The sequence below is a fragment of the Prionailurus viverrinus genome, chromosome C1 (assembly GCF_022837055.1).
Source record: "Prionailurus viverrinus isolate Anna chromosome C1, UM_Priviv_1.0, whole genome shotgun sequence".
NCBI classification, from domain to species: domain Eukaryota; kingdom Metazoa; phylum Chordata; class Mammalia; order Carnivora; family Felidae; genus Prionailurus; species Prionailurus viverrinus.
This window is the reverse complement of record NC_062568.1, coordinates 13,406,130-13,523,328: the sequence shown is the minus strand read 5'-3', so window position 1 is coordinate 13,523,328 and position 117,199 is coordinate 13,406,130. Positions and strand designations below refer to the sequence as shown.

Here is a 117,199-nt window from a genome sequence, read left to right as displayed (position 1 = left end):
TGCTACACAATTCCTCTGTTAATTCTACTTTACAAATTCAAAACCATAGAGAATACGTAGAGGCAGCTAGAGAAGTAAACACGGACGGTGTGTTTGTTTTGATATGCCACTCAGGAAAGCTGAATGAATTAGGATTTACTCTGCTAAAACAAGAAAGGGCAAGGATGTTGAAAACAAATGCCGCCATCACAACAAATTATATGATTTGGTCGCAGTATAGTCTACCGATTCAATAGAGATAGAAATAAAAGAATGAGAAATAGAAAGATTTAAACATTTTTTTCATTCCAAGAATACTGACCCAGTTAAGTACCACTTTGTTGATTCTTACGTGCCTGGTACATGGGAGCTCTTCCATATGATTATACTAAGTATGCTACTTGCATTATCTAATTCAAACTCACAACCTCAGTTGAGCTCTTATTCCCGTTTACAAACGAAGATTTTGAAGCTCAGAGAAGATAAACAACTAGCTTCTGGCTGGGGAGCAGAGAGAAAATTCAAATCCTCTACCCTCTACGGGGGTCTGACCCCAGAGCCCCAGCTCTCACCTATGCATCAGTTCATTGGCCCTCTTTCCTGGGTTTTGAGCTGTGGTGGCTTTTCACAGATGTCCTCACGTTTTCTCTGGATCGATTTTGTGAACATAAGTTCGGAATTAGATGGGGACCTATGATAGTGCTTAATCCAAGCACTTCGTTTACAGAAAAGGCAACTGAGGCCCACAGAAGGGAAGTTAGGATGATGCACCAGGAGGAGAGTGTGGCATGTCACTTGGAAACACAGTGGATTGTTTCTTTTTTCCTCCCCACCCCCCTACCATCCTGCCCCCCATGTTCTCCACTTTGGGTCTCTTCCTTCCTCAGTATTTGAATTCTATGTCTCCCAGTCACAGGTCTCTCCAACATTGTTTCTTTTCCTTGAGCTCTCAAAGAGCTTTAAGGTACCTTTTCCAGGGTTCAAAACTATTCCGGCACTATTCCCCACCCGCCTCCCTCTCTACTGCTCAGATTTCTGGAGCAGACCAGGTCAGTGCCTCTCCCAATCCAGACAAACGGGGGAGGGGAGGGCTCTTCTTAGGGAGCTCAAAAGAAGATAATCCCATAGGTTCCCAGGGTCATCTATTGCAGTGTGTTCTAATAATCTTCTAGAGAAGTTTTGCCTTAATTTCAGTCTTTCTTCCTCCCTCTCTAATGCAAATTCGACTCCTTTCCTCTTCTTCTGGTCTTAGAAATTAGGGTAATTATCCTGCTTATTATCCCATGTGCACAGTCCTGAAGAGTTCTTTAAATTCGCTTTCAATCTTCTTTTCTCCGAGTAAAAGACAATTTAAGATCATTTTAAGGGCTCTAACTTGTAACCATTTATTAACGTTGCCATTCTTTCTCTCATTTCTCTTCTTAAACTGTGATCCCGTTGAGTGCAAATCTCTGGTAAAGATCTGATCCGTGTCAAATCAGCATTAGAGCAGTGCTAAGACCGCTTGGCATCAGGGGTGGTCCGACAGCAGTGTGACCTCGTTGGTTTAGATAGCGTTCCACCAAGTCTAGCCCCTCCTGGGCCTGGCTAACTTTGGAGCAGTGATCAGGGTGTGTTCTGGGAGAAGAACATAACACTTATGAAGTCTTTCCTCTATAACAGGTACTTTAAGCACTTAGTACAATCTTCACAATAACCCTCTGTACACAGTAATTACTATTCTCATTTTACAAATCTACAACTCCAAGGCTGTTCGAGTACAGTAACTTGCCTGTGGTCCCCCAGTCAAGATTTGAACTCTGGAGCTTTTTCATTCCAAACTTACACTTTTTTTTCCCCCCTCAGGACACCTGATGGTTCAAGATCTGAATCTCAAATTTAGATCTGCGTGAGTCCAGTCTCATTCAGTGCAGGAAGGGGGAGAAGAGGGCAGAACTGGAAGCATCATAATTTCCAGGGCAGTGACCCTGGAGCATTTTGAATCCAAATTGGGGCCTGAAACCTTGGGTCATTTCTTGCCTGCCTATATTCTTAGCTGTTCAGTAGCTGTAGGGTAGATTTTGAGCTGGGCTAATCCATTAGACCTATCAAACAAAGCCTAGTTCTTTTTCTAGTCACTTCCAGGCTCCTGCGGCAGTAAACCTGGAGAACTGAGGTGTGCCACTCTGGGGGCACCAATGGCCTGGAGTTTGAGCAGCAGTGATAGAGTCTGATCGGTGGTGGGGGTGGGGGGGACCTGACATCTGAGTCCTGGGCCTCTTGTTAAAATCACTTTTCTTCTCCCACCTCTAGACCCCTTCTACCCTCAATCATCTCTATTTTGAAGAGAACAAAGTAAGATCTATTTCTTTAGATAATATGATTCAGCTTTTGCACACTAGAGTAAACGCTGGAAAAATATGTGGAAAGGAAATGGGGGGAAGAAAATATACCATAGAATCTGATCATTAAATATCTATTAGACTACTATGTTAGTATATTTACTCAATCTTGATTTGAACACTACATAGTTCAAATAAAGAGTACTTATAGTCATATATTCATATGTGTGTGCATGTGTATACAGATATGTGTATATCTACAGACAAATACATGCATACATACTGTGCTGGTCCATACTTCTGTAATCAACTAATCTTTTTTCTCTTTATCCTGCCACTTGGCCAGATCAGTCCTGCTCTAAATCCATGGGTGCTGAACCACAACCAGACAGGTTGCTGGAATGCAGTTAGCCAAATATCTTCCAATGACTCGGAGCACAGCAGCCTTAGCTCATAGAAAGAGCTCTAGGCCTGGAGTTGTCAGATCTACGCCTGAACATGGTCTTTGATACCTTCTACCTTTGTGGCCTTGGGCAAGTCACTTGACTTCTCTAAATTTTAGTTTTCTCATCTATAAGGCGAAAATATTATCACTTACCTCGTAGGGTTGTTGCAAGGGTTAAAAATATAAGCTGTGAAGTGCAAAGCTTATGTGTAATTTGTTTTTTATCCTCCACTGGGCTCACTAGCAGCAGTGGTTCTATGATTCCTATCACCCGTCTCGGGGGAATAATATACAACAGGTTGCTCATACATGTGTGCCCCAAGACAGTAGTGGGATTAGGAGGATCCTTTCTATTAGTGAGCATCTATCTTGTGAACAGTAGTGTGATAGGTGCATAAGGATAGAGAATACAAACAGAAAGTAAAAAAACACAGTTGTTGTCCTCAAGAAATTCACTATTTAACCTTAAAAATAAATCATGAAAATAAAAGACAGTTGCAAAGCTGTGAATGCCATTTATGAGTGAGTACAGAATAATGCATATATAGTAAGCTAGATAGGTTAGTAGGTAAGATGAACTTGGCCTAGAAGGATATGGAATTAAGAAGAGATTAGCCTGGGATCTTTCTTCCCATTGAATTCTCCCCACTAGTTGTCCAAGTTACTTAACTGTTGAAATATTTTCCATCATCTTTAGATTTTTTTTAAGTTTATTGGTTTACTTTCACAAGGAAAGGGGGAGGGGCAGAGAGAGAGGAAGAGAGAGAGAAAATCCCAAGTAGTCTCCGGACAGTTAGCGCAGAGCCCAACATGGGGCTCAAACTCATGAACCTGGAGATCTTGACCTGAGCCCAAATCAAGAGTTGGACAATTAACTGACTAAGCCACCAAGATGCCCCCATCTTTAGGTCATTTTGACATCCGTTTCATATGTGCTTCAATTCCATCTGATGATGGAGTTAGACCTCTTGGAAGAAATCAGTTTTGAAGGAGGGAAAGGAATGCCTGAAAAGAATGAAGGGGATTCTCAGTGACGGGCAGTGGCCCAAGCAAAGATGATGGCGCCAGTGATAATGAAAACCCAACCTGGATGATCTAGTAAAGGGGGAAACCCCAGTGTTATCTGATGTAACCTTCACAAAAGCCTTATGAAATTGACACCATTATTTTCACTTTATGGATGAGGAACTGAGGTTCAGAGCTTGTAAATGAGCGAGTTGGAGTTGGAATCCAGGCCATTTTGACTCCATAATGACCCCGTTTCTTTGTAAGTGATTCCTAGGGCAAGCGTGCTGGGTTGTTGACCTCTGTTCAGGTCACTCATTTTCTCTCCAAATCTAGGGGACTCTTTTGTTACTTTCATCTTGGATTTTTAAGACCTCATACTCTTTAATTTACCATTTCCCCAGCTGGTTGCGATCACTCTCACTTCTGTTGATTTTTGAGAGAGAGAGAGAGAGAGAGAGAGAGAGAGAGAGAGAGAGAGAATGAATCCCAAGCAGGCTCCACACTCAGCACAGAGCCTGACACAGGGCTCAATCCCATGAGATCATGACCTGAGCTGAAATCAAGAGTTGGATGCTCAACTGACTGAGCCACCTAGGTGACTCTCTACTGTTGATTTTTTAATTCTTTATTTTTTTAAAGTAGGCTCTATGCTCAATGTGGGGGTTGAACTCACAATCCCAAGATCAAGAGTCTCACATTCCACCAACTGAGCCAGCCAGATTTCCCTCTGTTGATTTTTTTAAGAGGTTAGCAACTCCACCAAATTTGGCCCATATTCAGAAATGGAAGCAGGCTGTCTTTCAAGCCTCAGATTAGTCCAGAACACATTTGGAGATCCAATTAGAGCCACTCAAATGCTTTGAAAGCTGGCTATTGATTAGAAATGGGAATGTCAAGTTACCTTTGCCCTAACAATAAGCTCATTACGAGGCACTTCAGAGAGATTCAGGCATTAAAGATCTTGTTTTGATGACTTTGAAAAGGTAGGAAAAAGTAGCCAGATTGTTACATAGAAGAGTTTTTGCCCTCAAATCAGAAACTAAAGATTGTGGGAAACTCTTATAGACAAAAAGACATATATACAAATATATTTTTTGTGTATGGTTAGTAACATGTTTACTAATACTAATGCGCTTTATTTCCACCCCAGCATCTCTATTAGGAAAGAAATTAGTTGCTTAAAGAGAGTCTTGGAAAATACTAGTTCAATGAATGGTCAGTAAAGGGGAGGGTACTAATCTTTAATACTCAAGCCATGCTCCTCGGCTTTCTGTAACAGGGTCTGGATTGGTCCACCCACACCCTCTCACCAGTCTCTCTTGGTACATATAGCATCCTAAGGATGCTGGAGATGTATAGCCAAAGAAAGCAAGAAGGTATCCTGTCCCTTACTTTTAATAACTTGTATTCTTAGTTTCTGCAAAATGACATCATTCCATTATGGTCCTAGCTAACAAAATGGCATTTAACCACCACTCTTGCCTTACTACTGGTTGCTGTAAACAAAAAATATTACAGTAACTTGTGTCTACAAATTTCTAAAATCGCTTCAAGATACTGCCAGTGTGGAGGGTGTGTGTGTGTGTGTGTGTGTGTGTGTGTGTGTGATCTTCTTTCTTCATATATCCACTCACAAATATTTTTGAGCACCTATTAAGTGCCAAACACTGCACAAGATGCGTGGGATGTGACAGAACCCGAAAAACAAAAAAAAAAGATTCCTGCCCTGATGGAGCTTTAGTCTAGTGGGGAGGCATTAGGGAGACCAATTACAGATAATGTAAAAATCAGGAAAATGCATAATGTGTTAGAAGGGGACCCAAAGCCCTATGAGCACAAACTGTAAAAAAGGGAAGGAAAGGATTGGGAGGGCAGCCACCTTGCGGGGAGGGTGTGAGGCTGGGAGGCAGGTTCTGGTAAGTGGGGCGGTGAGTGGAGATCTCATTGAGGTGTGACTTGAGCCAAGACCTGAAAGAGGTGAGGTCTTCAACCAAGAGGATATTTAGGGGAAGAACATTCTGGGCAGAGAAAAAGGCATAGAGCAAAGGCCTAACGTACTTGCATATTAAAGAAATAGCAAAGAGACGAGTATGATGGAAGACGAAGCTGGGGAAAATGGAATAGGTTGGCTTTCTGCTTGCTGACCACGAGTATGATTTTCAAACTTTTTATATAGCTCATAATGAAGATAATTTGCCCTTTAAAGAGATTTGTGTTTGACATGTAGATATGGACACAACATAGTCAAGTAAAAATAAAATCAGGGAACAAAACAGTATTTATACATAGGATTCTTTTAAACTTTTTAAAACAGACATAGGCATGGCTCTCACTTTCTACTTTATACAGTTGGGAAAAAAAATCTATCTTTTAACTATCATCTTGGGATTGCAGACTTCTTGAAAACAGAAGATATGTCTTCGTGGCCCTGTTGGTGGGGGTGCTGATGTGTAAGTTCTCAGTATGTACAGGATTTGAATTAATTCACATTTAATTGTATTTGTTTCTTGTTGGATATGGTTTTTCTGTTTCATTCCTGAAACATTTCCTACAAACCTGTGCCTTTCTTGGAATTCCTTTGTGATGATCTGAAGCTTCCCTGTTGGCCTTCCCCATTTATAGTTCAAGTCTATGTACAGCACAAGGTTTAACCCACCAACCTGGCTCCTTACATCCCCCTTCCTGGTCAGAATTTTCTGGAGCTTCCATTAGGGATCTTTCTTGCCATTGAATTCTCCCCACACTGGTTGTCCAAGTTACTCAACTGTTGAAATGTTTCCCATCATCTTCAGATCATTTTGACATACATTTCATAACCTGCTTCAACTCCATTTGATGATGGCCATTAAGGTGTTTTTAAGATTCTTATCCAGAAGCTTACGTATGTCTTAGATTCTCATTCCCAAGAACTATTTTCCAGATGTCTTTCTGGTGGTAAGGTCAGCTTCCACCAAGTGGTTTCTGCTTCAAAATGGTTTTGGTGAGGGGCGCCTAGGTGGCTCAGTCGGTTGAGCATCCAACTTCGGCTCAGGTCATGATCTTGCGGTCTGTGAGTTTGAGCCCCGCGTCGAGCTCTGTGCTGACAACTCAGAGCCTGGAACCTGCTTCAGATTCTGTGTCTCCCTCTCTCTGCCCCTCCCCCACTCATGCTCTGTCTCTCTCTCTCTCTCTGTCAAAAATAAATAAACTTTTAAAAATAATAAAAATAGGGGCGCCTGGGTGGCGCAGTCGGTTGGGCGTCCGACTTCAGCCAGGTCGCGATCTCGCGGTCCGTGGGTTCGAGCCCCGCGTCGGGCTCTGGGCTGATGGCTCAGAGCCTGGAGCCTGTTTCCGATTCTGTGTCTCCCTCTCTCTCTGCCCCTCCCCCGTTCATGCTCTGTCTCTCTCTGTCCCAAAAATAAATAAACGTTGAAAAAAATAATAATAAAAATAAAAAAAACCAAAATGGTTTTGGTGACTGACCCACAGGAGCCATGGCCATCCCTGAATTATCACATGGCACCATCGGTGAGAAACAGCAAATGCTCTCTGGTATTGCTTCACCCTCACCCTACGTGAGTAGATTAAATATAGTTTCATTTGGCACGGTTCTGTTTTCATTCTTCAAATCCTAAAAATGCACATACACTTTGACCGTTCAATAGTCCAAGGTGCTGGAGCTGGGGCCTCCCTGTACTTCACCTCCCTGGTGACACCTCTGTAACCAGGGTGGCTGTGACTCGTGCCCAGTGCACCCTGGGTGCATGACGGCCAAGTACGAACTCACAGTTGGCCATTTCTCCAGCCAGGTGCTCTAGTGTCTGCAAGAGGAACGTCCTCTGCCTTTTGCTGAATGTATCACTCTGCTAGTTTTCCCTTTAGCACCATCCAGACACTCCGTCTTCTTTTTGATCCCAAATGCCATTGTACGGGCTACCTGTTCCCTCTGTTCTACTCTTCTAATCGTGTAAATTATCCTGCCACACTGAACTGGTACTTATTAAAGACAGCAACGTGAAGGGCAACGTTTCTGAGTGGCAGAAAACCACTCAAGTTGGGGTTATCAGTGTCACCTCCATACATCATCGGACTATTACTATTTACATTGCTGTTATATCAAGTTACTAGTGAAACAGACATACTTGTTACCAATTCCTCTTCCCCCACCCGGGGCCTCCCTGGTCCTTCCATACACGACAAGGACCCACTGGTTTTGCTCTGTGTTCTGGTAGTGCCAGGCAGCAGTCATAAATGAAACTGGCAGTCTTTCCTCCTCATGTGGCAGCCGTCTTTTTGTCTTGAATATGGGATCTCTTTACCCCCTCCCAGGACCCCCAACACTACTGCTCTTGACCCCTGACCCTAGACCCAGACCCTGCAGGGCTTCCCCCCGACCCTAGCTCCAACTCTGCTCACCACCCTGCTCACCCTTCAAGGCCTGGGTGGGAGGGGAAGAACAGGATGGAGGGCTAGTCAGGAGGATTACCCTTCTCCTACTCCATTCTCTCTTCTCCTGTCACCGATTTCTGACCGGCTGTCGATCCTATCAGGGGTCCATAAAGCGAGGAGGACTCTGGCCTGGGAGAGGGGGGTAGGGGTTAGGCAAACAGGCCAGGGAGGCAGTTGGTTGAAGTTTAACCACAATATTCTTGGTCTCTATTGTTTTGAGTGAGGCCCAATATTTCCACAGCAGGATTATAGGATCTGATTAACCATGTTAGACAACAATGCCGAGCTGGGATGGGCTTCCCCTTCCAGCTGCCAATATGAAAAAGTAAATATAACACCCAGATTTCAGAAGGGACTCACAGAAGCCCCCAAGCCCTACTCCCCAATTCTAACCCTGCTTCTGTTTTGGGCCCCCAAGTAAGGGGAGGAAGAGTGTGGTGCTGTATGCTCCTTTAACTCCTGGCCCTTGGCCCAGCAGGACAAGTAATCCTGGCACAATCTTCCCAGGTGAGTCAATGGCTGTGTGCTCCCCACACCCTGGAGTCCTTCCAGTGCCTCTTCCGGGTTCCCCTAAGCTGGCCCAGACTCTCAGGAACCCATGAGAGTTAGGTGCTGAGAGGCTAACAGCCATTCAAAGGGTCCAGGAGTGTAGAAAGCACAGCAGAAGCTGCTGGGTTTCAGGATAGAGAAACTGAGGGCAGGTAGGAGTTAACAGCTTGGAAGAATGATCGAGCCTTTGCTGGAATGCTTTGGTGCCACCTGATGACTTCCCCTTGTGCCAGGGCAAAGTAACGTGACCCCAGAATTGAGGAGAACCATAAGGGACCACCATAAAACAAAGTCTCAGATGGAAAAGTATTCCTCCAAGGGTCTGGGATGAAAGACGGAGGATAGATGGGCTTCTAGGTCAAGTAGTGAAGGATTCCCAGGTCTCCTCACACACACACACACACACACACACACACACACACACACACAAGCTACGTCATACTCTCCCTGTCTGGAGGTTTCCCCACAGGATGGGATCTTCTGAGGCCCTGTCCGACAGAACAGGGGGGAAAAATAGAGCAATAAGGAACACACAGCAAGAATAACTTGTAGCAGTTTCCAGAAGGTCATGGCAGTTAGGGAAAGCTCTCCCCTCAAAGTGGGGCTCCCTTCCCTTCTGGCATTCCTCTCTGTAACTGAGTGCCCAGCATAACCCATTGCAATTCGGTGAGCCCACGCATTTGCTGAAGTTGATAACAAGGACTAGGAACCCAGGGTCGTGGGCTCTGAATCTGGAGGCCTCCCATAGTAAGGTCACCTCTCCTTTTGAACAGTTTCTGCATCAGGGAAACTAGAATAGAGAAAATACTTCAGGACAGAGCTTAGAAAAGCATACATCCTGGGGCTCCTGGCTGGTTCAGTCCATAGAGAATGCAACCCTTCATCTTGGAGTTGTGAGTTCGAGCTCCACGTTGGGTGTAGAAATTTACTTGAAAAAAGAAAAGAGGGAAGGGAAAGGAAGGCAAGGCAAGGCAAGGAAACATCCTGATCCTATCAAAACCCAGTTAACATCAAGTTGCACCCTTTGGTAATATAATACCACCACGGTGATATTTTCTGAGTTAGGGTTAAAAACTGACCCTGTTCTCAAAGAGTATAATCTAACGAAAGGATGAGAAAACAAAAAGCACATAGGAAATGTGTATATAACACAGATGGTATTAATAGCACAAATAGTGAGGGAGTAGGCAGAACTGATAACATGACTTTATCACATCATGAGGAAGGGTTATCAAGAGGATCTTAGGTTTCCCCTATACTCTTTGGGGCAAATCTTCCGTTTTGTAAGAAGAAAATGAAGGACAGAATGATTAGAGAGAAGGAGATGCCCCTGGTGACAATATCAAGAACGAGACTAAGTTGTTGCCTTTTCTGTTCCCCTCCCTCCTGCCATCTCAGTTGGGTACAGCTGGAAACCCATTCTCTGGAAACCCCAGAGAATGACACACGAGACTCCTGCTCATCTCCCAGCAGATGAGGTAAGACCAGGGCGAGGGGAGGTAAGGGCCTGGGAAAATGGGAGTTTTCAATGAATAGGAAGGCAAGAAAAGGAGGCAAGAAATAGGAAGGCAAGAAATGTACCACCCGATAAGATTAAGAAGCAGTAGCACTGAGTATTCAGGAGAGTTGACCCTCATTCCTTCCCCCAAGTGTTCCCTGTAGGTGCACTGCATCAGACCTGTGGAAGGACCCTGGTCTGACGGGGACAGATTCTTTCCTGGGCCGGAGTGTAGGAACACAAGACTCTCTCTTTGCTACCTTACACCCTAGGAATTCCAGGGCAAGCTCCTCGGGGTTCAGTAGGAACATGGAGACCAGAAGCTCCTTCCCTCCTTCCTTATCAATCACTTTGCTAGTTTTTGGAAGCACTCCTTGATCTGGGAGACTGGCTGACCCATAGCAGAACAGAGAATGATCCCCATGGGATTTTTCTAGGAGGCGGCTGGGACTTTGCCTTAGAGGCTGCTGGGAAAGCCCTCAGTAAGGGCTAACTAAAGGAGATGCTGCCCAGCTGGAGTGCTGAGGGATGATTTCCCTTCTAGCAAAGAGCTTGCCTGTCCCAGCTGACTGTGGGGGGAGGGGAGCCAGCCAGCCCGGCCAAGTAGGCCTTGCAGCCTAGGTGGCGCTATTTCCCTATTTTTAGGTCAAGTTGCTGCAGGAACTTCCTCGAGGTCCCTAGTCCCGCTCCTGGTTTGCTGGCTTGCTCATGTAAACCACCTTATATTATTTTTTTTTCTAAAAATACTCCAAAGCAATTGAAAGAGTCCCTTCTCCCACCAGCCAGCCCTGGCCCCAGCCCCGGCCCCGGGGAGCGGGCGGGTAGGCGGGGAGGTGGGCCACTGCTTTATTAAACACAGGGAAAACTAATATTTACGGAATAAAATTTATGGAGCAGCCACGAGAATTCGACCCTTTTATGTGCATGTGGGGTGGGGGTTGGGCCGGGCTGGGGGCCTCGGGGAGGGGCCCAAGCCAGGGGGCAGGGCTGGAATACAGCCTGGCTAGGCCAATTTGTCCAGGCAGGGATTTCCCTGGTATTGCCCAGGGATTCTCAAACACCACCCCTCGTTCTGGGGGGCAAGAGCTTCGGGGCAAGAATACCTGAAGCAGACCCTCTGGGAGCAATGTTTCTCTAAGGATGTGTTCAGGCAATATCCCCATGGAGGCTGCCACCTTTGGGGTAGAGGGGGGCAGTGGCAGGGAGATCATTAGGCATACTCTTACTTAACCTTTTAAAAAAGTCATGCATTCTTTTGAGAACATGGAAAAGTTATGCTCTTAGAATTTTGCTTACAATTTTAGGGGGTTCACAAACCCCTGATTCCCCTCTGATTAAAAGTACAAGCTCTTGAGACCATGGTCTTAGGGCAGAGGGATTATCCAGGGTGAAGAACCCTTATTTTCTCCCAGCTTGCTGGGGCAAGTCTTCCCGTTTTCCATGTGGTCTCATACCTTACAGATGCTGAAATATGGCTATCTAAATTATGCCCAAAAAATCCCTAAAGAACAAAGTGAGCCATCTGATAGATTGTTTTTACATAGTCCCCAATTTGCATCAGTGATAGTCACGACAGTGGGGCACTGTGATCTGGAGGTGAAGAGTTATCAACGGTGACTGGGAATGAGCCCCGGTGGAGCTCTCAGACTGGGCTAGTCAGTAAAAGCATGGGGGTCCTGAAGTCCTGGAGTCCTGAAAGGCTCCAGCTGTGAAGAGGTGATGGGAACTACAAGATCCTATTGAAAGGAAGCAGGGTCATAGGAGAAGGGCAGTTACAGTGGAAGATAGAAAAGGCCTAACACCCTTCCTGGAAAACGCTTTCTGTAATGTACATACGGATGCAGTGAAGAACTCAGAAGTCTGGGTTCAAATGCTGGCTGTTACTTATCAGCTGAATGACCTTTGATAAGTCACTTAATCACCTCAAGACTGTATTTCTTAATGGATTAACAGTATCTTCATCATACGATGCTATGAGGATTCAATGCCAGGTAGTTATTAGAGTACTTAGTATATATTAACTGCTCAGTAACTTTTAGCTGCCTATTATTATTGCTGTTCTTATTATAATTATTATTACTTTATCATTGCTTGGATTGTCCTCTTCCCCATGACTTGACATAAGGACAGAAACACCCATCCCAGACAGAGAAGACGTGGGGATGAGGAGGCATTTGACCATCATAAGTAAATAAGCCCGAAAAGGCCCTCGTGGGTTCTGCCCCCATTCCTTCCTCTACCTAACAGCTCCCAGTAAACATCGGAGTTCTACTTTCCTTCCTGTCTCTACTAAATAATGTTTCAGGTGGTCTTACCCATAGAGGAAAACCTAGCAGAAAAGGCCATGGGACTTTGCGAATCCTGGTCTGCTAAATCTTTCCAGATCTGTCCAAAGAGTGGACTTTTTAACTAAGATTCTTCCTATCTCATACAAATTTTGCCTTTTTTCCTGCTAAGCACTATTCATTCCCTAGGCCAATTCAGTTGTCCCAGAGAACTCTGTGGCCATTCCTGTTCCCTGCTGTCCTATCTTCTCGAGTTCTTCTAGTTACCATGTTATTTGAAGTGGCATGAAGGACGGGAGAATAAAATTCCTTTCTCTCCCACTCCAGTGGGAAACTACCTCGGCGCTTGTGCTCGAAGCTCTTTATAATTTCAATCCCATATTGTGGTTTAGTCTGTTGTCTATGCCTTGGAAACAGACAAAAAAAAAAAAAACAAAGACAAAAAACAAAACAACACCCCATATGAAGTTGGGCAAAGGAGAACAGCAGCAATCTGTTCTGTCTTGTGCCCACCACGGAAAGAGTTCTCAAGATCAAAGTTCCCAAATGGAGGCTTAGCGTAGGCCACATGAGAGAAGCATGAGAAGAATCTGAAGGAGCAGATTGAGGGCCTAAACTTCATCTAGAGACAACAATGGGTGGGGCCCAGTAAAGTGAAATAGGTTGGTTGTGTTACATAGAATAAGCAATCTCGAAAGCAGGGGGGTGTGAGTGCTTTTTATTCCATGCTTAAGAGAGAAGTGGGTCTCTGAGGAGCACCTGGGACTGGCTAGAGACTCTTAAGAAAGGTAGATAGGCTTCCTGAGCATGTTGTGCCTTTTTGCTGGCTTGCCCTATGTATCTAAAGTCCATGGTAGGACCCTGGGTCTGGAGAACCTCTAACAAAAGAGAGGAAGGTATGGGATTCTCAGAAGCTGGCTTCCACTTGGATAGGGAAGGCCAATGGCCAACAGGCTAGAGCCAAGATTCCCTTGGTCAACAGTACCCATGCCTTTCAACATGGACTTCAGTTATCTTGCCCCTACAGTGGGGCCTCAGACGATATAACTCTGTGTCAGAGATACTCCTGCCATGGGAGTGACTTTTAGGCTGACATTAGGGCACTATTCTCCAGGTCCATCCTCAGCAGTTGAGACAGTGACAGGTTAACTGAAGAGCCCCCTTAGCTTCTTCCTCTTGACCTTTGACAACTGAGGTCTCTTCACAGGGCCTGAAGGACGCTAGAAAGAAAAGGAATCCAAGTTAATAGAGGTTTCGAACAGTTCCACTTAGGTTAGGTTGCTCCCCTGACTCTGGGTGGGATGAGTGGCTGGCACAGGTGGTCTGAAGTCTGTGCTAGGCCGTGAATGTGACACAAGACCCTATGCAATGTGTACATCCCTTCTCCCGCAGGGAGCAACCTCATAGACTATCACTGGAAGTGGGGTAAGGGAGAGAAGGAGTCAAGGTCCCTCAGTCAGTACAGGAATTGCAGAGAGGAAATACCAAAGTAAGATGCACAAGACCATGATTCTCCATATAGAAATCCATAATCTAGAGGCCTGGTCACAAATACCCTCCAGTATTTGTTACGGCAGCATCAACTAGGTGATAGCCTCGGGGCCTCTGGCTCAGGGGCTACAGGTGCATGACTCACTGTGGGGTCTTTCTCAGTCACTGGGAGGGATGGTGCTGAGGAGACCGGCTCTTCTGGCTGGCTCAGAAGTTGGTTTTCAGTTCCTTGTGGGGAGGTACTGCTTGAGGGCTGAGGATCTCCTGAAATCAGAAAGATCAAGAGAAGACAGTGATAAATGTCTTCTTCTTACCAGGAAGGCATTAGCATTTACCAAGCATTCTGATAAAGGCCAGGGTTTAGTACTAAGATATAAACAGACAGAAGTAGCCACAAATCCAACTTCCAGCTGACTTTTGGAAAGCTCTGTGTCTACTCTGAAGATTCCCCAGGCCCACTTTAACTAGGTAGGACAAGAGCTTCTTTGACTCAAAACAGCCAACTGCTCTTCAATAGACATTTCCTACCATGTCTCAGGTAGAGAGATTAGTCTTTCTCCTGGTCCTCTCACTAATTCTCCAAATACCTAGACCAGTTCCAATAGAAGTTTCTGCAGTGATGGAAATGTCTGCATCTTCACTGTCCGCCTTGGTAGCTGCTGGCCACATGTGGCCACACGTAGCTATTGAGCATTTGAAATGTGGCTACACCAAAGGAGGAGATGTATTTTTCATTTTAGTTCATTTATTCATTTTTAATTTAAATTTAAATCATGACTACCATATTGGACAGCACAGACCTATACCTTAACTCTAACCCCAGGGAGACCAAGAACCTCCACAGCTACGGAGCTACTCACCAGTGCCTTGATGCTCCTGTCTCACTTGGATCTCTTGTCTGGTGACTGCCACATACAGATTCTGTAAATGCATGACAAAGGGTCTTCCGTCACCTACATGGCATGCCTCTGGTAGTTTCTAGAGGGGAGAGAAGATGTTGTCATTGGTTGTACTCTATTGCCAGAGAAAAGGAGTTTGATATCTCCACTGGCAGAAACAGCATCAAACCCAAAAGAATTTATGTAGGGAAGTTAGATCCAGTATAGGACATCCATATCCATATATTGTTGGGAACAATATAAGACCTCTTGTGAGCTCCTCTCCTCTGAAAGGCAACTCCAAATGTATATCTTTAATTCCCCCAATACTTAAAGTCTATTATGTTTTCCCATGAATACCCCTGGGGTACCCATGGGTCTCTGGGGTCTTTCTCCCAAAGGGATGACCTCTTAAAGGACGGTTTTAGGAAATCATCTTCCCTACATTGTCCCTGAGCTGTACAGATGACTGTTTTACTTAAATTCACTCCTACAATTCCACACTAGAGAGAGAAAAAAAGATGAAATCCAGGGAAGGGGAGAAAGAGCAGAATGGGAATGACAGACTGAGAGATAAGACTATAAATTATGGAGCTGTGAAGTTCAGTTAGAGGAGATGGGAGAACTAAATTTTGCAAAGCTTTGGAGGCTTCCCTGCCATTTTACATTCCTTACTGCAATCCCATGGTGCTTTACTGTAATCCCTGAACCGACAAATGGGGTTCCCCCAGGAGGGGAGAAAAATTGATTCTTTAAAAAAATTTTTTTAATGTTTATTTATTTTTGAGAGAGAGAGAGAAAGAAAGAGAGGCAGAGAAAGAGGGAGACACAGAATCCAAAGCAGGCTCCAGGCTCTGAGCTGTCAGCACAGAGCCCGACGCGGGCCTTGAACTCACGAAATGTGAGATCATGACCTGAGTGGAAGTCAGATGCTTAACTGACTGAGCCACCCAGGTGCCCTGAAAATTGATTCTTGAGGCATAAAAACATCTTACTCTTTTCAAGTATGAAAGATCAGGGCACCTAGGTGGCTTGGTTCATTATGTGTCCGACTCTCAATTTCAGCTCAGGTAGTGATCTCACTGTTCGTTGGGATCTAGCTTCACGTTGGGCTCTATGTTGACAGCATGGAGCCTGCTTGTGATTCTCTCTCTCTCTCTCTCTCTCTCTCTCTCTCTCTCTCTCTCTCTCTCTTCCTGCCCCTCCCCTGCTCACGTGTGTGCACACTCTTTCTCTCAAAATAAATAAATAAACATTAAAAAAATTTTAAAGTATGAAAGATAACACACACCATATATAAACAGAATTTTGGTATGTCTGTGGATTAAAATTTCTTGAGAGGAAGTGATTAGAAAAAAGTGTCTTAAAAGGCTCCTTATGGGGTGTCTGGGTGGCTCAGTCAGTTGAGTATCTAACTCTTGAATTCAGCTCAGGTCATGATCTAACGGTTCTTGGGATCAAGCCCCCCATGGGGCTCTGTGCTGAACTCGAGGAGCCTGCTTGGGATTCCTTCTCTCCCACTCTCCCTGCCCCTCCAGCCCTGTCCTCACCTTAAAAATAAATAAACAAACATTTAAAAAAGGTTCCTTAGCAAGGTGATAATAAGAAAAAAGTTGAGAAATACCACTATCATCACACTCTGTTTGCTTCCTTGTGAATGAACCATGGATTTACATCTACAGGAAAATGCTTTGCCTAGTTCAAGTTTCGTACACTTGGCTTAACTGAGTTGAAGTAATGGCTGAAGACGGAAGAAAGGCAATAAAAATGAGATGAAGGAGCATGGTATCCCGTGGTCCCAAGCCTGGCTGCACTCCGGAATCTTGGAAAGGACCCAGAGTAACTTCCCCTGTCCCTGTGCATGCAAATAGTCATGGTCCCAGCCAAGCTAGCAGGTCTCTGAGGGAAGCTGTGCCAGCAGCTCACATGGGCACCAATCCAAGCATCCTGGATCGACCCACATCTCGTGTCAAGGGCACTTGCTCTGTGCTATAAGGGCATTCGTTTCTGAAAACCCACCATGGGAGAAGGCTGGAAGAAAGAAAGTGGGAGAAGCAGTGAAGTAGTTGCTGAACCACAGTCAGGATTATCTTTCCCTGAGTAGGGTGGTGGCTGGAAAACTTGTTGATGCCCAGGAAATGTAACACACATTTATACTCCAATCCCATTTCCCTAAGGACTATATCAGGCTTGGACTTCCACTGGAAACCACAGATAATGAATCAGGAGCCTTAAGTTGAAATTTTGCTTCTAGCCAATAATCACCCCAGGAGTAAAACAGCCCTGAGGAACAAACTGAAACAGGGAAGGCAAACTATCAGGCCACACACCTCTACCTCGCCTCACTCTCCTTCTTAGTGTCAGCTTCCCCAAGCCACCTCCTCCAGCAGAACGTCCTCTACTCTACAGCCAGAGAGCCCTGACAGTGGAGAGGTCAACAGCTGTTCTCCTTCCTTATGTCTCATGTTTCCAGACTGCTCAAGAAATGGGGGCTCTCAGGGCACCTGGGTGGCTCAGTCAGTTAAGCGTCTGACTCTTGATTTTGGCTCAGGTCATGATCTCAAGGTTCATGAGATCGAGCCCAGTGTCAGGCTCCCACGCTTGGAATTCTCTCTTTCCCTCTCTCTCTGTCCCTCACCCGCTCACATGTGTGCACGTGCTCTCTCTCTCTCTCTCTCAAAATAAATCTTTAAAAAAAGAAAAGAAAGATGGCCTCTCTTAAGGGTCCTCCACACACAGCTTGTTAGGCACGGTGCTGCCTGTACAAATGGGCTAGGCAGAATCTAGGCAGTCCCATGTCACCCCCTCCTGCCCTTTCTATGGAACTAAGCAGACTCATAAATTTTCTAGGGTGATTTTTAGCCAGCTCCTGCATTTAGTGTCAAAATGAAAGGCCACTAAAGCCAGTGCTGTCCTGAACCTAAGTTCAAATACAGAATCTGTATCTTAAACCTCTTCCATCCTTCCCTGTCTCAGGGACATCTGGTCTCGGCAGCTGTTGTCAAAAGTCACCCCACCTGAGTATTCCCTGAAAAGTACTACAAAGAGAATATGGGTACATTTGCTGCATATTTACTATGTGCTAGATACTGTCAATGTATTAACCCATTTGCCTCGTTCACTGCTGTTTCCCTGGTACCTAGAACAACAATAACGACTTGTGAGTTGGGGCGCCTGAGCCATGCAGTCAGTTAAGCTTCTGGCTCTTGATTTCAGCTCAGGGCATGATCTCACGGTCGTGGGATCAAGCCCCCGTGTCGGGCTCTGCACTGACAGCATGGAGGCCGCTTCGGATTCTCTCTCTCTCCCCTTCTCTCTCTGCCTATCCCCACGCTGGCATTCTCTCTCTTTCAAAATAAATCAATAAACATTAAAAACAAAATAACTATTTGTGAAGGAATGAACATGGCAGGCACTAGTATGACCCCGTTTTCCCGAGGTGGTGCCTACTGGCAAGCAGTGGAGCAGGATTAGAACCCGGAGAGGTGGGCTTTAGGGCCCGTGCGTACAATGACTACCCTGCTCACTTCCCGAAACAGCAGAATTTTAGTCAAAAGGGCAACACAGCCTTTCCCAGGATCACAACGCTCTCTTGCCTCACATCACAGTTCACTTGCCTAAACTCCCATCCAGCTCAGGAACACACTCTCTCAGGGAACAAGGAAGGAATGAGCAGAGAAAATGGACGTTCTACCTGAAAAGCTGGCCCCACCTGGAACCCTCAGGGGGCTGAGGCCATCCCTCAATTCCATTCCAGCCATTCCCATCATCACTGACTCCGCAGGCATCATCCTCACAATATGCAAGGAGAAGGAGGTGGAGAGGCCCCGGCTTGGGAAGGAGGAACATTAGCTCCAGGCAGGACAATGGCAGGGGCGAGCTAGGGCAGGCGGCAGAGATCAAAGGGAGAACATTGGGGTCAGGACTAAGAAAAGCAAATAGCAGTGCCCCCTGCCATAAGTACAAAGGAGCCAGGAGCAAGGTGTACCAGCCACAAAGCAGGTCACTGCCCAGAGTGGGGAGGGGAAGAAGAGACAGGTCAGTCTACTGTATAATGTGTTCATCCGATTAACCCAGAATCAGTGCTACGCAGCAAAAAGCTATTAAGATTCTCCCACGTGCCAGGCACTGCAGGACTGGGGCGAGGGGGAAAGACGTGTACCCTGCCCTCCTCAGAACAGGACTGAGCTAGTCTAAGATTTAAAATAAGAGTCCCTGCCTCAAAGAGTATATTCAGGTGCAAGGAACGGGCAGTGTAGGGTTTTTTCCAAGTGTTGTGTTATCACAGAGTTATAAACAAAGAGTATTAGGAACCCAGAGAAGAAGAAAGAGGAGGAATTTGAGAGTCTCCCAAAAAGCCTGGGGTGGGGAGGGTGACACCTGGCTAGCTGTGCAAGGTTAGACTGTGAAGGTGGGGAGCTATGTGAGGCACAAAGGTGTGAAAAGACAAGACATGTTAATGTATCTCATGGGAAACAGGACCCGAAGGCGAAGTTCATACCCACCAGATTGCTAAGGGCTTCGTTTTTTGAATTAAGGGTATGCCCGTGGGAGTTTCCTTTTGTTTCACAAAGTGGCTTTCCCCACTGCACCCGTGCTTGCCAAGGCTTGCTTCGCTCCAAACGGAATACTGAATCAAGCGTGAGGGGTCAGAAGCATTCTCCAAGTTTGCCTCTGCAGGCTTTCGGCAACATTTAGCACCTCCTCACTAACTAACCCACTAACTAACCGTTACACTGTGACTCTTCAGGAGTCCCACAGCCACACTTCCCTCCCATCTCCAGTTTGCTGGGACTTTGGCCCCTGCCATCTGGCCATATCAGAAGCTTTAGGAAAACCAAAGCTACAGATCCTCTAGGGCATTTAATTTCCCCTTCTTTTCCCTACTGCAGCTCATTTCAGTTCCCAGTGCCCAAACTCCCCTCTGTTGTGGAGCTGTGTCTGTAGCTCCCATCACTATGAGTCCTCAAACTCACTCCCAGGGGTCCAGAAATTCCAAGGCTCCCTCTTACTCTCTGACCCCAGCAGGATCTGCTGGAGAGATCCCAATTGTCTCTTTCCATTAGAAATAAGACGTCAGACTGGGGTGGGGTGCCTGGGTAGCTCAGTCGGTTGGGCGTCCAACTTCAGCTCAGGTCGTGATCTCAAGGTTAGTGAGTTCAAGCCCCAAATCAGGCTCTGTGCTAACAGCTCAGAGCCTGGAGCCTGCTTTGGATTCTGTGTCTCCCTCTCTTTGTGCCCCTCCCCAGCTTTCTCTCTCTCTCTCTCTCTCTCTCTCTCTCTCTCTCTCTCTCAAAAATAAATAAAACTTAAAAAAAAAAAAGAAATAAAAGGTCAGATTCCCAACCTCACTCCCCACCTCCCTACCCACCCTCACCCCACCCCGACTCCATCCCTCCTTTCCTCTGAAGTTGTTTCAGAAAAGAAACTTTTAGAGTCCTGGGTAAAGAAAGGCTGGACCCTGACTGACAGTAGCTCACCCTACTCAATAGGGGCCCACAGCCGAGGAGACTGGGCGTAGGGGACAAAGGAGAAAAGGGAACAGACCAAGCGTCAGCCCTGAGCAGGTCTTTGGTGCCAGCACCAGGCCCAGAAGCCTGTGCAGCGCCCAGCCCCCAGGCCCCCACAGACTGTACTGTCACACAGCAGGGCAGAGCCCCTAAAGCATGATTTCCTAAGGGTAGGAGTTCCTCTCCTCCCTCACGCAACCTGGTAAACTCTGCTGGGATGTTCACAAACTTCCTCGCCTGGAGAAAGCAAGTCCCAGTTTAGGAAATCATGGTGATTTTCATCATTAGCTCCGCTTAGGGTTAAGGGCACATTGGAAAATTCTTCTAGGGTCCCACATTACCAAAGGGTTACCAAAATAGCGAAGAAGGAGAAAAACGGTTTAGGAAGATGACTCTAATAAGAAAGATTCTAACAAACAGAACTCCCCAGTGCTCCTCTCCACCTTCAATCCATTCACCCAACAAATATTTACTGACCATCTACGGTATTCAGGATGATTGAGATGCTGGGGATATAGCAGATCGAGCACAAGAGATAAGAAAAAAATCTCCTGCTCTCGTGAAGTCTACATGCTAGAGAGGGGGATCAACAACAAACATATAGCTAATTAAAACATACACTCTATCAGATGGTGACCACAGAGAAAAATAAATCAGCACAGGCGTTATGGGATTGGGGCAGGATTGTGCCGCAATTTTTATCAGAGGCCAAAGAAGGCCTCACTGAGAGGGTTAATATTTTTTAACAACCCAAACAGAAGTGAGAGAATGATCCACATGGCTCTCTGGGTCAAGGGACTAGATTCCCAGTTTGCCTGGGTCCAGTCCCCGCTTATGCCTGTTGCCGTTTATTAACAGAGGTCCCTTTCTCCCTGATTCAGTCCTAGTTTGCACGATAAATTAGACAGTCACCCTGTACCAGAGGACGAGCATGGCAGCTGTGTGCCTGTGTGTTTGTGTATTTTTTTGAAATCGGCAGTTAATGTAGTTTATTAGCTTTTGTTCTGGAGGATGGGAAGCCATTAGAGTTTACAAAGGAGTGAAATGATCTGATTTACATTTTGAAAGCATCACTCTGAGTGTTGAAGGACCAGAGAAGAAGTAGGCAGATCTTCTAGAAGGCTGCTAGGATGACCAGGAGAGCCTGGGCCTGGGTGGTAGAGGGGAGGTGGCCACGAAGTGACCAGATTCTGGGTATGTCTGAGGGTATGGCCAACAGGATCTGCTGATGGAGTGGGTGTAGCATTGTAAGGAGTCAAGGATTACCCCATTCCAGAACAGAAGGTGGATGTCACAGAGGGATGACCCAGAAACCGAAAATAAATCCCCAGACCAAAGGAAACCTGAAATGACCCCTAAGTCTGCAACACAGAGCCAGCTGTGGTAGCAAAAGGGTGAGACTAGAAGGAAAGGTGAATCCAATGCCCAGGGGAAGTATCACGGTATAAAAAGAGAAAGCCCAAAGTGGCTTCTCATTCAAAGAGGAAGCAGGAAGATTATCCAGGGATTAGAAAAATAAATTCTTCGAAGAAAAAAGAGAAGTAGAAGCAAGCTTTAAGGTCTGGCTCGAGAGTCCAAAGACTTGGATTCGTACCTTAGGTCTATTTGCTAGCAGGAACACTTAGGGCAAGTTATTATACTTAATCAATGTCTGATCTTGAGAGAGAGAGAGAGAGAGAAAGAGAGATGGAGGGATGGACAGATGGGTGGGATGGGGGGGTGACTAACAACAACTATGGTCATGGTTCATGGAAGGATTAAATGAGAGAGTAGAGTAAGGACCCAAGAAATGTCTGTCCCTTCCCTTTGCAAGGCACACTGAGACTTCTCTTGCCTGGAAAAGTCCAGTGCCAAGGAGGCTCAAGAAATGTCTTGATGCTCTAGTGCAGACAGAGAAACCAGGTCTGACTCAATTATTAACCCTTCCCCACTGCTCTTCCAACAGTTCAGTGACAAGTCAAAGCCCAGAGCAGGGACACACTGTCATGGAAACCCTGGTTGGTAACCCTCAGGGAGTTCACTGCCCACCATTGCCACACTAGCCCACTCCTCAGACTCTGGTCAGGACCAAGGCCAGAAGGCTTCTGTACCAACAAGTCCTGGCTTTAAATCCTCACTTTGCCAGTCAGCGTCTATGTTCCTAACCTCTTTTGGCTCTGTTCCCTCACCAGAAAAGCGAGGATACCTAGTGACACCTGTTCATATGAGATTGCTGGAAGGGTCACACGCAATAATGTAAAGGTTGCCAGCTCGGTATATATTATGTCTCCCAATCTACCCCAAACTGCTCTGTTGCTTCTCAAAGATCTTCTTTGATCTCCCAAGTTCAGGACCTACCCAAGAGGTCAAGGTCTTGCTTTTCATCCTCCTCACTCTCTTTTTTTTCTGGTGGGGCAGGTGTGACGCTGGAGAGTAAAGCTACCCTCTCCAGAGGCACACAGAGCACAAGCAGCTTGCTCCCCAAAAAACTTCAGCAAAAGCATTCCAACTAGCCCAATTTGTCCAACGATGTTTCAGCCAGGAACCCTTTCCCACCACTCCTTCCTGCTCCCTAATGTGCCTGGTGCAAAAGGCTCTGCCTCGCCATTTCCATTTTAAACCAACACATGCTCAATCAACAAAGGCTATTTGGAAAGTAGAAAAACATAAAATATGACCTGCAGATACATCATCCACAGTTGACAGACAAATGTATTTTGATGGGATTGATCTCTGTTTCTTCAGAGTCTGAGAGAAAAAAAAAAAAAAACGTTAATGGGACAGAAAAAAGAGAGAGATGGCATTGATATCCAGGTTTTGCAAATACAACCGCTGGCTCTCCCCCCTCCGCACTTCAGTTACTCCACAGCAGCTCACTTGGATGAGCAGTTTTGGAGCTTCAAGCAAGATCCAGCCTCTGTCTTGTCCCTCACAGAGCACCCCTGTGAGTTCTCTCAGTTCGCTGATTGCAAATCTTGCTGATTTGGGAGAGAACACAGTACCCTGAGCACACAAGGCACGCTGCCCTTGAAGACGGCATGTGAAGTCCAGACGGCTGAGGCCGCTCCTGTGTTTGGTCTGGGTTAGCTTTGTTTGGGTCTGGGCCCCACCGGGCCTACCCTGACCACTCTGCCCGCCGCTGCTGACCTCACCGTGCTCTCCCGGCAGCCTCTAGCTCCTGAGCACCCGCCCACTCAGCGCTGGGCTCTGCTAAGGAGAGAGCACAGACAGGTCTGGACTTAATCTTGTGTTTGGGGGAAAAAAAAATCTTGCACTGGAGACCCTGCAAATCAAGTGCAGTCCATCTTGCCCCTCCCCACGTTAACGCGAGGTGGGAGAATGGCTGTGTGCACGCGTTCTTACATTCAGGCACGCAGGTATGCCGTCTAGTCAAATCAGTAAATCGCTTTGTGGCCTGCCCTTCTAATGGGATAATTTTGCTGCCTCTCTCTCTCTCAGGGTGCTGGAAATGCAATGGAGATAAGATACGCGCATAGTTCAAAACAGTTCGAGATAAAGTCCAGTCCTACTTGTATTATTCAGATTTTTCTGGTTCCACTTGAGGCCTAGTGAGCTCCCTGAACTGCACAGCTAGAAGAGACGGGAGATGGGAAGAGAGACTACAAAAGAGGTGTCCAAGTAGATGGCTTAACTAATATTAGTAAGATTAACATTTGGAGATGCTTTTAATGTACTAGGTACTAGGCTAAGCATTTTAATGCATTATCTCAATTAATCTCCACAGTAACCCTATCAGCAAGGCACTAAAATCATTGTCATTTTATATATGAGAAAACAAGGGCCCAGAGAGGTTAAGTAACCTAACCAAGGCCACAGCTAGAAAGTGGTAGGGTGGGGAAGCAGAAGACCTGGGAAGCCGGACTCCAGAACGTACCCCTGAACCACTATGCTCTAATACCTCTTAGAGTCACCCCATGAGACACGCATGTCTCCCTTCTGCCCCCGCAACCCATTCCCCACAAGGAAGCTGGTCCCCATTCTGAGGTCCAGTACTAGAAGCTAGCCCTCACCTACTTCTTAACTCCCCAAATAGCCCAAGAAGCTGGCAGAAGGAAAAGACAGAAGGCCCTCCAGAGAAGGAAAGCCTTACTCAAGCCCTGGCATGTCCTCCGATGGTACTAGAAAATCAGAAACAGGAGTCTCTGGTACAGGGAGGCTCTAGACTCTAAATCTCCTTTTAAAATAAGTACAGCCCCTCAAAGTCATAGCAGGAAGGCCCCTCAGCTCTGCCCCAAAAGAAAAATAATGGTAAAGGGAGTGGAAGTGAAGGGGGGGGTGGGGGCCGCCGCTCTCATAAGAGCCCTTTGTGGTGGCTGCCTCTGAAAGGAGGTTTTGCTAGACAAGGTGGAACTTCTCAAGGTGACAAGCAAATGGTACAGCCTAAGCTGTGACCCTTTGCTCGCTCCAGAGCCACCCCTCCCCTTTGCAGGGCCAAGCCTAAACTGTCCCAAAGCCCCACCCAGCCCCAGCACAAACCGCGGCTTTCTAGTCTGGGGAGCGCCTCACAAGCGGCAAAGGGGCTGGGGGACCAAAGTGGTTTCCTGGGGGGGAGGAATCCTCGGAGCCCCTCAGAAACTTCAGCAGCAGCTCCCACTCCTTCTCCAAGAACAAGCAGCTCCTGTCAGCTCTGGCTCAGGGAGGGGACTCCGGCCAGCCTGTGCTGGGGAGACAACCAGTCTGAATGACCATCAAGCACCTCTCTCAAGTTCAGCCGCCTCACCATCCTTTCCCCAAACGGAGATGAAACAATGTGGTAAAAATCAGAAAGAAAAAGCATCATATTTAATAACAACAAAAATCACAGCTATAAGGCAGGCACCTGGCTCTGAAGGCTCTGGATCCCTGCCCTGTGCCACGAGCAACTGTTCAGAAGTGCAGATTTCATTTTCTTTCTTGTTCCAGTGGCGAAGAGAGGACAGTCAGCTGGGTCTACAGGACACAGAGGTGATTTAGAGGACCCACTAGTATTCTCTGTAGGACCTCTACCACTAAAGGGATTCTCTTTCACTCCAGATTACACGCCTGACAGCTGGGAACACAGCCCATGGCGGCTGTCACCTCATGGGCTCCCTGCCCCCCCGCCCACCGTGCCTTCTGCCTGCTCCCTGTAGGGTAACACAGTATCCTGTCTACCCTGCAGAATCTTACTCTAGAGGGTGATGCACCGCCTCCCCATATACACATAAGTACACACACACACACACACACACACACACACACACACACACTCATGAGAGGGGCCTGATCTTCATGACCTTAGGTAGGTAAAGATTTACTAGGACACAAATCACAAAGGAAAAGATTGATAAACTAGACTACACTAAAATTAGGAACTTCTGTTCACCAACAGATACCACCAAGAGCAAAACAGCAAGCTACAGAATGGGAGAAAATACCTGCAATACATATAAGCAATAACGGACTCATTTCTAGAATATATGAAGAATATATGGAAAACTCTTAAAAATCAATATGAAAAAGACAAATCACTCAAGAGAAAATTGGCAAAAGGCTTGGTCAAATCTAAATGACCAACAATTGCATCAAAATGTACAAAACCCCATTAGTTATTAGGGAAGTTAAAACCACAATAGGGTGCCGCTACATACTTACCGTAATGGCTAATAGGGAAAGGGCAGATGATATGTGTTGACAAGGATGTGGTACAACCAGAACTCTCAGATGCTGCTTGTGTGAGTACAAACTGAGAGTCACTTTGGAAGACTGGCAACATCTAGTAAATCTAAACATATGTGTAACTACGAAGAGACCATTCCAATTCTATGTATGTATCCATTGCAAATGGATAAATTGCGGAATGATCTTACAATGAAATATTATCCAGAAATGAAAATTAACAAAGCACTGCTCTCCACAACACGGGTAAACTTCATAAACATTTTATTGCGTGAAAGAAGTCAGGCATAAAAGAGTATATATTATGTATATAGTTCCATGTATATGAAGTTCAAAACAGGCAAAAATAACCTATCGTATTAGAAGTCGGGACAGCGGCAACCCTTTACAGATGGTATGCACTGAGTAGAACTGAAAGTTTCTGGTTCCTGATTTGGGTACTGATTATATGGCCATGTTCACCTTGTAATGATTCTTCAAGCTATCTGCTTATGATATGGACACTTTTCTGTATATATCTTACACTTCAATTTAAAACGTTTATTAATAAAAGATAAACCACCATGGAAAGCAATCTGGCAGTTGCTCAAAGAGTTAAATGGAGAGTCACTATATGCCCCAGCAATTGTGCTCCTAGGTCTATACCAAAGAGAACTGAAAACATATGTTCATGCAAAAACTTTTACACGAATGTTCATAGCAGCATTATGCATAATAATCCCAAAGTGGAAACAACACGAGTGTCGACCAACTGATGAATGGATAAACAAAATGCGCCATACCCATATAATGGCAAATTATTCTGCCATAAAAAGGAACAAAGTACTGATACTTGCTTCAGAAGATGGATCTTGAAAACATCAAGTCAAGTGAAAGAAGCCAGATGCAAAATACCCCACATTGTATAATTCCATTTGTGTAAAATATTCAGAATAGGCGAATCCACCTAGAGACAAAGTAGTTTAGCAATTTCCAGGAGCTGAGGGATGGGGTGGGGGGGAGGAAATAAAGAGTGACTGCGGATCAGCACAGAGTTTCTTTTTTTAGGGTGATAAAAAGGTTCTGGAATCACAATAACAGCTATGGCTGTACGACCCTGTGAGCATGCTAAAAACCACTGAATCGCACACTTCTGGTAAATGTTAAAGTATACAAATTGTAACTCAATTTTTAAAAGGATTTTTTTTCAACGTTTATTTATTTTTGGGACAGAGAGAGACAGAGCATGAACGGGGGAGGGGCAGAGAGAGAGGGAGACACAGAATCGGAAACAGGCTCCAGGCTCTGAGCCATCAGCCCAGAGCCTGAAGCGGGGTTCGAACTCACGGACTGCGAGATCGTGACCTGGCTGAAGTCGGACGCTTAACCGACTGCGCCACCCAGGTGCCCCAAAAGGATTTTTAAAAAAGATAAAGTCTCTGCTCTCCCCCTCTCCTCTTGCCATTCTCCATTCTGTTTCCTCTTTTAGGAATAGACGCTTTGTGCTCGCTTCGGCAGCACCTATACTAAAATAGGAATAGACGCTTAGGCTCTCAACAGGCTTGGACAACTTTTAAAGGGCTTTAATACAGTCAGTGGAGCAGACTCCTGCCTAGTGACTGAGTGACCGGAGTTAGCACAGAACAGGGACAGAACACAGGATCCAGAGTCACACGTGCCCGACTCTGAAAATACGCCCCTCTCCATTTACATATCCATTTTATGATCTTAGCTAAGTGACTTAATCCCTTTGAGCCTCAATTTTCTCTCCATAAAATGAGAAAAATAATTCCTATCAATGAGGGTTTCCGAGAGGATTGTTAAATGAGATAATGTGTGAGACGTATTAATCACATTCCTTTGAGAGTTCCAAGCAATCTGTGTTCCTTGAAGGCAACCAGAAGAAGCACTTCAATCAGCTGAACAGTGTGGGCTTTGGAGTTGAAACGCTTACACTTGGATCCCCAATACATCATTTTATCTTGCTAGTAACCCTTTGTTTCTCCAACTGTAACCCCAGGAATAATAATACTACCTGCGTTACAGAGTTATCGTGAGGATTAGATGAGATAATGCATGTGAAATGCTTGCTACGCCGCCTGGCACACAGAAAGCGCTCAATAAATATTATATTAACTATTATTAGCAATTCAATCATTCAACGAAATTGTTGAATATGCCACACAGTGTGCCATGTCCTAAGGATAAGATGGAGTTCACTGCCTTCAAGAAGCTCATATTTTGGTTGAGGAGTCAGACCCATAAACAAATAATTGTTCTTCGTGGCCAGCCACACACTAGAGCCTTTGATTCCCAGTCAATAACACCAGGTCTAAGGTATTATAAAACAAAGCTGGATATGTAAGGAACGGTGTGGGGTGGGGGCAGCAGCGAACACACTAACCATGAATCAACAGTAGACCCTCCTTTTTTTTTTCTATAAATAGCCTACAAGAATCTAGATAAATAGGCATGCAGACTTCCTCCTCGGCATTACTTCTAACTGGCTAGGGGTTTAACAGCATCTCTTATATATCTATCCCCTGCTGGCTTCAAAGCTGGTCCCTTCTCATCTTTTAGATCTCTGTTTAAATGTCACTTCTTCAGGCCCCTGGACCATATCATCTAAAGTATTTGTCCTTATAGAACTCTGTTCTTTTCCCTCCAAACAATTACAATAATTTTCAACTGTTTGTTTGTTTACTAATTTCCTACCTCCCCAACCAAGCTGTTAGTTCCTAGAATTCAGGTTCATTCTGCCAATATTTACCAAGTGTCTACTATGTGCCAGGCTCTGAAGTATGTGCTGGGCATTCAGTTTGGGGGTACAGACATGACTACTTCACTCATGGAGCCTACAACCTATATTCACTGAGCTTTGGGATGGAAGTTTTCCCCAATCCTGGCTGAGGATCTTCTTTTGACTAGCTCAGTTAGATACAGGCCCTTGACTGCCAATCTTTCACTCAGTCCAAAAAACAAGAGGTTGGAACTCTAGGGACTTCTTAGTTCTTCCTTTTGCAGTCCTAGATTCCCATAACCCAGTAGAGTTTAAGTTAGGGCACACGGCACAACCTCAGAGCCATTTCTGCAAGTTCTTATTTAAAAAAGCTATTCAGGGGCACCTGGGTGGCTCAGCCGGTTGAGTGTCCGACTTCGGCTCAGGTCATGATCTCACGGCTTGTGGGTCCAAGCCCCGCGTCGGGCTCTGTGCTGACAGCTCAGAGCCTGGAGCCTGGGTCCTGCTTCGGATTCTGTGTCTCCCTCTCTCTCTGCCCCTAACCCGCTTGCATTCTGTCTCTGTCTCTCTCAAAAATAAATAAACATTAAAAAACAATTTTAAAGCTATTCGTATCAGTTTGCTAGGAGCAAAAACTGTTGGTATCAGGCAAAGGATGTACTGATTGGGATAGGAGATGGGATGGGAGGTGGGGGGAAGAGAGGCAAGGGTCACCCTAAGTCCTGCGGAGAAGGAATAACTAGACCTAGAGGTTCTGAGCCCTTAGCACCTTTCAAATTCAATGCCCTGAGATTTTCTGATGGCAGCTTCCCACAGTCTGAGCTTCTCTATCACTGAGCCTGACTTCATCCCAAAGTCTGCTTCCTGCTAAGGCCAGTCTGAGGTCCAGGGATGCTGAATTAGATTCTAGTAAATATATTCTGCTGCAAGTTTTCTGGGAATAGGTAAAGGGAACACTGTTTTCCAGGTCTGGGGACCAGGAGATAATAAAATTCAAAGGGTTACTGAAAAAGCTGCTTTAAATTCTTTATTAAATAAACAAGGGTATACACGCATGTGCGCGCACACGCACACATACACAGAATAAATCTTGCTTAATAGCAGGAGATAATTCCCGAAAGCAGGATCAAGGAAAAAAATCTCAAGCTACAGAAACAAATAAATTTAGTCACTTACTTGGCACCTTCTGTGAGCCAGATTATGCTAGGTCTAAAGAAATAAATGAATGATTATGGGTTCAGCAAAGTATGTTCAGTTCTATGATACAGGTCTGTGCCCAGTCTGCCTTGAGAGAACAGCAGGAAGCAGGCAGGATTTTTCACCCTTGTCAGGGCTTTCCAAACTCTGCCCTCAAACTCTCTGCTCTTAACCTACGCTGGAGACAAACGGAAGCAATGCCATGGGGTAGACCTGGAGGGTGGAGCTGGGGTAGATATATGTCCATTAATTCAGAACAGCATACTGAATTGAAAATAGGGGGGAGATCTACAGGAACCAGCGAACTAATAGCCCCCAGCCCAAATCACTGTTGCCAGATTGATCAGAATTAGTGGCATGACTGAAGGAAGGCTAGCAAGGAAAAACAGTGTCATGTAAGGAATGAGATTTTGCAGCTAAATCTGTGTGATGTTGTCACAGGAAAATGAGATTCTCTGGAAATCTCTGCACTCAAATTCCTAACTCAGCCCCAGGTTAGAAGAATGCATGTCCTCAGCATTAGCCTCCCTTGCTCCTCATTGAGCAGATAGTAAGTATCATGTTGTTTTCCTGGCATAAAGACTGCATATCCTAGATGAATACACTGAGCACATCTATGACAGATTAAACATGGAAGCTATAATTTGGAGAAAATGCATGTGGAAAGAATGGCTCTTCCAGGATCCATGATCCTGGCTGGGGGAAGAAGAGAATTTTTTTTTTCACTCAGTATTAAAACTTTACTATTAATTCCAATTACAAACTGTGTTTTCTTGCCATACTAACATGATGCTACTACTTAGACGATCAGTAGATCTCTTTCTGGATTCATATTGATCTATCCACATTCTACTGGTTCCTTTGACAACCAACACTACATACTTTCTTTTTTTTTTTTAAAAGATTGTATTTTTAAGTAATCTCTACACCTAACGGGAGGCTCGAACTCACAATCTAGAGATTAAGAGTCGCATACTCCACCAATGGAGCCAGCCAGGTACTCCAACAGCACACATTTCCTAGATAGATGATACAAGTAGGAAGAAAACTGTTCTCTATATCAAATACAAATGACTACAAAGTAAGTTAAGGTGGCCAGGTCACTTAAGCTCCCTTCTCTGGAGGTGTGTTCTATTCACCCACATACCCCCATAAAAGGGCAAGATGAGGTGGTCAAATCTGTACTATGTGACCCAGATCTCCTGAACCCAGCTAATTAGACCAAGGGTGGACATCTGACCCAAGAGAACTCAATCCTTAGACCAATCAGATTCTCTCCATCCAATATGTGACCCAAAAGCCATAGAGCAGGCATTCTTTGCTTTTTTGTGTGTGCCATGGACTCCTATGAAGTCTGGTGAAGGCTGAGGACTCTTCCAAATATGTATAAAAAAACATACAAGAGGGGTGTCTGGATGGCTCAGTCGGTTAAGCATCCAACTCTTGGTGTCAGCTCAGGTCATGATCTCCCAGTTTGTGAGTTCGAGCCCCACATCGGACTCTGTGCCGACAATGCAGAGCCTGCTTGGGATTCTTACTCTCTCCGCCCATCCCCTGTTCACAGTCTCTCTCTCTCTAAAAATAAATAAACATTTAAAGAAAATAAAAAACAAGACATATAAGATTACAAAGAAAACCAATTAATTAAAATGGTGTTTTTTTGAATATTTTTTAAAATGAGTAATACATTAATATGTATGCTTCTTTATTAATATATTAAACTACAAGATCTAGCCACGGGCCTAATAACTTGTCATTTCAAACAGCAGTGAATATAAACTATATTTCTTGATAAAATTTCATATATAAATTATTTCATATATAAAATGATATAAAAATATCTGTAATATCTATTGGTGACAAAAATTATAGGCACTGCTAATGCTGTAGTGGTTTCTGTTTATAAGAGAAAGAAATGCCAAATTTCAATTACAGGTTAATGAAGATAAGGTTGCAATTTTCCCCTCCACCCGATTCACGAATCCCTGAATTCTAAGCATGGATTTTCAAGGGAACCACGGACCCTTGGGTTAAAAAAAAACCCTGCTGTGGACTTTCACTGAACAACAGTGGATGCTTAGTTACAACAGCCACGTAGAGTTAGTCCGAGCGAGCAACAAGTCAAACCAAAGCCACGTGCCAGTCAGTAGTTTGTGGGAGCAGAAGCAAACTGGCCAGGGGGCGGGCATGAGGGATAAAAAGTGATTTGAAATCTCTGGGAAAGAAGCCACCTTTCCAGCCCCTGTGAGGCATGGTTAGTGCCCTGAAATTAGGTACCAAGAGATCTCTCTGTGCCTTTTCAGTATATTCCCTTTTCACTTAAGTTAATTGATGAAATTTTCTTCCTGACAATTAATTGCTGAGACAGTATTTAAACAAACAGGGGCACCTGGGTGGCTCAGTTGGTTAAGCATTTGACTCTTGATTTTGGCTCAGGTCATGATCTTGTGGCTTGCGAGTTTGAGCCCCGCATCAGGCTCTGAGCTGAGAGTGTGGAGCCTGCTTGGGATTCTCTCTCTCCTTCTCTCTCTGTCCCTCCCCTGCTTGTGCTCATGCTCTCTCTCTATAAATTAAAATAAACTTAAAAAGGAAAACGAATAAGCTTACTGAGAGTGGATAATACACTATGTATATTTGTGTATATTAATATTCCACTGGATTATGAATTCCTTAATAGTTGAGACTATGTACAATCTTAATTCTGTAAAACCTGTAGCTGCTGGTTTCTGTGAGCCTGCTGTAGAAGACACTAATAATGTCCAGTGGCTCAAGGGCTCAAAGGGAGGGGGAGAGCGGCCTGTCCTCTGTCTATGTGACCAACCCTGGCAGGCAAACCTGGGCAGTTTAGATATTTCACTTGTAGGAGCCAGACAAAATGAAGCAGGATGAAAAATCAATGAAGTCCTGGAACTATCTGGATCATTATAGATGTTTAGGTTTAGGGAGGGCAAGGGCAAGAGGGAGACATAAACAGCCAGAAGAAGAAACCAAAGCTGTCAGAGTTCTTCTTGGGAAATGCATCTTAAATAGATATTCCATTTTATTGGGGGAAGGGAGGGACTGAGAGGGATAAACTGTGTCCTGATCAGCCTTCCTGTTAACAAAAATAACACTGATGGTCAATGTCTAAACTCCCATTAGACGAATGTAGGTCTGGGGCCACTTCTGTGGAGAAGGGAACAGAATGACCCTCAGGCTTCCCCAGCTGCTTTGCCCACTGTTTTCAACCCACTGAGGGTAAACAGGAAAGAGGGACAGGGGATGGAGGGGAATGGGGCTGAAAATTACTGTTAATTGCTTTAAAATGCAGTGACTGGTGGGTACACGGTATTTGCTTTATTATCCTTTATGCCTTATGTACATCATATATTTTCCTTTATATGTACCACTATTTTATAGTGAAAATACTTTATTTTATTATTATTATTTTTTAATTTGAGAGAGTGCATGCACACAAGCAGGGATGAGGGAAAGAGGGAGAGAGAAGGAGAATCTCAAGCAGGCTCCACGCTCAGCATGGAGCTCAACGTGGGGCTCAATCTCATGACCCTAGGATCACGACCTGAGCCAAAATCAAGAGTTGGATGCTCAACTAACTATCTGAGCCACTCAGGTGCCCTATAGTGAAAATATTGTAAAAGACACAGTGAAAACCAGATCAAATCAAACATCAAAAACATGAAAAAGTGAAAATTATTTAACACAATATCTGCAGTAACTACCAAAGTCCAAGCATGGTGGTAAGTCCATTGAGGGACATGCTCTCCAGACCTGTGGCCAGTGCCTGGCCCCTCTGGTCTCTGAGTTTAAAGAAGGGCAAGGATTCCAAGGATTCTGAGATTCTAGAAATAAAAATTCTGGATACAAAGTCACTTTCCAGAAAGACAAGAAGACTGGCAGGTTGTGGGTTAGGAAGCTGAAGTGCTTGAAGGTCAACTGCTAAGCCCCAGTCACCTGCTACTAGTTTAACTCAAAATACTCATTCACAACAGGGCACCAGCTAACCCCCTGGCTGTGGTGGCAGTGGAGGGACGTGACCTAAACGTGTCCAATGATGCTCTAAAATCCAGTGCCTACCTAGGTTAGAGCAGGGCCTAACGAGGCATCAAAGAGATAGCAGAGGAGGATGGAGCAGAGACAGACGAAAGTGGGGGTTAAAAGATATGCTTCAAGTTAGACCTCAACTCAGAACAGGAGTGTGGTCGTGATGAGGGTGGGTGGTGGGAGAAGAGGGCTGGAGAAAGAGAGAAGTGTGAATCTGCACAGGAGTCAAGACAGGTCTGATGAGGAAATTTTCCTAAATGGATGTGATCAGGCCTGAGGCTAAAAGCTGCTTTCTGAGACTTCAGTCCCTCAGCCCAGGATTTCTACACTCCTTGTCCTCTCTCCTGGCTGCAGCCCAGGTACTCTAAGATCATTTCTAGGTATAGTACATCTCGTGCTCTCTTGGATCTAGGTTTCACTGAGGAGGAAGGATGCCCTGGTTACCTAATTTAGTGCTTCCTACTGATGTACTCCCCACTTCCTTGCAGGAAGCCATAATCTTGTGGGTTTAAGATTCCCAGTGAGTTTGCTAAACCCCTAAACCCAGGCTCACTTAGGAGGCAAGAGCAGGCAGCCCTGACACCAGGCTGACCCTAGGGAACAGAAGAGCTACTCCAGGGTTCATCTCCAGGTGAGGGGATGAAGGAAGGACCAAACCTAGGCTCTGGTTACAGGGCATCTTGAACACCTGCTGACAATAAAACATTTTCTGTCAAGGCTTTGGCCCTCCAACCCTCCAAAACAGAGGAAGAGGGTGGGAGAGGAATCTTATTCTCTCTGATTCCCACCCCAGGGAATAACAGCTCCCACCCCAATGCCACCCTAAAAGCCACTAGCCAGAGCACAAGGGCACCTAAGGGAGAATCTAAAGGAAGGACTGACCAAGGGTCAAGAGACCGTATGGGTCCCTTCCTAATAAAGGGAAAGCATATAGTAGACATGGGAGAAAGGCTAAGGAGACACTTGGCCAAGCCAGCTTTCCTCCATTCCCATTTGTATTATCTCTAACAAGCAAGGTAGCTTTTGGAAGATCTGTTGGGAGAATAAAGCAGAGAAGGGAAAGGAAGTAAAAGCCAACCATGATAAAAAGAGACCATGTAGCATGTAGACGTCTAGCCAAGAGGCCAGGTCTCCAGGTCTTGAGGAGCTTATCTTTCACCAAGAGTCCTAAGTGTTAAAGGAGCTCACCACCAGTGCTTAGCACGTGTTTCTATATCAGTACAATGCTTTACACCTGGTGGTCACTTAACAGCTGTCCCCTGCCCAGCTCTTTCCCCACATAATCAAAACCTTAGTTCATGCAGACTCTTAGTCTGTGCCCATTTCTTGTGCCCAGGACTGATCAGGAAGAGCCTTACCAGAGCAGCAAGAGCCAAGAGTGAATAGGAATGGCGCCATTGATAGCAGGAATTAGTTTCTCAATCAAATTCTTAATAACCTGGGATCTAGTTCAGAGAGAAGGGGCATGGGCACTATTATAAATGCAGCTGGAGAGGGAGCGTCATCAGAATAATGTTAAAAGAGCAAAGGGGCAGGTTTTAAGGCAGACAGGAAGTAAGAAACATTTTCACTGAGGTCATAAGGGGTGCTGAAGACAAAAAACCAGAGGTATAGTCAGTTAGACTATATCTGGGTTGGGCCCAAGAAGAGAAGCTTTGAGAAGCTGACAAAAAGTAAGAGGCTCAGTAAACCAAAACGTAGATTGGGGGAGAAAGGTGGAGACTCACTTACTGAGGGGCTCCTGGTGCAAAGCATTTTGCCTCATCCAGAAACCCTTCCTAAAACTGGATCCCAAAGCCCAGAAATCAAAGAACCATATTGAGAGAGTGACACTTGGAGAAGAAGGAAACATGGAGCTCTAAGATTTCCTTCTTTCTAAATAATTCAGGACAGGAGGAAAGTGAGAGGGCCAACTTCTTGCTATTTTGGTCTTTTTTTTTTTTTTTAATGACTTTGAACTTTGTATTGCATAAAGTTGGTAGAATTTTGCAAGACTAGTCCCCCAGGAGGGGAACACCTGATGAGGGAGAAGAGTTGGTAATAAGCCAGGAAAGATTCTGTAAATATAAGGTGCTGCAGAGACACACAAAATTACTGCTCATTGGACTCAACTGGGCAGTCACCTGTGCTCTGTGATCATGCCTAAAACTAGATGGGCATTAATTCAACAGATATTTACTGGGACCCACTGTGTTCCAGGTACTGTTCTTGGTTAGTGAGACACAAAAATGAACAAAACATAAAACAATTCCAGCCCTTGTGGCACTTATATTTTAGTGGTAGAAGACGGGTAATATAAAATAGTAAGTATGTTGGTGGATGTTGCATTCTATAGGGAAAAAAAGAAAGAGTAGCGTAAGGAATTGAGAGTGTAGGGACGGAGGAGTGGATTGCTGTTTTATTTTATTTTATCTTATTTTATTTTATTTTATTTATTATTTTATTTTATTTATATGTGAGGGAGAGAGAGAGTGAGGGGGGGCAGAGGGAGAGAGGGAGAGAGAGAGAGAAAGAGAGAGAGAGAGAGAGAGAGAGAGAGAGAGAGAGAGACCCAAGCAGGCTCCATGCTCAACGCAGATCCCAATGTGGGGCTCAATGCCATGACTCTGGGATCATGACCTGAGCCAAAATCAAGAGTTGGACACTCAACCAACTGAACCACCCAGGCACCCCAGATTGCTGTTTTAAATAGGGTAGTCAGGGTGGGCTTTGAGGAGATGATATCTGAGCAAAAAACTTGAAGAACCTGAGAGATTTAGCTCATGGATATCTGAGGGACAAGTGTTGGAAACAGAGGAACAGCTAGTGCAAAGGCCTAAGACGGGAGTGTGTACAGTGTATTGAAAGAATAATAAGATGGTCAATGTGTCTAGAGTGAAGTAAGGGAATAAGAGATTGTAGGAGAGGTCAGAGAGTAGTTATGGAGGTCAGATAATATAGGACCTTATCAGTCACTCAAAGGGCTGCTTTTACTTGAAGTGAGATGGGTTTTGAGCAAAGAAGTGGCATCAACTGACTTAGAACGTTAAAGGATCAGTCCAGCTTCGAAGTTGAGAACAGACTATAGGAGAGCCAGGTGGAAGCACAGAGTCCAGTTAGGAGGTTACTATAGTCATCTGAGAAAAAACTGAAGGTGGCTCAGATCAAGGTGGAAGAAGCAGTGGAAAGTTCTGTATCTATTTTGAAAGAGGAGCCAACAGAATTTCCTGATGGACTGGATGAGAGAAAAAAGGTAAGAGTTAAACATGATTCCAAGATTTTTAATTGAACAAGCAGAAGGACAGAGTTGCCATCAACTGAGAAGGAAAGGTTATAGGAGGCCCATGTTTGGCATATGCGTGCTGTGGACACAGAGGGAAATCAGGGGTTCAATTTGAATGTGTTGAGTTTGAGCTGTCCAACAGACTTTCAATGGGAAATGTTGGACAAGCAGCTGGAAACACAAGTCTAGGGTCTGGGAAGATCTGGACTGGAGATACAGGAATAAAGATGGTATTTAAACCCATGAGATTGAATGTAATTACCAACAGAGTGAAATGTATGTAGAGATCAGAAGAGGACCAAGAACCAAGCCTTGGAGATAGTACAGGAAAAAAGAAGTCATCAAAGGAGATTGGGAAGAAGTAACCAAGAAACAGAAAATAAGGCCAGGAGAGTGCACAGCTCTGGAAGTCAAGTGAAGAAAGTATATCAAGAAGGACTGGCTGACTAATTGTATGAAAGGCTGCTTGTACACCAAATAAGATGAGAACTAAGAACTAACTATTGGATTTTGCAATGAGAAAGTCAGCAGTGATCTTTTCAAGAACAACTTCAGTACAGTGATACGAGTCAAAACCCCAATGAAGTGGTTTTAAAGAGAGAGAACAGGAAGAGAGGGACTGAACACAATGTAAATAGACAGCTCTTGTAAAGAGTTTTGCAACAGAGTGGGCAAAGAAACAGACTAGTAACTGGTGGGCAAAGTAAGATATCAAGGGGAGGATTTTCCAGGTGGGAAAAATAATAGCACATGTGTATGCTAATGTGATAAACCTAAAGAAAGCAATAGGTTAGAGAGAGGAGAATCGCTGGAACAATTTCCTTGATACGTGACATGGAATCTAATGCACAAATGGAGGTACTGCCTGTAGACGGGCAGATGGCAAACTTACCTATGCAAAAAGGTAGAAAGGCAGTGTATGAGAGCATATATGTTGGCAGTGAGGAGAAGTGGTGGTGGAAATCTGTTAAGTTCACTTCTGATGACTCTTCTTTTTTTTTTCCCCAGCAAAATAGGAAGCAGAGTGAAGGTGGCTTGGGGAAAGAGGAGGTGTAAAAGGACGGGAGAGTGAATGGGTCAGGGAGACACAATATGACTGCCTGGCAGTATTAGGGTGCATTTGAAGTTCATGGCCAAGAATTTAAATTGAAACTAGTCAGCACAGATGTTATGTCTTGTTTTTGTTTTGTTTTGTTTTGTTTTGTTTTGTTTTGTTTTGTTTTTCTGACCATGTTTGGCTACATATGCAGGTATGGAGGAGGTCAAAAAGTCGGGTTTAACTGTACACAAGACAAGAGATGGGCAATAGAATCAAAACGTATGCAAGGAAGTGATTATAATGATTGACCACAGGAGCTGAGTAAAGAAGGGAAGCAGGACATCAAAGAAGCCAGGACAATAAAAAGGAGGGTAAGATCAATGGACTGCAAGTCCCTGCAGGATTAAAGGAAAGCTGAGTCAAGGTAGAGAAAGAGACCTGGAAGAGTAAAAGGAATGAGTGGCTAGAAAGTGAGATGTATAAAATTGAGATTATGGAGGGGCTGCATTTATTAGCCATGACAAGGTCTAGAGTAGGCTCTAGGGCAGAGTTTCTAAACAGCAGCACCATGGCCTGGACAGCTTCTTTGTTGTGGGGGGTGGGGCATCCTGTGCACTATGGGTATTGAACAGAGTCCTGGACACTACCCACTACTACCAGATGCCAGTAGTGCCTCTCAAGTTATGCAACCAAACATGTCTCCAGACACTGTCAAATGTTCCCTGTGGACAAAACCCCTCCTTGTTAAGAAGCACTGCTCTACAGTAGGACCACAGAAATCAGTGAATGAGATATAGCAGAGGTCAAAATAATTCAGGAAGACTGGAGAAAGTGGCAGTGAATCAGCAGCTCAAGTCCTCAAGAAACAGATAGGAATGAGTCAGAGTCACTGCACTATAGCAATAAAGAGTACTGGATGATAGAATCGTTTGTTTTGGTTTGGTTTGGGTTTTTTGTTTGTTTGTTTAAGTAGGCTCCATGCCCAGTGTGGAGTCCAAGGTGGGGCTCAAACTCACAACCCTGAGATCAGAACCAGAGCTGAGATCAAGAGTTGGACACTTGACTGACTCAGCCACCCAGGCGCCCCTGGATGATATAAACTGACGAGAGCGTGAAAACCGGGCTTTTTAGGGAAGGAAAAGGAGAATGGTCAGAAAGCAGCAATTAGAAGCATGAAGGATACACCTCCCACCACCATACTCAGTGATAAGAGGACTGTAAGAAAAGAAATAGCCACCATGTGAGTGGGCTGCAGATAAAGAAGCATCCTCAGCAAAAGCCATGTTTCTGAGCAAGGAGAAAGGAATGCTTAGAGAAGAGACTGAAGAGGAAGGACATTTTGCTGATGATGCACTATTGATTCCAGAAGGCATAGTGGAAGGGGTTCAGGAACCGGGGAAGGCTGGGAAAAGAGGACAGAGTGAAGAAGTGCAAGACACGCTCCTCCAACTGGAAGGTGGAATCCGGTGGGAGGTCCACTAAGGGCAGCGGTGGTTTGGCAGACACAGGTCTTCAAAACAAGAGAAGAAAAAAGCTTCCTGTTATTTTAGCAAGAAGGTGGACCTAAGGTAAGAATCTGCCGGGAACATGGCACGTGCCACTAGGAGTGACACTATAATTACCAACCCTAGGCTAGACCTGGTCTAGAATAAGAAGGTAATTTTCTAGGCTTCACTGAGGAGCAGCACCAGCTTTAATACAAGAAGGCCAACCGGACAGACACACATCTATCGGGAGATGAGAACAAGGGTTTCAAAAGTCTAGGAGCTGAGGAAATCTTCAAGAAGGGTAAAGCTTGAGTAAGATTAGTGCAGACAGGCCTAAAGCCCTAAGTGACATTCTTGGGGTCAACTAGGGAAGTGCCTTCCTCACTAGGGGATTAGAAATTAGGGTGATCTAAGAGGGGCAAGTGGCTCTAAAGAAGCAATGGAATATGGCCAAGAACCCAGAGGACCTGACCTAGTGATTACACTGTGGAAGAGAAGCAGAATGTGAATTCCCAGATGAACCGAGAAGCCCCCTAAACCAGACAGGGTTGAGAAAAGGAACCTGGACTAGGGGGAAGCTAAATAAATCAAATTAAGAAATGGCAAAGAACGCTATCAGGATAAGGAACTGGTACTGGGTAAACTCATCCAGTACTTTCTCTTCCTCTAAGAAAAATTACAAAATGATATACTGACTTAACACTTAGATATACATTTAACACTTCATTTTATTTTATTTTTTTTTACATTTATTTATTTTTGAGAAACAGAGTGAGACAAAGCATGAGCGGGGGAGGGGCAGAGAGAGAAGGAGACACAGAATCTGAAGCAGGTGAGATCATGACCTGAGCCGAAGTCGGACACTTAACCGACTGAGCCACCCAGGTGCCCCCATTTAACACTTCATTTTAAACACTACAGAAGTATAGAAGTAAAAGGCCCCCTCTCTTCATCCCCAACCCATTCTCAGAGGTAACCACTGCGAACAATTTGGTGTGTATCCTTAACCAGACTCTTTCCTATTCTTATATATAAACATACATACACAAAGGTGATTTCCCCCCACAAGGAGCCACATAGTATATATTCGTACGCATTTTGCTTTCTTCACTTACTAGTATAGGATGGCCATCTTTTCACGGTATATACAGGTCTACCTCATTCTTTTTAATGGCTTCATTGTATTTTGTTTTACGGATAAACCATAATTTTTTTCACATTTACATAACAGGCATTTAAACTGTTTCCAATTTTCCCCCATTAGAAGCAACGCTGCTTTGAACATACTCATGCACATGTGTTCACAAGTTAATAACCCTACAGATTACATTTCTACCTGCTGGATTAAAGGGTATATCTGGGTGGCTCAGTCAGTTGAGCGTCTGACTTCAGCTCAGGTCATGATCTCACAGTTCCGTGAGTTTGAAACCCACACCAGACTCGCTGCTGTCAGCACAGAGCCTGCTTTGGATCCTCTGTCCCCCCCGCCGCCCCCCCCCCCAGCCCTTCCCCTGTTCACACTCTCTCTCTCTCTCTCAAAAATAAACAAACATTAAAAAAATTTTTAAAGGATATATCGGATACTGCCAAAAGATTGCCCTCCAAAAAGAATATATCAACCTATATTCCCACTAAAATTGTATGAAGAATGCCCAATTCCCCATAATCTTGCCAAAGATATAACAATCGACTTCAATTTTTGCCAACTGATAGAAGAGGATCTCGTTCTTGTTTTAACGTGAACTCTATTTTGTTCTGTTTGGTGGGGGACGATACATCAATTTGAGAACAATGAGAACTGTTTTCCAATTCACTTATATACATCAACATTGAACCAAAAACGAAGTGTCTTTGTTAAATACACTGAATCCTAAATGGAAAGAAATAAGAGAATAACAATAATTAGACACATAACCAATACTTTTGATTGTTTATTATGTGCCACACCGTGAAATGCACTCACGTATGTATCATACTGACCCCTCACAACTCCATGAGAACATGTATATGCCCATTTTCCACAAAAAGAAACTGGAGCCAGATAGGTTACGTAACTTTCTCAAAGTCACACATCTAGTAACTGAGTAGAACCAGGTTTTGAACCTAGACCACCAGACTCTGGAGCCCCCATTTAGACAAGTTAAGTAACTTGCTCAGCAAAGTCCTGTAGCCAGTAGATGGTGCCGTCAGGATTCAAAGCCAGGTCTGCCTAACTCCAGAGCACCCATATGCAAGGTGTTTGTTTGTTTAACAGAACTTACATCATCTATATGAATAATGTAATGATAGTGCAGGGAAAAATTTGTTCCTATCTAAACTTTTTTTTTTTCTTTTGGTTCTGGTTTTGGTATTTTTGGCTCTGTTTTGCCTAAGGTAAAAAAAAAAAAAAAAATACTGACATTGCCTTGGCTGGACTAAAGGCAGGGCCACTGCATCGCATGACTCAGAGGCATCCTACTTGACGTGAATGATGCTCACTTGAGCCGCTTGGTACCCAGCCTGCAGGGCTGAATGTGGTGGCCCTGGGCCAGATACAGACTGACTAAAGGAAATGGCAGATTTCCCCCCACAATTAGGCCAAAAGAGCTAAGGAAAACAGAGTGCCCCCTAGTGGCTGAGAACAGTGTGGCAACTGCAAACATCTAGCTAGAGATCTCCAGAACTGACAGAATGAGGCTGGTTGCGGAAGTGAAATCAGGAGACATGAAAAACGAATCGCTACTGTATCCGGAGTGTGCAAGTGAACGCAAGATGTGTCAAGACTACTCTGGAGAGTCCATGGTTCCTCCAGGAAACAAAGGAGAACAGAAGAAAAGTATCACCCAGAACTCGGGTCTTGAGAATAAGATGCCCACACAGTAAATGAAGACAGGAAAGGGAAATGATTTTACTAAACCGGAGAAGGTGGGGATATACATAAATAGACTCAAGACTAGATAATCAGTCCTGGAAACTTCTGAGTAATCTTCCAAAAGGCACCTCCCCCACCCCCCCAAAAAAGCACTAGAAAATTAGGAGAACCTTGAAAATGTTCTCAAGGGGGAAAATGATGCTAAAAGAAACCCAGATGTGGTGAATGGAAAATGAATGGAATTTTGGATTCATTCCTACTGTCAGCCTCTCTTAGAATTGAGGCAAAGGCAATTGCAGACTTGGGAAGAAAGGCTTAACTTGACCAAATTAAAATGGCTTAAAGCCATGAGGAGACCATGGGTAAAACAGAAACACACATCAGCTGGGCAGAAGATGGGCCCTGAGAATCAGCACAGTAAACGAAAGAGGCGGAGGAGATACAGCCAAGGTAAACATGATTAGAGCAAGTGCCAATCACTTGCTTGATGGGGAAGGAGATATTCTGGGTAAGCGCATTTTCTAGTTTTATGTTTACCATTTGTTACTTACATAGGTTATCAATCTTCAAAGAATTTACAAGTATGTTGTAAAATAAAAATAACACTAAAATACAAGACACCTCATCATCTTCCAGTGACGTTGGGTGTTTATCAAAAGTATCAATTTCACTACTGCCCAAGGTTTGTACAGAATCTGGTCTCAGTTACTGACCTGCCAAAAATCTGGCTAAGAGGAAAGAATCCAGAAAGATGGCACCAAATTAGGAGATGACAATATGTCCAGAGGGTTTAGTTCAAAGGACTTAGTACATTTAGAAGTATGGTGAACGATAATGGGGCACAGAAGAACAATGCCACGTTCACTCTGACAACTCACTTGACTGTATTTCTATGAGAGCAAAGACTTTGTTTCGGTAACTGCTCTATCCCTGCATCTAGATTAGTGACTGGCACAAAGTAGGCACTCAAAAAATACTCAAAGGAAGAATAAATGTTGTCCTGCTTAATGCCCTTTCCCATTCTCCTCTCCCCCGCCCCGACAAAAAAAAAAAAATATTTCTGGAAAGAAAGAATGAATGCTATTCACTCTAATATCCTTTTCCACATTCTCTACTTAGAGAAATTCTCATCCTTCAAGGTCCAGCTCAAATTTCTTTTCTTTCTTAAGGTCTTCCCCGAGATCCATTCCTGCTGCCCACCACCCAACCTTCTTCAAAAAGCCAGAATTAAACCTTTTTTATTCTTTGCTTCCAAAGCACATCACTTGGACCTATATTTGCTTTCATTTTGTTCTGCATCATGTTGTAATTTAGTCTTTGCATGTCTGACCCTTCAGACATGGGTTATAAACTCCTTGAGGGCAAAGTTTTTGAGAGATTCGGTTATTCTGGAACCCCCACCTTCTAACATAATGCCTAACATAATGCCTAACGTAATTACTTAAATGGCTGCTAAGTTTAATAGAACAGAAGGACATCCTTGGTGTCTAATAGAAAACCAGCATATAATAGGTGCTCAATAAATGTTTATTATATGAATGAACTGAAAGAAAGATACCAACAAAACTAAGTTCTGTGCCCCAAATCCCAACGCTGGAGGGCATACCTTGAAGATAGAGAAGAGGTCTCTTTCCCCTGGTTCTGAGAGACTTGCCTGGTTCACGTGCCCAGGATCAGGTGCTCCCGCAGCAGAGCTGCAGAGATAAGTCTCCGGGAGTGCCAGGAAGAGGACCATAACTGATGTGAGGTGGGGGCGGGGGGGGGGGGGGGTGGAAGGATGAAAAAGGAGGGAGCGAGCGATGAGGGGTGCAAGGCAGATGGCCTAAGTGACGTCTGGGACTACATACGATAATCTTCTGCTAACACTGGGAGAGTGTAAACACCCAAGCAGGGAGGAATTGTTTAGCCTGGTCTGAAGAGCTAAAAGTAGGAGAAAGGATGAAACAAGGGATGGGTGATCAAAGCCCTGTGACAGGAAAGCCAACCAGGGGAGACACTGCTCTCCTTGGACTCGGAAAACAACGTCACATACACTTTCACGGATATCAACTAGCGTTATTATCCTCATCTTCAGGCATAAAGGAGGTCTACAAACAGACGGATTAGTGAAATGGGAACAACTGAAACCTAAAATAAAGAGCCTATGCTTGCAACATGAAGTCCTTTTACCATTCTGCAAGATAGAGCCCCACACTCCAATGTTATTAGGCAGTGCCCAAAAGCACCACTAATTCAGACTGCACCGTTAAGAGAAAGCACCTTCAAGAGAAGAGGAAAGAAGGGAGAGAAAGGAATCAGTGCAGCCGTGGGACTGGCATCCCCCGGTTCCGTAAAACACATGAAATCTCCCTTCTGGGTCCTCATTTGCTGCTTTTCATGTTAGTCTAACAAAGACACCTCTCAAAGTGGTGTTTGCTGAAAACATACTCATTTCTTCCTATTTCCCATTCCACTCCAAGCTGGGCTGCCCGCTCTCAGGAAGTTTGAGTGGGGGTCAATGGTGCCTACAACATTAATACTAAGTGCTGAGTGGTAGGAACAGAGAAGACAAGGTTTCCCGCTTCAAAGAATTCGCAATCTACTTGAAGAGACAAAATATAAATGTATGCGAATCGCAAGAAAATAATTGCAAAGAAACATGTGACATATGCAAGAAAAAATAGGATAAACTATATAACTGCAAATGGTCTGTGAAGTAAGAGGAAGATAAGACAGATAATTCAGGAAAGGCTTCCTGGCAGAGGTAAATTTTCTTCCTGAAGAAGAAAAACTGAGGAGCACTTGGGGGGCTCAGTCAGTTAAGTGTCTGACTCTTGATTTTGGCTCAGGTCATGGTCTCACAGTTTGTGAGTTCCAGCCCTGCATCAGGTCCTGTGCTAACAGTGTGTAGCCTACTTGGGATTCTCTCTCTCTCTCTCTCTCTCTCTCTCTCTCTCTCTCTCTCTCCCTCTCTCTCTCTCTCAAAATAAATAAATAAACTTAAAAAAAAAAGAAAAGAAAAACTGAAATGGACTGATTGAAATGATGTATGGGTTTATAAAAGCTAGAAGGAACGCTGGGGTGTATTCCATCAAAATTGCTCGTTGACAGATGAAGAAGCAGAAGCCCAGGGAGCTTAAGTAATATGTCCAGTGACAAAGAGATAAGCAGAAGAAACGGAATGCAGATCAAAGTATTCTGTCTTCAAATCCAGGGCAGACAGGGGCACCTGGGTGGCTCAGTCGGTTAAGCATCCGACTTTGGCTCAGGTCATGATCTCACTGTTCGTGAGTTCGAGCCCCACATCAGGCTCCGTGCTGACGGTGCCGGGCCTGGAACCTGCTTCGAGTTCTGTCTCTCCCTCTCTCTCCCTTGCTCACACACACATTCTCTCTCTCAAAAAGAAATAAACGTTAAAAACAAAATTCAAATCCAGGGCAGACAACAGGAGCAAGAGTTGGCAAATGCCTGTGAGGAAGAAGGTTCCCACAGATAGGCTGGCTGTGACAGAGGGACTGTTTCATTGGGTCCTGAGAGGTAAGTCCCAGTCTACTGCCAAATGAACTGAGTAGTTCCATGTGAGACTGTACTTTTGTCCCCTGCAGGAGCACCCGTCACACCTTAGTGACAGGGGCCCTGCAGGACTTCTGCATTTCCCATACCACATGCCCTGCTCCTAGACTCAGCTCCTAGCAGCTACCATTTCTACTCCCAGATCCCATCTAGTCCTAAGGGCCCCCAAAGCTCCAAGATACAAACTAACCAAGAAGCTACTCCACATATGAACTTCTGGTTCTGCTCACAACCCCACCCTCCTCCTTTGCCCCCACCAACACGGAGGAAACCAGATGTACAAATGGTTAACAGAGAAAAAAGAAAAAATCCCACCCAGACCACTTGAAACGCGGCTAGTCTGGCTGGGCTTCGAGTCCGCTCAGCGACTGCTCCATGCCTGCTATTTATAGCCTCTGGGTGCCCAGCCCAGCTTCCAGGTCACTAATTGTGGCCCAGCCCCGAGCCAATCCCCCCATCTCCTCCCCCGCCTTGGCAACACAGGGAAAAAGAAGCAAATCCAGTTTTGTCTGGCCCAGGAAGAACAGCCAGGAGTGAGATCTGAATCCAAGACCCTATATTATGTATCTTGTAGAACGTATCAAAACTGTCCAGAAAGGTCTGCCCTCACACTCTAAATCCTGGAGAGCTGCACTATTCCTTCCTTCTAGAGCAAGCATCCTTTCCTGAATTCTTCAAGTTCATCCAAACTTGAATCCTAATTTCAGGCTAACCCATTCAAATACTGGAGAGGGGAGGTATGGGTTTAGGCCACGAAGGACACCAGTAAACAGTCTAGTCAAGAGCGTATGTCTTTGAGTAAATGCTTAAGCACCCATAGATTGGTATTTTGCCCCTTCTTGGGGTCTATTTGCTAGATGACCTACCTGTTTATTTGTTTTACTACTCTACCACAAGAAAAGTACCCAGGGCAGAGGCTTGCTCAGTATTAAACGTCTCAGAATTCTTTTCTAGCACCCACCAAATACATTTGAAATCCCCCACATTCTTAGTTTCAGATAGAGGCCCTGAATATGATAGTTTTATTAGGGCACTATAAATAATCGCTTCTGATTCCAAGATGCTATTATTTGCATATTATTCTATAACATTGTTTTCCCTCTAAGAGTACAGACGACTCTGAGATGGGCAGTGACTTTTTTTTTTTTAACATATGAGACTTTGTGAAGTTATTCTGAGTAGAGAAAGGCTTTTTTTCTTCATAAAGGCATGGCAGGTGGGGGTGGGGGTGGGGAGCTTGGCAAAAAGACCCAGCGAAGCTTTCTCTGTCAGTTCTGTATCTATGCTACACTGGGGCGACCCCCAGCAGGCCATATACTTGATGATTAATTCTATATCTGAAGCCTTGTCTCCATCCTGGTGAAGCCCGCCCACTGTCAAGGATGTTCGTCTTCAGAGCAAAGGGCTGGGACCGGAGGTGTGGGGACAGTTACAGGTTACAGCAAAAGGGAGAAGTGCCCTTCCTTTCCCAGTGCCTAGCTAGGCTTACCTCTCTTTTCAGACAGTCCAACAAACCCATAGGCCCCTACATCCTTGACCACGACTGCCCAAGACTACGCACGCCAGTGTCAGTCTTCTCCTTCTTGTTTTGGGGTTCATCTGGGCCACTGGGTAACATGCCAAGGATTCTGGTTTACTGGAGCCAGAGCCAGAACGCTGCTGTGCTATCTCATCATCACCCACAAATACCAATTCCCAGCCCCAAATGGCCCCAAATCTTTCCTCCCAAGACCACAAGGGGAAAAAAAGTTTCCAAATTAAAAAACTAAAACTGGCAACAAAGGTGCCCCATGGCAGTAACCTTTAAAACTGGCCATTAAAGTTTATAAGTCAGACGGGCACCAACATGAACGATCAAGAAGAGAAAAACAGCCCCCTCCCTTGGGGACCCGGAGCCACAGCCTTCCCCCTAAAGCCACAGAGTTGATGTCACAAGAAGCGCTTACTGCCGTCAAGGGCTCTCTGTGTCCTGACTACAGCCACACCGCCTCTGTGAGCAGGAGGTGGAGGTGGGTGGGTGTCTGGCTGAGAATGAAGGAAAGGGGAGGGGCAGGGAGGCATGGGCTGGGGGTATAGAGTAGGCAGGGGAAGGTGGGTAGGGGGTGAGAAAGAACAAATCTCCTCCTAGCCAGCACAGCTCTCTGCAAGTCACAAGCCAGGAGGGGACAGGCCTGTTGGGCTGCCGAGGACAGTGGTTCTCAACTTTTTTTTCCACCCAACACACATGAGGCATACCACATATTTTCATCAGTAACTATGGGTCATTATGCAGTGATTCTTAACCATCCTGGGGCAGAGGGAGTGCATATCAGAAATTTTTTGGTAAGGGTATGAATAGTCTGAAAAGACCTCCAAATCATTCTGACCACCTCCCCTAGGGGCTATGTACCCCCTGTGAAGAATCATCAGTTTAGGGAGCCTACTTCTCCTTCCCTCCCTTCCTTCCTTCCATGTATTCAACAAATACGTTTTGAGAGCTTACATGTGCCAGACATTGTTCTACGGGCACCGGGGAGACAGCAATGAACACACAGACAAAATTCCCTGCCCTCATTGAGAATCCATGCCTTCGCAGGGGAGAAAAACAACATAATAAAAAAGTATAATCTGTGGCATGCTGGGTAATGATACGTGCTAAGGAGAAAAACAGAGTCCAGGGGGAAGGGACAGACAGTGCTGATGGGGGCGGGGAGGGAGGTGGGGATGAAATTTTAGATAGGGTAGCCAGGAAGTCCTCGACTTCCTGAAGGAAGAGAAAGAACGAGCCATGTGGATATCTGGGGAAAGAGCATTCTTAGCAAAGGGACGAGCAAGTGTGAAGGCCCTAGGGTGGGGTTCACATCTAATATGTTCATGGAAGAGCTGGGAGGTGGCCACCATAGCGGGAACTCACATACTCTCCTTCTGTTTCAGATCCCACGGCTCTGAGGAGTCAGGCGGATCATCTGCTGGACTAAACTGTCCAAGCCAGGCACATGCTCACAAGCAGAAAAAGCATATATAGCTTGGTGCAAGGGGATACGGGTAGGTAAGATGAACTTAGTATTAAAGTACTTCTCTTTCTTTAAACAGCTCAGACTTCTTTTAAATAAAGTCTCTTCATTTGAGGATAAAAACGACTTGCTCAAGGACCAGTTTTTCACTGTTTTTAAAGCTAGAAGCTGGAATAGAATTTCCTCTTGACATGCAGTCCAATGCTTTATGCTTTTTCATAAAATCACAGGATAATAAAACCTGGAGGAGGCACTAAAGAGATTATCTTATATACTCCCCTCGCCTTACTCGAGAAGCAGCTGGCGAAATTAGAGCCCAGGGTTCTTGGATAAGGGGCTAACACTCCTTAGAAAGCAAGGTAGGGGGACGGTGCAGATTATACAAGAGGGGACCATTTCTCTCCAATCCTGCATTCTAGAATCTCTCCTGTAAAGGCAGATATGGTGGTGATATTAGGATTCCCGAAGACCATATAGTGTTCTCTGTCCCCTGACCCCAGGAAAAGGGCCATTTCCACATGCCAGGCCCACTGCCCTTTATCTAACGCCCTTTAGCCCAAATGTCCTCCATGAGACAGAGGCTGGCCAAGCCAGTGGGCTGCAGGTTTGGAAGACCAGAACCAAGCCTCCAGTGTGAATCCAGATGCACACACACACACACACACACACAGACGCACACAGCCAGTGGGAAGGAGGGAAGGAAAGCACACACAACACAACACACCAGGGCAGCTGCAGAAAACAGCTGCTTGTTAAGTTAAAATTAAACTCTGCACAAATATTGACCTTTGGAGGGGACAGAAACCGGTCCCATATTTACCAGTTTTATAAATGGGACTGACCACAGCTGCCCCACGCGCTTGGCCAGCATGATGGCAGGATGGGGCGAGGCCATGCTTTGGGGGTGGGGGAATGAAGGAGAGGGGAAGGAGACATTTTAAACACTCTCTGAAATGCAGTTACTACAGGTAGGTCAAAGTTCCCAAAAGCCTTACAAGAGGAATTTCTAAGAAAGCAAATAAGGCAGTCTCTGAAAGGGGGGCGGGGGTTCAGGGAAGTAGGGAGAGAGAGGAAAAAGGAAGTGTCAGAAAGAAAAAGAATTGCTAAAAATAGTGAGAAATACGACAGAGATTAAAACAGAATGGAGGGAACACTGGGGAGCTTACCCTTTTGAACCCTGGCCCTTGGTCAAACCAAGAGTCATAAGGTAGAAGACCAGGTGACCAACTTAACCTAATGGAACAGTCTAAACTGACCTGGTTTGAGCTTTGGCTCTGCTGCCTACTTGCTGTGTAACCTTGGGAAACTCAGGACCCCAGTTTTCTCATTTATAAAATAGGGACAATGACACAAAAACGCTGCTTGAATTCGCAAAGACAGAACCAGAAGGAGACAATGTAAGCAAAAGCGATTTGCCGACCATAAACGCCACACAGATACAGATCATTATTTTTACTAATCCTATCCCAGCTAACTGTACACCTTTACACTCCAAACTGGCCAATAAACTTCAGTCTCTCTGAGAGCAACGCCAGGGGTCAGAAGGGGAACTTGAGCTTCCCCCGAACTTGCTAAAAGCCTCCTGCAGGCATACAACTAAATCCTTCCCTGGCGGAAGGATAACAGGGAGGCCAGTTTGCTGAAATAGGCCCCCAAAGCCATACCGCCAGCTTCAAAGGTCCAGATACCACGGGAGAGAAGGGACTCATCAATACTATTTCCCTGAAAGCTGATCTCTGGCAACCCACGTTTTTTAGGAACAAACATCACAGATGCTGGGCAACTCAGTTCTGTTCCAAACCTCTGATGACTTCACTCTCTTTTTGCATTTTCCCTATACTCACGACTTCCACAATTAATAATAATAAGTATAAAACAATCTGGATCCAGTCTCTATATAGAAAGGCACCTCTGTAGTTGTGCCACCAGGAATCATAATCTAAAAGTATTTCAAATAAAAACACTTCAAAAAAAATGTATGAAAAAATTTTGCCAAAATGATTCGCCCGGGTGCATGGAAAGCTCCTGTGCCTTTACGCGATACATGGCTTACACTCTATACCTTAAAAGTACAGACCAGCGTCACTTACAGCACAAGAAACAGGCAGTGATGAAGTTAAAGTCCTCTACCTCCTCACTGCTAACCAAACACACGTCGCTAGTGTCTTTTGACTCTGTTTCGCTTGTTCAATGTTTTACCTTAATATATTACAGTTTATATTGTTAAACGTGTGCCATAAAATATAAGCAACGTACAGCACAACCATGTCAGCAATTCAGGAAGAATTCCCAACGCTGCAGTCTCTGCGGTCACAAGGCAGGGAGATGTTTTGCATTTGGTGCACCAAATATGTGCTGAAGCATAGACTCCAAACAAATTGGGGAGGGGGAGACAGACAGGAAAGAAAAGGGGAAGAAAATGGGGAAATTATACTCCATGTGGGGAACCAGTTTCCTTGAATTCCGATCCAAGAATTTATTTTTAAAAAGTAATCATTGAATTTCTAGAACTCTCTTTCTATGGCTTTGTCCTCCTACAGGGAAGTGCTGTGCCTCCAGGTTCTGCCACTCAGGGCTTCTGAGGGTTTTGTTTTTCTAACATGAATAACAGTCCGCTCCTCACTCCCCCCCCCATCTTCCCCAAGAGCAAGGGACTCCCCTCCCCAGGTCTTAGTTCCATCTTTTTTAAACAACAGAGAACCTGAGCTAGCTGACCTTCCCTGGGAGCCTAAGATTCCCTGCCAAACCTGTTAAGTTGTAGCCAGAGCTGATAGTATTTTCAAGTATTCCATACTTCTAGAAAAAGGGAAATGAGAACTACCATAATTAAGACTGTCACCCATTTAATACTCCAAAAAAGTTCATTCTCTCCCTCTAAACACCCAAGCTCACAGGAGTAGCCCCGAATAGGACCAGTGAGTCAATCACTCCTCAAGATCTTCCTCCCATCATGTTCCTATCCAAATAAAATCAATGCCTCAGACAGGGAGGTTTCTAGGCTAGGAAAATAGCGCAGGAGCTGAAAACACTCCCCTTCAAAAGCAAAACTTTCTTGGGGTGGCTGGCTGGTTCAGTTGGTAGAGCATACAACTCTTGGTCTTGGGGTTGTGAGTTTGGGCCCCACGTTGGGTATAGAGATTACTTAAAAAGAAAATCTTTAAAAAAAAAAAAAAGGCAAAATATTCTTAAGGAAAAACACACAGGGTTCAGTAGATCTCTGAAAAACAAAACAAAACAAAACAAAACCAAAAAAACAAAAACCAAACAATAAAGCCCACAGCAGGACAAGCAATTATCACCCAGCAATTAGAAGTCATGCTTCCAAGGATGCTTTGCCTATGAAGGCTCTCTTGACCCCCTACCCACAGCTCTATCTATGAGACCCTGCTGATACCCTCCCAGACAAAATCCAAGCTGCCTAAGTTCAACAAAATGCAGTAAAATGCAGCCCCACATAGGACTTCTAGTTGAATACTGCTTGTTTCAGCAATCTCCTGCTCTCTTTTTGCCTAACTGGTAGATTGGTCTCTCAGAGAAGTCCCTAAGCAGATCATGTGACAGGGCTGATTTCTGTTTAGAATGCCTGGGCCCAAGCAAGTGACATGTCATTCCTGGGGGCTTCAAGACAGAAAGGGCACCTTAATATTTTGGACAACAGCAACATAAGTGCTCCTAAGGCCTAAAAGAGGTAATGCTTATAAGGCCTGAGAAACAGTGAATGGAAGCCAGGGTCCCCAGAAATGCTCTGATGTCCCAACAAGGACAGCAAGGACAAGAAGGGGACTCTTCCACGAGGACTGGCTAAGGCAGGGAACAGAGTGCAGCAGAGAGACCTGGGGAACATCTCCAGACACAAGTGCATGCCTATCTTATATCTGCAGCCCAGACACTGCAGAAGCTTTTGATGATGTAGGAACTATGCCCATAATCCAGAAACAACTAAACTTCAAGCACACAAGGAAGCATCCCTCCACCGTAATCTTTAAAGCCCAGAGAGAAGCCAATAAGGAAACATTGCTACTGGGTACCAGTGACTGCTGCCGACTCACCAGCCCTAGGAAATGTCTGAACAGAGTCTTATTCAAGCCAAGGGAAAACGCTGTTAAAACACACAAAACTCCTTTGACTAATGTGAGAGGGGGAAAGAGCCTCTATAATTAACAGAAACTGTCACAGGCATTGGGGGCCTCCAACGTGTTCAACGCAAACCACTTGAAAAGACCCGGTCTTCTAGGAGAAGGCTGGGGTTTGTGAGTGGGGCTCCAACAGGCTGGGGACAGTTTTTCCAAAAGAATCCCACCATATTAAAAAAAAAAAAAAAAAAAGAGGGAGGAGGAGGAGGAGGGGAGGAAGAGAAGAAGAAGAAGAAGAAGAAGAAGAAGAAGAAGAAGAAGAGGAAGAAGAAGGAGGAGGAGAAGGAAGGAGGAGGAGGAGGAGGAGGAGGAGGAGGAGGAGAAAGAAAGGGGTTGGTGGGGGGAGAAAGGAAAAACCCAAAACTCAGCTGCATATTTTTCCACCACTGGAACTAAAAAGCAGAACAGAAGAAGAAAAGTCCAAATGCAACCAGTTTTCAATTAGGGCCTAATTAGAAAGGAAAGTGGCAGTGCTGTTATTACAGATCTGGGGAGGAAGAAATGCAGTCAATGACTTTAGTTTGGGCTGAGCCGTCCACTTGAAAGCTGTGATGATTAGGGGAACAATTTATGGTGAGAGATGCTGGAGGGGAGTAGGGAATAGGAGAAGAGGGCCTAGGGCTGGTTCAGCGTGCCTGTCACAAGCCAAAGCAGAGTCTGAAACATCTATTGATCCCCCACAATGTGCAAAGCATTGCGTGAAGGGCTGAAAGGAGAAACAGAGATCCTAACAGACCTGAAGAGGCTTATAAACACTGTCCCTGCACTAAGTACCCACCTCTTAACACTCAGCTGCTATATACACATTGCACACATCTTCAGAGAGAATCTAACCTCGGCTTCTTTTTATACACAACGTCCAGTGTGACCACTCATGTGGCCTCTCTCTGCATTTCTCCCAGCTCCTTCCGCATCTCCATATGGGACACACAGAAGCCCTAGAGAAAAAGGAGCCATCATCAAGAATAATCCCCAAACGAAGCTATCTGGATTTGCCTCAGCCCTCAAAAGAAGCCAGTCAAGGTCTACCCCCTGGCATGGATAGACTGAGACCCTACACCAAGATGGGGAATCTCAGAATAGTTGGAAGGGCCTTTTCTGCTTTCTTCATGATCCCAGAGGATTCTGGTCCATTTTCTAGGTAAAGGCCATACTCCCTGAGGACAAGCAGAAAGGCACTAAGGATGGGCACCCTTACACCTGGCTAGAGGAAGGAACGGGTCAGCTAGTTCCAGTCCCTATTTGCAATAAAACAAAGGAGTCTGACTGGTAGATACATGAAGGACTTTCTTCCCTTGCTCTGGGGTACCCTCTCCCTTGTTGATTTAGTTCAGGCAACTTGGAGGAGGGACAGGAAGGGCCAGGGCAAACATGTCACAGCCTGCAGTGAATGGGGCCAACAGAAAGGAGAGGCAAAGAAGAGAGCTGAGAGGAGAGGAAAAGAGAGGAGGCCTCCTTTCCCATCCCACAACCTGGGCTCCATCCAACACAAAGTTAATTCCTAACCTCGGCTCACCACCCTGCCCACTGCTTGCATGATTTATCCCCCTATCTGCCTGCATCGCCTTTACAAGCCTCCTAGCCCTGCATACCATTATAAAAGCTGTCTGTGCTGCTGGCTCGACCTGGCCTGGCCCGGGCTCCTGCCACAGTAACCCTTCCCCACCCCTGCATTTTACAAGCCTTCCGCCATCATGGAAATCTGAAATCCCACGAAAGAACAGTAAACATCGTAGGGAAAAGAAAATACCTAGCCAGGCCACTCTGGACAGCAGAGTCACAAACGGACTGAGGTCTCTGAGCCAGGGATGAAGGCGTCTAGGCAACAACAGGGAGCTGCCTTCTTGCCCGAGCTCCGCTGGGTAATAACAAAGAGACGCACGCCGCACAGATGTGCCAGTCCTTTATGGGGCACAGCCAAGCATCCGGTGCCCTGGGAATTCCCAGGCTCAAAGAAGCAGCCAAAACGTCAGGGAGACTCACAAGTAAACACAGGTGTCAGGTTTAGAGACCATGTGGAAATGTGAACATTTTAAATAACGGAAAGAGACTGAACATTATTCAGACCACAAATTAAGTCAGAATCAGCTTTGTCACCCTCTTATGGGCTCTTTAGGGAGGTAGCACGGTGTCGTGGAAAGAGCAGGGGCTGTGGGTTTAGCTCAATGGCTTTGAAGCCTGGCTTCATGGTTTGCTGATTAGCTCCATGACTCTGGGCAACTTACATCCTCTGGATCTCAGGCTTGCTCTCCATCCCAGGGGAAAATACCAACTCCTAAAAATGTTGTGAACAATAAGAACAAGATTTACAGCTGGAGGGCCTGGGCTGGCACTCAATAGGTATTAAAAAGTTATTGCTGCTATTGATTACTTGGGATATTAGACATCCCCAAACTGGTGGGGGGGGGGGTGCTGTCTATTGCTTCCCTATGCAAATTTTAGCCCACTTAACAGGTTTCTCCTTTATTCTATGCAAACTTTCCCTTTCTAGACCAGATTTCACCTTTTTCTCTCCTGGCCAGAGAATGAGCCAAAAGGAGTCCTGGGGGCAGGGGGGCGAGTATTCTTTCCTACCCACTGTCTTAGGTACACTGTCTCCTCGCCACTTTCAACCATTCAATCCAGTTCTGCTCCTGACCCTCCTCATTAGGCCCCCATTGGCTCCTCCAGCCTCAGTTTATAAAGGTTCTTCTTTCTCTTCATTTGCCTCAAGAGAACCTGCAGCACCCACTGGGTTCCATTCTTTTTGAGAAATGCCTGCATGCCCTCTGACAGCCAGAAGTCAGGGTTCATACCTTCCCCACCTAGCTTAGTGGAGAAACGGACACTAAAGAATTCTCCACGAGTCTCTGGAGTTCCAAAATGCTCTGCCAACGAGGCTGAGTGCTCCCCAGAGCTCTGTTATTCACTTGGGGGTAGCTAGTGGGAGATGGAGGGGGAGGGACGGGGGAGGGCAGGAAGAGAAGAGAGCCTTGATTCAGGGGCCAGACTGAGTCCGCCACAGGCCAGGCTCCGCTGAGGTTTCTCGGGTGAAACACGCCTCTGTGATGGCTGTGCCTGTGAAGCGGATGGAAATGCCCATAAAGCCGTATCAAACCCTGTGCAGAGAAGGACAGGGATATATATAGAACCAGGAACCAAAGGGGCCACAGGGGATTCAGGCGGACAGCTCCGCCCAGCCCTTAAACCCGCCCTAGGGAAGGGGGGAGGCCCAAGGAACAAGCTCAAGGAATGAAGGTTGGAGACAGCCCGGCGGGTTTACGAAGGGAGTGGGGAAATTGGGGGCGTCAGGGACAATACTGGAAGAGAGCTAATGGCTCCGCGGTGGTGGGAATCAGTCAGGGTTGAGGGAGCCGTGCCTGCCCAGCGCGGCTGCAAAAGAGCCTCTGAGTTCTAGTCCATCCTGACATGACTTTTAACACACTGCTTCGGTGTCCTGCAGTCTGGACAGTGCTCTGCTTCCTTCTCAGAACCAGAGAGCCTCTAATGGACTGGCTTGCCCTGTCCTCCTCCGCTCTCCCAGCCAGCACCTCTAGTTTAAATTCATCTAGGGGCCAGTGTTCTCCATTCCCTACTCCCTGATCCCCACTTCCAGCACCACCCCCCACAGAGAAACTTGGGAAGGGGGGACGTGAGAAAAAGAAATCTACCCATAAGGAGAGTGTCCTGAAACAAGAAAAGTATCTCAAGATAGACAACTGTCAAAATTTAGAAACAAATTCACAGAGAGGAAAAAGAGGCTGACAGTATGAGGCAAGAGCCTCAGAAACCATTGCACCTGGCAGAATCAGGCCCCAAAGGAGACACAGTGACAGAGACAGAAAGTGAACGGGCTCTTCTTCCACTCTGATCTGCTGGGACCTCCCCACCCCCACCCCAAACAATCTTCTTGCCAAAGAAGAACACTGTAGGTACAGATCCTGGATGATAAGGAACTGGCAGGCACCGAGCCCACAAAGATCTCTTACCTGAGCAACAGGGCCAAGATAGCCAGTCTCCCTCTCTGTCCCTAGTTCAAAAGAGAATCCTCTCCACCTGGAGTCTTTTCCCAAGCCAGCACAAGTATGACAATGTTTTGGCGCCACCTGCTGTCCTTTTCCTGACAGATGAGTAGAATAGATCCTAAAACCAGATGAACTTCAAATTTACCTTTAATTCATCATAAGCCTGAAAGGAATGGAACCCAAGAGAAGAGAAACCATAACTCCCACCAAAGGGACTATTCCAATGTAGCACAATGGACAGATCCAGTGTTCCACCCTTCCCAGGCTTCCTGGGACTGATGTCTTGAGAATCCAATTAGCCAAACCCCTGTCCCTGGTTTCTGGTTCCAGTCTTAACAGCCATTAGTCTGTGAAGTTCATTCTCCAAGCATCTTGCTGGCTTGAGAGCCGTGAATACTTAAGAAAGCTTTTCTCTATTTAATAGATTCCCTATATTTTCCCCCTATATTTTAAAATTATTTCTATATTGGGGTACCTGCATGGCTCAGGTGGTTGAGCGTCGGACTTTGGCTCAGGTCATGATCTCACAGCTCATGAGTTCAAGCCCCACATCGGGCTCTGTGCTGACAGCTCAGAGCCTAGAGCCCGCTTTGGATTCTGTGTCTCCCTCTCACTCTGCCCCTTCCCTGCTATGGCTGTCTCTCTCTCTCTCTCTCTCTCTCTCAAAAATAAATATTAAAAACAAACAAACTTAAAAAAATTATTTCTATATCACCCTGTTTTGGTTTTTCTTGGTTTTAGGTAGAAATTCTAATTTTGCACCAAAATGACATGATCCTTTGTCATCAAGCAGTAGAATGAAAACACTGTCACCCAACAGCAAGGACTTAGACATTTTACACTGCTCTCCCATTCCTGTGGTCCTTAATATGGTCTGGGCAAACATTCTAATAAGCAAAACGCTCATTGAGAAGTCAGCTCATCTCACAAATATAAACATTTGTTCATCCATTTAACAAATATTTCTGTAGCACCTCCCATGAACCAGGAGCAAATTGGAGGTAGAGGGTGAATAAGACAAGGTTCCTATTCTCACACAGCCTCCACCCCAGCATCATCTGCCTGATTCGTGAAGGTAGTCTAGCAATTTCTCACCCATCTTAAAGAATACCTGTGTGAACAGCAATGATCAAGACAAAAAAACATGAACAGGCTTTGTAAAGAAACAGAAGGAAGAAATGTAAGAGGACAGAAGAGGAAAGATGTACAGAGGAAGTAACAACTGAGTGTGGAAAATAACAGGTTTTTTTAATTTAATTTTTTTTCATTTTATTTATTTGAGAGAGGGAGAGAGAGAGAGAGAGAGAGAGAGAGAGAGAGAGTGCCCATGGGGGAGGGGCAGAGAGAGAGACAGAGAGAGAATCCTAAGTGGGTTCCACACTGACAGGACAGAGCCCAATGTGGGGCTCGATATCACGACCCTGAGCCGAAATTAATAGTCAGATGCTCAACTGACCAAGCCACCCAGGGACCCTGAAAAAGAACTGTTAATATACTACACCTGTTGTGAGGGAAAGACGCAAAGAATTCTAGGAAGGGAGTTTCCAAGTTTCCCTGGTAACATTCCAGTCAAGTAAAAAAAATATATATATATATTTTTTTCTCTCTCTCTACTTCAACTATATCCTTATCACTATAATTCAAGTTCATCCTTTCTTGCAGTATCTTAAATGAAATGTGGAAAAGTTCTTTACCATCGTACATGTACCAATATTCATATTTAAACGAATGAGCTACCAACCTACTTTCTGAATTAAATAATCCCATTTTCCTTGGATACTTTTTTAAAAATTCTGTTATACCCCTTTTGTTATTGTCCTGATTTTCCTATGGCACCAAGGCCCCATGTATCTTTCAAACATGACACAAAAATCCTAAGAAGCCAACTACCGCTAAATACAACAGGAGGGTGATGTGGCCTCTCATGCTCTTCTTTTAATTATACAATCTGGAATTATGTTCATCTTTTAAAATAGCCAAACTTGCCAAAGACTATATCACAGTTGGGAGCTCTTACTAGTTACATTTTTCAGAAGAAAAAAAAAAGAAAAAAGGTTAAAATGGCCATCTAGGAAGTAGAAGGATACTTTATGGGAAAGAAGTTCTATTAAATAAGATATCAGAATAGCTAAAGCATTTGATAAAAGGATACAAAGGTGAGGTTGGTAAGCAGGAAGCCCCGGAGGGGAATGTAAAGTAGCTTTCTGCCTTACTGAAGGTTATTAAGAGTCACAGAAAATTCTCCTTTACTTCCCTTAGATTTGCCCTCTTTCAAGAGCTCCCTGGGAATCCTTCACTGCCTTCCCCACAGAGAAGGACTTCCTCATCCGTCCCCACCTAAGTACCTGGTGTACATCTCTATTTAGCATGGCATTCTCACCTGGGATTAGAGGTATATACACACCTGTGTCCCCTTCTCTTCCATATGCTTCTTGGGGCAGGAATCATGTCAGGTATCACTGAAAACTTAGCAGTGCTAGCTTCCTACTCCCCACAGTGCCTCATACAAGAACCCAAACCCAGTGGTATTCAATAAACACTGGATAAGGATGATAACATTAACAGCCATCCAGCCCAACTCCACTAAGTTGTCAGACCAGTTTAGGATATTGGCATGAAAACTCCTTTTTCTCTTGGCCCAGACATTTACTCTTAAGGTTTGTCTCCTCCTCAAGAGACTTCAGGAAATAGGGTTAGTTTTAAAGTTCTAGAAACTCTAATTATTCCTGTTTTCTCCGAGCTAAGGGCCTAAAGGAAGACTGTAGATACCTCATGAATATTAATGAGCCTCTGCGGTCACATGAATATTAACAACACCCTGTGGCTTTCGGGAACAGCAGCCCCGCTAGAAGGCCTAATATTAACCTTGGCTAGGCCCAAAATGTGGGAAGAGCATATACCCATAGGTCTCCATGGGGAGTAAAGAGTGCATGGCAGAGCCTAGTTTGGGGGTTGGCCCCTAGGCAAACACTGGGCACAGAGGCAGTGAAAAAAGGACTAAACATTGTGCCCCCTGTCCCTGGCACCAAGGGCTCTTGTAGCTGCTACCTGGGCAGAAATCCCCACTTCTCAAGCTTTGCGGAAGAAAGGATGCCGAAACTACATCCTACAGGGGGGTAAGGGAGGTTCAAAATCAGTTCTCAGTGGACAAAAACCAGAATCAAATAATAAGAATCAATCAGACAATAAAATACACAGTTAACAGATCACATGTTGACAGTAATGAAAGAACTACAGAGTGTAGCGTTTCCAGCCCCACACCTCCCATGAGGCTAGCAGACACAGAGACCAGTGACTCGGGTTTAAGAGGAGAGGTGTCCTAAGGTTGAAGCAGCAAGAGATGGGAGGGATCAGGTTCTTCTAGCACTTACAGATTCTGGAACCAAGAGACATCAGAAAGAATGACGGGTGTTATGAAAAGTAAATATGGGGCGCCTGGGCGGCTCAGTTGGTTAAGCGTCTGACTTCGGCTCACATCATGTGTGATGTCATGGGTTCGAGCCCTGTATTGGGCTCTGTGCTGACAGCTCAGAGCCTGGAGCCTGCTTCAGATTCTGTGTCTCCCTCTCATGCTCTCTCAAAAATAAATAAATATTAAAAAAAAAAAAAAGTAAATAAGGGCACCTGGGTGGCTCAGTCACTTAAGCATCCAACTCTTGGTTTCAGCTCAGGTCATGATCTCAGTTTATGGGTTGGAGCCCTGCGTCGGGCTCTGCAGCTGTCAGCTCAGAGCCTGCTTAGGATTCTCTCTCTCTCTCTCTCTCTCTCTCTCTCTCTCTCTGCCCCTCCCCCACTTGCATTGTCTCTCTCAAAATAATAAACTTAAAAAAAATGTAAATAAAAAAAAAGTACTGTGAACCAGAGCTGACCAAAGAAACCCATGCACCCTTGGCCCCGAGTCTCAGTTCAAAACCTACTTCTATGGATGGGCACATGACAACGCTATTAAAAGGAAAGGCAAGTTGAGGTGCCTGGGTGGCTCAGTCAGTTAAGTGTCCAGCTCTTGATCTCAGCTCAGGTCTTGATCTTAGGGTTGTGAGTTCAAACCCTACACTGGTCTCCATGCTGGGCATGGAGCCTATGTAATAAAAATTAAATTAAATTAAAAATAAAAGGATGGAGCGCCTGGGTGGCTCAGTCGGTTGAGCATCCGACTTCGGCTCAGGTCATGATCTCGTGGTTCATGAGTTCGAGCCCTGCATCGGGCTCTGTGCTGACAGCTTGAAGCCTGGAGCCTGCTTTGGATTCGGTGTCTCCCTCTCTCTCTGCCCCTTGCCTGCTCATGCTCTGTCTCTATCTCTCAAAAATAAACATTTAAAAAAAATTTTTTAATAAAAAAAAAATAAAAATAAATAAATAAATAAATAAATAAATAAATAAAAGGAAAGGCAGGCTGAGTGGCCTCGTGCGGCAACTGGAATCAATGCTAATGATAAGACCCCTGCTGAACTCACACACCAAGATACAGCTGAAAACTAGAAAAGCACCTCTTTACTCCTCTGGCCCAATCCTACCCAAAGGCCTTGACCCCTTACTTCTGTCTGAAAAGCTGTCCCCAGCCCCCTCTGCATACACTCAAGAGGAACAGAGAGGCCTGTGGGCCTAGCCCAAGCCGAGGCGGTGAGAGGCCACACCTAGGAAGAGGGTGGGGGCCGCTCACGGGAGCTGTGTTCTGTCACACAATTACCATATTATGTAGCTCTAATAAAAAGAAATACTTGAAGTTTTACTAGTGCCATATAATAAAGTATTTATAGAATCCGGGGGGTGGGGGTAGGCAGAGGTAGAGACCGGGAGGGAAAAGGAGGAATCAGAATTGTTAGCAGGAGCCCTGGCGAAGATAACTCCCAGGACTTATCACACAGGTAAACTTCAAAGCCGTCAGCCTGGGACATCAGGCTCTCGCTCACTAACCTAGATCAAGGTGGCTGACTGCTCACCCCCTCTCCGTAACAGTCTGTCTCTGACTTCTTCCCGCTTGACAAAGAAAGAAATGAAGAGCTGGGGAGAAAAGAAGGCAGAACAAGGAAGGCAGAACTGTGTGGCGCCTAGGTCCGGAAAGGCTGGGCACCAGAGCAAAGGGGACACAGTTGAAAGAATGAATGGCACGTGAGCGCTAAAAGGTTCCATTCTGAGGCTAAACTTCTCCATCTCACCATCCTACATACCTGAGAGTTTTGAAATTTGCCAAAACAGGGTTTTCCATCATTGCGCTAGCCCCTTCCGCACACCTTTCACCCCACTTCCAACCATGCTCTCCACTTGCCACCACCACGAGAGAAGTTCACGCCACACCTACCGTGACCACACAGCGCGTACCCGCAGCTTCCCACACCTCCCCTCCGCACGCATGGGCCCTGCAGCCACAGTGTCACACACACACACACAACACGCTCACCACAACACGCTCTTCCCCGAGGGCGCTCACTGGCTGCCTGGATTTCCTGGGTATCTTCCCAACCTCAGACACATCCTAGATAAAAACATTTTCTGAGTCTACAACCCTCTTTAACATTTCAAAATTTTCTATTACCCAGAAAATTCTCCCCAAAGAGAGAGAGCAATGAGGGCTGTGGCATTATTACAGAGGAGACTATAAACAGAACAAATATAGAGCTGCTTTATTACAAGGCAGTGTGGGGCTGGTGGCTGGCTGATTACAGGGACACTCCCCAGAGCTCTCTGCAGTCCTAGACCTCAATAAAGGCCAGACTAGAGCTGCATTCAAACTGAGGGGGCAACTGGATCCAGGGGCCCCCTAGAATCTCTTCAGATTCCAGTCCAGGATATGATACCTGCCTTGAAGATAAGAAGAAAGCAGACACAATCTAAGAATAACCATGCTTGGCAAAGAGCCACCAGGCCATCTTCTCAAAGGCAAATACAATTAGAAGTACGGTTAGAGTTTCTTGAACTCAAAAGATTTCAAGCTTTAGATTAAAAAAAAAAAACAACTACAGAAATCTAGAACAAATTGATAGATTAAAATCCATGCACGCCATGGATAGTGAAGATCGAGGAGAAAAAATGGGTTAGAAGACAGAAGGAGAAGCAGCGCGGCAGTCTGAGTGACTAAAGCAACTCGTATTACGCCTAAAATCATAGAAGGAAAGAGTGGGAAATCCACAAGTCCTCTCTTCTGGGCTCTGGGCACACGGCGTCCCTTCCTGGGTGACTCACTGCGGGATCACCTTCACCCCCTGCTTCATGTGGTAAGGGCCTCTTTATAAGGAGACACACGGCGAGCCTTCTCCTCCTCCATCCCTGCAAGCCAGGGGAGTTGCGTCACTGACCTCCACACACACTCACTCCCTCCTCTTTCCAGCCGGCCACCACACAAGGGATCTTGTCTTGTGGTCCCTGTGATCCTTTCATCTGGGCTCCAAACCCACTGTCACCTTGGCCCTGAATCACTCCCCAGGAGACACTGGGAAAACACTGACGGACAAAGAACGTCTGGGTCCCGCGTGGCTCGATTTTACTGATCCCTGCTGGTGAGAGAAGCCAGGCCACGCTCTTCCCTGCCCAAAGGCCAGGGCTCAGGAGTAACTCTGAATCTGGCCTTGTGGCCAGCTCTGCCTACAGACTAGGTTTCCATTGATCTGGGTGATACCAATTCCTTCCAGCTCCCAAGAGCTGAAGAATAAAAAGGGCTGAGAGGCAGCCTTAAACATTCTAGCTCATCTACTTTACTTGTTCAGTGGCTGAGAAACTGGTGGAGATGGAAGAGGGCCAGCAAGTGTCCCCCCGAGCCCCTCAGTTCTGTCCTCATCCCACTTGGCTGTCTTGTTCTCAGGGCAGCCCCAAAGAAAACATGCTGGCAGCCGAAAATGTCAGTGTTTCTCAGATCCTTCTCCAAGATTGAGGATTCCCCTCCAACTGTGTGTGTCTCAGCTCATTTTCATGTCTCATGGTGTTGACATTTTTCCTTGACCTCCTATGTGATGATAATCTAATTTGGTGCTCAGCCATTTTTCTAGAATTTCAGACCTACGTTTCAATGGGAAGATTTAAGAAGAGTTACAGGAATGCTTTTTTTATTCTCTGGGTATCCTCCCTTCTCAAATATGTTTCCTTAGAACAGAGCCTCTGAGACAGGGTGAGAAACCAGGGGAGAAGGGGACAGGGGGTGGGAAGCTCTGTGCTAGAAAGTTGCAGGACGAGGTTCTGGTTTCAACTGCAATTACCTGTGGGACTCAGGTAATATCAGGGCCACATAATTTCTCCAAATGAAGCCATCGTATCTCCTCATCCTGAAGTGACCCTTGTGGGGTTAAAAAAATGTATGTGCATTTGTTTCTTCTTTTTATGTGAGTAGGTGATCAATAGATTTGTGTTGAATTTTATTCAGCAAAGCCTGCTCATTTCACCTGCTAGTTACAAGTGAATCAAATTAGGGGCACCTGGGTGGCTCAGTCAGCTGAGCCTCCAACTTTGGCTCAGGTCATGATCTCACGGTTTGTGAGTCCAGGCCTCGCATTGGGCTCTCTGCTGTCAGTGCAGAGCCTGCTTCAGATCCTCTATCCCTTGCTCTCTCTGCCCCTCCCACACTCACACTTTCTCTCTCAAAGATAAATAAAAACATGACTTAAAAAGAAAAATAAGTGAATCAAATTAAATAATAAAGGCAAAATTTCTCTGAGTACCTACAATGGATCAGACAAGTTAAACAAGGCAGATCATACCCCTGCCCTTGGGGAACTTACCATCGGGGGCAGGGAGCCAGAAAAAAATAGCAATTACAATGCAGTGTGATAGGGCCTATGATACAGGCTTTCTAAAGAAAGGCAACTAAACTGAACTTAGAGGGCCAAGGAAAATTCCCTCAAGGAAGTGACATCTTCACTGAAATCCAAACAATGAACAGGAGTTATCCAGGTGAAAAGGTCTGTGGTGGCAGGGATTTTCCAGGGAGAACAACTCGTGCCAAAGTCTAAGAGATAAGAGAGAAAATAATGGGCTCTGGGAGCTGACAGCAGGTCACTGTGCCTGAAGTGTAGATTTGGGATGGAAGGTAGAAGTGTGGGTGGGGAGTGTAAGTGTGGCCTAGCAGGAGAGTGGGAGAAGAAGCTGGGGAGGTAAACAGAGGCCAGATCATAAAGGGCCTTAATGGTTTTATTAAGGAGTTTGGACTTTATCCTAAGGTCAATAGGGAGCCACTGAGGAGTTTTAAGCAGGGACATGTGACCAGATTTAATCAGGAGCTTCCATCTGGTTTCTCTTCCTGATTGCAGATCCCTAGGGTTAGTGGGGTGTTAAAAAGAGAAAAGACACAGAGGTGAGTCTGGGCTGACTTCTCTCTTCCTTCTTCCCTTAACAAGGGTGGAACCCAGCAGGTTCCCACTCCCTCCCTCATGGAACTCTCCAGTCCTTTAAATTCCTGGCTTACTTTCCAGTCTTCTCTCTCAGTGCCCTATTCCTCTTTCTCTGGCAAAGACAAACCTTTCACTGTGTGGCCAGTCCCCTCTACCCAGCCGTCCTGCAGACCTGGGCTGTGAACCCCCACCCTCCAACTAGGGATGTTAAGTAACCCTGCCAGTAAGCCACAGTTCTAATCCAAGGCCCAGTTCTTATCTCTTACTTGAATTCCACCAACTCTGCCAATATTTACTTTTCTCCTCAATCCTAGATCTCTCAACCTCTGGAAACAATTTGGTGGCCTCCTAACAGAAGACAAAGATAATGCTGACCAAACACATGATCGATCTGTATAAGAAAGACCTCATATCTAGATGAAAATGACAGACTAGTAAATGAACGCTATGAAAAACATCCCCCTCCTTTTCTTTCTTTACCTTGGTAAGTCATCGAAAGCTACTCTTTTAAGATTCATCAAGACCATTAACTTTACCTCTTGGCCTTACCATTTAGCATTAGAATCACAGAACCTTGGCACCGGGAAAAGAAACCTTTAATCAGCTAAGTTCAAGCTTCCAGCTCAGTACCAGAGCTCTTTGGCATGACCCGGCAACTGAGATCAGATTGCTTCTTACTGCCTGAAATTTCCTTAAGAATTTCTTTTTCTATCCATCCCCTACTGAACCCCTACTGAACATAAGGGTAGGACCTCTATGACCAATAGGAAATAGCTCAAACTCACTAGGTCTTACAGTTTTAGGACAATGCTATTCAAAGTGTGATCAGCAAACTGGTGCTGGCCCATGAACTCCTTGTAACTAGCCCATGATGGGGTAAGTATAGAAATCAAGTATAAGCATTTAAAAATCTTCATAGCCATCTGACATTGCCATGATATCCACACACTAGTTCAGAGGACTCATCTCAATGAACAGGGTATAAAATGGTTTGAGTACTGTTGAACTTATCATCACATGGGACACATGCTGCATATTAGCTACGCACAGTAAGACCATGGGTCAGATCACTTTGAAAAGCACTGTTCTAGAAGGTTCCATGGGAAGAGAAGAGGATAGGTCTGGGGACAGGAGGGCTAACTCTTCCTTTTCTCAAACCCTTTCTGGGTACAATAGGGAGTGAATCTGCTGCCTGGGATGAGGAACAGGAAGCTGCTCCCACTAAGCCACTGGCTGCATGGGGTGAAGAGGAGGGCAGGAGTTGGTGGCCAGGTTATCAGGCAATAACAAACTCAGCATCCAAGCACGCGACTTCCAGCAATGCAAGGAGTTTCCTTTGTTTGGGGAAAACAAGAGCCGCAAGAAGCCTCTCCTTGACACGTTCTTGCCTGGCTTCGGGAGGAGCCCAACCACCCCTCACACACAAACAGGACAGTCCTGGCCAATGACAGACAAGCCAGTACCCTGACCACAACCCCTGTTTGCTTTTCCTTTTCCACCACTTCCTCAGTTGGAGGGCCACTGTGGGGCCATAGGTAGCTGCCAGCCTAGGTCACCATTCAAGAACTTCACCCCCAATGACCCAGTATCTACGCCATGCAAGTCTTCCGATGCTCTTTCCACAGCTTACTTTCTCTCCCCAGTATGGTGCTTTTGGTCTGAGCCCACAGGCTCCTGGCCCCTTCCCTAGAGTTAACAGATAAAGCTAGGAAGGGCACTGTTCTCACACAGGCCAGGGTGTGCTCTAACGAACTGTGCTGTCTTAACTCAAAAACTGAGAAGATTAGCATCAACTCAAGTGCCCCAAAAGAAGAATATTTGAGGTTTGAACAGAATATTCTAAACACATTCTAAACAGAATATGTTACCTGAACAGAGTTATGTTAGATCCTCGGCTTCAAGAACCCAGGTATCACCAAGACTAAGATATATATAAAACAATGTACCTCTTCGTGAGGCAGAATGTTGTCAAAAGTAAATGTCTAAGTAGCTAGCTAGGGAGCTTAGGACCAAAGACCAAAAAATCCAACAACACTTGGGAGCCAGCTCTTGGGGTTTTATAAACAGAGTAAGAGTGTCAACCTCTCAGATTCACACGAAAGTGCCTTCTAAGACTAAAGACTTCAGGGTATTTTCTCTGAGAGCTCTGAGAAGCAGGGCTAGTGAGTTCCACTTCTGACTTTACTATGTTAAATCAAGAGCCTTCGCGACCAGAAACCTTCCTCCCTTTCCGATTAATCAAGAGAGCTTAGTCTTTACCCTAATGGCCCAACAGCCCAGGTTTCTATGAAGACTCATTTGTCCAGAAAGGGGAGGGGTGTGGGGGCGGGACTCCCCCCACTCCAGGCCCCCTTCATGCCAGAGAAGGAGGAAACAGAATAAGCAAAATAAAATTCATAAAGCGAAGCAGTAATTATGGTGTGGTCAACAAGAGGCTGTCCTCAGGCCCATCATTATGTGGCTAAATTTAACGCCCTGCGCGGCCAGGGGAGCCGTGCGCCCCGGGCACCGTGTGTCCACACAGACGCCAGCTCTGCCACCTTCACCCGCTCGACAGCCGCCAGGGCTGCCAGAAAGCAGGTCACAATTTTTTTTTATAGTCTGTTTACCAAGATGCTGTTTTTACTGCCGAGGTTTCTCTCATTTTATCTCTTTTTCCCTTTTCCCCAAACAGACTGGCCTGTATTTTCTGTCCTGGTTTTTTTTTTTTTCTTTCTCCCTCTCTGAGTACTATTTTCAGAACTCTAATTTTATATGGTATGTCCCTTTTTTTTTCTTTTCTTTTTTCTTTTTTTTTTTTTTTTTTTTTTTTTGGTAAATATTTGCCATGACTAAGCCAGGCACATCCAGTTTAAAAGACTCCGTCCCACAAAACATCGGGTCTTTAATGATATGCATCTCATTAGCTTGCCCCATGAAAGGGGGTATAGAAAAAAAAAAGCAACTTACAGACTCTCTCACTTTTTATATCTAGAGACACCTATATTTATATACGAGGACAAGCGGCAAACTGACATTCTGAGCCCCGATACAAGATCGGTACAATGGTCACTTGATTCAGGCTTTGGAGGCCTGAGAAGCAGTTTCAGGTGAGACAGGTTACTGGTCTGAATATCACTGCTGGTTGATCCAAGAGGGTCTGACCAGTTCAGGGCCACTAGAACCAAGCCTTGGGCTGCGAAGAATTAGGGCTCTCTAGACCCGGGGAACAAAACTCTGGGAAGTCCTCTGACACTAAATTTCCTCAAAACGGCTGTGAGAAAACAAAGAGAGCAAAAGGGCCAATCTTCCTCTGCACCACGGGCAGATGCAGTCAGAGAAAGTTTAAATTAGAGAGCTCTGAGAGAGTCCCCCTCCAAGGCAGAACTTCCACACTTTCACTCACCACCCAAAGGGCTTCTCTAGCTGGGCAAAGCCCCAAAATGGATGGCACGTTTTCTGGAAGTACACGCTTCCAGGTTTGATGAAAGGGGCAGCATGGCCAGGCCCACCTACTGCAATGACCAAGAGGGTCAGTGTCCAATAAGCACTACCTGAGGACTTAGCTGGGTGCTTTTAAACCCAGCGCGATCCTCTACGATGGTTAGAGGAGCCCCAGGATTCAGCGTTTGCAGTAAGAAATGTTAGGGGAGATAAACAGCCAGATATACAGATTGAGAGACCCTGAGAAGCTGTTGAAGCAGCATCTCATGGGAAGTCTATACTTTGTAGGGGTCACCAAAAGTCCAGAGTCCCCAACTTGGTTTTCATTAGTTCATTTAGGGATAATCAGATTCCAGAGGACTGACAAGTGCTAACTAAAATCACAGAACACTACTTTAGAAATTAAAATGCCAGTGTATTAGTTTATAAGGTGGGGGGCTATACCATTCCAGTGACTGAACTATCTTCAGCTGATTTTTCCTGGGAAGCCAAATAAACACTGAGTGCTATTTGTCAAACACAGAAAAAAAGGCAGAAGACAGCAAATGACTTTATGGGAGACTTCATATACACTGTGGAAAAAAACTAGACATTTGTCCCCATTCTATTTCACTGCTTTGGCACTGTGGTAGATAAATTAATAAATTGTTACTCCTTAGTTTCTCTTTTTTCAAATTCTATACAACTCTGCTCCTCTGGACCATCTTCTCGGACCTCATGAATAAATTATGTAAGTTTTTCTCTAATTGCTTATGAGAGCCCAGAGGTGTGCAAGACCAAGGGTTACAAGAAAGATGTGGAGGAAGAGAGGAGTACTCAGGCAGAGCACTCCAGCCACGGACCACTTTCCCATCTCTTACATAGGCTAGGTCTCCATAATGCTCACAAATGGGTCTCAGTCCTGCCTACTGTCCACATAAAGTTCCAAGTGTCGCTGTGTAACACGTGGCAAGGCAATAGAATATGATGGAATAATACCAGACCTGAAGTTCAGAGCCATGGGTCCTGGTGCCAAAACCTACCCCTGTTGGTCTACAGGGGTAAAGTTGGTCTACAGGGGTAAAGATAAAGTTCTTTTATCTTTGCAGGCCCTAATTTCCCCAAAAGTAAAACAAAGAGATTTGATATATTCTTAGATCGATAAAGACCCTTCCAGCCCCCCAAATCCTATGGCTCTAATCTTCTCTGCACATACTAGAAACACCATGATTTCCTTCGTTAAGTTACTCGCCTGCGCCCTTGCTGAGACTTGTAACCTAGTCTCATAGGCAATATATTTACAAACAGTAGGGTAAATCATTCCTGTAGATAGCTAATCTCACCCATTTCATATCTCAAAGATCCTCCCCATTCCTAGCTTCACTCACACCAAATTGGAAGGGGTTATGTGGAGTAAAAGATCCTAAGAGGGCAGTGTACAGTTTCAGAGGTGCTCAAGCTTCAAGGATAAGAATAACAGAAGCCAAAGTGTTTTTGAAGGATTCCCTCAAACCACCACACCTAGGGAGAGCCTCTCAGATTGTGTAACTGAATAAAATACCTAGTTGTGTCTTTCCTTCAGTAGCCATTCACCGCACGAAATCCCTACATTCTCTTAGCTCAAGATTTACCTCTCCAAAAGAGGTTAGAGTGGGAGAGAGCCAAAGCATAAGAGACTTAAAAACTGAGAACAAACTGAGGGTTGATGGGGGGTGGGAGGGAGGGGAGGGTGGGTGAGGGGTATTGAGGAGGGCACCTTTTGGGATGAGCACTGGGTGTTGTATGCAAACCAATTTGACAAAAAATTTCTTTTTTTTTTTTAAGAGGTTTTCTCTTTAAATTTTTTTTAATGTTTTTTATTTATTTTTGAGACAGAGAGAGACAGAGCATGAACGGGGGAGGGGCAGAGAGAGAGGGAGACACAGAATCGGAAGCAGGCTCCAGGCTCTGAGCCATCAGCCCAGAGCCCGACGCGGGGCTCGAGCTCACGGACCGCAAGATCATGACCTGAGCTGAAGTCGGACGCTTAACCGACTGAGCCACCCAGGCGCCCCACAATAAATTTCATATATTGAAAAATAAATAAATAAATAAATAAATAAATAAATAAATAAATAAATAAATAAATAAATAAAAGATTTACCTCTCCAGAAATACCTCTTCCAAACTAGCTTGCTATGCAAATGAATCTGTTTCTTCTCTCTCTGAGGTGACATATATTTTAAGTATTTAGAATATCCTTTGTATATATGCAAATTCCAGTGGTCTGATCTCCCTCAAAAGTCCACCTTTCAAGGGCAGAAACCACATTTTCACTTTTCTGCATGATTCCACAATGTTTCATATTTCCAATGGTGCTTAAAATGTACCATCTACATAGAGTTTAAACCTCTAAATATAAAAACAAATAGACTAGGGGCACCTGGGTCGCTCAGTAGGTTGAGTGTCTGACTCTTGATTTCAGCTCAGATCATGATCCCAGGGTCATGGGATCGAACCCCTCATTGGGCTCTGCACTGAGTGTGGAGCCTACTTGAGGTTCTCTCTCTTTCCCTCTGCCCCACTCACACACACACTCTCTCTCTCTCAAATAAAATTTAAAAAAATAGACTAAAGATTTCCCATACAAAATGAAAAAACTGTTTCTTGAGATTTTTAATGGCAATCTCTCCCTTGACAATTCCTTTATGGGAGAAAGCAAGAATACCCATGAATCCTAACATCTTGCTCCCTACGCACTGGACTGCTCAACTGCTAACCTACAGGACTCAGTCTCTCACTTTTCAATGTGGCTCACTATCCAAAAGAAATATCACCCATGAGTAAGGCTATAATAAGAGAACACTTTAGGCATAAGGCTAAAGGTAGGAAGCCGGGGTGCCTGGGTGGCTCAATCGGTTAAGCGTCCGACTTCGGCTCAGGTCATGATCTTATGGTTCGTGGGTCCAAGCAGCGTGTAGTGACAGCTCAGAGCCTGGATCCTGCTTTGGATTCTGTGTCTCCCTCTCTCTCTGCCCCTCCCCTGCTCGTGTGCGCTCTCTCTCTCTCTCTCTCTCTCAGAAACAAAAAAAACATTAAAAAAAATTAAACTTAGGAAGCCAACACATCAGGAAAGCTTAAAGGTAAGTCATTTGATTCTTTTGTTTTTCCTCCACATTTCTATAACCAGAGACAACATTTACCCACGTGAGAGGATCTTCCAATGCCACGGCCTTTAAGCTATAACCACTCATCACTGTGTGCCTCCTATATACAAGGCACTACAGTGATAAGTGACACAGAAAAGACACAAAGCGACACAGGAGTTCAGAAGAGGGAAAGAATACAGCTGATACTTTCACTCCTGTCTGTTTCACTATTTTGGTCATTAACAGAAAAGTCATGGAACCATCTGATGCTAAAAGTCCTTGGGAAGGACTTTAAAATTCCTGAATGAACAGGCAACATCTCCTGGGGAAAGAGGATGGAAATAGGCCGAGATCAAGTCATCTGCTCAAAACATCACCTGCGCCTTCAGGCCATCCGCAAATCTCAGAGGAAGGACTAATTCTCCCACTCTGCTCAACTCCACAGGTCCTTGCTTCCCTCTATCATTTTCCCTTTATCAGCTTACGTTGCTGCTGTTCCAGTGGCTCCTCCTTTGCTTTCAAACACACGTGCATCTTCTCACCTTCAGAAGGGGTTCTGCTAAGCCACAGCTAACTCAGCAGCCAGCTCTCAATTCCTTTTCATTGTGAAATGAAATAATGAGAGTTCTATACCCATTGTGTCCATTGCCTTATCAACTGATCCTTCTTTAGCTGCCTGCAATCTGCTGATATTGCCCAAGATCACAAATTGCCTAATGGACTTTCCTCTGGCGGGCAGGCAGGCAGGCAGGCACTCGTTCACTTTGGTCTCTCTCCCGCGGACGGCGCTCTGGATCCCCCTCTGGGGTGACGAGAAGAGCACGGGATTTGAGTAAAGACAAATATGAGAAAATCAGGTGAGTTGACTTGAAACAAATTCCTTAGCCCTTGAGCCTCTGCTTCTTTATCTTTCAAATGAAAATAATATCACCAACCTCATAGGTTTGTTTAAGGATTGTAAGTTAGACAAACGACCTGGCACTGTGTTTGGCACATGTACGTATGTACTTGATAACTGTCTGTTCCCCTTTCTGGGTTAATTAACTACTGTGTTCAGATTCTCCTATCTGCTCGCACTTCCTTCACTGGCTCCTACTACTACTTCCAACTCTGACTCTTCTCCAAATCTCAATCATTGGACTTTTGTTCTTTTCTTCATGCTCTTCCCAGCAAAACAGGCATCCACTCTCATGACTTCAGGTATCTCTCCTCTGCAGCAGACTCCCAGATCTATTTCTATAGGTCTTTTCAACCTAAGCTTCAAACCCACTTTGTCAGTGCTTTCCTGAGCATTACCACTTATAGGTCCTACAATCAATTTAAATCCAACACGTATGTGAAAAAGACTTTCATCTTATATGTTTTCATTGACTCTGATCATATATAAGTCATCATTTTTTATACACTAAAGCACTGTTTAATGGCCATAATGTAATGAATGGACTTTGATGAAACCTTTCCTCTACTGGGGAAAGAGGAGAGAGATTCAACTGTGTGAATCATTGCCAAATGTCCCAGAGGTATGAGAAGCTTAGAGTTTAGGCCTAAGAAGGCTAGATGTTTGCCAGAAATAAGATATCCATCATCACTGCCTCACAACTCGATTCTCAACTAAGTGGATTTCTCAGACTGGAAATAAGAATGAAACCAAATAAGAGACTAATGGTGGATTCAGTGGAGCTAAACAAACAAACAAAAACAGTTTTCATTTTAGAAGAGTTGGTAACTTCCTCTGAATGAAGTACGATACACAATCCCCCAGAGCAGTGTCTGTTCAACTGTGCTAGCCTATCTGGGTCTAGACACAGGGGGCATGCGCAATTCAGTTTTCCACAGACCCCTACAAATCTCTGTTGTCTTCTATCCAGCCTGATACACATATCACGCTGGTCCCCTGTAGTCATCTGAGTTAGGAACACTTGATTTCAAGGCTTTTGGATATGAGAATTTAGAGGCTGATGAAGTCCTTCACTATTAGGATTGCCACAATCAGAAATCTTCTCTTGGAAATGAGTGATTTTATTCCACTTGTATTTGTTATGTTGATTTCCTTTTTGCTTTCCCTCAGGTTTTTGATAAATTTTCTTTGGAAAGTATCAACCCCTATAATGCTTTGTAAAAGGAAAATAAAGAAACAGGCCTTTTAATACATCCTTGGGCCCAAAAGAAAAGAGGTGGTGGCCGGGGGCAGCAGGGCTCAAGAGTGACTACAGGAACCACATTGGGAAAACCCCAGAGGAGGCAAAATTCCGAAGAAATGTAGCTGAGAAACATATGCAGCCATTCCTTCCTCTCTGGAGATTTTCATTCCAGAGCTCAAATACTGGTGGATTTGTGTTTTAAATAAGGAAAACCATTCCTTTGTATGCCCAAGATTAGATTTAATTGAGCCCCACCCATGATTTTCCTAGTCTGTCAACAGTACCACGATTCTTGAGCTCACATAGGCATACCACGGACAGACTAATCTTCCCAAAGATCACTTTCCTATGTCAATTCTCCAGCCAAAACTTTCCACAGCTTCCCACTATCTACGACAGAAATGAGTAACTACAAGAAGGAAGTGCTCATCTCCTTCCTAGGAGATGTGCCGGTTTGAGAATCACTGCCTGTAATGATAGATGTTAATAACTGAACACAAACCGGCAAATAAATGGAATGCCGGCAGAAAAAAAAAAAAAAAAGCTGAAACACATTTACCTTCAGAATGAAGTACCAATCTTCCAGAGCAGCATTTAAGGCCCCCCAACAACCTAGCCTGAAGTTATTATCTTGCTAACCTTTTTTTCGACTAAGCCTCTCCCACTCATTATTATTTTACAGCCTTCACCCATGTGCTTCCCAGCTAAAATGTCTTCCACTGAGTTCCCTAGCAAAACCGAAACCGAAAACAAACATGGAAGTCCAGATCAAGTCCTGCCTTTTGCAGGAAGCTTCTTCCGATCACTCCACTACCGTGGCCCCTATCACCATTCATTAAGCACAGCAAAAGCTCTTTGACGATAATATTCTCATACCCTGTCTGCTCACAGAACCTGGCACGGTGCATATACATCACGGAGAATACTGGGAGAATGAATTAACCACAGGGTTCTCTCAATCAGAGAACTGACATGCATGCTGGTAGGGAGGGCAGTCTCCTGCATCTAGACTTATCCTTCTTTACGATGCCCATGAAGGCATACTGGGTCCTGTGCCTTCCTCTACATACTGAATACCAGGCATATGGTAGCAGGGCAGCCCTTCTAACTGTGGAGGGAGAGCCCAGAGAGAGGAAAATTTGAGGAAAGAGGAAACTTAAGAACTTACTTTTGGCTGTATGACTAATGTTCTTTCCAGGATTTTGGTAGGTTCTTATTCTTTTGGTTTTTGTGATATTTAATTTCTTAACTGGTCTAAAAAAGAGGTTCTGGGGTCACTCAGTAAGAAAAGATTCAAGGTTGATAGTTCATCCCAAAGTTGGGACTATCTCCCAATAAACAGGCAGGTGAGAGAATGGCAATCAGACAGCATTTCTTTCCTTAGGCTCCTCATCTATTTATAGTAGGGCTATCTAGATCTCGGGCTACCAACAGGTGATCATTTCACGGCCTATTCATAAGGTAGGGAAAATAAAGAGGAGTGGGAAGATAAGATTCATTCATCCATTCAACAAATATTTATTTCATGCCTACTGTGTGTAGAGGCACTGTTCTATGCACTTTGGATAAACCAGTGCACAAAACATACGTACTTGTCTTTGCTGAGCTTACACATTCTAACAGGGGGAAGATACCATAAATGATGAATATAATGAAATAAGGAAATTTTATAATATGTTGAAAGTGAGTGCTATGGAAAAAATTAAAAGTAGAGCTTGGTAAAAATGAAATGGGAGTGCCATGTACAGAGGGGCAAGGATGTGGCTTGCAATTTTAAATAGGATACTCAGGGTAAACTCCATTGTGAAGGTGACATTTGAACAAAACCATGTATTATATTTTTGAGACACCTCCCCTTAAGAGGTGTGACTTAATTACCCTCCCATTGAGTGTGGCCTGAACTTAGTGACTCACTTCTAATGAAGGGATTACAGTAAGATAGTGATGGGCTGTCACTTCTGAGATTAGGTTGTAAAAAGACTGCAGCTTCCATTTTGGTCTTAGTCTGTCTCTTGGATTACTTGCTCTGGAGGAAGCCAGGACCATGTAATGTGAGCAGCCCTATGGAGAGGCCATATGACAAGGCAATGGCACCTCCTGCCAACAGCCACATGAGAGAGCTTGGAAGTGAAATCTCCAGCCCCTTATGATAATGGCATTCCCAGCCAACACCTTGACTGCCACTTCATGGGAGACCCTGAGCCAGAAATCACTCAGCTTAAGCTGCTTCCAAATCCCTGACCCTCAACACTGTTTGTTGTTTTAAACTATGACATTTTGGAGCAATGTGTTATAAAGAAGTAGATAACTAAATTTTTTTTTTACATTTATTTATTTTTGAGAGACAGAGAGAGACAGAGTACAAGCGGAGGAGGAGCAGCGAGAAAGGGAGACACAGAATCCGAAGCAGGCTCCAGGCTCTGAGCCGTCAACACAGAGCCCAACGCAGGGCTCGAACCCATGAACCGTGAGATCATGACCTGAGCCGAAGTCAGTCGCCTAACCAACTGGGCCACCCAGGCGCCCCAGTAGATAATTAATATAGACAAAAAGGAAGTGAGGGAGTTGGCCACACAAATATCTGAAGAAAGAGCATTCCAGGCAGAGGAAACAGGCTGCAAAGAGGACTAAAATCAGGTGGTAGTCAAAGAGAGTTAGAAAAACAGCACAAGGCCAGTGTGGATGCAGTGGAGTAAAAGAAGGAGAAAGTGGTAGGAGATGAGGTCAGAAAGGTAACAAGCAAAGTCCATGGGGCACCTGGGTGGCTCAGTCGGTTAAGCATCCAACTTCGGCTCAGGTCATGATCTTGTGGTTCGTGAGTTCGAGCCCCACGTCGGGCTCTGTGCTGACAGCTCAGAGCCTGGAGCCTGCTTCCAATTCTGTGTCTCCTCTCTCTGCCCCTCCCTTGCTCATGCTCTGTCTCTCTCTCTCTCAAAAATAAATAAACATTAAAAAAAAAAAAAGAAAGGTAACAAGGTCCAGATCATGTAGGATTTTGCTCTATAAGTGTAATGTGAAGCCAATATGAAGGACTTTGAGCAGGGGAGTATCATGATGTGATCTGTGTTTTAATAAGATCGCTTTGTTGGTAATGGGCCAGAAGGAGGCATAGGTAGCAGCAGATACCAGTAAGGAGGTTACTGCAATAATGCAAGAAAGAGACAAACATGGCTCAGACCAGAAGGGTAGCAGCAGAGGTGAAAGTATGCATGTGTTTTGAAGGAAGAGCCAACAGGAGATCCTGATGGACTAGAGGCAGGATGTGAGAGAAAGAAGTCAAGGATGACTCCAAAGTTTATGGCCCTAGCAAGTGAAAGAATGATGTTTCCATCAACTAAGATGTGAGGAGGCTGTTGGAAAAGCAAATTTGGGGGTAAGATTAGGAGTTCAGTTTTGGACACATTGAGTTTGACACTCTGGCGGACTTCCGTGCGGATATGTTGAGCAGGCAGCCCAGAGTCTGGGGGGAAAGTCTAAGAATAAAAATTAAATTCGGGATTCATCAACAAGGTGGTCAAAGCCACAGACTACATGAGATCACTAAAGGAGTGAGTGAAAAAATATAAGAGCACCAAGGACTGAATGCTGGGCACTCCAACGTGAAGAGGTAATAAGGGAGAAGAACCAGCAAGCGGTTTGGAGATGGAGCAACCAATGAAGTAGGGTGAAGGACAGGACAGTATCATACTACAGAAGCCATGTGAAGAAAATCTTGAGAAGGAATTAACCAGCATTATATTTAAATTTTTTTAACGTCTATTTAGTTTTGAGAGAGAGAGAGAGAGAGAGAGAGAGAGAGAGAATGCGTAATTGGGGGAGGGGCAGAGAGAGAGGGAGACACAGAACCCGAAGGCTCTAGGCTCTGAGCTGTCAGCACAGAGCCTGACGTGGGGCTCATCCCCATGAACCACGAGATTATGACCTGAGCCAAAGTTGGACACGTAACCAACTGAGCCACCCAGGTGCCGCAGAATTAACAAGCATTATAAAGGAAAAGCCTAAATGAGAAAAGATCAGCGAACTCAATTTTCCCTGTCCCCCCCATCCTTCTTTTTCATTTCCATATCTTCCCTTATGCCAAATGCCATGGCAGAGATATGTACAAGAGGCTGTGGGAATAGCAGGATAGTGTCCCTGTGCCTGAAAGGAGAGCAGACTGCGGAAAGGAAAAACTGTCATGGAAAACACAAAAGAGATGATGTCTGTGCAGAGTCAGGAAAGCTAAATAGGAATCTGCCACGAGGACGAGACAGAAAAGAATACCAGGCAAGTTGGTCAAGAGATGTATGGGCATTAAGACTTCAGTGTGGTAGGGGCCCCTGAGTGGCTTCGTCCATTGAGTGTCTGACTTCGGCTTCGGCTCAGGTCATGATCTCACTGTTCATAAGTTCAAGCCCCACATTGGGCTGGCTGCTGTCAGCTTGTCAGTGCAGAGGCTGCTTTGGATCCTGTCCCCCTTTCTCTGCCCCTCCCCTGCTTGCACTCTTCCAAAACTAAATAAATATTTTTAAAATTTTCTAAATAAAAAAAATAAAATAAAGACTTCAATGTGGGAGAGTGACAGAGGATCAGACTGCAGAGGTCAAGAGGACCAAATCATATGCCATGACCTTGTGTGAATGACCTTGTGTGCTATGCAAGGAGTTTGAACTTTATCCTGTAGGCAACCGGGAACCCCTAAATGACTCTAAGCAATCTGGTTTTCTGTTTCCGTTTCAAAGAGACCACTCTGACAGAACGCAAATTCAACTGGAGGGGAATAAGGACTGACTGAGTGACAAGCTAGGACACTACTGGAAGGTCAAACCAATAAAAGGGGGACGGGGGTGGGGGTGCTAATCTAAGGCAATGAACGCCGGAATAGAGAAGAGCAGATTCAAAAGAGAGTTGACAAGTTAGGCTTTGAAAGTAAGGACAAACAGAAAAATGGGTAACTGTCAAGTTTCCAGCTTAGAAAGCTGAACGGATACTGGTACGATTCCCCAAGATAAGGAATAGAGGAAGAGAAATGGGTTTAGGGGAGTAGATGGTTTCTTTTGGACAAGTTTAGGGCATTGCATGTGGGGCATCCAGGTGGACATGTCAAATGTGCAGAAAAAAATATGGGCTGCAGCATAGTAGAGACATAAGATTGGCACTCACTGGTGTACTTGCGACAGTTGAAACTGGGGTCTGGATGAGATGCCCCAGAGAGGGAAGGGTGAGTGGATAAGGACAGGATCTTGAGTAACACTAACATTTAAGGGGCAGGTAAAGAATGGAACACTGGCCAAGGAAACCAAGCAGAGGCTATCTGTGAATGAACTCAACAGGACAGCAGATTCCAGGTTAAAAGATCATCTTCCCCAGGGATCACTGATATAACCTCTAGCTTTCTAAGAGCAGCAGTGAGTATCTTCACAACTTGAAGCATCTGCTCTAGCATCGGGCTGCAACCAGGCAGAGAATGAAGACAGTAACTTAAAACTAGACAGGACACAAGGCTACATTTAGGACGCTGAGTCAAATCAATGCTACCTATAGGTACATAACTATAACCATATAATAGACATTGGTGAAGGCACTATACCGAACGGATTAATTTAAATCTTACAAGGCATGCAGCCTGCAGCAACGGGAATGACTGGCTATGCTGAATACTCTCCTCTGAAGATAGGGAAGGAGAGAATCCGTTAAGGCCCCCTCCCTAAGGAAGCCAACTTCACGCAACCGCTCAGGTTTTGGTGTTAAGGGCTGATTCCCCGCCAGGGGTTGCCAGCTGCAGAGGGCGGGGCTCTATTTTGGGCTGCCTGCTGTCCCTGAGCCTGGCCGCGTCTGGTTTGAGCAGCATGCAGCCCCAGTGACTCACACACCCATGCAAACCGCCTGTGGCTCAGTGGCACGGCCTCGGAATGCCAGCCTCAGGCCAGCTCCCTCCTCACCCCATTACACTGGGATAAATAAATAAAGAGCCCGCCAGCAGCCGCACAGCCTGATGGCAACCAGATGGAGAGAGGGAGGCATGGACAGGGCCAGGGGAAGGAACTCCCTCCAGTGGACTAGAGTGAGAGAGGGCCATGCCAGCCCCATCCTCCTAAACTTCTTTAACACAGTTCCTACTGCCATGTGGTAATAGTCCCCCATTCCTGGACTCATCTTCCATTCCTGATGGTGCCTCCCAGCCCCCAGTCCTAGGAAATGCTCTTTATGGGGATCTTCCCTCTATGAAGATCAGACCAGCAGCCACTCCATCCAGCCAACTTGAGGAACACTGCCAGTACTCCCCCTAGATCAGGCCACCATCAGTTGGCCCCCTGGGGCTCCCTGGAAATGCGAAATCGAAGGCTCTTGGCAGGAGAGGAAAAACAAAAGAACTAAATATGAAGATGTAACCCCTGTTCAACCCTTAAATATTTTTCCTGGCCTAGTCTCCTAGAAACTTCCCTGCCCTACTGCCCTCTGTGCTCTATCTCTATGGCCTCTAGCCTAGAACTAGGAAAAACAGACCCTAGGCACTGACCGCATGGCCCTCTGACATCAGCCGTGGCCCCCCTCTACCTTCATCCCGAGCTCTCTGTCCCCGGTTTGTTTATCTTCCTATGTTGCTTATTTTGATGGCACATCCTTTCAGCTGTCTTGGGTGACCCCATGACCCTTCTGTGTCCTGTTTGTAGGACCCCAGGCAAGAAGAGTAACTGAAAAGGTACAGTGGCCCTAAGAAATTCTGCAGTCCCATGAGGAAACGGGTTCTAGCGGCTATGCAGGACATTCAGTGATCCCAGAGGACACTGCAGTGATCCCAGAGGTCACAAGAATTCCACATTGTCCTAGCCCTTAACTCTCCTCTAATTGGTGTATACAGCCAGTTAGCGTGGCAAAACAAAATAGGGATGATCCCAGATAAGAAATGTAGGCGGTCCTAAACATACAGCTACAGCTACATGACCTTAGGCAAGTCATTTAGCCTCTCTGGGGCCCAATTTCTTAATCTATGAAATGGAAAGCTACAGCCACTTGTCTCTCAACTCCTTTGCAGATATATAAAATTCCGTTAAGTCTATGTGGTTTGGGTGTGATCCACCCAGTACTTAGAAGACCAGTATTCCTGAAGTAATTGGTTCCAAAACACCAATATTCTTCCTGGGTTGGCACCAGGACTCTCCATGCTTTCTCATTCGATTCTGCAGGATTGCCCCCACCCCAAAGCATGGAAGAGAGGAGCTTCCAATTTTACAAATGAGTAAATGGAGGCTCTGAGTACTGATTTATCCGAAGCTGCAAAATAAACCAAGAGAATAACTGAATACCCCAAATATAGGTCTCACAAGCAGCACTGTATGCACAGGCCACACCGCCACACTTTTCATGAAATTCCCCTAGCACGGATTTACCAACATCTTCATCCACAAACTTAGTGAGAACCTACGACTCCTAGGCACTCTGTTCAGTGCTGGGGATACAGAAAAGCATTCAACACAGTCCTTGTCCTCAAACTGTCCACAGATCAATGGAGGAGAAAGGCATAGTCTGGCAGACATATAAACGGTAATATCACAAAGCTGTAAGTGGTAAAACAGAGGTAGGAACCAAGGTACTATGGTGGCGGGAAGAAGGACTATCTTTACAAGGAGAGTCTGGAAAGGTCTCCCAAAGAAGCCAAAGCTGACACTTCAAAGATTAATAGAAGTTTACAAGGTAGATAAGGCCAGGGCGTTGGGCATTATAGATTAAGGGAACAGTGTATGCCAAGACATAAAGGCTGAAGAAAGGCACTTTGGCAATTCAAAGTCATTGTCTGTCACTGAAGTATAAAGTTCATAAAGAAAAATGTTAAGAAATCAAGTTGGTAAGTATGTGGGCACTAGATCAGGAAGGGACCTCTCTGCTGGGGCTAAGACGAAGCTTTGTATTGTTTAACTAAGGGGCTGAGGCAGGGAATTAGCATGTCACCCCCGGCCTGTGTTAACCTCCTTAATACCTACACTTATGGACAGAGGAAGCTATCTGGCAGAAAAATGGCCTAGGAAATCTCTCTGTGGCAAGTGTAATGGTCTCTCTTTCCCCATAAAGACTTGAAATCTCCTCTGCTTCAGGACTCAACAGTACATGCTTTCCTTCTTCTCCAGAGTTAAATTGCTTCAGTAGGTGGACTGAGCACTCAACTCGCATTTTTTGCTCTTAGTGTTAAGACCCCAAGCATCATGGCGTCTTGGCTTGGCCAATGCACAGAGGCAGAACAGAAGGTTCCAAGTCAAGAACACCTGCTTTAGGCCTAGCCCTGTGAAAAACATTAATTTCATGTTCAAAAGAAATATGAGTCACCGTCCCTGTCCACAAAGAGTTTACAAATTAGCCTAGATGACAAGACAAAAATATGAATAATCTATACAGAACGCAATATTATAATAGCATTATTTGCTTACATAGTAAAGTACCAACTTGGGTAACACATATAATTAGAAAACAGGGCAATAATACTAAGGTACTCACTGTACAACTAACCAGTCCCAAAAGAGTTAGAGAAGGAGAAGATCAATATTGACTGTTATTATCAAAGGTCACTATTATTAATACTCCCCCTGTTTGGCATTTAATAGATGTTTCTTTTGGCCAAGCTCAATCCTTAGAAGGGAAACCTAGGCAGGAGCTTCTGACAGGCCACAATTATCTACTCCCCATTCATTCCTTTGCCAGTCCCCTTGTATAAACACTGTGATTTTCCACAGCCTACTGTGCCCACAAGACAGTTCCCAAATGGTAGCCCTGTGCTTTTCACCTTCCTCTGCTGTGGGATGTTGAAGGGGCCTGGACAAGTAATAATAACTAGCCCCCCACCCTATAATCCAGACCTGCGATCTGATCTCAACAAGCAAAAATTTATCAACTGGTCAACCAAACTTTCCAAGGTTAGAGAATTCCAAATGAAATCCCTACGTTAACAGAGATGTTTTACAAATGTTAACCAGCCCACTTTCGCCTTTTATATTCTTGCCCCCTATTTCACCCTATCTTCCCCAATATGCGTCTCAAGTTTTATCAGATTTTCTCTACGCACCTTTTTCAGAGAAAGGACTTCCCAACCATGCAAGCGAGCTAACACCCAAAACGCGTGAGAAAATAAAGCGAAGTTGCGCAAGGAAAAAGAAAGTTCTTATTGTTGCATACACTACCTCTACCATAAATTGTTCCAAGAAGGAATTTTCTTCAAATGGCTCTGTCTTCAGCCGATCTGTAATAAGAAGGGATACAGAAAAGAAATATTAGTCTTAGGATGAGCTTCTTGACTGTGAGAAGGAAAAGAAACAGAGCCCAAGATTTCTTGGGAAAGAGCATAAACATGCAGCACCCAGCGTCCAGCAGGAGAAGGGATGAGAGTGTGTGAGCAAACAGGAGGAGGAAAGGGTGATTAGCCACACAGGACATGTTCGGTGGCAGCATGTGCTCTTAGGAGTTTTTCCTGCCACGAAGACAAAGGTCAAACTGAGTTTTTATTCTGAAGCTGAAACTCTAGCACTTCCTAAGGTCCCAAGTCTGTGTCGCCCTCGTACAATTTTGTATAGAGCTGTTGGCCCTTTTCCAAAGTCCCCTCTTGCCATAACCTAGGCCATGGCTGGACTCAGTTACAGCTTCTATGGCTACTGGACACCAGCCAAGTCCTCAAGGCAGAGAGAAGTGTCACCCAGCATCTGGTCAGCATCTCCCCAGGGAAACCCATCTCTAATGCAAACGACTCTCCCCTTTTCTGAGGCCCTTTGACCATCTGAACCATTCCCCTCGCAACACCCCCAAAGAATACCCTCTCACCTCGGCTCAGCACAGCCCCACTCTCCTGGTAGTCCTGGATCTCCAGATCTTTCATTCGAAGCAAGGTTGCTAGCTCCCTCCCTTGGCACTGCAAGGCCAGGCTCATGCCCATGAGAGGACGAATCAAATGCTGGGAGACCTTTCATAGAAGAGACGTCCATCAGCCAACAGACACTTACAGAGTACTCCCTAACACTATATTAGGAACTAGGAAAAATATTGAAAAATAAATGTTTTCACAGGGACTTACAGTTTCATAGGCAAGCAATCCATCTACACAAATACAGTAATAAAATAATTAAATAGGTATGTGAAAGAAGTTCAAGGGTTTTCTTCGCAGCACGGATAAAAGGATGGGAAGAATAGAGGAGAACACAGGGACAGATAACCCGGAGTGGCAATTTAAAGAGAAGGACGTGGGGTGCCTGGGTGGCTCAGTCAGTTAAGCATCATCTCTTGATTTCAGCTTAGTTCATGATCTCACGGTTTGTGAGTTCAAGCCCCACATTGGGCTCCATGCTTGCAGCACTGAGCCTACTTAGGATTCTCTTTCTCTCCCTATCTGTCCCTCCCCTACTCATGCTCTCTCTCTTTTTGTCTCTCTCTCTTTCTCTCTCTCAAAATAAAGAAATAAACTTAAAATTTGTTTAAAAAAGAAGAAAATAAAGAGAAGGATGTGACAGAGTTGATAAGAGGAAGGTGTTGCCTCAATTCTCCTCAGAGACTGAGGGACAAAAGCGGAAACCCAAGTAACCTTCAGGAAAGTAGGTGTGGCTTAAACAGAGTGAGCTAGCTGGCATATAACAGAAGACAAAAACCAACAGAGAGTAGAGAGCCTTGGGTCAGTCTCAAATTAAACCCAGACACTGATTACGAGCCATTTCAGGGCTGCCAATAGCCCAGAATGAGCCCAGAGTTTCAATTTGCTCCCACAAATGCACCAAAGTCTCAGGTCATAGTAACAGAAGCCAGCCAGTCACCAAGAGGCCAGTCTGGGAAGGAATAAACCGACTAGCACGCCTTGCTTTTAACAAGAGATAAGAAGGACGTGAGCATAGCCACGCCACCGAGCAGCTAAGATGGTATTCTCACATGATAATACACAGCTATATAGGAAAATCACTTAATTCACCTACGCAAGGTATTCAGTAGCTTTAGAAAGGAGAAAGCCATAGCCAAAGAAAAAAGCTAAAATCAATCATCTCTCTGTGGCTAGTGCATGCTATCGGAGTTCCTCTCCCTACCCCCAAGCAGATGAGCTAAAGGAGGCACTAAGAAGAAATGCCCTAGATCAGAGGTCAGCAACATTTTCTGTATGAGCCAGGTAGTCAGTATTTTCAGCTCTGTGGCTCATACAGTCCCTGTCACAATAGTCAATTCTGCTATTGTAGCAGGAAAGCACCCACAGACAACGTGTAATACATCAGGGTGCTGGGGTTCCAATGTAACTCCTGAAAAATAGGCAGCAAGCCAGAGGTGGCCCACTGGCAGTAGTACACCAACCCCCACGTTTCTCTAAGGACAAATTAGGAGAAGAGATGGGGGGTGGGGGGGTGGGGAGGCATAGGTGACAAGGGTTAGTGGCAGCAGCTTTTGTACCAGCACCAGGACCCAAGAAGTGCAGGGTACTGACACAGAGTGGAGGGCCAGAAATCAAGTCTAGCTGTAAATACCAGTCACTTCTTTCCATCACACAGTACATCCCAACCTGGTCCTATTTCTCAGTTCAGGTCCTTCGGATAAACTTAAGCCTCCAGGAAGTACTGTTCAAAATGTGGCAGAAGTTCTGCCTCGGGAAAATTAATCTGCTCTAGACCCAACCCTCTTTCCTAAGAATTATTTTCTTAGGTTTGGTCCTGTTCAAGGTAGATTAGGAGGAAAAATAGGTGAATACTTGTATGAAAGTAAGTCAATGTTTGCAGGGGTTGAGGTGAAAGTAATTACAACTGGTAACCAAACAGTGTCACCGTCCATCTGGTAACAGCCTTCAAATAACAGAAACTCCTGGGGTGCCTGGGTGGCTCAGTCAGTTAAGTATCTGACTTCGGCTCAGGTCATGATCTCATGGTTCCCGGGTTTGAGTCCCGTGTCGGGCTCTGTGCTGACAGCTCAGCGCCTGGAGTCTGCTTCAGATTCTGTGTCTCCCTCTCTCTCTGCCCCTCCTCTACTCATGTTCTGTCTCTGTTTCTCTCTCTCAAAAATAAATAAGCATTAAAAAAAATTAAATAAAAAATGTTTAATTAATTAATTAATTAAAAAATAAATAAATAACAGAAACTCCTAACGTAGTAACCAGCCTCTCTCTGGGAATCCACCTTAATAGCAATTTCTTTGAGTGGTAGTAAATATAACAACATGAAACACAATGAGAAACAGTTTTTAACCAATGCCATGTTCTAATTAAATATGGTAATACCATACCAAGCACCTGAAATGATCTATCAGACTCTAATGTCTACATAGCAAAAAAAAAAAAAAAAAAAAAAATTTAAGCTTTTTATCAGTAAATATTTCAATTTCCCCAACAATTTCATAAGATTGGGTTACACCACTCTGGATTATCAGGGTATAACTCATTTCAAAGTTAGATGAACACTAATATAGATAAGTATGACAAGGCATGTGGCTGAAGTAACAGATTTCAGAGCAAATCCACAGATACTACAAGGAAAAATCTTGAAGTACTTCAGGTCAGGAACACCCCACCCCTTCATTTACAGACAACAATATATGAAGAGAAGGAGTTCAATAAGTCAATTCAACAAATAACTACTGTGTGCCTCATACATATTCTGACCCTTTGAGGCTTCTGCCCTCAAAGAGCTCACAACAGTTAAGGAGGTCAGGAAGTGTGGTGGATATAGAGGCAGGAGCTGCCGATCTTTTCCAGAGGAAAAGCTACTTATAACTTCCTCCGATGTCTTCATATTTCCCATTGAAATATTTACAAGTCAGAGGCAGGAGAGCAGAATGGCCGTTATCGATCCCGAGATGAATTCTATCAGGTTTGGATATAGTGAAGAGCGCAACAGACTGGGAATGACATCTAGATTCCAGCTCTGGTTCTGAGAGCACCTAGATGTGAAAATGGCTTAATCCCAAGCACCTTCAAGGTCCTTATCTTTTTCAAGGGAAAATTACGGAGTCAGAGTATTTGCTCTCACAGGTCCACTATAATGCTAAAAGTTCAGTAATACTACATATGTTCTCGATTTACTCTTCACGATTCCATAGTAAGGCTGTGACTGGCATCTCCCCTTTAGAGATGAAGAAACCAAGTCTCGTAAAAATTCAATTATTGGGGCAACTGGGTGGCCCAGTCAATTAAGTGTCTGACTCCTGATTTCAGCTCAGGTCGTGATCTCAGGGTTCATGAGTTGGAGTGCAGGCTGTCAGGGCAGAGTCTGCTTGAGATATTCTCTCTCCCTCTCCCCCCTCTCTCTTTGCCCTTCCCCTGCTTGCACTCTCTGTCTCTCTCTCAAAATAAATAAAAATTAAAATTAAAAAGTTACATTAGATACTAGGAAGAACGAAGGAAGAAGGGATAAAGGGAGTTGGCTGGAAGCAGAAATGGGCTAGGAAGCGGTGACCCAAAGCTCTACATATTCCATGATATCCCGCAGAGCCTTGAGAACTAGTAAGTCATTAGTGTGAACATCCTGTGTTGTACCCTCCTGTTCTCCTGCATGACTAGTGAGAGTTTAGCTGCGTAATCTCTCTGGAAGACAATTTGGCATTATGTGAGCAAGAGTAAAATTACAAATATTCCTCGATTTAGCTATTCCACTGCTAGTTTACTCATATGTTTACACATAGGAAAAGTAAATACAAGGACAGTCACCAGGCATAACAACAAAAGAATGGAAACAACTTAAGAGTCTACTAGTAGCATATCAATTAAATACATGTTGATATATTCATTAAATAAAACTCTGTTACCATTAAAGAATATTAAGGCAGATCTTCTCAATATATTGCTATGAATGATTTCTAAGTTCTAGAATTAAGTGATGGATTATGTGGATAGCATGCTGCCATTTGTGAAAATGCACACACACACACACACCCAGATACGTATTTGACTGAGTATGTACATACTTACATATATACAAACCTACATATAGCTTTAAGAATTCACAAGATGGCATCCGTAGTTGCTTTAAAGAAGGAAAAGGAGCGACTAGAAAAAGGAGTAGAAAGACCTATTTTTTCACACTAGACCTTTAAATGCTATTTGAAATGTTTGTCTTTTGCATGAATTACTCATTGAAAAAAAATGAAATAAAAACTATCACAACAATGAGTAACAAACAAAAATTATGACTGTGTGACCTCACAGACACACACACGAGCCTGAAATAGTATCCGCCTACACCCTTGACAGTGTCCACTGGCTCTAACTTTTTCCCTGTAAAGCCTCCTCAGGTTCAGGGGTTTCCCTGGGATGGCATGCTTCTTCTTTTTTTAATAATAAATATATTATTTTACCTTAAAGCACTATTGTTCACCAACTGATCCATACTCACGTCTCCCTGTGGCCAGTCAGGACTGATTCCACTCCAAACACTAATGCTTCTTTCCTTATTGCAGCTGCCCAATTAGAGAAATTTGCCTACAACAGCTAGTTTTCCCTTTACATGGTATTTTCCATTCTAATATCATTATATAAGTGCTCTTTATTCTTTCAGGGAGAAAAAACAAAAAACAAAAACATTTGAGCCCACCAGCCTCCTAGGAGACCTGCCTCCGAAATCTCACTATTCTGAATTTCTAGGGCTGTGTGATGCAAAATGAGACAGACTAGCTATAGCTGGCGCTTCCCAAAGGCAGCCTTAATGTTTTGGTCCCGGAACAGGCATTATCAAGGGAACAGTGCCCCCTGGTGTTACTTAGAAAAAGTTAACAGGGTTTTGAACAAAAGAGCGACGTCCCAAGAAGGATGGAAATTTTCATCAAAAATTTCAATTAAAAACAACAGATATCAATGACTGCTATCTGCTAAGCACTGCTGATGGACCTTAGAAAGTCTGAGATGAGAGGCGCCTGAGTGGCTCAGTCGGTTAAGCGAGTGACTTCAGATCGGGTCATGATCTCACAGTTCATGAGTTCAAGCCCGTCGTCGTCGGGCTCTGGGCTGACAGCTCAGAGCCTGGAACCTGCTTCAGATTCTGTGTCTCCCCCTCTCTCTGCCCCCCCCCCCCGACTCGCACTCTGTCTCTCTCAAAAATAAATAAACATAAAAAATTTTTTAAGAAAGTCTGAGGTGAATGAGAAGTAGTTCTCCACAGCACCCAAGCCCAGCTTTACTGGATTCTAGATCAATGGGGCGCCTGGGTGGCTCACACAGTTAAGCATCTGACTTCGGCTCACGTCATGATCTACTTGCGGTTTGTGAGTTGGAGCTCCGTCTTGGGCTCTGTGCTGTCAGCTCAGAGCCTGGAGCCTGCTTCGGATTCTGTGTCTCCATCTCTCTCCCCTCCCCTGATCACGTTCTATCTCTCTCTCTCTCTCTCTCTCTCTCTCTCTCTCAAAAATAAATAAACATTTAAAACAAATTTTTTTAAACACATGAGAGAAGAGCTTCTCAAAAAGCACTTTGTCACTCACATCCACTCTGTTGATGCCAAAGCATCGCATCATCTCTGGAAAACTAAAGAGGGGCTATAGGAAATGATGCCCACTTGTCCACTTGTCTTCAGGTCCTTCTGCTGATAAACCTACACCCTGAGACCTCCCTTAGAAGACGCAAGCCTCTAATGCTACTGACTGAAACAAGCTGTTTATATAAAAGGATAGAAGGGACCAGTGGCAGTAATTCCTGCAAACAAGTTTAGTGTTTACTCTCAAGCTAATTCCTAATAAAAGCTCTTGGGGCCTAGAAAGCTACAAGTGAGCAAAGAACATTATCTTCCTAGTGGCTGAAAATGGGCTCTTGAATCAGACCTACCTGGGAGTAAAATTCCAGCTCATTCATTTATAAGCTGGATGACTCTGGACTGCCTTCGATCTCAGCTTCCTACTCTGAAAACAGGGATAAGAATACTTACCTTGCAGGGCAGTGGTGAGGATTAAGTGACAAGAAGGGTTCAGAAAGGTACATGACACTACATACTCTGCCCTGTTGCCAGGCTGATCTTGATAAATTACAAATTGGATCACGTCAAACCCCTGCTTAAAGTTTTTCAGTGTATCCCTGTTGCATTTAGGATAAAATCCAAACTCATTAGAATCCTTCAAAATCTGGTCACTGCCCACCTCATTTCCCACAACTCCCGGCAGTCATGAAGTTCCCCCACTTGCCCACACTTCTGTATCTCCCTGTTTCTCAAAATACACTCTGGCCTAGAATGACCTCCTGATCTTCTCCCAATTACTTCCTGCTCACCTTCAAAATCAGCTCAGAAACCATCTCTCCAAAAAAGGTCTTTCGGACCTTTGATCATCCTGAGCTTACCTCAATCAGAGAATTTGCCATACTTTATCCCGTTTTCCGTCTGTCTTCTCACTAGATTACAAACTCCAGGAATAGGCTATATTGTGTTAGATCTAAACACCCAACAATTAGCCCATAGTAAACACCTAATAAATGTTGAATGAATAAAGCAATGAATAAAGACACACAATAAAGCAGGTAAACCCAAACTCTGCAAGTAAAGGATACACCAGTCAAGAATCCATTTTGCCTTCTGTCTAGTCAAGGAAAGTTTTCCAACTGGAGAAGAATTTCAAATGCAGTCCACAAAAAAATTAAAAGCACCTAAAGATTCATTTCAAAGCAGCTGGCATTCCCCTTTCCCACCCCATATCTGAATTGCACTCACCAGGGAAGGGTTAGCTAGGATGCAGTGGAAATTCCAATAAAAGGGGAGACCAGAGAGCTCACTCTGCACCCGTAGTATCATTGCCTCGTCCACACGATCACAGGAAAAGGTAGCTTTGCCAGGGCAAGCAGTGTCCTTCAACAATGGGCGAAGCAGATCATCCAAATGACAGAGAAAAGCTGCAGGGGGGGCAGTCAGGCGCTTGTTCAGCTCCTAAAAAGACAGCAGGGGTCGTACAGAGTGAGACTACTAAAAGGAAACTGACTCCCCACTCCGTAACAGCAAAGGAAAGCTCGTTAACATGAAGACAGTGGGCATGAGAAGAAGGGAGGGAAAAAAGACACAGGAACAGGAAAGAAGAAAACAAAAAGAGAGAGCAACTGGCCTCCTTCACAATCGTGCGTGTACTGCATGCCGTGCAGAAACTAACACACGTACCACCAAATGGAAAGATCCCAGGGCTTTGGGTAGAAGTGCAGGACACTCATTGGAACCGTCTCAACCTGATCCGACCTCCCTTGGCAACCTACAGGCCAGTACGCTGGTTGGTGTGAATGTACCCTGACCTCCACTGAGACAGAAATCATATCCACGACCGCCCCACCGCCGGACTTCTTGTCACACTTACCTTGGCTCTCTGGCTGACCACACTAGCGTCCACCTGTTCGTGCCACACCTGTTGCAGATCTGAAACCAGCAAGGCATAGCCCTGCTTGGTGATATAAGCCTTGACCAAGAGGGAGTTCTCGTCGAGTGGCAGCCACGCCCATGGCTGCATCAACAGACCTTGCTCCAGTTCCTCCATCTGCAGGAAAGTCTTAATTTAGGAAAGTGCCCCGGGGTACTGCAGGCCTGGGGGTGGGGGCACCACTCAAACAGCTCTATATCAAATAAGCCTTGTGAAAGACTCCTCCCTCATAAGACAGAAGGCACGGACTTAAATCCTCCCCCTCCCCCCCCACACACACAACCCCCCTCCTCCCATCCCCTGCCCCACATGTAACCAGCTGGACAACCTTACTACCTCCTGGCCACTACAGATCTATTTAGAATTTTTTTTTTCATTAAGTTCCTAAAGGGCATAAAATATCTTTCTTCCATAGTGTTCAAGCCTTGGCATATTGGTATGAGTATTTCTGCTTGCTAACAATATAACTTAATGTGGAAACCTGAACCATTCTTGTTACATCTTTTTTCTTTTTTTAATGTTTATTTATTTTTGAGAGAGACAGAGACAGAGCTTGAGCAGGGGAGGCGCAGAGAGGGAGAGAGACACAGAATCCGAAGCAGGCTCCAGGCTCTGAGCTGTCAGCACAGAGCCCGATGCGGGGCTTGAACTCACGGACCATGAGATCGTGACCTGAGCCAAAGTCGGACGCCCAACTGACTGAGCCCCCCGGGCGCCCCTCTTGTTGCATCTTTATCACATTCCTAATAAAAACATCAATGCTACCCTGTCCCAGAACTTCTAGAAGTAGTTCTTGTCTTATACAACATCATAAGTCATAAGTGTCATGAGCAGGAAGTTCAGCTTATTTGATCATTATCTAGAAATAAAACTCTAGAAACTCTCAGAATTTCAAATATATATTTATATTCTCTAAATAGATATATACATACATATAAACATATACATATACATACATACACATTTATATACACATACAAACATTCCTCAACACAGGGATTCTTAATCTAGTGTCTGTGCTTGTGAATCCTCTGAAATTATATGCATAATCTATGCAAACATGCGTATAGCCATTTGGGAGGAAGAAGTCCACAGCTCCGTCAAATTCTCAAAGGGATCAATGACACACATATACAGACCTAATAAACTCTTTTGTTTGTCCAGAAGCAAACAAAAAAGCCCCAAATCCCATTTCGAGAAGAATGTGGGTGACTAAGAAGTCATAAACACAAGGCACGGCATTTCGCAGAGGTAGAGACAATTCATTAACTTCCATTTCACTCATCCCCCCAGATCCCCAACCCAAGGTACTGTCATGCCCTGCTGTATATCCTGGAACTCCTGGAAACCAACTTTTCTAGTTCAACAACTAAATTTGTAGTCTTAACTTAGTAGATGTTCTGTAACTATGGTTACTTTACAGAAGTCTGGTCATTTTTCCTGTGGGTAAAAAAAAAAAAAAAAAAGTGATACGATTTCCTTCATTATTTCAGTCTATAAATACAAAGTGAAGTGAGGGAGTCGTCTTAGAATATAAAGGAAATAATGAAATTCCTTGGATTTCATTAACATGATTAACATGCTCTATTCCTCCTGTCATTTCCATCACAGTCTAAGCCGTTATTCTTACAACCATAACCTCGCTTTTGAAGAGGGGTCTTGTAATAAAACTTAATTTGTACAGTCAATAGTTAGGTGAAAAGTAAATATATTTTGTGATTTTTATTTGCAGCAGCCTTGTGTTTGGAGGATGGGACTGCAGTCACTTCCCATCTGCCGCTCCCACAGGGAGGAGATCTTGGAATGATTAAGCTAGCCCTCACTAGACCAGAGTTCCACATTGCCAAAGGTCACAAAGTCAAGTGAACAAGTGAAGTCGCCAAGCCCTTCAGTGCACCCTCTAAGAGTGCCAAAATTGGGTTGATTCTCCTTGCCTAACGCTTCAGAAAGCCTGGAAGCTCAAAACCCTCAAACTGTATAGTTGTTTTCTGTCTTGTTTGGGGGTGGGAGAGGAGTCTAAAATGCGCTCAGGGTATGGGGCACACGGGTGGCTCAGTTGGTTAAAGCCACAGACTTCGCTCAGGTCAGGATCTCACAGTTCATAGGTTCCAGCCCCATATTGGGGTCTACGCTGAGAGCTCAGCTCAGAGCCTGAGCCTGCTTCGGATTCTCTGTCTCCCTCTCTCTCTGCCCCTCCCCTGCTCGCGCTCTGTCACTTTCTCCCTCTCTCTCAAAAATAAACAAACATTTTTTTAAATTAAAAAAAAAAAAACGTGCTCAGGATCAAGAGGCCCCATAGGAAGGTCTGAGACATTCAGCACCAGACCTGGGATTGGCAATGCTCCCACCACGCGCGTCCTATTGAGTTCAAGGCCTCTGAATCTTATCTTTCCCCACCTCCCCACCCCCCTTCAAGGCAGTCTTTAACCTTCATGTTAACAAGATTCATCCATTTATTATTCTTGAATGACGCTTAGGAGCGCCGACAGTCAGATGCGGTAGTCTGAGAATCCGGGTCCGCACCGAGTCCCGCCCCTCGGCCCAGCCCCTCTCTCGGCGCAGCTCCCCCACCATCCTGCAGAGGGCAGCAAGGCCCCAGCCACCGTCCGGGTTGGGCCACGCCCCGTCCCTCCGTGGGGACCAACCCTGGCTCCCTTTACCACAGCCCCACCCCAGGAGTCGCCTGACGTAGTTTCCATCCGCCCTTGCCGCGAGGGACTTCGCCGTCTCCCTCTCCACTTTGACAGCTGTGGCTGCACCGAGGCGCGGCTCGGGACCCGTCGGGGGTAACAAAACCAACCACCGGCCGCTTTGCAGTTCCGAGGAGCCCGCCAACCAGTGGCCACACAAACCCGCCTCGCCACCGGAAGGCGGGCTGCGCACGCGCTGCGCACGCGCCCCGCCCACCCACAGAGGCCCGCCGCAGCACCCGGGCCGCGCGCGGCTCCCGGCACGCCGGCGGAATCCCGGGGGGCCTCTCACCGCCTGGCTCCGGCTGAGGCCTCGGCCCTGATTCGAACCCGACACCACCTACCGTGAGCGGCCGCGAGAGCTCCCACCGTCCTCTCAGCAGACCGCGCAAACCGAAAGGCCTAGAGTAGAGGCCTTTCGGGACCTAGGGGCGGGGCCGAGGCCCGACGTGGGCGGGGCATCTGGGTCCTCGCGGCAGAAGAAAGCGAGCTGGGGGGCCGCCGCTCGGGGAGAGCGGGAAAAGGGCCGCTGGACCCGCTGCTGGGAAAGTGGAGTAGTAGTGGCGCCCCTCGGAATCGCGCTGGCCGAGTAGGAAGAGTGGCAGATGAGGTGCGGGAGAGGGGTCCCAGGATTTGGACCCTTCAATAAACTCAGGTCACTTCCCTCCCCTACCTTTCCAGCCCCGCCCCCTTTTTTTTGTAATAAAATGAGGAAATTGAACTTCACTAATTTTCTGATCCTCACCAGCGCTCAAGTTGTTTCAGAGATGATTCTTCCATGCATAAATCCCATGGTCTGACCTCATCCTTTACCTCTCCTTTCTCATTTCTCCTTCCATTTTTACCCCCATGCTTCTGCTCCATCACCACGGAGAAACTTAAAATCCCTCAACTCATCTTGTACTTTGTACAGTTTATGGTTTTGCTTCAGCTGCATGCCTGAGCCTGACATATTCTCCCCATCCGCTTTCCACAACCAGAGTCCTCTCGTCAAGGCCAGCCTCAGTGCTGCTGCTTCCATAAGGCCTTTGCCACGATCCACAATCAGAATTAACTGTTTCTTCTCTTTTGCTCCCATAGCATTGTTTTAATCTTTAATACAGACTGCCTTCTGGCTTGGATTTTAATTAATAATTACATAGGTCTTTTTTTTTAATGTTTATTTATTTAGAGAGAGCACACAAGCAGGGGCAGAGGCAGAGAGAGAATCCCAAGCAGGCTCCACGCTCAGCACGGAGCCCTACACGGTGCCTGAGCCAAAGTCAAGAGTTGGACACTTACCCGACTGAGCCACCCAGGTGCCCCTACATAAGGCTTTTTAAATGGTAGGTGCCTTAAGAAGGCAGGGACCCTGTGTTCTCCATATCTGTAGTTCCAAGACCTTGCACATGGGAGGCCCTCAATAAATATTTGTTAAGTGAATGCTGGGGTTCGACTAGAGATAGTTCACATACAAAATCTCATTCATTCATTCATGGTCCACTAAACCATGGCCCCTGCCCAGAACAGTTAGGCCTAATTAAGAGAAGGAAAGGCAACACACCTATTGGGAAGTGAGACCTTTAGGTGGGTCCATTTCTCACACACACACACACACACACACACCTTCTTCCTAGGAGAAATTAGAGCCTGGGAGCTGACTCACACAGCAAGCTGGGAGATAGGGCTAAACTAACCAGGACAGGGGTAGGAGTCCTGGTAATCACTGGGACCTGAGTTCTCTGCTAGACTCAGGACACTGCTCCCCAAAGCCAAGCAACAAGTCTGCTGTCTCTCCTGGCTCACAGGCCCCTCCTTCCTCATTCCTAGGGTCTTCAGGCAGAGGGCAGAGGCAACGGAGGGGCTGGGGGATACAGGGAGACCAATTTGGGGTGGGGAAAGGAAGTTGGTACTCTTTAGCAGCCTTCTCCCTGGATTTCTGAGGCACCCGAGCCTCTTGGGTAGAGAAAGGAGATGGCAGCCCTTGACCTAGGCCTCGCTCAAGCCTTGTGCCTGCAAAAGAAAGGTTGGTCAGGCTGTTGCCCCACCCAGGGAGTGATAACATCCGGGCTGCTCCCCAGTGCTGGGGCTTGGCCTCAGCTTACCAGGAATGGTGTTCTCTAAGAGGAAACCCAAGAGTCCTGCCAGGAAGATGGGCTCTGTGAGCAGCGAGCGCAGTAATACATCCAAGGGGCTCCAGCCTACAGAAAGTTGGGGCCATGCAGGAGGGGAACTCTGATCCTATGCAAGGCCAATGGGTCATACTTCTAGACCTAAATCTAAGTCTTGGGCTAAGGACAGATCTTTTCCCATCTCCCCCACCTTTTACCCCTACTCTCTAGTTCCTCCACCCAGGCCCTTCGCACAAGGTCCCTGCCTATCATCCTGTCTTCTGAGCATCCACATGCCCTCTGAATATGCTTTGGTAGTTCCAGGCTCTGGAAAGCTTGGTATTAAAAGTCCCAAGCTTACTTCCCACTTCCTATATTCTATGCTGTAGCCTGGTTGTCTCAACCTCAGTACTACTGACATTTTGGGCCATATAATTCTTTGATGGAGGAGGGCTGTCCTGTGCATTGTAGGATATTTAGCATCATCCCTCTATCCACTAAATGCCAATAACAATCCCCTCTTCCGTTTGTAATGGCCAAAAATATCTCTGGATATTGTCAAATATTCCCTGTGGGGCAAAATCATCCTCAGTTGAGTACCACTGCTAGTTGCTAAGCTCCACTAACTAATGTATTTGCTACTCCTCAGACATACCCTATGACCCTATTTCTATGTCCTTGTTTATGACGGTTCCCCCGCCAGAAATGACCTTCCTCTCACTAAATATGTTCAAATCTTACCATCCTTTAAACCAGCTCAGTGTTAACTTGTTCTGTAAAACTTACTTGGATCATCTTAAGCAGAAACCATTTCTCACTGCCAAGCACCCCAGCCAGCTCCTTATCTAAGCCTTTCCTGTTACGTTCCTACACATGTCATCTCTTTTGTTAGACCGTAACATCTGGAGGCCCCTTTATATCCGAAGGGGCTAGCCTGGTGCTCAATAAATATTTGCTAAACAAATGGGTGAACTATTTACACCAAATCACAGAAAAGGGTGTGGGACCTGGAGTCTAGAGAGCCTCCAGCCTCCAGCCCTTGCTTTCCCAGTACTGTCCAACTCCTCTTCCCATCCCCACCCCCACCTGTGCTCAGCACAGGGGCTTCCTGAAGCCATCTCGGAAGCAGCAGGGCCATGAAGACGGAGAAGCCAACAATGAAGACGTTCCGCCCAGAGTCAATGTCAGCCAGGTGGAAGCTGGAGAATCCAGTAGACAGAACCACGGCCTGGGTCACCCCAAGCACCCCACCTGTCTCGTAGGGAAGTAATCAAAGGGGTTGGGAAGGGCTGGCAAGGAGAGAGTATTGCAGGGTGGGGCAGGTTGTGGATGGAGAGAGACAACCAAAGGCTCATTTTCCCCTTATGTCGGAAGCCCAGTCAAGAGGCCAAGATGTTGGGCTGAGAAAATGAGAGCAGCTGACCCACAGCTGACACCCCATAGGTCAGGGGTGCTGTTCAGAAAGAGAGGGGGCCAGCCACAAGCAACCAGTTGGCCATCCTGGGGTGGGGGTGGGGGGCACTGGTTCAATACCAGTCCTGCTGATACATCCACTCACCAAGTACAGGCAGTGGGATGGTGGTGAGGAGCTGGGCCAGCCTCGGGGAGAGCCCAAGCCCCACGCAGAGCAGTCCCACCAGATGGGCCACTCGCCGAGATCCAGCCTGTGCGAAGCAGAGATGCTAGAAAACACAGCCACCTCCTTGATTGCCTCTTCAAGAGTTTTGCCTGGCTGGCCCCTTCTCATCATTTGGATCTCAACTCAAATGTGATCCTTCCGAGAAGCACTCTACCTAAAGGACACTCCTTTTCTCAACCACTATCCCCCTACTACCCTGCTTCATTTTCTTTTTCTTTTTTTTTAAGAGTTTATTTTCAATTTTTACCTGCTTTGTTTTCTTGATAGCACTTAACACTCTGTACCTATCTTACTTTTTTTTTTTTTTTAATTGTCTGCCTCTCCCTCTCTGAAGTGCCCAAGAGAGCAAGGACTTTGTATGACTTGATCTCACCGGACGCCCCAGCAAGGGTACCGTGCCGGAGGTATGGGAGTTTAGTAGTGACTTAGTGTCTTCCTCACGGTCCTAGCCGTTACCACTTCTAGGCACCTCCCTAAATGAGATCATTGAGGAGGCGTGCCTGGCAGGATGCTGGACACAGATGGCAACCGGTCAGCGTGAGTTCCCTTCCCTCTCGTGTACTTCCACTCCCCTGCCCCACCCCTGTCCACATACCTGGATAAGACTCACTGTGCCCACGTTGGGGAAGCTGGATGCAGTGCCCAGAGGGCTCCCCAACAGCCCGGCCAGCACACTGCCCAGACCCTCCAGGCTCAGCCCTCGATTGCAGGCATGTGGAGGTGGGGAAGGCAATTGCAGGAGCCGGCCACACAGGGCATAGCAGCCCAGGGAGCTGGTGGAGGCTGCCAAAGCCATGGAGATGCCTGCAGCCACAGCCCTGGGTGTCAGCAAGGGCCAGTCCCACTCACCTGGGGAGGGAGAAAAAGCCACCTTGGGGCCAGACTCAAGTCTGGAGCATCCCCCTGCTTCCAAAGGCCTGTGCCACAAGAATCCTCAAGACCCCATTGTCTTTGAAGATAATGTCTTCTGACAGAACCAACAAACTCAGGATAAGGACCCATTCCTTTATCATGGTCTACAAGGCTTCATCTTCCACCACACTCTGCCCTACTCTCTTCACTCCAGATAACACTGGCCTTGTTTCAGGCCCTTGTCCTTGCTGTGTTGCTGGCTACCACAGAGCCTTTGCACATGCTGCTCTCCCCACCTAGAATGCTCTTCTCCCTTGCCTTCACCTTGTTAGCACCTCCTCACCTCTCACATCTCAGCTCAAAGATCACTTTCTCAAGAACAGTTTTCCTGATCTCTCTGGTAAAGTCAGATTCTCCGTTATAAGCTGTCATTACACAATGCATCTCCCCATTGTTACACTTACCACATGTAATTTTCAATTTACTTGGGTGACTGTTTAATTAGTATCTGCATTCCCTAGCAGATATAACCTTCCTGAGTATAGGTACTGCGTCTGTCATATTTAACACCACGTCCCCTATCACATGCCCAGCACATAATCAGCACTCAACAGACCTCTATTAAGTTGACGAATGAACAACTTTTGTACACAATGCCTCAAAAGCAAACTTCATATGTAGGGCCACCAACTCCAATGCTTGTGAGGGTAGGTAGCATAAGTGTGTAAATCGGATGAGGATTATTAACAGGGAGTGATGGGCTTGCAGATGTCTCTTAACACTAAATAAAACACCTGTGGTGAGGGGCTGGTATTGTCCTTCGGACTGGCAATTTCTCTCCCCTGGGTGTTTTGAGAAAGCACAGGATTTAACTCAGAAATGAAATTCGCTAAATCTTGAGTTCAAAGAAAAAGACCTCTGATTTGAGTAAGAGGCTGAAGGACGAAGAGCAGACCTACCTGGGTGAGGCAGCCAAACCCATGGTGCCTTGGGTGAGGCAGACAGCTCCGGGGGGATGACGCTCAGCCCCAGAAGGGCAGAGATGATCCACACACAGGCCACTGGTATCAGCACCTGAGGGGCGAGATTGAGACCGGAACCTTCCAAGCCAGCCTTCGAGGGGTAGATAGAAACCAAAAAGGTAGCGGGCCAATCAAGCGTTCCATGCCAGCCCTTCTCACCTCAACTCGCCCTGCCCAGACCCCAACATACCGAGAGGAGCCGGAAGACAGGAATGTGAGTGTGAGGCGAGGAGGCTGAAGCTGGCCTCCAGGGGCACCGAGGTAACTGGCAGGAGCCCAGGTGCTGAGAACAGATCACCATGACCAGGATAAGCCTAGGGGAGAGAAAGAGCTTTAGGAGCAAAAGGAAGCAGGCATCCTGAGGGGGGTAAGGGAGGTAGGGGAGGGGCAGAATTCCCTAACAGGGATCCCAGAGAAGAGAAGGAGGAGGACACCTTGGAGGGGCAGCAGGGCACGGTGTAAAAGCCAGGGAGACCCCATGAACCCAGCGAAAGTCCTGGATTCCAAATCCACAAAGCATTGTCCCTGCTCAGATGGCTGCTGAATCGGGTAGGGCCAGCTGCTCTGCCCTCCCCCAGTCCCGCACAGCCCACTCACTGGTCACCACCCCATGCCCCTCAGGACTTACGTACAGCAAGGCCAGGCCCCAGTGAGTAGAGCAGAAAAGGGACACCTCCCTGTGGGCAGAGAACCCTGCCACCACCAGGCTGGGGGCCAGCACCAGGGGCCCACAGTGGGAGAACAAACGGCCGGGACTCCCCAACAGCCCCAGCGTGCCCTGCAGCACCCCGGATACCACCACAGCCCCGGACACCTGGAGAAGCCGAGAAAAAGACAAAGAGGATGCATTCTGCTCCATCAAGTTGACCTCAGTCTGGACTTCTCAACTAATCCCAGGGGGTGGGTCTCTGTCCCAACTCCTTCCCCCAGATCATCTCAGGCCCCAGCAAATGGAAACAGGAACCTCCTCCATCCTGGCACCACCTTCAGCCCTCCTGCTCGCCATCCCCAGGCACTCACCTCTCGGAGAGAAGTGTTCCGGGGCGCCAGGCCATGGCAGCCAGGCCCCCCACACAGGCGCAGCACAAGGGAGGCTGGGGAAAGTTGGGGGCGTGGAGAGGAGAGAGGTAAGTGGGACAGAGCCCCATTGTTCTACAGTCCTTGCTGGTCCGGGGCACAGCTCCAAGACCCCATAGCCTAGCAGTTCCCACCACTGCCCACTCTCAATCCTGTGCCCACCCAGGTCTGGAGGCTCAGACTGGCACTCCACTCCACCCTCACCCTGTGCCCTTGCTCTGTGCTCACAGTTTCCAGGTGTCCGGATGGCCAGAGGTAGCTTCTGGCTGGTCAGCACCAGAGCAGGGACAAGGAACTCTAAGGACGGAGCCTGGACAAGAGGCAGCCTGTAGGAATAGCAGCCCTGGCTACTAGAGACAAGTGGCAGCCAAAAGGACTCCTCAGGCCACTCCTACACACACACACACACACACACACACACACACACACACACACACACACGCTTGCAGGAACCCGCCCCATTCTCTCCAGGGAGTTCCCCTCACCTGCTGCCTATCCAAATTTGCAGGGTGGTAGACACACCACACGAAAAGAGGCTGGAGGCCAGCAGTTGGGCAGGGGAATATGAGAGCTCTCCTTGGGGGAGATTTTGAAGCAGGAGCAAGTGGGAGACACAGAGCAGAGAAGCCAGCACCAAGATATGCTGCAGGAGAAGAAATGGAAAGGAGAGTCTTCAGAAACAGGTGGAAATGCCTATTTCCTGAGGGTTTCTCATGCCACGCCTACTCTCCCCTCCCCCCCCACCTGCTCTCCCCCCCCCCCCCCCCCCGCCATCACCCCTTCAGCTAGGACTAACTCCTACACCTCTGCCTCCTACCTGCAGAGCCAGAAGACAGCTGAGGCCCCAGGGAGGAGGCCCACACTGAGAGGCCCAAGGGTGAGAGGAGGGATTTTGGACAGCAGGCTGCGGTGGGAGTGGTGGTGGCGGCAGTGTGGTCAGGGCATCCTGGGGGCCCGTAGACTGGAGTTGGATGGGATGGGGGTGTGATCGGCTCATGCTGACTGCCTTTCTTCTTGTCTTGGCTGCCCTGGGCCAGAGTTAAGTAGAGAGAGTAAGAGGTCGGAGTTTGGAGGAAGTTAGCTGCCCGGAGTGGGGAGGGGGTGGAGGCATCAGTGAAGCGGAGCGAAGGGATGAGGGATTTGGGGCAGGACAGGCCCTTTCACCTTTGCCCAGCTCTTGTGCAAATTCCATCACCCATTAACTGGGGAGCCACGTTCTGGACCCCTCCCCCGCAAGAATCTCCCATGTAGATCCCCTGTTTCGTGCTTTGGAAAGTAGGATACGAGAGGTGGGGAGGAGACTTATCAAATATCCTGGGGAGGTTTTAGTGTTCCCTCCTCACAACCAGGATTTGAAACGATCATGGTTACACCAGTTCTCAACCCTTTCAGGGTCAAGCCCCCAGGACTACCTGGGAAGGAAATGCATGGGTAATGTCCCTACATCATGCATGGCAAAAGTGACCACAACTCTATATAATTTTCCCACTGTAACAACAGAAAGGAGAAATAAAGGTAAGTGATAATAAAAAGTATTTTGTGGGGTGCCTGGGTGGCTCAGTCGGCTGAGTGTCCGACTTCGGCTCAGGTCATGATCTCGTGGTTCGTGAGTTTGAGCTCCGCATCGGGCTCTGGTGCTGAGAGCTCGGAGCCTGGAGCCTGCTTCAGATTCTGTGTCCCCCTTTCTCTCTGTCCCACCCCTGCTTGTGCTCTGTCTCTATCTTTCAAAATTGAATAAACATAAAAATAAATAAATAAATTAATTAATTAATTAAAAGTATTTCATATGTGAAACTTGGGCCCAACTAAAGAAGACAACGTCATCCACTGCCTACCCCATATAGAGAATAACCATGGATGTGATAACTACAACATCAACAGATACTAGTGCTTTCCTGGCGACTCATGTATCACAAGCAGTGTTGCCATTGGTGACCTGATGTTCCAAAGTAGTGAACAAGTTCTTGGCCAAGTGCAGAACAAAGCAAAGTCCAGTTTTAATTTACACGTAGGTACATTCCTGGCAAACTTTGAGTCTTTTCCAAAATGTAGAAAAACGATTTCGTGTTTACATGTTAAAAATAGTTCTATGCTCAGATAAACAGGCTTTCCGTATACATGATGTCCAGCAGGGCATTCGAAAGTTATCTTGGGAACTCTTCATAAGGGAGGGGTCTCAAGCATTCCAGGATGCCTAGCATCTGGACCATACCAGCTAAATGCCAGTATCATCCCTTCAATTTTTCGCTGCAATCAAAAAATGCCCCATAAGTTTCCAGACTGCCCCCTAGGGGACAGTACTACCTGTGTTGTGGATCATCTTAAGAAGAAGTCCCACCCAAATACTCTCAGTCCAGGTGCCACAACAGTTTACTTTCTTCCAGGGACAACCCAGCTTTAGACTTAACACCAACTACCACCATGTGTCAGACCAGACTGGAAGTCAGGACACTCGCCCTGGCTTCTCAGGATCCACAAGGATGGAACCCACCCAGCACTTGTGACAGGGCCAACCTCAGGCATGATAGAGTCACCATCTGTGACCCAGAGCACCCAAGTCAAAGCAGTGCTACAGGCCCCTGAGTGCTGGGAGCAGGGATGAGTGTAACTTTGAGATGGAATCCTGTAACCATCAAACAACAAGGAAGTTCTAAAATGGGGCTCAGAGCAAATGAGTTGCAAGACGATGGGCTCAGGAAGTAGAAAAGCTTAGAATCTAGATATGGGGAGGAAATTCTTCCAGGGCTGCCACGGAAGAAAGAATCCCAGCCATGCAACTGAAACTGTTTATTGAAACCTCAGTTCTACAAAAGCGTGAAAAACCCAAATACAAAGCAGTGGCCAGAGAGGCCTGTGAAGAGAACACCCAGGAGAAGAACTGGAAGAGAGGGAAGCCCAGGAGCAGGGTACTAAGAGGCTGGAAGACAAAAGGGCAGGGCTGAAGGCGGCAGCAGTCCCTGGCTCCTTTAGGCTACACCCAAGGGATGGGGTGTGGAGAGGGTTTCCCACCTGACCCCGCCTTCCCTCGGCAGATCCCACCTTGGCCCTATCAGTCCCTCGCTCTCCTGCTTCAGGGACATCACTCAGGCCCCCAATCAACATTTCCTCCCTCCCTCACCCCACTTTTCCCCTTCCATCATAGGGAACTCAAAAGCAAAAGTCTAGAACCCAGGGAGGTGGAGAGACAGGGGCTTCTCCTCTGTCTGGCTGTGATGTGGCCCTGGTCACCAAGCTGGAGCTTTCCCTGGTACCATCACTGCTCTGGCCAAGCAGCCAGCCACTGAGGTCTAGGAGAGTGAGTGACCTTCAGTCCTTCTACCCCACAACCCCTTAAGCTCCATTACCTAGGAGGACGGGGACCAGCCAAGGACCCAGAGAGGTAGAGAGGATCTAAATCAAGCTTTCCCCCTCTAGGTTCTCAGGGATTCCCAAATCCTCTTAATGCATTTGTTGAATGCCTGCCTAGCCCGGGAAAATGAAAGACTTGAGACGGGCTAGCTCCATGACACTGAAAAGGGAACACTGCTGGGGTGGGGGGAGCAGGGGGGGCATTGGACTCCAGAGCCAGGGTGGAGCCAGGCCACGGGAGTGGTACCCAGGGCTGGGAGACCCAGTGGAGACAGTATGGTTGGAGTGGTGGCAGGCGTGGCAGCTTGGGGAGTCTCTCTGGAGCTTCTGGCAAAGGGGACAGTTATGGAAAAGAGTGGGAGGGGCAGGAGGGTCTGGGGGAGGCAATGGTGGAGGAGTCAGTGAAGCCAGAAGACTGCCCCAGAGTGAACGCAGCCCTGTGTCACCATCCAGGCAGCTGGAGACGTTAACAGGACATGGCAGGCACTGTGGCACGGGAGAAGGTATGCAGGGTTCCAAGAGGCACCTGGAGGCCAGTCCAAGGTCCGGGGGGCCGGGCGAGGGGCTGCAGGGCAGCCCCAAGGACTGGTGAATTACAGCCAGTGACGCCACAGCCAAGGCCACACTGCTCACATATGCCATAGCTAACAGGCAAGACAGCTGCGGGAGCGAAGATAAGAAAAGTCAGTGCCCAAATACCCTTCCCCCAAAACCTGCTTCTGACTGCCTTCAACACATCCATCCCTTGTCTGGAAACTTGTGCTCAAGTCAGAGCTCTCTGTCGCCATCTACTCTCAAACCCCATTTCCTGAGACTTTCAGCATTTGCTCACCCCACCTTACACACCAGCCCAGTTAAGGCCCCTATCTTTCCCAATCCTCCTCACCTTTGCCAGCCGCTGGCAGAGGGAGCCCAGGGCCAACTGCCAGGCCGGCTGCTCCAGCAGCACACACAGGTCTGTGTAGGTGTACCAGCCCCGCCGCCGTCCCTGCTGCTCAGCCACACTGTTGGAAGGGGAGAGAGACAGAGGACACCTTCGATACTCCTGCTACTGGCCCAGTGGCACCCTCACTCCCCTGGGGACCCACACTGGGGAACCTGTTATACACACAGGTTCCTAAACTACCTGTTGGTCCAGAAACGGAGAGCGAGCCTAAGATCTGTGTTTTAAATAAGGTTCTATCACCCTTCCAAAGAAGATTACAAAGAGGGCAGATAGGTTTAGGAGCGATTACCTTGGGAGATTCGCCTTGTTGTCTCCTCCCTCCCCCCAGTTACACCCTAACCCTAACGGTTTAGATCTAAGCCCCCAAATTCCATAAGCCCCTCTTCCCAACTCCTAGAACCTACCAGCTCTCCAGCCAGCTCAGCACCTCAAAGATCTCCCGAGGGTCAGTGTAAAGACGCCAATCCTATGGGTAAGAAGAGAAGGGCACCAGACCAAGTTCAGATAGGAGCCACAGCCATTTAATAACCAACCAAGACCACGGCAGCAGCTACAACCGCCACTACGGCAGATGCTTTTCTTGGCACTTACTACGTGCCAGATACTGTTCCAGGAGCTTTTATATATTAACTCATTTGATACCACATTATCTGGTTTCACATTATACCCTCAGTTAAGGGCAAAGAAAGAAAATAATCCTAAGAACGGTCCACACTCATAGGGAGCTCACAGTCATGAGGCAGAGAAACTCTGGAAGCAAATAATCAGAACCCAGGGAGATAAGCTCTGACTCAGAGTGTAACATGTTGGGCCTGAAGGAATTAGGGAATGGTGTGGGGCCGGGAGTGGGGGGGGGTTCCATTTCTGGCCTCACCATGCCAAGAACCTCCAAAGGCTGTGGTTGGTCCAGAAAAGCTGGGAAGGGAAGACACTAATAAGGAAAGACACAAGGAGAAGAGACAAAAAGAAACAAAGAAACTACAGAACGCTGACTGAGAAAAGCAAAGGATGAAGGGAACATGAGGAGCGGTCAAAGAAACAAAGTGAGAAATAGAACAGCTACTCACCATGGCATTCAGGAAGCCCCTCTCCAGGGCATTGAGAGTGGGCACGGCCACACCCCCTGCAGCTCCCCATTCATCATTGAAGACCTCCTCCTCCTCCCCTTCATCATAGAGGTACTTACTGGCCACCATCTGCAGGGCAGCCAGAGGTGGTATCAGAAGCGCTCACACCCGGCTCCTGGGTCACCAGGACCCAGAAGGGGAGGGGGCGTCTTACCATGGAGATCAGGAACAAGTCAGAGGACGACACGTGCTGTAGGTAGTCTGGGTTTCGATGGCGGAGCCGTTCAATGTACACCAGAGCAAGCATCATAGCACACGGGGAGATGCACGCCTCCCTGAGGGGCAGGAAGGATCAGTAATTAACCACAAGGGTCTTTCAACACTTGTAACTCTTATGATGCTCATCCCTGTGTCTTTATACCTTCTCTTTAGAGACAACCATTTTCCCCTTTCTCTAGGGCCCAAATACTACCACCCTATCCCCCTCAATTCCAAGCTCACCGGGACACATGAGCTACGTATTTCTTCTGGAGCCGGCGAATAGGGCTGGGGGCTGCCTTCTGGAGCAGTTCCACAGCAATGTCTACAGAAGGCAAAGGGAAGGCAGAGTAAGCAAACAACTCCTCCTTGCCACCACCACCCCCAACTCCCCCACACACCCCCATCCCCAGTGCTATCAGCAGAAGACCCAGATCTGTATTATCTGAAGCCTTGGGGACAGAACCACAGTAACAAAATGTATCAAATTCTCCCACGTTGAGACAAAAAGAAAACCATTCTACATTTGGATTTCAGCTCCTTCCAACAGGAAGGCTTATTTTCCTGTCACCCGAAATCATCTAGATTTGTCTTTCACCTTGCTCATTTGAGAAAATAAACGTGCCTTGCGAATTTGGGATACATATGATGTGTTTCTCGTATACAAATCAACAGTGGGGGCACCTAGGTGGCTCAGTTAAGCATCCAGACTCGAGTTTAGCTCAGGCTCATGATCTCACAGTTAGTGAGGTCGAGCCCCCTGTCAGATTTTGAGCTGACAGTGAGGAGCCTGCTTGGAATTCTCTCTCTCTCTCTCTCTCTCTCTCTCTCCCTCTCCCCCTCTCCCTCTCTCTCTCTCTCTCTCTCTGTTGCTGTCTTACCCCCCGCCCTACACACACGCACTCTAACACACCCTCTCAAAATAAATAATTAAAAAAAAAAAGAGTGGCACAGATTTGTAAGATAGCAATGTTTTTTTACTCACTCAGGCTAAAAAAATGTGGAATGGAAACCCAGTCCTTACACCAGACACGGATAAGTTAGCTATGAAAAGACGGTGTAGCTCATGGGGTACACCGAGTTATTTTGGTGACTGCTGACAACCCCATTTTCATGCTTCTTACTTGCCCAGGTACAAAACACTAACCTGCCACGGGGCTGGAGAGTTCCTCCAAGCTGCAGTCAGCTTCCCAGTCCCAGCCATAGTAGAGTCTCCTTCGGATCCGAGCGCTGAGCTTCTGGTGTCCAGGGAGGAACTGAAATGGCAGGTGGTGGAGGGTGAAAGGCAGGGAAGGCTACGATGGAGATCCTGGCTCCAGGCTGGGAATGGGGTGCGGGGCGGCGGGTTCACCTCACTGTTGGTGGGACCCATGCCCCACCCAGCCCCGTTCTCTAGATTATTTGCCAATGGTAGTTTATCTACACTGAGCGTGGGGGCGAGGCGGGGAGATATCCTCCACCACTGACTACTCTCCAGCAGAGGTTCTCGGAGAAGGTCCCCGGCGGCCACCCCTACCTCCAGTCCCCTACCCCGCGACTCTCCCTCAGGGCCCAAGGAGCCGGGGCCTCGAGTAGTTAAAGCTCGAGTGGCTGCCGCCCGGCTTCCGCACCAAGCCGTCAGGCGAGTTCGCGGCGCCGCCCGGGCCGCGAGGGGAGCGCCGGGGATCCCGAGCTCAAGCACAGGAAGGCCAGGGAGGGGGCGGGCCGCGCTCTCACCGAGAAGTCCTGGAAGCCCGTGAGGGAGAAGGTGCCTTCTTCGTCCAGCAGGAGCCCGGCCAAGTCCATCGCGCCGCCACCTGCCGCCCTGAGAAAGTGGAAGGGAACGAATGGTAAGGGAGCCGCGGAGCCCTCGCCTGAGCGCCGTCCTCCCCCGCGCGGACGGCCGCCTTCGCCAGCGCAGCCCCCAGTCCTCGCGCCGGCGGCAGCAGGCGGGGCCGGGTTGGCGGGCGCCTCTTCCTGTTCCGCCCCGGGCGGGGCTCGGGGCTCCGGGCTCCGGGCTCCGCGATCCGGGCTCCGGGTGTGGGCCTCGGAGGCCAGGGCGCTCACCTCACCCAGTGGAGAGGAGACTCGGCTGCGAAGCGCGTGTTGTGCCTCTGTCCCGCGTTTAGTAGCCGCGGGGGTGTCGCCGGCGAGTCAGCGCGCGGCACTTCCTGCCGCCCGCGGGGCCCAGCCGCCAGCCCCGACCGCCACGGAGGAGCCAAGCTCGCAAACCTGGTCGCCCTGAGCCCGGGCGAGTCCCAGAACTAAGCCCCAGCGTGCCCTTGCCTGGGTGGGTAATGGGGACAATTCCCGGGGGACCACGCCACACTGAAGATGAACGAGCCCGGCTGACCTTTTCGTATCAATGTGGATGTTAATATGAGTAGAACAAAGATGCAGGACGAGTCGCTCCCAAATATGTTTTTAAAAGATACGCACATTGAACAATATACATGTATAAAATGCGCCGGAAAAAACACAGAAGAAACAACAGTGGGTACACTGTGGAAACGTGGCAGGGAAACTTACTTTTTGCTGTTTACCTTACTTTCGGTAGCTTGAACTCTAAACCTAATTACGTATTTTGTGGGGTCACTGCAGAAACTAAATGGTCACAAAGAAATACAAAGCGCCTAGTACGCTGTAAGCCTCAGTAAATGGAATTAATGCCCCCCCCCCCAAGAGTCAACAACAGCTAAACAGGATTCTATTTTTAAACCCGCGACCCCAATCTCCCGTTTGAGCAAGGGAATGGAAAAAGCTCCGATACGTGCCGGCAGTAAAGTTTACGTTTGGGGAGGAAACAACTTTACTGAGTAGGTGAAGCTGTTTTCGAGTCAGTCGAGTCACGCGCTGGTGTTTGTTTATCCGCCGAGAGGAGGGAACTGGGAGGACCAGTAAGTCAAGGACTGACTAATGGGACAGCCGCCGCCCTTCCCGTGCTGAAGCAGATCCTACTCCGGACACTGGGCATTTGGCAGCCCACTTCCTGCCCCTTCGGCCCGCAACACACCGGGAAAACCGGGCCAGCACGGGACTCCCTAGCCGCCCTGCCTACATAGGCAGAGGAAGACGGCTGGAGTGCGAAGACACGGATACACAGTCCTTCGGTCCCGTGGAGCCGGACAGCGCACAGTCACGACCCGAGATCACGACTCCAGCAACCACAATACGAACCTGCGCAGCATAGGAGCGCTGGCAGCCGCCTGTGCGCAGGCGCGGGCCGCCCTATCCCGGCGGTTAGGGTGCGTCACGTGACGGCTCGTCTTTCCCCCGTCACGTGACGGCCCCTGGGCGGCCTCGGCTGCGCTCTCCGCGGCGTGCGCCCCCTTCCGCCTGACGCGCCCCCGGCGGCGGCCGCGCAGCCCTGGCTCCTCGCGGGCTCGGGCGGCGGCTGCGACGGGGCTATGGCGAGCGGCGGCGGCGGCGGTGGTAACACCGGCGCGGGTGGGGGCCCGGGGGCAGGCCTGAGCCTCGGCCTGGGCCTGGGTCTGAGCCTAGGCATGGGGGAGGCCACCGGCGAGGCGGAGGAGGAGGCGGCCACGGCCGAGGCGGTGGGACGCCTGGCCACGACGCTGTGGCTGCGGCTCCGCGGCTGGGAGGCAGTGCTGGCGGCAGCGCAGCGGCTGCTGGTGTGGGAGAAACCGCTGCACAGCCTGGTCACGGCGGCCGCACTCAACGGCCTCTTCTGGTAACGGCCACGGAGGAGGGGGCGGGGCCGGGCTGCGCGGGCGGGCGGGGGCGGGAGGGGCCGGGAGCACCTTTCCTGTTCCTGGGGTTGACACTTGCCTCGGGGGAGTGACCCCCTTCCCCCGTCTGTTGTCGGTCGGGGTTGTCCCATACCTCTGTCTCGGGTCTCATGGTAGGCCTGGAGGTTCCGGTTCCCCCATCAGTGGGCGCTTTTCCGCCTTTCGCGTTGGATGCGGGGGCCTCTCACCCACTCATCGCTGAGGTGCCTGTCTCTCCCTAAGGTTGCTCTCTTCGTCGTCCCTCCGGCCCTTCTTCCTACTCAGCGTCTCACTTTTGGCCTATTTTCTGCTGGATCTCTGGCAGCCTCGCTTCTTCCCTGACATCGCAGGTGAGTATTCATTCAGTAAGCCCCGTTGTGCACTTGCTTTGTGCCTGAGCCCGCTGGGTGGGTTGAATGGTGAGGGCAAATGTACAGCAGGCCCCCGGGTCCCAGGCACCACCTTAAAATTAGTGTTACTGTGAGCGTAGTAGTTAAGAGTGCAGACTCTACAGCCACATTGCCTGGGTTCCATTGCTTGCTCTGCCAGTTTGCTGTGCGTGTGACCTTGTAAGAGCCACTCAATTTCTATTTCCCTCGGTTTTCTCTTCTATAAAACAAGAATGATAGAATTTAGTCGGTAAGCAACTGAAGACTAAATGAATTAATACCTGTTCTGTGCTCGTGGTAGAGGCTCAGATAGCACAGGAATCATGGGAATATTAGGTTCTGTTTTTGTTGTTGTTATGCCTGTATTTACTGAATGGGTATTTTGGAGCAATTAGATGTCACCTGTGTGTGAGCTACTTGGGATGTAAACACGAATAATGTGTGTTTGAAAAGAGTGAAGTTTAGGGGCACCTGGGGGGTCTCAGTCAGCTAAGTGTCTGACTCTTTTGATTTCTGCTCGGGTCATGATCCCGAGGGCAGTGAGATCGAGCCCCAAGTCAGGCTACGTGAGACTCTCTCTCTCTCCCTCTCTTTTGCTGCCCCTCCCCTATGCACGCATCTTGTGTGCTCTCTCTCTCAAGATAAATTAATTAATTAAAAAAAAAATTAAAGTGTGGGGTACCTGGCTGGCTCAGAGCATTCTTGATATCGGGGTTGTAAGTTCAAGCTTCAGGTTGAGTGTAGAGGTTACTTAGAAATAATAAAGAAATCTTTAAAAGAAAGTGAGTAAAGAGGGAGACAGTTGTGTAAATAGAAACAATTATGACAATGTAACTTTTCCTATGATTGGTGTCTGAAGGTGCTCTGGGAATGCAGAGGAGGGGCAACTGTTTCTGCCCTGGGAAGTGTCTCCCAGAGCCCTACCACTCCATAACTTGTTTCCCACCTCTCTCTATAGCATCATCCCCAGAGGAGCCCCACTCTGACAGGTAAGTGCAGGCCAGCTCTTGAAGACAAATGCCCAAACCCTGTTTTGCTTTGGTGCCAGTGTCCCCACAGGGCAGGGCGACACTGCAGGGTCTGCAGAGACCCCAGCATAGCAAATGGACTGGCAACAAGTTCGGTCCTGGGTTCCTATTTAAGTGTTTGGGTGCCTGATGCTTTGGGGGCAGAGGGTTGGGAACTCTGGGCTTTGCTTCCCAAGATGAGGACAGCCTCCTTTTGGGAGGTGGGGTTGTCCAGTTTTTTAGACTGAAGATCTCATTGGCGTTCTCAGAGGGATTTGAGTGCCTAGGAAGCTGGTGTCTGAGGCCTCCAGGGGTCATGTCATGTCTCCCCAGTGAGGGTGCGGGGTCAGGCGCCCGGCCGCACCTGCTGAGTGTGCCCGAGTTGTGCAGATACCTGGCTGAGAGCTGGCTCACCTTCCAGATTCACCTGCAGGAGCTGCTGCAGTACAAGAGGCAGAATCCAGCTCAGGTAACCTCTTTCATGTCATATAACAGTTTCCCGCACTGTGGGGAAATAGAGGTAGGAGAATGGGGAGAAGTAACATGAAATCCCTGGTTGGACACTGAAGGAAGAGGGTTGGGTGCCTTTTTGAGGCAACACATGCAGCGAGTAGCCTGGTATAGGAGTAGTCTCATTTCAGAGAGTAAGTTTGTGATGTTTTGATACTGTTTCTTGTTAAGGGATATCAGTCTGAGTTGTAGGCGTTTGATGATGCCTATTGTAAGCTTAGTGAATTGGTTGTCTTGGGCATTCTCTTGACTAGACTAGATTAGATCACTGCATCCCCAGAAGGCATACCCCTCCTTCCACCAGCTGAACAGCAATTTCTTGCCCAGATGAGTGGGGCATATACCTCTCAGACCCTGTTCTCTTCTCTGCAGTTCTGTGCTCGAGTTTGTTCTGGCTGTGCTGTACTGGCTGTGCTGGGACACTATGTTCCGGGGATTATGATTTCTTACATTGTCTGTGAGTAGACTTTAACCCCTGCCTTTCCCAAAGCTGGTTCCTTCTCTTTCCTTGACTGGGTCAAAGGGACTGGCTAGCCCTAAGGGAGGGAGGATGGTGCACTCTCTTTTTTTTTTTTTTTTTTTTTTTTGATGATCTGTTTACGGAGATCTCCAGGGGATGCTGGAGTGTTAGTGATGGTGGAAGAGTCATCTGGGCAGGAGAGTGGTAGATGTGGAGGGAGAAGGTTTGTCCAGCCTCCAGAAAGCCTTCAGCAATTTCTGTTTAGGGACCAGTTGCGTGAGGGCCCTCAGGAAATAGGCATAGGAAGCCCTGAGTGGACTCTCTAACCTCCAGTGCTGAGCATCCTGTTGTGGCCCCTGGTGGTTTATCATGAACTGATCCAGAGGATGTATACTCGCCTCGAGCCCCTGCTCATGCAGCTGGACTACAGCATGAAGGCAGAAGCTGATGCCTTGCATCACAAACACGACAAGAAGAGTAAGGGGCTCCCATGCCCAGGAGGGGGGTGTGGGGGAAGGCATCGGTTTATGGCTCATGAAGTGCCCTGGAACTTAGATACTCTCTAGTCTCTTGACCACGTTTGTCCCCCACCACCGTCTCTGCTTGGTCACTGCCCTGCTGTTATTTCTCTAGAGCGGCAGGGGAAGAATGCACCCCCTGGAGGTGATGAGCCACTGGCGGAGACAGAGAGTGAAAGCGAAGCAGAACTGGCTGGCTTCTCCCCGGTGGTGAGGTCCAAGGGAGATGGGATGCCAAGTAGAGGCTGGAGGAGAATCTGCTTCAGAGCAGCTACTTCTCAAGAGGGTGGGAGGCAGTGGGCGGGGGTGCTTTTGAAAAATCGGTTCTCTTATTTTCTCATCTGTTCTGTTATCTGGGTTCTCCTGCAGGTGGATGTGAAGAAAACCGCATTGGCCTTGGCCATAACAGACTCAGAGCTGTCAGACGAGGAGGCTTCTATCTTGGAGAGTGGTGGCTTCTCTGTATCCCGGGCCACAACTCCACAGCTAACTGATGTCTCAGAGGGTATGAGAAGCCCTTTGTCCTCCCAGTCTTCCTGTTCCCTGTTGTGGATGCTGGCCATGTTCTCTATCACCCCCAGAAATGTTTTTTCTGAGAACTGATCCTATAATTCGACTTCAAGCTCTGAAAGACCTTAACGCCTAAGGCCTGGTCCAGTATTCCATGTCCTGAGTTCTCATCCTTGAATTGACTGCCTGTTGTGAGAGTTCAGAAGAGCAGGCCCATCCACCCATTCCTGACTCTTTGTTTTCTGCATAGATTTGGACCAGCAGAGCCTGCCAAGTGAGCCAGAGGAAGCCCTGAGCCGGGAGCTGGGGGAGGGAGAGGAGACGGAGCCAGTCCCTCCTGAAGACCTGCTGGGCCCTCCTCAGGCCCTCTCAAGGCAAGACCTGGACTCAGAAGAAGAGGAGGAAGATGTGGTAGCCAAGGAAACCTTGCTTCGGCTCTCGTCCCCTCTTCACTTTGTGAACACGCACTTCAACGGGGCAGGCTCTCCCACACATGGAGGGAAGCTCTCCCCTGGAGGACCAGCGGAGACACTGAGCCCGGAGGCAGTGAGTGGTGACCTCCCCACTCCACCGAACACCCTGTCACCCCTACTTTGCCTGGCCGAAAGCGACCCGGTCCCCTCCCCCTCAGTGCTCCCACCTCCTCCCCAGGACTTGCCCCAGGCCCTGTCTGTCCCTGAGGAAGAAGAGGCGCTTACCACTGAGGACTTCGAATTGCTGGATCAGGGGGAGCTGGAACAGCTGAATGCTGAGCTGGGGTTGGGGCCAGAGACACCCTCAGAGCTCCCTGATGCTCCACCCCCTCCATCCCTAGGGCCCAACACCCTCTCTCTGGTACAGTCAGACCAAGAGGCTCAGGCCGTGGCAGAGCCATGAGCCACAGGGGAAGGAGTTGCAGGCACAGTAGGGTTTCCTGGCCAGGGGCGTCACCGTTTCCTCTTTTCCCTACTCTAGGGAGGGGTCGTACATGGGGAAGCTGGCTGTCAGACGGTAGCCAGTCCACCCTCAGCCTGCCTGCCTGCCTGCCTGCTGTCCCAGGCCTGGAACAGTGCCCGTGCCTGGGATTGGTTTTAAGTTTGTAAATAATTTTACACTTGGGTTAGTGGATGTGAACAGGGCTAGGGAAGTCCTTCCCACAGCCTGCACTTGCCTCCCTGCCTCATCTCTACTCTCATTCCACTATGCCTCCAGCCCTGGTGGTCGTTCCCTTTCTTTTTCCTCCTATCCTCAGGGACCTGTGCTGCTCTGTCCTCGTGTCCCACTGGTTGTTTAGTTTGGGCACTTGACCATTTGTCTTTCCTGTCCCGTGTTCCTCTCTGCTTTATATCCTGCCTGTGTCCTGTCCTTAGCAGCTCCATCCCCGCTCTTTGCCGTCTCCTTCCCAGCAGGTGGTGGCTAAGCTTTAGGGAGGCTCCTGTCTGGGTGGTACAGACTAAACCTGGGGTGGTGGGTCAGGCCGGTGGTTATGCACTTAACGTCACTATAGCCCACATAACCTGCACCGCGCCCTTGCCCTAGATCATCCCAGCCTTTCGTGATGAGGGAGGAGAGCGGGAATCCCACAGCATGTGCACCAGCACTGCATTAGTGAGCAGGAGCTCCGTTTTGTTGGGATGAAGGGTCCTCTTACTCTAGGAAGGAATAAGGCGACCGCTCTCTGGGCCGTGAATGGTCCCGGTGTGGTGGGACCCCCTACTAGGGTCAGGAAGTGGACAGTAACATCTGTGCAGGTGTTGAGTGGAAAAATAAAGTGTTGATTGGCTAGAACTGCTGCTGCCTGCCTGCCTCGCTGTGAGCTGCCTCCCACACTGCTCTGTTCCTTCCTCACCCCTCACCCCTCACCCTTGTGCCCTCAGACTTGTTCCTGGCTATTTATTTACCTTGGTGCAAAACAAGGCCAGAAGCAAGGATTACCCCAACAGCCCTAACTTGCCCTTAGTCATCTTCCCTGACAGAGTGATCTGTACAGTGAGATTTAGCATGTGTGAATAAAGTGTACGCAGGAGGAAACTGCCTCGTCTTCCTAGTCAGTACAAATCAAGGACCAGAACGATCGTTTTCTGCCATGTTGCCTACAACCTCAGTGTCCCCACAAGTCCTGTCCCGTCCGCATATTCACAACTAGCTCACTCAACCATGACTTGTTTATACTGGGGACCCAAACAAGACCTATACCCATATCAAAACTGCTTTGAGTCCAAGGAACACTGAAGAAATAGTACGAATCAAAAGCAGAATATGTGTGTGGCACTCTTCCAAGCGGTTTATTATATTTATTAACTCATTGTTTCCCCTCCTAATCCTGAGACACGTAGCAACTCCATTTTACAGGTGGGCTAACTTTCCTGAAGACCACAGTCCTAGTAAATGATGGAGTCCGGATCCAAACTTAGCAGTTTGGCTCCAGCAACCGCCCTGGAACAGGAAGCCCCTGTTCATTAAAAGGGCACAAATGGGGAGGTGTTGGAGGATGTAGGAACTATAGAGAACCAATCTAATAGCTTCGTAGTGTGGACTCCGGAATCCTTGCTCTAAACTTTAGGGGGAAGAACAACATTAGAGAAAGCCCTGAGCTGAGCAGATGGCCTCTTTGAGGAGTTCACATTCTCTGCCTTCAGCTGGAAGCATACCGTACTTCAAGGCTGCCTGATTTTGGGGGGTTGACTCACATGCCATGTCTCTCCTAAGCACGTGAGAATATTTTCCTCCATTTATTTCATCTTTTCCTGAGAGACCATCCGTTAGGGTTGATTGAGGCCCTGTCCTCTGCCTCCAAAGGACCATGCACTTCTAATCACCTGGCGGTCTCAGAAGGGAAAAAATAGAGTTCTAATCAACAAACGGGAGATTCAAGAAAAATAGAATTAACCGATCAGAAAGACAATAGCTGCCATATGCGTCACCTTGAATCCATTTTTTTTTTTTAACTGAATTTTATGTTTACTTATTTTGAGAGGAGGGAGGGGCAGAGAAGGGAAAGAGAATCTCAAGCAGGCACCGTGTCCAGTGCTGAGCCGGATGCAGGGCTTGGTCCCATGACCCCGGGATCATGATCTGAGCTGAAATTAAGAGTCAGATGCTTAACTGACTGAGCCACCCAGACACCCCCATTTCCTTCTTACACTTACAGTCTGAAGATAGAGCCAAAAGCCTTGGATCAAAACATTCGCCATAGATTTGAAGTTCACGAGGGTCAATTCTTGACATTCACCTTGGTCTGATGGTTGCTACATGTTTGTCTACAATTTTTTTCATTATCAGGTGTCCTGGCTATTTCCTGCCCATGATGAAAGGGACAAGAAGAAAGCTTTTCCTATGAGTGAAAGAAAAACGGGCAGAGATGTGAAACCTACAATTTAGGCTAAACAAAAATCACCAGTAGTAGTACAGGCTGGGGCAACAAGAGTCGATTACATTTATGTTGGAGGAAGGGCAGTGCTCTTCAGTCAACTATACATTCAAACAGCTGACAGTGTAAGGTGTCTGGTCATAAACTTAATTTTAGGCTGCATTGCTAGAAA

General features: G+C 46.6%; 3 protein-coding genes across 18 annotated transcripts; 1 reads left to right on the top strand and 2 right to left on the bottom strand.

The window, feature by feature from the left end:
* Nucleotides 1-13,211: 13,211 nt before the first annotated feature.
* Nucleotides 13,212-105,579, bottom strand: NHEJ1 (non-homologous end joining factor 1). 6 transcript variants are annotated; one of them, XR_007154605.1, is made up of 9 exons: nt 94,017-94,051; nt 91,529-91,705; nt 90,901-91,113; nt 84,080-84,218; nt 83,446-83,504; nt 23,050-23,119; nt 14,865-14,925; nt 14,150-14,268; nt 13,212-13,733 (listed from the first exon to the last, which is right to left on the bottom strand). XR_007154605.1 is itself a non-coding variant. In XM_047869690.1 (9 exons), the coding sequence occupies exons 3-9, from the start codon at nt 91,703-91,705 to the stop codon at nt 13,659-13,661; spliced, it is 900 nt and encodes a 299-aa protein (XP_047725646.1). In that variant the 5' UTR covers nt 97,620-97,623; nt 105,405-105,579; the 3' UTR covers nt 13,212-13,658. The 6 variants fall into 6 exon arrangements, 5 of the variants coding, with proteins under 5 accessions (XP_047725646.1, XP_047725644.1, XP_047725643.1 ...); XM_047869690.1 differs by lacking the exons at nt 23,050-23,119; nt 94,017-94,051 and adding exons at nt 97,620-97,623; nt 105,405-105,579 and having other exon boundaries at nt 14,865-14,982; XM_047869688.1 differs by lacking the exons at nt 23,050-23,119; nt 94,017-94,051 and adding an exon at nt 94,623-94,745 and having other exon boundaries at nt 14,865-14,982.
* On the bottom strand, nt 95,467-109,864 carry SLC23A3 (solute carrier family 23 member 3). 10 transcript variants are annotated; one of them, XM_047869673.1, is made up of 21 exons: nt 109,734-109,864; nt 108,294-108,381; nt 107,725-107,833; nt 106,821-106,902; nt 106,534-106,654; nt 106,320-106,448; nt 105,657-105,718; nt 105,193-105,310; nt 104,833-104,966; nt 101,776-101,986; nt 101,444-101,601; nt 101,187-101,284; nt 100,902-100,975; nt 100,514-100,695; nt 100,072-100,195; nt 99,819-99,972; nt 98,603-98,856; nt 97,927-98,032; nt 97,455-97,619; nt 96,363-96,458; nt 95,467-96,270 (listed from the first exon to the last, which is right to left on the bottom strand). In XM_047869673.1, exons 1-21 carry the CDS (start codon nt 109,742-109,744, stop codon nt 95,981-95,983), a joined length of 2,766 nt encoding a protein of 921 aa, XP_047725629.1. In that variant the 5' UTR covers nt 109,745-109,864; the 3' UTR covers nt 95,467-95,980. The 10 variants fall into 10 exon arrangements, with proteins under 10 accessions (XP_047725629.1, XP_047725632.1, XP_047725630.1 ...); XM_047869676.1 differs by having other exon boundaries at nt 99,819-99,933; XM_047869674.1 differs by lacking the exon at nt 109,734-109,864 and adding an exon at nt 109,331-109,715.
* A 99-nt stretch (nt 109,865-109,963) lies between these two features.
* Nucleotides 109,964-115,688, top strand: RETREG2 (reticulophagy regulator family member 2). 2 transcript variants are annotated; one of them, XM_047869685.1, is made up of 9 exons: nt 109,964-110,247; nt 110,528-110,634; nt 111,632-111,662; nt 112,014-112,149; nt 112,563-112,647; nt 112,984-113,127; nt 113,284-113,375; nt 113,538-113,673; nt 113,929-115,688. In XM_047869685.1, exons 1-9 carry the CDS (start codon nt 109,964-109,966, stop codon nt 114,552-114,554), a joined length of 1,641 nt encoding a protein of 546 aa, XP_047725641.1. In that variant the 3' UTR covers nt 114,555-115,688. The 2 variants fall into 2 exon arrangements, with proteins under 2 accessions (XP_047725641.1, XP_047725640.1); XM_047869684.1 differs by having other exon boundaries at nt 113,284-113,378.
* The last annotated feature ends 1,511 nt before the right edge of the window (nt 115,689-117,199 follow it).

Excerpts from the sequence above, each read along its gene's own strand:
- NHEJ1 (XM_047869686.1), bottom strand. The coding sequence starts at position 94,037 with ATGAATCTTGTTAACATGAAG. Across the intron at positions 83,505-84,079 it reads TGGGGCTGTGCTGAGCCGAG|ATCGGCTGAAGACAGAGCCA; the intron begins GTGAGAGGGTAT and ends TTCTTATTACAG. Across the intron at positions 14,983-83,445 it reads TGGAACAATTTATGGTAGAG|AAACTACCAGAGGCATGCCA; the intron begins GTAGTGTATGCA and ends TCTCCCCTCTAG.
- RETREG2 (XM_047869684.1), top strand. The coding sequence starts at position 109,964 with ATGGCGAGCGGCGGCGGCGGCGGTGGTAACACCGGCGCGGGTGGGGGC. Across the intron at positions 110,248-110,527 it reads GCACTCAACGGCCTCTTCTG|GTTGCTCTCTTCGTCGTCCC; the intron begins GTAACGGCCACG and ends TCTCTCCCTAAG. Across the intron at positions 113,674-113,928 it reads GCTAACTGATGTCTCAGAGG|ATTTGGACCAGCAGAGCCTG; the intron begins GTATGAGAAGCC and ends TTTTCTGCATAG.
- SLC23A3 (XM_047869673.1), bottom strand. Across the intron at positions 106,449-106,533 it reads ACTTGTTCCTGATCTCCATG|ATGGTGGCCAGTAAGTACCT; the intron begins GTAAGACGCCCC and ends GCTGCCCTGCAG. Across the intron at positions 100,976-101,186 it reads CATCCGGACACCTGGAAACT|CCTCCCTTGTGCTGCGCCTG; the intron begins GTGAGCACAGAG and ends AACTTTCCCCAG.